The 142500-nt window shown below is 41.5% G+C and overlaps 2 protein-coding genes, 1 long non-coding RNA gene, 1 other non-coding gene and 1 pseudogene across 4 annotated transcripts in view; 2 read left to right on the forward strand and 3 right to left on the reverse strand.

The window, feature by feature from the left end:
- Positions 1-7570: 7570 nt before the first annotated feature.
- LOC134075969 (reticulon-4 receptor-like) lies at positions 7571-27152 on the reverse strand. Its single transcript, XM_062530994.1, has 6 exons — positions 27146-27152; positions 24355-25497; positions 9991-10108; positions 8024-8030; positions 7932-7938; positions 7571-7584 (listed from the first exon to the last, which is right to left on the reverse strand). Exons 1-6 carry the CDS (start codon positions 27150-27152, stop codon positions 7571-7573), a joined length of 1296 nt encoding a protein of 431 aa, XP_062386978.1.
- Positions 19923-19994, reverse strand: trnat-cgu (transfer RNA threonine (anticodon CGU)). Its single transcript has one exon. It is a non-coding gene; the product is annotated as a tRNA-Thr (tRNA).
- Positions 27153-39978: 12826 nt separating the features above from the next.
- On the reverse strand, positions 39979-67091 carry LOC134075970 (E3 ubiquitin-protein ligase RNF14-like; annotated as a pseudogene).
- A 50111-nt stretch (positions 67092-117202) lies between these two features.
- The window catches only part of LOC134077252 (beta-1,4 N-acetylgalactosaminyltransferase 2-like), a 107753-nt gene continuing 82455 nt past the window's right edge, over positions 117203-142500 (forward strand). Inside the window, exons 1-3 of the mRNA XM_062532749.1 lie at positions 117203-117295; positions 118483-118520; positions 118700-118880. Of these exons, the coding sequence (XP_062388733.1) occupies positions 118727-118880 (154 nt within the window). The 5' untranslated portion in view covers positions 117203-117295; positions 118483-118520; positions 118700-118726. The remainder of the gene's footprint in view (positions 117296-118482; positions 118521-118699; positions 118881-142500) is intronic.
- Positions 140066-142500, forward strand: part of LOC134077253 (uncharacterized) — a 62303-nt gene continuing 59868 nt past the window's right edge. Inside the window, exon 1 of the long non-coding RNA XR_009938670.1 lies at positions 140066-140151. This is a non-coding gene — a long non-coding RNA (uncharacterized LOC134077253). The remainder of the gene's footprint in view (positions 140152-142500) is intronic.

Consider the following 142500-nt stretch of genomic DNA (forward strand, 5'->3'; position numbering starts at 1 on the left):
GCTGGATCAAGCCATTAGAGTTCATCCACATCACAGGCTATGGGTGCCTCTCATCTGGGCTTTTATACATCCTCCCTCGCTCCTCGGGCCTTGATCCTCACTGATCGACATAAAGAATAATGGGGCAAAAACAATGGGATAGTCTATCCAGTGTTAGTTATAGATCAATGGGAACGCCCCTCGAGGATCGAGCATAACACACCTGAGTGCTGCGTTTTCAATTTTGCACATGCGTGCTTACACACCTGGTGGATGTGATTATTCAATGTGTTCATTAGTGTGGCCATTGGCAAGCCAGGGCTTTGTAATGAGAAGGAAGTACCTAACAATCTTTATCTGTGTCTAAGGTGTTAAAATGTGTTTTACGTTTTGACATTCACTGTGTGTAATATTTTGCAAAAAGTGTGAAGCTGAATTTGTGCTTAATGTTGTACTGCTCTGCGCAGGTGTTTTGCTTTTTAAGTGTTAAGTATTGTTAACTGTTTGATAACCTTAATTTTAGTGTGTATACGATTGGAAAAAACTGTAATAGGCTAATACATGAAATAATAAAATAATCAAGACACCGAGACAAACAAACAAATTTTCAAAATAACAAATCGCTACACAAAAATAAATAATGCCGGACAGAGCGGCTTAATAGCCAGCGTACCCGTATGGGTGATTGATAGTAAAGATGCATAAGTGTGTGTGCACTTGTGTGTGGGTATGGGGTGGGGTGGGCTGAGAGTGAGTACAGCTGAATTAGCTGTGTTCATGGAAACAACACATCTGGGTGTATTTGGGAGGTTATGATGGTGGATGATCACACCCGTGACATTTGGGGAGGATTTTTCCATAGCGTCTTACCTCAGGGCGGAGTGATGCAGCAGTACTGAGTCTATGCGTGTGCGCGTGTGTGTGTGTGTGTGTGTGTGTGTGTGTGTGTGTGTGTGTGTGTGTGTGTGTGTGTGTGTGTGTGTGTGTGTGTGTGTGTGTGTGTGTGTGTGTGTCTGTGTCTGTGTCTGTGTGTCTGTATGTGTTTGTGTCCCCACGAAACAGCATTTTGTTAATGTGTGTGTTTGTGTGTTTGTGTGCGTGCGTGCGTGCGTGCGTGCGTGCGTGCGTGCGTGCGTGCGTGCGTACTGTATGTGTGTGTGTGTGTGTGTGTGTGTGTGTGTACCCTGGCCCTGCCTCTTCCCCCTATCACTGTCACGGTAACTTCATACCTGAGCGCTGGGCTAAAATAAACCCTTACACCTCCACCAAATGATTTTTTTGATGCAATCCACTACGCTCACATGCTGCCGAGATAGGTTGCTATGACGTCAGCGATGCTTTTCTTTCACCAAGGAATCATTCGGTGAGAATTCGGCTGCTTATTGTCCCCTCACTTTCCACCCCCCCCCCTCTTCTCTCTCCCACTCTCTTTTTCCACCTCTCTCTCTCTCACTCACTCCGCGGCAGTAATAAACACCCGCTTGTTAATGCGGGCCTGAGTGCTGGCCTGAGTGCTGCTGGGGTATATGGCAGTGGGGTGGCAGATGCTGAGAATGCCACAACTATATTCGGCCACCCGCTTCATCAAAAACATCCTCTGTCCTCCTGGGCCTGCAGGATGGATTAAGTTATGCTGGAGCCTGGTCTCTCCAGCAACCTTGCACACACACACACACACACACACACACACACACACACACACACACAAATACATACACACACACATACACAGACACACACATACACACACACGCGCGCGCACATACACGTAAACACACACACACATGCGCGCGCGCACACAGATGCACGCACGCACGTAAACATGCACACAGACACACATACATATGCACACACATACACAGACACACATACACACACACAGACACACATACATATACACACACACACTCACACACACACACACACACACACACACACACACTCACACTCACACACACAGACACTCACACTCACACACACACACACACACACACACACACACACACACACACACACACACACACACACACACACACACACACACACCAACCAACCAGCCTGTCTGCCTGCTTTACAGTGGGTTCAAAGCCCTGGTGACCCATATTGCACAGTCTGGCTCAAGCCCCAATATTTCCCATCATTCATCAGCTTTTTGTGGCTAATAAATATGCCTTGTATTCTCATGTGAACAGAAATGCACTCTCACAGTCTATTAAGCGCTTATATAGTAGATATGATTGAACTGGCACTGTTGTATTCATTGCAGATAAGTATAGATTTGTAATATATGTTAGTCCTGAAAGCCAAGGTATGTTTTGTAAAGCATTAAACTTGTATAAGCAGCACTGGGTACTTAGCAGCTCATTTGGAATGAATGGAGATTACATAAGAACACTCAATATGAAACGGGGCCCCAAATTCCGAGACTCTTGTGTGTGGTATTCATTAGGACCTGCATGAGAATTGAAATGTCAACAGATATTAAAATGTGCTCAGCAGGAACACATCAGCAAATACAGAAAAATGTTTTCTTACTCATAAACACCTACACCTACACACGCACACACACACACACACACACACACAGATGCACGCACGCACACACACACACACGCGCACGCACGCACGCACGCACGCACGCACGCACGCATGACACACACACACACACACACACACACACACACACACACACACACACACACTCACACAACCAGCCAACACACATATTATGTACACTCTCTCTCTCTCTCACACACACTCATAATTTTCTCACACATAAGCGGTTGAGACGGTTGCATGCACGGACACGAATACACAGAAATAGATGCGCGTGCACTCACACACACACACACAGATACACGCACACACACACACACACACACACACACACACACACACACACACACACACACACACACACACACATTTACGCACATACTCTCATACATAAACATAGAAGCATGCATGCACAAACATGAATACACAAAAATAGATTTGCGTGCATGGACACACACACACCTCCACCCACACACACCCACACACACACACACACACACACACACAGCCCAGTAAATCTGTTCACAAGCAGCAGTCTGCAGGAGAGCTCTAGGAATACTTTGCACAGCTCTTGGGAATATAAATCATAGCAACAGGAGATGGGGGTGGGGTGGGTTGGTTGTGGGGGGGTGGGGGGGGGAGTCAAAGCACCCTTTCTGGGGTCGCGACCTCGTACAGCACGGCTGGTTTGGGTGGGTGGGTGAGGAGGGAGGGCACAGGTCCTAAATGGAAAGCTGTGGGTTCAACCCAAACCAGCCAGCAGTGCCACTCATGGTGCTCTGCCAAAAATACACCAAAAGCACATTTTACGCGAAGGGAGGCAGAACAGCAAGTCTCCTAGTTTGTTTGGTTGAATACAAATTATTATCGACGCACCTCTTACTCTCTTGCTCTTTCTTTCTATCTCAAACACACACACACACACACAAACACTCTCATGTGCGGATGCACATTCACACACACGCACGCACGCACGCACGCACGCACGCACGCACGCACGCACGCACGCACGCACGCACGCACGCACGCACGCACGCACGCACGCACTCACAGTGCCTCTTACTCAGAGAACTGGCCTTTTCATTGGCCCCATTTAACAGCAGTCTTCATCAGTTGCTCCTGGAATGGGGCTAAATTTGGTCTCCAATGGCCCTATTTGTTTAGTGGCGACAAAGATGCAAAAAAAAAAAACCCTCCTCGCTCCCTCCTCCTCCATAAAAAAGAGAGGCACACATGCCTCAGTGTGTCCAGCACAAGTGGGTCGTGCGCTGGGTTTATTTGGAAGCTCGGCTGCGTCCATGCAAGAGTGCCGCTTTGTTGCTCTGGGTTATTTGAGGTTGAGCCTTGCCTGCTTCACTGCCACGTGGTAATTAGTTACAGTCTGCGGACACATTTGCCAAAAAATAATCAACACCCTCAGTCTATGTGAGAAGAGGTGGTGGGGTGGGGGTGTGGGGTAGAGTGTGGAGGTGGGGCATGGGGTGGGGTGGGGGGTTTGTTCCATCTCTCAAGTTTGCCAAGCACTCGGAGAGGAACGTTTTTACTATCTAGCTTGAATGAGATGGTGGTAGATTTGGTCCCCCCTTGATTTTCTTGTTGAAGGCACTTCAAAGGGTTATGTGGGGGGTGGCCGGAAGGATTTGCCATGAGGTTGCATTTTGTTTTCTAATAAAAACACATACATAGCCTAATTAGTTTCTGTCAACACCTCAAAACATATTTCTAACCCAAAACATTTATATCGTAATTATAACTTCAGATGACCTTTATAACACAGGATAAAGGTCAGTATATTGCTCTCTGCCATAGAATCTAATGACACTGTAATGTGAAACACAAAAAAATAGAGGAAACGTGACTAAGAAGAGTGGTTTGTGGTCCTACTTCAATACAGTAACTCAATGCCAAATTTAACTAATTGTTCCTCATTCTTCTGAAGCTATTCATACTGTGTGAGCAGTAAAAAATCCCTGCTGTTTGCACACGTTCCTGACTCTGTAAATGGGAATCAAACATGGACAACATCATAGACAATTCCGACCAATCATCACGGGGCTTCAGTAACACAGAATGAGATTTGATTGGCTGTTAAGCTCGAATATCCACACCCTTTCAGCAGAATCATGGACTCTGCCTTTAAGTGAGCTGTTGTGGAGTTTCAGGGGAACACAAGGGGGTCTGTGCCAGCGATGGCCGCACTGTACACAGAGCCGTCGGCATCGGCCAGTGAAGTCCCACCGCCTGGTCGGGCCTGGCCAACCCAGCAGTCACACTATTAAATAGTCTTCAAGATGTGTGTATCTGTCTCTAGAGATTACAGCAATCACCTCAGCAAAATGACTTCACACCAAAGTTAATCACGATTCATGTAAAACTGTCACAGCACAATTGTTAATTTGCTTGTCCAGTATATTACTGTATCCACCACACAAGAAGAAGAACTGAAGGCCAAAATGTTAATAAATAAACAAAATAAACATAAATGAACAAAAAATAAATACAAAGAGTTAAAGAGTGTGCAATAACTTTTTTTTTTATTACACCAGAGTTCCAGTGATCAGCGCCTCATGACAATTTTTGACGTGCATTGCATTTTCATCTAATCCGCTAAGACGAGTATATTTCTCTTCATAGACAACTGCTTCAAGATGGCTTCAATAACACATTGACAAAAACACACAAATCATACGAGTAATCGTGCTGTTGTGGCTTGCAGTTCAGAGTGAGTGTTAATAGGCTGAGTGGCCTTTCGGTGGTAGTGGAACATTGGGGGTGTGTCCGGTCGCTCCCCACTCCTGACTCACCCGCGGGCCAGCGGCTACTGTGAAAGGTCACTCAAGTCGCCAGAGTGCTGCTGTTGTTGCCATAGCTCCTGCTGTGTTTAGGTGAGTCAGTAACTAAGTACATTTTTATTTATAAAGCGCATTTAAACAACTTTCACTGACCAACGTTCTGTACAAAATGAACAAATTTACAATAAGTATGTACAGTACACACAGAATGAGACGTATACATGTGTGCGTAGCCTCAACCCCGGAGAACAACAAGAGGGCGCAAGGCGATACGGGCAATTCAACCATACGGGTTCGTTTTTAGAGGCCTAAAGTGGACATCTCATCCAAGACCCAGAGCAATGAGTCCATCTTACAGTTTTTTTCAATCGCTAACAAGCGTTTGTCCATTCAGTTGACACATTTTCAAAACTCTAAGTTAGCACAGCATCGGTCTTTTGTGGCCATACCAATCACACATTTCATGTTGTTTTCACACAGTATGCAGTCAGTGAATACATTTTCACAATGCTTACATTTTCTTAAAAGACAAACTACACCTCCCAACAAAATAATGGATCGTTTTTGTATTATTTTCAAATGTTAACACACAACATTCCACAATAGTTAAAACAATATTCCAAACCTTAGATACAGTATAAAAACCTCTGTTTCTGCAATGTTATCAATTCAAAAGCAATATAGCTCAGCTGATAATAAACAAACAATCAAATAATTGACACACAGATGATTTATGTTGGGTAAATTGGGCCAACCACAGCTGATTCCAGTCTATCTTAGCCTCAGTGGCAGGGGTTATTTCTCTCTATTACATTGACACTTACACAGTAAAAAGAGGAGGTGATGTTTTTGGAAGCAGAAACAGAAACAGACAAATAGTGTAATATCTGGACGAGGAAGAGTAAGAGTAAGGGGCCCAGAGAAGAGCAGGCTCAGTGAGAGATGCAGTGAGAGGTGCAGGAGCACTGAGAGGAGCAGGTGCAGAGATTAGACACAGTAATATTGTGCTTTTTTTTGTTCACCCCCTTTTTATCTGGGCTTTTTGCTGTTGTTTTTTGTTCAGAATGCTCGTGTTTCATGGATATTTTGTTCACTGCAATGCTGTAAAACTTTTTCTATCCTATCATAGTCTACTGTAAACAGTATTTATACTGCACCTCCTGTAGGCCTAGTCAACAGTAACAATACAAATAAATAATAATAAAAAAAGATTTGCTTTTTACTGGAATGCATTTGAATGTGAACATTACATTTGGACATACAGTTCCCAGCCAATACATTTAGTGTAAAAATGCTGGATTGCATGTTTTGCATGCAAATACCTGTAAAACTGAAACATAAAAGTCTATGCAGTTTTTGTAATGTCAACAGTAGCCAGTATTTTGAAACCTAGTGTACTCTGATTGACTGCATGTATCTTGTGAAGTGAAAACAAGCTTCATTCTTTGACAAAATAACTTCATTTTGAGTCAGGTTTCCAGTGTTTTGGTAAAGTTAGTGTGTGCAGAGAAATGACGAGTTAGTGTATATGTAACAAAATGTGGTGTAACAACATGGAATGTGCTTTTGAGAGGAAAATTAATCATTTGGCCAATTGTGTTTTGTAGGTGAGAGTCTGTGTTTAGAGTTTTGAAAATGTGTCAAATGAATGGACAAACGCTTGTTAGCGATTGAAAAAAACTGTAAATATACACATGTGTATTTACATAACAGCAAAAAGTTACAATGTGTTGTATTTACACAATAACCGATAGCAATTATATATCTTTTTTGGTAAAAGTCCCCATACAACAACCTTGCATGTCCTGAAGATCCTGAAGGAGCGGATAGTCTAAGTCTTCCTCTGAGGTGCAGGATGAACACCCAGTTTGGTTGTGCAGGGGTGACCTGAGACCTCTGACATACTTAAAAACAGCAGACACAGAAGTTAGAGTGGGCCGCAGGAAGGTACAACAGGGATCAGTGAAGTCCAAGGAATTATGTACCCCATAATCATATATATTTTTTTTGCAAAAAGGCTACAATTTCTTCAACAAAACAACTTATTTATAGCTGCTGCGATGCAGTGAATGTGCGCTCGTTGCCTCGCGCAGTTGCCTCGCGCGCCGCTTGTCAGAGACGGCAGACCCCTCTTGAGAGGAGCTGTGGAGAAAGATGGAGAGAGCACAGGGGTAGACTGCACAACACAACACAACACAACACAACACAACTAGATCACATCACAACCACACAACTAGAATACATCACAACCACGCAACTGGAACAGGGGCACAACACAACACAACACAACACAACACAACACAACACAACACAACACAACACAACACAACATAACACAACTACACATCTGGATCACATCACAACCACACAACTAGATCACATCATAACTATACAACTAGAACAGGGCACAACACAACACATCACAACCATACAACTAGAACAGGGCACAACACAACACATCACAACCATACATCTAGAACAAGGGCACAACACAACACAAGCACAACACAACCATACAACTAGAACAAGGGCACAACACAACACAAGCACAACACAACCACACAACTAGAACAAGGGCACAACACAACACAAGCACAACACAACCATACATCTAGAACAAGGGCACAACACAACACAAGCACAACACAACCACACAACTAGAACAAGGGCACAACACAACACAAGCACAACACAACCACACAACTAGAACAAGGGCACAACACAACACAACACAACACAACACAACACAACACAACACAACCACACAACTAGAACAAGGGCACAACACAACACAACACAACACAAGCACACAACTAGATCACCACTGCTCTGTGCTGCTGTGCGCTGGGGGCGGCGGTAGTGTAGTTGCTCAAGGAGCTGGGGCAACATGCAGTAGCTTGAAACGGCTTCTACCGTTGTGCCTTGAGCAAGGCACTTAACCCAGAGTAGCTCTTGAGACTATGGCCTTGTTATATAATTGAAATGTAAGTCGCTTTGGATAAAAGCCGCGTCTGCTAAATTAATAAATATGAATGTCAATGCACCACCATCCCTCCCTGTCCACCTTAAGCTTATGCGTTGGGAGCACTGTCTGTGGCCCATTCAAAGTGTCTGCTATGCGTCACCCAGGTGGGTGCTACACATTGGTGATTGGTGGTTAGTGAAGTTCTCCCTTCACTGTCAAGTGCTCTGGGAGCCTTCAAAAGAGCTTTATAAATGTTGTTATCGACCTCAAGTTGTCTGATCTCAAAGGTAGCCATCATCCCTCAGGGAGCCTTTTTGATTTCACTCTGAAAGATCAAAAATATAGTCGTTATTTCACCCATCTCTTCCATTTTTTTTAAATGAACTAAATTCACCCTCATCCAGAGACAATTTCGCAAAAAGGAAGGAATAGAACTTCTACAAATATTATCGGAGCATTCTTTGCCACTTTTTTCCCCCCTCTTGCTTTGCACAAACCTGCATGCCTAAATCATGGCAGGCTTCAAAGTAAAACCAGCCTCGCACTAGCACGCCACGGCCGTTCTCCGGTCGTTGTAACCTTATTTGACATGTCTAGCTGGGCGGAGCTGTCATGTTTAACATTTAGTGAGACATAAACCATTTTAAGAGCCTTGCCGAGTCCAGGCAGCCCTCTCTGTGTTGTCTTATGGGAGGTATGCCAGGGCAGCGAGCGCTGATACAACATGGCATGCCACATTCCTGACTGGCAGACCACCCTAACGCCCTAACAGAGAGCATCCATAACTCCACTCATGCCATTCCTTTTTGGATTTATGTGGTTGGTCAGATTTAAAAAAAAAATACAAAAAATGTTGCTGCAGGAGGAACTCTTCAAAAACGTTATTACATGGTTACGTGCTACGATTTCTTATAGTTTTGGAGAGGCTGCTGAAAAGAAAAGGAGGTGTGAAAAAAAACAGGGTTCATTGAGGGTTCTGTTTGTCTCCACTGGAGGTATTGAGCTCTTGGTTCTTGTGACAGCAGTAGCAACAGTATCCTGGTGGCCTTGGCTGAGTCCGTGTTTGTGTCGCTCCATTCCTGCCGCCTCCATTGGGCACAGGGACCCAGTCAGTGCTTCTGTGGAGAGCAGAGAGACCGCCAGCAGCCCTCACCGCACTCCAGTAACAACAGCAGCTCTGCCTTGTCCAGACGTCGCTCTCCCTGTCTCCTTGTGCTCTCTTTGACCATAGTAGTCCAGACGTCGCTCTTTCTGTGTCTCCTTGTGTTCTCTCTCTGACCATAGTAGTCCAGACGTCGCTTTCTCTGTGTCTCCTTGTGTTGTCGGTCTAACCATGTTCTCCTTCTCATTTCTATCCTAGTTTCTATTTCTTGTTGTCTTTTTCTCCTGTATCTCCCTCATTCTATTCCTTCTCTCTCTCTCTCTCTCTCTCCATATCCATCTGCTACAATATGGCTGGTCACAAGTGCAAAACTGCTTTTGTTTCTTCTGGCCTTCTCCCCAGTTTTCCGCTCACGCGCGGTTGTCTGATCTGATCTGATCGGGCCTGGCCTGGCCTGGCAGAGCCCTGGGCTGTGCTTCTGGGCCCGTTTCAAGCACAATGTGCCCCTCGTTTACCCTGGCACACAGCGGGGATGTCCAGGGCACCGGTGCCAGTGCCCGGGCCTATAGGGACTGTGCCAGGCAGAGTCATGTAACCTTGTGGCTTCCATGTTGGTCTGGTACCATGTGGCCTCCATGTTGATCCTGTACTCCTGGCTGAAGAGCATCCGGTCTGGCTGGGGGGAATCTTCGAAAGTGAGGCCTGTCGTAGGCCCTGGAGAGAGAAGGGTTTAACTCAACACAACAATTTTACTATACTTGGTGACTGTGGCCTTGTCAGAAAATATTTTGATTGGTAAGCCAAGCAAGACAACCGCACAGAGACAGACACACATACACAGCCTACACAATGTTCACATATTCTCTCCCTTACTCACTCACAAACTCACACACACACACACACACACACACAAGCGCACACTCACACTCATACCCACACTCTACATCTCTCTCTCTCTCTCGTTCTCTCATTCACACACAGTGAACTTGGGCAAACTCACTCAAACTTATCCACACAAAAGACACGCACGTGCTCCCATACTTACAGACACGGTCCACGATAAGCAGACCCAATGACAACAAGACAAGCGATTCCTGGAGCTGCAGAGCCGTGGCGTCCAAAACAGCACACACAGAGCTGGGGTGGTGCTGCCGCTGGATCTAGCTACAGCTATGTGGCTCGTACTGAGGCATATTTTGGGTTCGGCATGAGAGCTTTTCCGACACCCCCGGGGGCCCCGCTGAGCCGAGGAGAGGAATATTAGGATTGTTTACAGTGCTACATCTCCGATAGCGGCGCTAATACCGCCTTCGACTGGCTCGACACCGAGGGCCTAAATTGCTGCCTGCTGTTTAAATAGCGGCGATTGTTCCACTGGGCGGCTGCTATGCCGTGCGGGGGGACACAGAGTGAGAATCGCACCTATTTCACGAAGGAAACAGGAAACAATACGTCGTTTGCACAGTTTGCTTTGGGCTCGATTGCTGGCATTGGATTCTGAGAAGATTGGGAGATTTATGACTTCAGGGCCATCGATCCAACAGTGAGAGCTGAATATCAAGCAGCCTCCTAGTTCCAGTTAGGTAACTGGGGTTTCAATAGAAGCCTCTCTTGAGTTTCATACAAGTTCTAGTGTTCTAGGAAAAAATAGTCCAGCAGTTGTCCAACTGATTTGCAAAACGTCAACTTGATACAATCATCCTCCATTAAGCAGTCACTCACTACATTATAAAAAATATAAAGATATGAATTATAATAAAACAATAACTGTACAATCAGGGGACATTTTTGAGGGAGTTTCCCCATGTAGATTGTTTTACAGGTGTTTTGCACATTTTCCCTTTTATGCAGATGTTTTCTTTTACAGTGGAGTTCTGAAACAGGAGCTACAGTATGATGAGGAAGTCTTCTTCCTCAAACAGAAGGTCATGCCTCTGTAATAGAGGAAAGTCACTTACCCTGGTCCATTCACAGCTATTGCTACAATGATGAATTTCTCTCTCTCTCTCTCTCTCTCTCTCTCTCTCTCACACACACACACACACACACACACACACACACACACAGTTCATCATAAATTACCACAAATGACAGCATCCCCGAGAGGCTTCAGGGCTGAATCAATAAAAAAAAAAAGCTTGACATCCATAACCACAGAGTAAAGTGTCATATTTCTGTATTTTTGAGTTTTGATTAAAAATGCCCGAGGCAAAAACGCAAGTCTATGAGATTAAGTGTAACAGGTTTTCCCTTGTTTTAACAAAAGTGTTTTATGAGTATACTGTGTACATACTATAAGTGTCCCTGTTGGGGACCCCTGCTTTCCGAATTGCATTTCCCATGTCCCAGTGAATGCCTCTCTCCCCTCCCCCTCCTGTGTCTGTCTGCTGGTGGAGACAACCTCTTCTGACTGTGTTTGGACAGTACATGGTGCCTGTTTTGTTGCACTGCATTGCAATTGTGAGAATCACTACAGGTGTTGAACCATACGTGCATGTGTGGATGTTTAAGTGCACCCATGTGCTGGGCATGTGTGTGTGTGAGTGTGTGTGTGTGTGTGTGTGTGAGAGTATGTCTGTGTGTGCAACCGTGTGTGTGCATGCGTCCGTATGTGTGTGTGTGTGTGTGTGTGTGTGTGTGTATGCATCCGTGTGTGTGTGTGTGTATAGCACATGCAACTAAACAGGAGCAAGCGTGTACCTGTGTGTGGTTAGGTAAGTATGCATGGGATTACAGGTGTATTCACAACTGTCGTTGCTCACTGTGTGCAGTAAAATGTAGCTTCTGAACGTAGCCTCTGAATGCACCCCAAAAAAGAACCTGATTCACCGGTAGATTTTATATGCAAATTTAGCAAAGTTGAGTATATAACACATTGGAACCTGTGGTGCATACAGAGGAGACATCTTATTCTTCTCTGAAATAAAAAAGCTGTGCAAGTTACTCAAAGCTTTTGTAAAGCAGTTTGTCCCAGCGAACTGGACCATTTCTTTGCTTGTGTAAAGACGCAGTTTTTGGTGATGTTGTCTTTTTATGGACCCCCAAATACAAACTGTTATTTGGGAGAAATACATAAAGAAAGAGTAGTATATACTGACCAACAGCAGTACTAAGGGACTTGACATAAGCTATAACAATGAAACAAAGTAATACATTTAGCTAACTGCTATTTCAGACATTAGGACGGATGCCTGTCAGAGGGCCAGAGAAAGGGATTTGATGTCACAAGAGCGTGGCTAAAACTGACACCGCAGAGACTTAGTGGTTAGCATTCTTATTTGTTTGACTGATATGAAAACTGAATCAATTCCCACATGTGCCCACCAAAGAGAGTATGTGTGTGCCTGCAAATGTAACATAAAACTAGATTAGCCTCTTGCTGTGTGACTTTGACGGATTGATTTAAAAAACAAAAAGCAAAAAAAAAACCATACACACACACACACACACACACACACATATATATATATATTGCACCACATATTCAAGCCTGCAAAACCAACGTCTCTTTTCTTTCCTTCCTTCCTCCCGCAGAGAATCTTTCTTTTTTAATTTTAACAACCTCCAATTACCTCCCCGACGTTTCCTTGGACTACTGCAGCGGGCCGGCAGCTCATACGGCATGCTTAGCACGGACTTGAGCCGCCACCGTCTCCAGCCACCGTCTCCGCGCACTGGAGAGCACAGAGAGCCACTTTTCATCTCCAGCAGGACCTCACAATGTGCCCGAAAAGCCTCCGGTTAATATGCTACTATAATGTGGGTTGGGAAGCGAGCCGAACAGAGTATCCTACACTCTGTGGGTTTGCACTGTCGGGACCGCCGCACCGACCTTGACCAAGAACAGCCTCGGTTTGAACAATTCGGGGGACACAAGATATTTCAGGCTGCCTCGCTAAGATCAGGGTTGTGTGTGTGTGTGTGTGTGTGTGTGTGTGTGTGTGTATGTGTGTGTATGTGTGTGTGTGTGTGTGTGTATTAATTAGAGGCATACTGTGTAGCACACTAGTGGACCTGTCTTGAAGGACCCTTATGACATTCCACACTCGCTCCCCAAGTGGGTCACATGACTCAGTCGCCACGGCGTCCACGGCATGAGTCATTCCTGCCGTGGGCGCAAGATGCCATCATGGCCATCACCTGCCCGCAGACTGAGACCGAGAGGTCAGCTTCCGAAAGTGGCACCCCTCCCAATTACTCCCATATAGTCGCTGTCATGGTCATTAGTGAACTGGAGTGATTCATGCAGCAGATGCTGCCCTGCTGATGAGTGCAATCTGCTGCCTCATCGCCATGGGAGGTGCAGAGGAACACATGGCGGAATGGCTCACTGTTGCTTACTCACCAAACCTCAAAGATTCCAATTTTGAAACCAGTGCTACAGGTCTCTCTCTGGAGGGAGAGGTTGTGAAAACGTGTGTGTGTGTGTGTGTGTGTGTGTGTGTTTGTATGAATGTGTGTGGGTGTGTGTCTGTCCGCTGTGTGTGTGTGTGAATGAGACAGAAAGAGAGAGACACATATAATGGAGGTGTATTGTTTGCATTTGTGATATTTCATGTGTGTCAATTTTTGTCTGAATGGAGAGTGAGTGGTGGAGATACAGGGCAATGCTGAAAGACTGGTGCGATATCTGTCTCCAGCAGTGTGTGTTTGTCTGCTTTTGCGTGTCCGGAGAGTGATAGGTATGTGAGGCAGATGAGGGCTGAGCTACAGTATGTGTTTGTATGTGGTTGTGAGGCTGTGTGAAATCACAGTTTATCTGAACATGAACATACACACACACACACACACACACACACACACACACACACACACAGTCTGTGAGGGAAGGAGAGAAGAAAAGAGAGAGAAAAAGTGATAGCGGGACAGGGGGTGATTGAGTGGAATCAGTAAGTTAAGTATATACTATGTCCATGTGTATGTGTTTATGTGTATGTGTGAGAGAGTGAGAGAATATTAATATGATAAACACTGTATACATGTTTGTGTGTGTGCCTGTGTGCCTGTGTGTGTTTGTGTATGTGTGTGTGTGTGTGTGTGTGTGTGTGTGAGAGGGAGAATATTAAATAGATATATTAAACTGTATCTACACGAATGTGCACATGTGTGTCACTGTGGTGTGTGTGTCTGTGAGAGAGAGTGAGAGTGAGAGAGATGGAGAGAGAGAGAGAGAAAGAGGGAATATTAATATGATAAATATACTGTATCTACATACAGTATATGTGTTTATGTGTGTGCCTGGGTGTGTGCATGCGTCATGCTTTGAGCGTGAGATTCAAGAGTGAAGCGGACAGCAGGAGTTTGGGAGCTGAGCCATCAGGTAGAGTCCACTCTGACCACCCCTCTACCCCCACCCCGGCCCCTACCCCCGTGAGACCCCAAGTCCAGCCTGCACTCTGCCTCTCCTCTTTTAAACTATGATGCAGAGTCACACAGAGCACTCAGATAGTTGAGCAGCAGCCAGTGTAAGAGTTGGTGGTGTGTGAGTGTGTTTGTGTGTATTTGTGTGTGTGTGTGTGTGTGTGTGTGTGCGTGTGTGCATGTGTGTGTGTGTGTGTGTGTGTGTACGTGTGTGCGTGTGTATGTGTGTGTGAGCGTGTGTTTGTGTGCTTGTATGGTGGGAGGGGGCGGACTTGGTACTTCTGCTTTAAAGAGTTCTGCTGAAACAGTATCCTGCTTTGTGTCAGCAGATCCGTAACAAACCAGATGTGAAGCCTGAATTCTGCCCTGAAAATTTAATTCACCACTTTAGAGCATCTTATTCGGGGAAACACGACAAAAGAAGGTCAGCCACAGATGTAGATTAAAAAACCACAGAAGCACTGCTAAAAATGCTCCCTCTGTAAACGGAATCAGCTCTGCTAAGGAGACCCTTTTTACCCTATGGCACAGTTTCAACAAACAGTGCAATTTCTGACAATTACCTGAATGTTAAGAAAACAGCACATGACTTAAAGAAGAACAGTGCCTTAAATGGAAACACTCTTTCTCTCAGCTGAAACACATTTTAATACAACTGCATTTTGAAACCAAGTTGCATAGACCATTGTCTCTGTCTGAAGATAAACATATGTCTATAAGTGAGCTGCATTGTGTCTTTTGAATTCAAACACAGCCACATCTTCCTCCGTGCAAAAAAAAAAAAAGGAAGAAAAACACAAAAATCTGCTGAACATTGCAAGAGCAATAAGGATTTTTAGGGGCATTATGACTGAGTTGATAAAACACAGCTGCCCCTAAAAGTCCCTCATTTTTCTTGCTGCCTTTTGGCTCCTTCTTCCCAGACGTGTGTTCCAGCGGAGCTTACAAGCTTGCTTTTGCCCACGCCATCCTCACTGGCCACTGGGTGCAGAGGCTTGCCCAGGGGGAGAGGGGGCGGAGGGGATGGGGGGGGGGGGGGGGGGGGGCAGGAGAGGTGTCAGACTGAGGAGAAAGCAGAAGACAGGAGTAATGTGAAAGGAGAAGAAGAGTGAGATGAGAGGGAGAAGGGAGAGAAGAGAGGAGGGGAGAGGAGAACAGGAGAGGTGTCAGACTGAGAAGGAAACGGAAGACAGGAGTAACGCGAAAGGAGGAGAAGAGTGAGAAACACAAGATGAGAGAAAAGAAAGGAAAGGAGAGGACAGAGGAAAGACAGATGGTTGATTGGAGAGGAGTGATGAGACAGAGGAGTCAGAAGTTGGTTGTTTTAAAAAGAAGGGAATGAGTGAGAGGACATGAAAGGTGGGAAAACCAGGAAAGGAGTGGAGAGGGGTGGAGACCAGACTGAATAGGAGGAGAGAACCATGGGAAAGGCAATGAGTGGAGGGCTGAGAACAGAAGATGCCTGGAGAGGAAGAGAGAAGAAGAGACAAGATGGGGGGACTGACGGAGTAAGGGAACGAAAAAGGGGAACCAAGGAGGATTTACAGTAACAAAGTGTAGAGGACAGATATGCACAGAGTAGGAGAAGGAGGGAAGTAGCCACATGCAAAACAACCAGAAGCACTCAAGAGTGTGCAGACATAAACCATGACCAAACTCTTTTTTTTTTGTTTCTCACTCTTTCTCTCTGCATCCAAAATGAAATGAAACTCTTCAAGCTTTCCCACGAGTGGGAGCCGTTCCAAAATGTAATGAGCGTGACCTGTTCCATGCAACACCTTTCCACCGAACCACTCATTTGTTTTATAATCCTTCACACAGACAAAGACAAACAGACAGACAGACAGATCAACCATATTGAAAAAACACAAAACCTCCGAGACAGAAGTAATAATGAGAACGCTAGAATGCTGGGCTGAATCAGAGGAGAGTGCAAAGCAGCTCTTTTTGCCACTGCTACTACAACTGCCTCCAGCAATGGGGGAGTCGGCATTCTGTTACCCATCCAACGACCAAAAAAATTAAATTAAGACGAGAAAGAGAGTGGGGGTGGGGGGAAAGAGGGGAATTTCTCTCACTTCCTCTTCCAAAATGGCATGCCAGCCGTTTATAAATTACTTATATATATATATATATATATATATATAAGTAATTTATAAACGGCTGTATATATATATATATATATAAAAAGGGTTGCGGACTAGAGTGCGCGGGGGCTGCCTGTTTGTGCCTTTGGGGGGAGGTGAATGAGTTCAGCGGACTCCTTTCCCTGAGTGAAGGCTTTTCCCGGCTGAAGAGAGGGTGACTTCAGCATGAACTCACAAGTCACTCAGCTGGCTGCAGACATATGATGTTGAGAGAGGCCTGACCAGAATGTTTGAGCTCTAATCAATCAATGCCCATCTGTCTACTGGGAGGGCCCGCAGAAACCACAGAGTTGTATGAAGGCTGTGTCTCCATCATTCATTCACCTTAACACATTTATACCCATTTGTTGCTACGTCAGGATAGCAAAGCGGTAGATTACTAGGAAATACCTGGTGCCAAGGCATTCGGTACATCAGTTACCCAGCTGATGGACCTGACTGGACGATGCTGAATACCGTTGAGAAACTCTTGGCAGGCAAACCGAAGCACTGCTATATCTCACAACTCCAATCAGAAACCCTGGTCTTCATCCCAGAAGCTCCACAGCCAACAAGCTCACTCAAGCTGTGATAATCCAAGCAGATAACGAGCCTGCAGGTGTCACAGACATTGACAATACACAGTAGTATTTTGTAACCTTTTTCTTAGAGATGGCAAAAGGCACTTACCACCCTGAGAAATAGCCAGATAACCTACTACATGGGTTTTTTCTATTAGAAAACATTCATTCTTAATACTTTATATAGACAACTAAGTAATGTACTTCTTAATGGAGGTTGGATTAGGTTCGAATAGCCTATTTCTTCCAGCAATAAAAAAAACAATATTTAGCCTACTGATCAGTGAACATGTTGTTTTGCACTCATGTAATTGCATGGATCCATTGTGCTGTCCCAACTTTCCAGAACACTCAGTTTAGTTCTTCAAACACAATAAGACCAGAATGAAACAAAAACAAAGAGCAGGATATCTTCTACTATCATTATGAACAATTAAAATGTTCACATGATGTCGACTCCCAAGAACTGTTTTTTTAAGAAAAGAAGAAGAGAGAAAGGAAGAAAGGAAGAAAGAAAGAAAAAGAAAAAAGGAAAAGAGAGAAAGAATGAGGTAACATTTTAAATATCAACAGATGACAAACTGTGGGTTGTTGCTTTCACAGCAGCTCTCCAAAGATCAGCATCACTTTGATGAATGAAAGTATAAAACTGCCATGTTGGAAATACAAAATAAAGTAGATGACATGGACCAGAGACTGGGACTTTGTAGGCCAGTTGAGAGATGTAGAACAACTCACTTTGCCCGCAAAGACCCAACTTCTGATTCACTGCTTTGTGCCAACATCACGTCGTTTTAACTGCGAAACGAACCATCTCCAGTGCTCGATTATAAGCATCCAAATGTTTGTTTGCAATGAGGAGTCTAGTAACCCACATACAGGAACATGTGAACTGATTATCTAATTTCAGCAAGCGGTCAGAGTTTGGCCCCAGAGCTGTGCGCTTCGGTCTGAAGCCTCACGTGCTGTGCATGATTTCATTCAAAGCAACCTTACCTATAGCCTGATGTTTCCATATTCTTTCATTTCTAGTAGACCTCTAACTCACTAAAATACCCACTTCAAATTTACAACGTGCGAGTTTGCCAAAAAGGTTTCAAAGTCGTAAACTTAAAATCTATTTACCTTCCAGGATCTCCAGTGTAGGCAGTATATAAAAAAGTGATCACTGAAGTTGATCGACGTCCAATTCATTATCATAACCTCACTCCAAATACACGAAACTGCAATGCGCTATGTATCCCACGATGGCAACTGTTTCCGAGGGAACATACCCCATACTTCATCACAGTCCTTATCCACTTGAAAAGCTATTTTTCTCCAAAATGATAATATAAAAACAGTAGGCTATATGATGTAATAAATCCTGATGTCGACTATAATAGAATAAGCGCTGAGGAGCTCCCAAAGTTAGCTATTGCAGTCCATTAAGGTATTCAACAACTTACTGGAAAGTATATTACTGCTATGAGAAGCTTCACACGGGTGCTCTGCGTCCGCAGAGTGAGTGAGTGCGTAACAGCGTTTTGCAGCAGGAGACGACATTGATCTCATGTTTGGGTGTTCTGCTACGGGCTAGGCAAGTCGACACTCCCTAAAAAGGACAGCGTAGGCTACGAAATCCTGTGTGTTATGTCCGACGCACCTCTTTCTCTATCTGACCCCCACCCCTCCCACCCCAACACACATGCGCGCGCGCGCACACACATAATTCATCAACTTATTATTTTTCAGTCATACGCTCCCAAAACGTTGACACACAAACACACAACATCAACATGCTAACAGACGCATGCTCCCAAACGTTGACATTCAACAATTCAACATCAGGGATGTAATAGTTTACAATAGGTCATAAAGGTTACAGTCAACTTTGGTAAGGACCCACGTGGAGACTCCTGGCCATTTGGAGAAATATCTGTTCTTGTTCTCCTTTAGGAACAGTTGTCGACTTTTTGGAGAGATCTGTGTTTGTTAAAAGTTATCTGAAAACGAGTATAGTGTGGCAGAGTTTACAGTGAGGACTGTAACCCACCTAGGCATGACTGGCAACCGTTTTCAACATCAACTGCGCAATAGGAGATTTTTTTGTTTAGGGCGACATCCTTTGGTCATAACTAGTAACGACTCTTACACACTGAGCCTATTTATGTCCGAAAAAGTGCAGTTGACATCGTAATCAGCACCAATAGACTAAATTACCATGTGAGGTCTACGTGACGTGTAGATTACTTTGAGCGACATCTACAATTTGGCAACATTTTGCTAGCCATCAGCTTACTTTTGCTGCCTGCGCTATATTTGTGGCTTCTGAGAGCAAGTCGACAAAGGGCACAACTCTTCCACCGAATACTTTTTTCATTATAGGCAACTTCCAGGTTTCATGCTGTGTAGTGTTCTCTGTTCCATTGATAGTCAGCATCACATAGGCCTATCAAAAGTGAATTGATTAACACACAGAGGCACGGACGGGGTTCGAACCCGCGATCTTCGGTTTACGAGACCGACGCCTTACCACTTGGCCACCGCGCCAGACAGCACTAGTCGAAGCAAGAATAGTACACATTTAAAGCTTCAATTAAACACGTTTTTATTTAAACGGACTGAGTTTAAGCTATTGCTTTTCTATAGAGGGCCTACAATCTCAACACAATATTATCATGAGTGAGATGCCTACCATCCATAGGTCTTGTTCACTTGGCGAATGAATAACGTAGACTAGTTCTGGTTGTGCTTGCATCGTCCACACGGACTTGTGGCTAAAGCTTATAAAGATTCGTAGCTTGTCTTCTGCTTTGGGTCACTGCAGTGCTCTCAATTGAAGACACGCAGGGACACGCACATGTCAACATTCTATCTACCAGTTCCACCATGGCCCTCCCTGGCAATCAAACTGTTAGATTGTTGCCAGACCCGTAATGCAACTCTTAATCCTTAAAACAGAACAGCGGAAGAAACTGTAGCCTTGGTTGTTTCAACCCGAGATGTGACGTCAGTCAATATTTGTGATTTGGACAGTTCTCTCATTTATCAAGTCAAATTATTATTATTAGGTATACCTGGCTATTGATGTTGTTGTTGTTGTAGTTTTTAGGCTATTATTACTAGCCTATCATTAATATTATTAGCCTGTCATATATTATTTATTATTCTTCAGTGGTTCCATGTTGGTGGAATGAGTTGCCCAGTGCTCTCCGTGCAACAGTTTTGGATCTTTTAAGAGGGGTCTTGAGGCATATTTGTTTAATATGCACTTAGTCTATTGAGCGTTTGTTATGTGTTATGGTTTGTATAATAGTAGGCTATTGTTTTGTTATAATTTGTCCATTGATAGAATTTGACGTTGATTTTTGCTATTTTCCTTAAATTTAGCCTTACCATGCCATAGTTATTGTTATTATATGATTGATTGAATGACTTATTTAATTGATATTCTCATATTCATTGTTTTATTTCTCATTAGGTTAGTGCTTAAAATGATTGTTTTAGGCCTATACAGTTTTATTGATAATAGGATTGCTATTCTCCTTATTTTGTAATTGTTCACAGTTAATTTAATTTGTATTGTTATTTATTTGTACGTCGCTTTGGACAAAGGCGTCTGCTAAATAACTTTAACCATAACCATAACCATAACCATTATTTCGGGTCTATGCTGCAGTCGGGTCATGGGGTGACGTGAAACACGATAAAACGGACGGAAACGTCTGTATTATAGTTGAATGAAACGCACCAATCGTTGCTTTAGGCTGCGTCAGGAGTCAATGGTCCCCAAATATTTCCCTTTTTCAACAGTGTTGGCCCAACTTTGTCCACTGTTAATCTTCCCATCACATACAGTGCATCACTCAGGTCTTGCCCAATCACATTTGTCTACCAGCTGACACAGTCCTCAACACCTCAAGATGGTTACAATAGCCTAACTGGCCAGTGTAGCCTAGGCTACGTGATAGAGATAGAGGACATGCTACAAGATTTGTTGGGTTGAACTAGCAAGTCCACTCTGACAGAACAAGTGGTTTTGTGACTTGTGGATGAAGGAGAGTAGCCTATAGGCCAGTCAATCTAGCGTTTGACCCATAACTAATTGCAATAGTAATAATTCCAAGTTTTTTTGTGATCCCTAGGTATATCTAATTAACATATAAAAAATCTACCCATTTATATTTAGTGGAACATACTTTTTTTCAATGTCAAAGGTAGCAATTTCCAATGCATTTTGCCATTGGGATTTACTACTGGTGAAATGGGTAAAATTTTAAACTATAGATATCAAATTGAAACTTTCACAGTTGTTTACTTACATTAAGGCAAAGATTTTTTGTATTGCAAGTTTTCTGAAATGTGATGTTTAGATATGCAAATGAGACCAGTTTTACTTAAATATGCAATAATTTGCATATATTTAAACTAAATCTGAACAATAGGTACAGTCAGCTTCAAAATAATTGCTACATTTTGCTTCTATATTGGATACCAAAAGCCTATGCAAAGGGAATATTAGATATTACTTCATATCACCTCAGAAATGAGGAAATCAAGTCAAGTCAAAATCAATACGTTTCAATGGAAGTACATTATAGAACAAATGATTGTCAATGATATGGTATGATGGAAGTATCTCAGTGCATGCCAACTCACTTGATATGCTGTCTAAAGGTCAATATCTTCCTTATGTGACTTGGCATGTGACTTGAGATACTTCCATCATACATGAATATGAATATGAATATCATGATTCAGAGTGAGAACATTATACCGTGAGACGGATAAACCCTGCCCGATCTGCCAGAGATTGGATGTCGCCCTGCAATTCAGACTGGAAACCTCCACATTTTTCTTTCCTGCTTCCGTCACAAATCTGCGGGGACCAAACACAAAACGGCGTACCTGGATCGTTGGTTTGATTGGTTGAAGGACTATCCACTATCACACCTCTTGTGCAGTAAAAAATACAAATCAGATTCCCAGACTAATGTTCAATCTTAAAAGACTGAGCTTGGTGTGGTGATAGCCAGGCTAGGCCTACTATAACTTCTCTTTGGAGTTTCAGCTCAGTTGTTGCCCCATTCTTCTGACATACCCTAAGATACCACTTTTTTGTCTAATGTATAATTGGATATAATGTCTAATTGGATAACACTACGACCAATGTTTTCTGACTGATTCCGGAAATGTAGCAGCACTGTCGTCGTCTGTTTAGCTCGCCTCTGGCCCGCCAATATCAGATACACTGATGTGATTGGTGCAGCTCGGCTCCAACGGCTTGGGTAATGAGCATCATTACTGATTGCCAGAGTGACTCGCTGAGCAAATTGAAATTTTGCTCTCGCCAGAACTCCGGATTCTAAGGTACCAGAATGTAGAACTTCAGCAGAAAATGGAGCCCACTGGCTGATGCACACCAGATTCTCACCACTAGATGGCCTCCTTGTACTTGTACAACTGTCAGCACATCTGTAAGGGAAACTATGTTTCAGTAAACAAATATGCATCTATTTCTGGGCTTATTTGTCTACTCATTTCATATAGCATCTGTCAATGTATACTCGTACAATGGAAAAATATCTTTAATCAACAGTTTGAAAGTGCTCTCCCCAACTGCACACAACACGCTCTCCAAAGGTGTGAAGGGATTTATACAGGGTGAGTGAGCAGCTGCTTACTGGCTCACTGATGCATAAAGAGCTGACATACAGCAGCCCTATACAAGTGCACTGTTCATCATAACATTAAATGATTATGAGATCCAATGATGCACTTCATATTACACTTTCATCTGAAAATAGTACTCAAACATAGGCTAGTATTTTTTTCTTTTTCAAAAAATCCATCAGCCATAAGTTTTGTTCGATTTTATGTAAGAAAAAGAAAATTTTATTTATGATACATTTATATTTACGTTATATACAGGTTAAATGGGGGGAAAATAACATGGACACATAGGTGACTGCATTTTAAACCCGTACCACAGTGTGATGCCAACACCAACAATTACAATAAGCAATAAAACAGTTATATAAGTACACGTGTCAATAAAATAAACTCTGACATAGTAGCGAAATATGCATAAAACTATAACGGCCCTGATTTACTTAAGGCTTTTTGTAGGGTTCAGAATTGTTCATCCCATGCAAAACCAACACTGAACACATCTTACTTATTGGTGTACTGTATGACAATCACCTTGTGAGTAGTCAGGAATTATGTAATTGGTTTTGCACTTGGTAGAACGTTTTTCTAGTCTAAAGGGTTTCAGTAAATCATAGCCTTCATCTGATCTTTGGGGCAATCAAGAGGATTTCAAAACATTCCCGGTACTCAAGGCATGTATCATGTGACCTTGAGGTGACCTGTGAGGGACTACAGATGTTACGGCACGGCAGGTTTAGCTTTAGAGTCCTGGCCTTTCCCCTCAGAGTGCTGGAGGGGAATCAATAGAAACAGCACTAAACCACTGAATGTATGTACACCACAGTAGATGCAACACTGCAGATAAAAACATCAACACTCAGCTCTGTCTAGGTAAAGGTGCCCCCCCCTCCTCTCTCTCTCTCTCTCTCTCTCTCTCTCTCTCTCACCTCTCTCTGTCTCTTGCTCTTTTTATGACTGACTCTTTTGCCATTTCATGTATTATATCATAAAATTCATGATCACAATGACCAAAATAGCCAAACTACTGGAAGCAGCATTATGTCAGCAAGATTGATGGTCGATCCACTGTCGACACGACAATGACCCTGTGTGTTCTGTGAACACTTTTTCTGTAGTGGGTTATCAGAGGATCTCTGGTCCTCAGTCAAGTCATGGCTCTGTTTTCCCCCGGGCTGATTCAGTGTTCCAGCCAAATCACCTTGGTTTATTCTGTGAGTGTCGTTCTTTGATTCCACACCCTTGGTTTTAGAAATGTTCTCTTTCTCCTTCAGGGGGTTCTTTGTGATCTGTTGGCTGTTGAAGGAGGAGAGATCCGGAAGCCCCTTGTCGGAGAGGATTGAGGACTTGTCCGAGTTTGTGAGGCAGCACCTGGGAATCGCTGCCCCTAGTGGGCTCTCTGTGCTGAAGAGCTTCCCGTACCGACTGTTCCTTGTGTTCAGCAAGCTGGTCCACGTATGTCGGTGGCTGTCGTAACAGCCCTCCAGATCGTCGCTCTTTAACCTTTTCAGGTCTTTTCCGACATGGCGCTCTGGCACGTGGCACTCGAGCTGCGAGCTGGACCCCTGGAAGGTCTTGAACCAGTCCCACAGCGTTCTGGCCCGACAGTCGCACACCCACTGGTTCCCGTTGAGGCGCAGGTAGCGGAGGGCCACGAGGGGCTCCATGGCCTCGCCGCTCAGCGCCGTCAGGTTGTTGTGGAACAGGAAGAGCGTGGCGAGCCGGCGCAGGTCGTGGAAGGCGTGCCGATGCACCGCGCTCACGCGGTTCTGGTGCAAGAGCAGGCTGTCCAGGCTCAACAGTCCGCGGAACATGAAGTCCGTCACCGTCTTGATCTTGTTGTTGTGCAGGTGCAGCACGGCTAAATTGGCCAGGTCCAGGAAGGTGTCGTCGTGTATAGCCAAGAGGTTGTTATCCTGGAGGTAGAGGTACTGAAGGGAGGACAGACCCATGAAAATGCCGTACGGCAGCTCGGACAGCCCGCAGCGGTGCAGGTGCAAGGTCTGCAGCCGGGACAGGCCGCTGAAGGCCGTGGAGCTGATGGTCCGCAGGTCGCCGTTATCGCCGATGTCCAGCTCCTCCAGGCGTTCCAGGCCGTAGAAGGCCCCCGCCTCGACGTGCCGCAGGTTGTTGGAGTAGAGCCAGAGGACGGTGAGGTTGCGGCACAGGCTGAAGGCGGTGGAGCGGATCTCCGTCAGCTTGTTGATCTGGAGGAAGATGCGCTGCACATGGCCCGGGATCTCGGCGGGGACGGCGGACAGCCCGCGCTGCTGGCAGGCCATGGTGAGGCGAGGCTCGCGGAAGCAGCTGCACTTGGGCGGGCAGCCGTCGACCGGAACCCCGCCCGCCCACAGCCAGAGGAGCAAGAGGACGGAACCACGGACTGCAAACGAAAAAGAAAAGGAGAGAGAGAATGTGTTAGTGGGAGACATACCTTTTTAATTGTTTCCAAGAATTGTTGTTGGAATTGCATAAAATGTTTACCATGTTGTAAGTCGCTTTGGTTAAAAAGCGTCAGCCAAATGTAATGTAATGTACAGTAATGTAATGTAAAGACATGGCTATCCACCGACCAGTGTGTCATTATTACTGGGTGCTAATATCTTTTTTTTTGCCTTCCACCACCCCCCCTCTTCGGGGAACAACTTTGTTTTTTAATTACAGCTTTTTTAGTTTAGTTTTTTTGGGTGCTAATATCTCATTGAAGTATGTGTCCTGAATTTAATTGTTATAGTCACACCTCCCTAACACAATTCAGTGTCTGTTTACAAGGGGTGTAGTTGCAAAGACATTCATCCCTGGACCTGGCTGCTAACACTGGCTGATAATGCGGGTCAGGGATGTGGCATATAGGGCCAGTGAAAACGCAATGTACATTTTGTTCTGATGGTCCACCAGCCCACAGATGCGGCAGCCCTTTGGGATTTGTCCCTCTTTACCAGACTGCCAGTGCAGCAGTGCAGCGTGTGTGTGTGTGTCTCTCTCTCACTCTCTCTCTCTCTCTGTGTATTATAAACTCTCGCTAAAACTGTGCTTTCCTCTGCCAGTGTGAGGGCAGGGCTACTTTCTCAAACAGAAACAGAGGAGGAGGACAGTAGGGTGAGTAAGGGTTCTATTTTTACAATCCCAATCCCTGACCTTTATTGCTTATTCCTACATGGCCCAGAAAAATGGGTAAAGATACACCAGAGGAGTGTAGCAAACCTGCCCAGATATCGTGCAGAGACTACAGCCATTTTAACACTTTGCAGAGCAGTATGTTTTAAAGACATTTATTTCCCTATTGAGGAAGAAAGAGGCTGTGAACGGTTGTCTGATATTTCCACTGTCCAGATCGAATGCACTCACTGTGATCAGTTTCTCACTGTGATTGAAACCAAATATGGGATTCACATGGGAGCATGGGCTTGATTCTAATTACCGGTCTTGATTAGCGTGCTAATGAACAAACACAGGAACATTTGATACATTTGATAGGGCGGTAGCAGCATAGTGGCTAAGGAGCTGGGCTAGTTTGCAGTAGCCTGAAAAGTTGTGGGTTCAAGTCCAGGCTTCCAAGCTTGTTGTATCCTTCAAGACCCTTAAACTCCAGGGACAGTGGCCATTGTGATATACAGTATGTAACATATTGACATACTGTAAGTCACTTTGGGTAAAAGCAACTGCTAAATGACTAAATGGAATGAAATGTAAATAGTACAGTGTGCAACAACCCCCTGGCAACAGATGATATTTCTGAGAAATATAACCCTTGTGCTCTTTCCAATAGTCAGAATATTAGTTTCTAAAAACTTTTAGATCTCAGTTGTGGGTACTGTTCTTACAGTATAGGCTTCTTTTTTAAAATAACTCCTAAATGTTCGGAGTCTGACTTGCTGATACAATAAACACTTGAAATATTTAATCACAATTTTAATATTTTACTCACTGCTATTTTAGTCATACTCTTGTGGTATACGTAACTTACTGGAGGTCTTAACCAACCTTTTAGTGTTCATGTAGAAGTCTTAACCTATTCAATTTTATCTCACTTGTCATCCTGATAGGAAGTGTCATTGTGTCACCTGCAATCTATGCCAAAGAATACAGTAGGTTAATAAAATTGCAAACTCAAGAGTTCCCTCAAAGACATTCAGTTTTATTTCAAAATTGGAGTGGATAGTTGCCCTAGTTGCTGCCAAATTTTTACTCGTAATATTTGAAAATGAACCAATGCTTCCAGGAGGGAAAAGCTTTTTTTATTTCCCCCATGAAGAGACACGGAACAAAATTGTTCCTCCTGGTCGTGCACAGCCTTCCAGGATGGAGTAGCCTGGGTTGACTCCTGTGAGAGACTTTTGTCAGGCAGGCCTTTCATAGCCCTGCTTCAGGAGGAGAGAGAGAGAGATAGAGCGAGAGGTGGGGAGGAGGGGAGGGTAGAGGAGGTGGTGGTGGTGGGGAGGTGGGGGTTGAAACGCGTTGCATTATTTAAGACCTTCTCCCCATGGGGCATGCCTGTGTGCACTAAGCCCCCGGTGCGAAGACAGCCCTTCCACATTAACTGCCACGATAAGCCGTAGTGGCCTGAGTACGTCCGGTGCGGTGTGCTCCCAGCCCTGGTTCCAGACCACGGGCTACTCAGGCAAGCTAATCGTCCCGATAAGAGCCTTCTTGGTCAAGGCCCCTGTATTGATCCCCGGTACTTTTTCTACATTCCGCGGGCATGTCCAGCGTCTCAGCGCCTTCTCCCGGGCTCGCTCGCTCGCTCGCTGCCGAGCCATCTGTCTATTTCCTGCGCTCCTTTTAGGCTGCTTTATCTGCCCAGTGAATAATGCAGGAGATGCAGTCGATGGGAAATGTGGATTTTTATTACACTCAATCCAGGAGAAAAGGGACTAACAGCTGACCGCAGCGACACACGGCTGATAAAGGAGGATTTGGCGGCTGTCGATTGCACTGCTGAAAATAAGGGTGTGTGTGTGTCTGTGTGTCTGTGTGTGTGAGAGAGAGAGAGGGAGGGAGGGAGGGAGGGAGGAAGGGAGTGAGAAACTGAGAGAGGAGAGAGGAGAGAAAATCGCAAGCTACAAAGGCTTGGGAATGCCAGAACTCACAACACAGCTTGTCACTCATCAATTCCTCTCCTACCTGGTCTGCTGCACTTGGTGCATTAGTATGCTACAAGGGTTTATTGACCTGCTGAGCAAATGACATGTCGCCACCCAAATCTGCAGCAAAGCCGCTGTGGCGTAACATCCCAACTCCAAACAAGGAACACTCACAAGTGGTAATCCAAATTAAAATATGTTCCTGAACAAGACGAATTGAGCACAGCCCAAAACTATAAACGAGCCTCTTAAAGGGTGGTGACTTTTTAAGTCTCTTTTCAGAATAATGCTGATTAATTATCTGCAGTAGTGTGCCCTCCGAGTAAGCTGTTGTTTCTGGTCTCTCATTTATACGTCTTCCTTTTTAAGAATAGAGATAATCTGTCAGTCACGAATGTATTTTGTCCCCACGATCTTAGCAGGAATCTTATCCCCCCCCCCCCCCACCCCCACCTTCCAGCATCTGAAAAGGACCAGAGATTGCACCTATCCTTGCATGGATGCTTTTCTGACATGTCAAAGCGTTTGTTCGTGCCGCTGTAGCATCCCTTCGTGTTTCTCATCTGCTGTTATATCACAAGCGAGTCCTTCATGCTATAGTCTACATACAGCACACGCGCTCACCATCAGGAGAGCATTAGGAGGACCAACGACAACGATCCTGGGAACCGGAGCGCTGAGAGGCATCTGTCAGGAGGTAGCGTGTTTGATTCAGGGCTAGCCTGACAGCAAGCTGAAGGGCATGGCCTGAGAACAGGAGCAGACACGGAGAAGGGACAGTAATAGACAGAAATGGCTCCTGAGTCCTGACTACTTGACTTGTGGTGCAGGAGAAGATGAACAAAAAAAGCACGCACCCAACCAAACTCAGTTTGAGTTACAGCTACAGTATGAGTAGTGAGAAAGCTTCACACTTCAGAAGGCATCTGCACATATGGATGCAGACAAGAGTATGATGTGCCATCCCCAAAACACCATTGTAAGCCTGCAGATATAAGCTCAAAGAATACACTATCTACCCCCATAGGAGAACAATGTCAGTTTCTGAATTTGTAGAGCCTCTCATAAGGATTTACTTGTCATCTCTACAGCAACCTTGGCTAGATAAAAAATAAAAAATAAAAAAAAAACCTTGATGATGTTACAAGGTGCAGTGATGTCTGTTAAGGGTTTTGTGCAGGAGTCCTCCTCACTTTTGTTTAGGAGGGATAAAGGATCTATTTATTCAGAGTGTAGGAACAAAAGGAGGAGGTGGAGAAATTAGTCATTTCCTCCTCGTGTTAGCAGAGAAGGTTCTTGCTGCGCACACAAACCATGTGGGTACCTGCCTCAGCGGCCAATTCTCTGTTCTGCTTCACCTGTTTGTTATGAAAATGGCACCTGCCAACACCGTCTGAAGATGAAACGGAACGTACAGAATATTGACAGGCTTTTGTCACGGCAATTTGTGTTTGCTTGCTCCGGGCCTGTTATGTGGACTCACAAAAAGTCCTGATTGTTCAGGTCAAGTGAGGCATTGCGCTGCATCAGATCCCAGATCAGCCGTGAAGGGCAGCGCGTGGCATGGAGCGGAAGGGGACGAGTCTAGTGGTTTGTGCCCGGGGCCCCTCCTGGCTCAACATGACTGTCAGATGGCGTTTAAGGTGTATTTAACAGGCCACAGAGACACAGGAAACGAAGCGTGGAGGGGAGTCTCAACTCACACAACCTGTTAAAGCCCATGCACGTGAAAAGCCATGGAAATGTGCAAAACGTGCCATGCATTATTTTATGTCTATGTCTATGTCTATTTTTTTTTTTTTTTTTTTTTTTTAAAGCACTTCATTGTTTTTCAAAAGCTGAGTGGGCTGATTCCCCGTCACCTTTATTGTGTGGAGGGGGAGCGGATGCCACTTTTACTGTGCGGAGAGGCAGGATGCCAGATGGATTTCCACGGGGTATTTCAAGTCTGCCTCTCACGGTTTTCTCTCTCTCTCTCTCTCTCTCTCCCTCTCTCCCTCTCTCCCAATCCCTCTCTTCCTCGCGCCACCCTGCTCCGCGCGGTCTGCGTCAAGCTTGGCTCCGACTTCCTCCTCCCTTGCATAATTCACACCTGCAATTTCTAAGCCACAAACACAATGGCGGAACTGTTTACATTATCCCTCTCCTTCCCCCTTACTTGTCCGCCACCAGAAAAAAAAAGCATCACCATTAAGAGTCTTCTCCACTTTCCAGCCTGTCTCCTCCTTTACGGAATTCATAAAGCATCCTCCAGTGTTGACAAGAGCTCCATTTGAATGAATTATGAATCCCTTGCGATCCCTCCCGATGAAAACACCAATTGAACCTTTAAACTGTTGTATTGCACTGGGTGGAATGTTACTGTAAGTAATTATCCTTTGCAAAAAAGACACAATTTAGCCTTCAACTAAATGGGGAAATAGAGTATCATTATGTTGTATCAGAGGCACTTTGTTTTGAGAGAACAGTGTAATGTCCTAGTCTCAATCTATACCTGTATTTATAAGATGGACATTCAGACAGGAAGATAGACAGATAAATGGATCTATTTTGGCTGGCTTTGATTGCTCTGATATTAAGATATTTGGGCGCCGTGTGCATGCGTACGCGCTTCTTATCCTTAAAGCCGACGAGAGAACTGTGGCTTCAAAGTAAGATTTGATCCTTTCAGGGCTCTCCGCGCCCTCGTGGCAAGCGCTTGATGAGGACTCTGGCTATCTACTGAAAATGGAGTGAAGTATTTTCAATGAGCGCTCGCTGAAGCTTTGTGTCCTGATGAGACAATGCAAAACAGTGGCGTGAAAGGCACTCTAGTCTTATTGTACTGTAGAATGAACAACCAAATTAATTAAATTGAGCAAATCAAAAGGGAAAAAAAGAAAGATATTTCCAAAACATCAGATCTAAATCGAAGAGAACACTCAACAGCCAGAGGAGTATTTGATCATTGGGGAGAAACTCACACTGCCACACTGCAGAGAATTTGCTGTGTGTCTTCCATGTTCTCTCTCTCTCTCGCTCTCTCTCTCTCTCTCTCTCTCTCTAACACACAAACACACTCACTTTCTCACACTCTCTTTCTCTCTCTCACACACACACACTCACTCTCTATCTCTCCCTTTCTTCATATGCACACAGAACCACACACACACACACACACACACACACACACACACACACACACACACACACACACATACACACACACACACACATTTCTGAGTGAAGTGAGCCCTTCCCTCTCCCCTCACCTGGAGCTCTCTCTCTCTCTCTCTCTCTCTCTCTCTCTCTCTCTCTCTCTCTCTCTCAGCTCTGAGGTTCGGTCGGCCGGCCAGCCTGCACACATTCTCTTTCCCCATTAAAAGCCAAAACACAAAAGGTCAGCCCACCAGTCCAGGGAAATGGGCAGGACGGAGGAAGCCTACATACGGAAATAGAATCCCGCTGCATTAGAGGAGAGGAGAGTGAAGGAGCCTCCATGGCCATCTAAGAGCGCTAGAGGAGAGAGCCACTGCATTTGTTAAGGGCCAGCAGGGGTCATGTTCGCTGCATGGGCAGCAAGGCATAAATATTCTATCGGCCCTTTCTTTCTCCGTGTTTCCCCCGCAAATAGTGGCATTTGTTCTGACTTCCATGGCCGTATAGGATCTCTGGCTCCTCCACTGTTGGGTGTTACGGGCATCCCAATCTTCAGGCTTCCCTGTCCCTTGTTTTCTCCCCACACCAATTCTCCAAAGATTTCTCTCTCTCTCTCTCTCTCTCTCTCTCTCTCTCTCTCTCTCTCTCTCACTCTTTCTCTCCCTTTCTTAATGTTGGTCTACGACAGGCTGTGGTGTTGGTGAGATCAAGGGATACATCTCTCCAACAAGGGAGAAAGAAATGATTTAGTTTTATATGCTGCACAGATTGTCAAAGCTGCCTGGGCCTGTCCCAGTTTGCCCTGAGACTAAGAGAAATGTGTGGAATCAGGAAAGAGAGCGAGAGAGAGAGACACAGAGAGATAGATAGAAAAAAAAAAAAAATTAGAAAGTAAAATGGGGAATAAAGCAGTTTGCTTGAGAATGAGATGAGATGCTGGGGAGGGATGGGTGGAGGGAGAGAAGGAGGATGCAGATTGTATCAGAAGAGAAATTCGCTTGGGGAGTGTTTTGCCTTCTGAGGACAAAGTGAAGATTGCAGACGATATGATTTCCTGCAAACTGCTGCGTATGTGATGATGGACCATTTACATTGTGGATGTGCAATTCAAATGGCCTACTGCTATTTGGGAAGCTTAATAACATGTAACGAATGCAAAAACAACAACAAGAAAATACCGACCCCGCGATCATCTTGGTGGTGAATTTCATATCTATCATATTACAATAAAATATTTTAGATTAATATTAAAATCCCTTCCGGGGGATCTTTATTGTTATTGTCGATGTAGACATGAATAAAACAATGGTGAGTCCAATGATGATTATGGCAAGTCTGAGGATTAACTAGGTTCCATGTGAAATGTATAGGTCTAAACAAACTCTAAACGCTGCATGAAAAATGCATGAGAAGGGATGGTACCCTATTAGAGTAGGACAGCAAGCACCTTTCCCCCTCTGTTGACGGCTGCTTAGGGAACATCAAGAACAGAACGGCAACCATGTGCAGGATATCGTTTTATGCATCACCGATGACGCACCACCGTGTAAGTGACCAATCCGCTGACAATCGAATCAATAGCATGGGCGCTAAGAGCCATTTTGTGAGCCATGTTGTGTGTTGGTACCGACTAATCTTGGTGGTGTGGTTTGGCGTGCTGTCATTTTAATGAACAGCAGGGATGCAATCTGTTCTCCGGCGGAACACTGAATCTGCCGCTGTTACAGCAGGTGACAGATTAATAATGGATTGGTTGTAATTTGTCAATTAAACCTTCACATAAATAAGCAAAAATAAGCGTGGCACACTGATGCAGCAGCTGCACATGCAGGTAAGGTTTCAGATTACAAATAATTAGGGCAGCCTGGCTACCTCTCCTCATTATCATACATTTATTTACTTCACTTGATATTCTACCAATTTGTTCCACTGAGCATCTTTTCAATCTCCCATGAGATGCCGTGCACACCTTGTTATGTGCTTTTAAGATCCGAAAATGTCTTTATCGCAAACATTTTTCCAGTTGATGTGATCCAGTCAATAGTTGCTGCTGGTATTTTTTCTTTTTTTTCTTTTGCTCTCGCCTTCACAATATTTCCCCCTGAGAGGGTAACATGTTGTGAAGCCATGCAGCATGACCACTAACACTTCACCAGGGTGAGGGTAAGAGACACCCGGCTCTATTGAGAGCTAAATCACTGAGCAGTCCCCTCCCCTACGCGCACTGAGCAGTCGTGCTGGCATTAGTATAATGCCAGGGCAGCCACTGAAACAGCAGGCTCCAAACTGCACACTGACTCGGCTAACGGCTCCCAGACTATGGAGAGGTGAACTCTGTGCACGCTCTGAATTGCTTTGACTCCAGGGAGCTGGGAACGGGGGGGTTGGCGTGGATGCTGGAAGTGTGAGGGGAATCGAGAAGTGAATATACATACGTGCTGCCAACAGAGAGAGGACGGAGACGGGGTGAAGATGCTATTTCCCCAGTGGTCCATAAACACAATACGTCGTCAGCTATATGTTATAATTGAGGTACAAAAACACACACACACACACACACACACACTGTAAACTCACTCACACATACACAGTTCACATCCAGTCCAGTGTCAAGCATACACACACACACCACACACACACACACACACACACACACACACACACACACACACACACACGCGCGCTACACACACACGTACACATGCACACACACACACACATTTCTTTCTAGTGTGTTAATCCATTAAACCCTGCGTATGGAGAGATGAAAGGGTCCACTCAGTGGGTGAGAGTGTGTGTACAGTCTGCTATTTATCCTAATCTCTGTCCAGCCGCACAGCTAATGGCTTCTCATCACAGTCTTATCAGCACCGCCAATTGGCTAGAAGATTTATAAACACCACGGCTGAGAGGTGGTGTCATGAAATACAGATGCCGCCGCCACTGCCACGCCGTCTGTGGACGGCGATTAGTCAGCGCAAGTAAAGCCAATGTCCTTCACATTATATAACATTCTCTAGAAGTTCTCAAAATGTTACACGCCAACCTTCTGACGCACTGTTCTGAGAATGTTTTATAATGCCTTGAAATTTTCCATGTTCATGGAACAAACATAATGGTTTAAACAACAGGAAAACTTTTTCCTTTTATAGAAAAAGTGTTTCTTCATTATGTCTTTCTGAATTTACTGCAAAAGGACAAACCCTTATTCCCACACAAATTGTAATATTAAAGTAATGTTTTAAAGCGTAAAGCAAGACAGAGTCGACCAATGAAACAGAGCATAAACTAGCACATTTTTATGCAGTGCTCATCTATCTGGGCATGTTGGACAGTCCTTGGAGTGTTGTGAAGACATTTCTGGGTGATATGTTTGGAGAAGAGGCCTGGAACAGCAGGAGATTTGTAGACAATTTCTGAAGAATGCCTTGAGGAAAATACAGATGTATTTGTTATGAGCCGTGAAGAGTTTGCATCATACATATTGATGTTGCCACTGTTTTTGAATTGCTTGTTTCTTTGAAGTATGACAAGTCAGCATTGTGCAAGAGGACATTCTGAACAGCTCAGCCACTTCCCTACAAGCAATCAAAGTTGGAACAGATTGCCAATCATAGATCGAAAGTTTAGCAGGTGAACTGAGAGATAGGCCACTGATGAAATCTGTATGTCTGTGAGTTCTTCACCGCAGAGAGAGAGGCTAACATCTTTAACCAAGCAATTTGACTGCCAAATACAATTCAGCTCTCAAGTTGATTCGTTGAGTCCTAGTGATTATTATTTTTTTCATAGCTATAGAGAGGGTGACCACCACTTGTTTATTCAGCGCCCACCAGAGCTCCTCCGCTTCTAAAGATCCTCGTTCCACTGCTCCTCTCCAAAATAGATGACTGCTGAGACAAGAGGGATGAGTCAACAGCAATATCCCAACAAGCCCGAGGGCAACCGCATGGAGTATCCACTGCAGATGCAGAAAACAAACACCACTCAATAATTTTCTGTCATAGTTTTTTTCCCCATGAATTTAAAAACTACTGATGTGAGGAATGCTCCGATACCTTCCGGGGTTATCTATATAAACACAAACAGCAGTCGAGTTATTGGGAGAGGGCCTAGCTCAACCTGCCGCTGTGTGGTAGAACCATGTGCTGAGGAATCGGTCACTATGGACTGATTGACCCAGTATCATCCTACATACAGATCTTGTTTTCAATAAGATCCTAGTCTGTCAGGCGGGTCAATCCGTGGCCAGAGAGGGTGACCTTACAATTTTGATACTGAAGAAGCACTGGTGAAAATAGAGGAAGCAATAAAACGGTAACTCCAGCAAACATGAAAGAATTGAAGCTGGATGAATGTGTAAATTCATGCAGCAAAGGTAAATGCATTTTCCTTAAAAATAAAACTGCCAAAGCAGTTTATCATCGGTCTGCCAAGGTTAGGGGTAAAGTACGAAATAAGTACATACAAAGTACACAATATTCCCGAAGGAGGACACTCCATCATAACAGTGGTGCTAGAATATCCTCTATCAAGTCAAAATGGGGAATATCTCCCTCCTCTCCCCCTCCCCTGTACTGCCTGCCTATCTCCTCGACATGTTCTCTTTGAGCTATGGATTGTTAGATGTATTTTCAGTCGCAGCCATTTGGCTAGGATTCCTGCTAATTATTCACATTTGTTTTGCTCTCTCTTTTCTGTTTATCATCTGGCAAGATGGACAGAGTTTCTCTCAGTCTAAATCAGTCCAAGTCATTGTGCCCTTGTCTGGATTCCCACCTATTTCTTTGTTTCTATTTTCTTCCCTATCCTGTTTGCACAGGTGTCCCTCCTATTCTTTATCTACAGTACTGTCAGCAAAGGTGTAGCTGAGCTGAAGGTGTAGCTGACAACACAGCTGGCTCTGGCACACAGTGCATTGGGCCTTGACCTGATCATCTAGCAGACATCCACATCCACATCGACCAGGATTGCGTTTCTACAAAAGTGTCAGCTTCGTTGTTGCTAAACTACCGTCTTATGACGTAACTTTCGCTCAAACCTTGTAACACCTGTGTCTTTCCGCCCATGTTTGCGATTAAGTGTTGGAACTAGCCTTTCTAGAAACATCAAATCTAAGAACGACAGTTCTAACTCTAAAGGCTGTGATGGAGGTTAGTCAACTTAAAATGCACCCCGGATTGGGACCACATCAGAGCCAGACCAGAACCAGATAAAGACCGGATCAGGGTCCGATAAAGACCAGATCGGAGCCAGATAGAGACTGGATCAGAACAAGATGAAGACCAGATCGGAGCCAGATAGAGACTGGATCAGGACAAGATGAAGACCAGATCAGAGTCAGATTAACACCAGATCAGGGCAAGATAAGAATGAGATCAGGGCCAGATCAGGATCAGATCGAGATTGGAGCAGAGATAAGAACGAGATCAGAGCGAGAGAAAGACCAGGGGTGCGTTTCTACAAAAGTTTGCTGTGTTGTTGCCAAACCACCATTGTATGACGCAACCTTCAATCTAACAACAATGTAATACCTGTGTAATACCACTTGTAATACCTGTGTATAGAAAGTGGAGTTGTTTTGTTGAAATTCCACCGTTCAAACACTGCAGTGTAAATGACATCAGGCTAAGATCAGGGCCAAACAAAGGCCATGTCTGTTCCAACGTACGCTGGTATCTCTATCACCAACATTGCGATGACGATGGCGAAGCATGATTTACAGAGTAAGAGCTCAGCAAATAAGACCCAAATGAATGTATGGATTTTGTATTGTTCAAGAACTCCAAGCCACTGGGTGTAATGTGTGTGTGACTTGATATGAAGTTGGTGTTATATTAACTTGGAATTTTTGGAAAAATTTCAGCCGTCATCAAATACAATTCATCATCATTCAAATTGCTTTGAAGTGTTTTATGAGTTATGTGTAACAATGAACAATTCTGTGTATTATGCCCATGTATATCTACTGTATATACACAATGTTGCCAGAAGCATTGGGTCATCTGCCTTGACTTGCATATGAATTTAACTGACATCCCATTCTTAATCCATAGGGTTTAAAATGATGCCAGTCCATCCTTTGCCGTTATAACAGCTTCAACTCAGCACGGTTTAGGAGTGTCTTTATGGGAATTGCTTTGTGCACTGGTTCACAGTCATGTTGGACCAGGTGTGGGCCATCCCCGAGCAGGGCTTGGCCCCTTAGTTCCAGTGAAAGGAACTCTGAATGCTTCAGCAAACAGCATTACCAAGAGATTTTGGACAACCCAACTTTGTAGGAACAGTTTGGGGATGGCACCGTCCTGTTCTAATATGACTGCACTGTTGAAGCTGTTATAGCTGCAAAGGGTGGACCAATGTCATATCAAACCCTGTGGATTGAAAATAGGAAGTCACTTAAATTCATATGCGATTCAAGGCAAGTGACCCAATACTTCAGGCAATATAGTGTATGTAGCCTATATCTCTATGTACGTACTTGCAGCTGACAGATTGTGTGCATGTACTGAAACCCATGTATGTTTACAATAATTAAGCTTAAACAATTACAGGACAGAGAGGACATTTCCGTGATGTAATCTGGAGATATGGATTTCTCTATTCAATGAAGTCATGTTTGAAGCGTGCGTGTGTGTGTGTGTGTGTGTGCGCGCACTGATGTGTGCTTTATGAGTGGGCCGCTGCAGCTTATGAGTGGGTGGACAGAAGGCTCTCATCTTTTCAGTTTTCGAGATATGAGAGCTTTTTAAGGTGCTCTCTCTACTTGGCACCAGATATCCTCAATCTGCTACTAGCCAAAAGATGAGACGGTACTGTTCTCAAGCAAAATGAATGATGACATTGCCTTGATGACTATATCTGATGTGTATTTTTGTATTTTCAACATATTGTCAATGTAGATGAGCACCATTTAAAATAAATGTATGTGTACTGAAATGAGTGCAAGAGACGCGAAGCCAGGGTTGCTGTGTTGTATGCAGAGGCAACTGATGTTTAAGCGGAGTGAATCATAAGTATTTAAAAAGTCTGTAATGGGCTCCTGGTCGTGGTCCACCTGACATGGGCACGCTACTCCTCATGAGTCATGAGTCACACTGGCAAGCCCACACAGACCCCACTCTCACTCTCCCGGCGAGCTGTGCGTGCATTCAGGTGTGGCTGATTGGTTGACAATATGCCAATCAGATATTTTTCAAAGCTTGACGATGGTTTTGGTGATAACTTCGACACAGAAACACACAAATTGCAAGTCTGATGTGAAAGTGATCTGAAGTAAATCACTTAAACCAAGTTCACAGCGCAGAAGAGAGGAAATGTACCCTCCCCCCCCCCCCCAAAGAAAAAAAACAACCAGTTCACTGCCAGCCTAGACCTGCCACCACGGACACACACACGCACCTGCTGTCTGTATTTATTCTGCACATTCACACTTGAACATCATATGTATATTATGATCCAGTCGACCAGGCAGCAAAAGCATACATCACTAAAATCCCTGCCCCGATACCTGATTATTTTAAGCACAACCACGTCTTCATCTCGTTCCGGTAGCGGGTTTGCTCCGCGTTTGATCTACTGTAGTGACGGTGCTATCAAAACCTCTAATTAATGCCGTGACCTACCTTCGCATATTATGGGCGTCATTTTCAAAGATGATGAAATTGAGAACAGCCACTTGTCTTCATACGGATCGTGGTTCCATGAGTCTTGGTGAGGGTGACATCACATGAGCCGATCTTCAAAACTTTAGCAAGATGCCACCACACGGTAACGACCCGGAGAGCTCAGTCTCCTCCCAGAGCCGCGCTCTGCCATTTGGGCAAGCAAACTGCGAAGCGATTAAAGGAGAAACTGTCATTCACGCCGGCTCTTAAATATCTCTCTCAAGATATCACAACTGACCCGTTCCAGAAACACAAAAGTGGGCAGGATCTAACACAGATAGCGAGGGACTGAGACGACGATAGGCTGGCTATCTCTAGACACGATCCGCTGCAGCAAGGATGCACTCTTCCAGGTGATTATTATGGGCTCGGTGATAGTTATCGTGTGTTGCTTTCGGCATGCCCGCGAGGGTGGGGACTCTTGGCTGATCTGTGCCTTGCATGGGATCCAGGGAGGATATGTGTGTGTGTGTGTGTGTGTGTGTGTGTGTGTGTATGTTTGTTGGAGAGAGAGAGAGAGAGAGAGAGAGAGAGAGAGAGAGAGAGAGAGAGAGAGAGAGAGAGGGAGAGCGAGCGCACCACATCAATTCCACCTCAGAGAGACTATACGGACATGGCTTTATATAACATTAAGGAACAACATAAACAGTAATGAAGAGTAACCACGTCTATGCAGATAGTCCATATGATAAACTCCTACCTACGGCCCAGTCACACTGTAATGGTCTTCATTAAAATGTAGCCTATTTCATACTTTATACATCATCAAAAACATCGTAGGCTATAGGCCTACATAATGCCCCTAGATTTCCGTAAAGAGAAACGGCGTATAAATTATTTATTCATTTGACTGTACACGTGTCATCCATTTAGTCAGTCCTAAATGATGAATCCATGAATCAGATTTAATAGTCTTGATCATTTATTTTTGCAAGCCTTACTTGTTAACAATGAATCAGATTGAATAGCTTTGTCAGTTGTAAATCCACAAGGTCCTGAAATACACCAAGTCAATAAATTGATTCAGAGAAACCAAAGATGCACTTTGACTGTATTTAAATAGGCTATAATATAGTATACTCATCGGAGAATTTTGGAAAGTGTTTTATGTGTGTGTAACTGTGTGTGAGGGTGTGTGTGCCTGTGTGCGTGTGTATTCCTGCATGTCTGTGTGTGTGTGTGTGTGTGTGTGTCATCCTAAACCAGCAACACCACCATCTGCAGGCCGATGGGTGTACAATGTACAGTCACTAAATGTACACATACATTCATTTATTTTTATAGGCCCACATGGATGAAATTCCACAAAACTTGGCATACTCCCAGGGGATGTCAGGTTAATCTTACACATATTTGGTGCTGTTCGTAATATCTCATCTGACGATAGGGGCAATTACAGCAGTATAATATTGCAATTTCATTTTTTACCATGGGGGTGCAAATCACAAATGACTGGTTATAAGTTAAGTTGATGCGAACTCTTGAAACCAACATACCATACACATTTTGTCATCCTCGGCGCCATGGTTCTGGTAGTTATTTAGGAAAGGTAGTTATTTAGTTTCAGAAGGGCCAGCACGGGGGTGGAGTGGCCCCCGGGGACCAATCAAAATTCTTCCATATAGTCTACAGGGGCTACATACCCACCAAGTTTCATGAGCCCCGCTGTTACAGTGTCCCGGGAATCGTTGACCAAAAATTCAGGAAGTAGAGGACGGGAAAAAAGAAAAAAACGTTGACAATCCCAATATGACCGCTACGCTACACTAGCAGCGGTCATAATAATAATAATAATCTAAACACACACAGTCAACACAATTCAAATACATTCTGATGTACAGTTCAGTAGATGTAAGATACTGATATATATTTCTGGACAGGCATGTATTCACACAGTTCATCTACACTTTCACTAGAATATGTCATAAATGAATTGTCCATAAAATGCACAAATAAAACACAGGGAACTGAACCCTTGGTGAGTAAGATGATATTTCTTCCTTCAGCCCAAGTTCTCCTCTCTCCATCTTCTGACCTATGGCACGACCCTCTCCTGGTCATTCGGACAATTATTTGTAGGCTAACAAGTACAGCTGTTGTCCACTGTCTGAAGACAACACCACCAAAAGTTGGCATGACAGTTTATACAATACATTAAGTTGCAGCCTTCGCTCTTCTACAGAAAAAAGTAAACAAAAACAAACAAACAGAATACAGTGTTATAGCTCAACCAAGTAATTTGAAACACCTCCTAGTTGTTGCCTATAAACAAGAATTTGTATGAGGAATATGAGCTAGATTATCTAGTCATCCATTTAGTGCTTATACTTAAAACAACTTGTACCACAAACAATTCCAGTCATTCAACAGTGCCAACAACCTCCACAAACAGGTCCTCTGCCTGTATAGTTTATCACAAGGGGTTGTGTTTCCAGACTGTAGACTCACAGACGGGTAAGTGACCACAGGTCAGCTAGTACTCAGTAAGGAGTATTACTCAGCTATCAAGTGGTTGGAGGATGCATGGAGGAGATAATAACACAAGCAGTTAGCACAGGCTGCACAGGATAAACCAGAGTAGTGTTGCACCTGTGTCTGCAAAATATTATTGAAAAGTCTATGAAAGAACGTTTGTAAGCTCATTTTAATGATTTCTTAAGGGTACGTTCAGACTTGGCTTCTTTTTCTGACAAGAGGAATTCTACAGACCGTTTTTTTTTTTGTAAAGGTAAACTATGCAACATTTTTCAGTAAATCAATTCGTTCCATACTGTTATATATGGTTAAATGTGTCATTACCAGTCGAACAATGTTTTTTTCGGCCGCCCTAGTGGTCTGTAGCTGTAGAACCACGCTTGCCATTTCAGGAGACCTCGGGCACACACACGAAATATGCAAGCATAAAACGAGCGAAAACGAAAAGCGAAAGCAAAACCGGCGATGAAATCGCCATTCCTGCATAGTTTCCCTTTAAGTTTTTGATTTTCCTTGAATTTCCCCATGGATATCAACAAAGTATCTATCTATCTATCTATCTATCTACAGTATCTATGCTCTAAAAAGCAGCCGGATGTGTCTTTTTCAGTTATCTGTTTGTGATTGGTCAGCTGTCATCACAGTGTGATGTAAGGCATTTATCTGCTAGTTGAACATTTCTCAACTTTAAAAACTCTAAGCTGAAAAAAAATACACAGTATAGCCTAAGGCAGGGGTCGGCAACCTGCGGCTCTGGAGCCGCATGCGGCTCTTTAGCGCAACCCTGGTGGCTCCCTGAGCGTCTTCAAAAATGTATGAAAATGAATGGGGGGATTTTTGTTTGTTTGTTTTAATATGGTTTCTGTATCAGGACAAACATTCTTAACGTTTTCCAATGTTGTAAAAATGTGCATAATAAATATTAAAGTTCAACATTTCTGTCAACGAAGATTTGATAGCCTGCGACACACGTTTCAGGGCGGCGCCGTGCCATGCAGGTGGCTGTGGTTGTAAACAAATCGGCGGGTGTCAGCATGGCCATGGCATGGATCCCAAAGGGAAAAAGAGAAAGATAGCCGATGAGATCAGAGAATTTAAGGCAGAATGGACCGAATCATTTGCTTTCATTGCCATTGCGGAAGGATTGCCTGCATGTTTGCTTGCTTTGTAATGAGAAGTTGGCGAACAACAAAAAGAGAGACATTTAGAAAGACATTTTCAGGGAAGGCATGCTACATTTGCAGCCGACCACCCAGTTGGGACTGAGAGAAGAAGTGCGATTGCAGTAGCCTACTTCTGGAGAAATTTTGTTGCAACCTGAGAGATATTAAAACGTGGAAAACAACGGTTCACGGACGGTGATTACACGAAGTTGAACTTAAAGCACCAGCGGAGTAGTCACGTGGTGTGTCATTCTCTCCGAGATGCGCTGTAGGGAAAAACATTTAATCATGAAAGCTCATTAAGTAGCCTCGTTGTAGCCTACTTAGTCATTTTGATAGTAGGCTAATATAGATAATATACACTTACAGCCTGTGTTACCTTCATATAAGGCTTACATAAGGCTTTTCATTTTTTGCGGCTCCAGACAGATTTGTTTTTTGTTTTTTTGGTCCAAAATGGCTCTTTGAACATTTTGGGTTGCCGACCCCTGGCCTAAGGGAATATACACTGGAAACAAACTCATCTAGTGTCAGGTTTGTTATACATGGTAACTTACCATAAGTCAAGACAACAGGACAACTTGGCTGGATTATACTTGAGTCATCAAGTGTTTTAGAGTGTATCACTCCAGGGTCAATTATGAATCGATCATCCATCCCATGAGTTGGCCAAAACAATCCAATTGCAGTTCTACTTACTTGTATTTTGACTTTACAACTTGGGCATGCTTGAGTGTTGGTCTCTATCCACTGGCCACTCAAGACATCATTCACCAGCCTGCCCTGCCTGAACACCCGCCTCCCGTATCGCTGCTCCAGAAGTTTCTTTCTCGATTTAGAGCCCTTTTGATAGTCTTCCTTCAGTTCTTGTATACCCTCTGCAAATCAGAAAAAGATGCCACAGAATGGATCAACAGAGTATTTCACCTTGTTCTATAATAGCAACATAGAAGGTATGCAACATTGATCTGTGAAAAACATGCTCAGATGCTATTTTATAAGCTCATTTACAACCCTAGAATTACGCTTGGGAATTTAAGGGCCCATTTGAGCAGATATCTAGCGCCCCTCATGCTTATCTGGCATCCACATGAGTAATTGAGCTTCACGCTGATTGGGTACCTTGCTGCTAAAGACCACTCTCAACCGGCTCCAGTAACTTCTACCTGAATCTCCAACTCTGCGTGGTGATGTAAGTTGTGCATGAGGGATGGTTTTCATCACAGCCTGTGTCACACTCTGTCTTTGTTCAGATTCGGACACTTTTTAGTGATCACTACAAAGTCAGAGATTTCCATATGAAGAATGAAACAATGTTTCCAGTTCATGGTAGCTTCGTGTGACACTGACAGACTTTGACAAGATTTGGGAAAGATTCTTGAAAGATTATAGTCTTTTTAACTAATGCCCCTCATACAATCTTTCAAGAATCTTTCCAAAATCTGGTCAAAGTCTGTCAGTGTAAGGTATGCTTCAGGTGGGTTTGTAGAGCTCCATAAAATACTATACTTAAAACTGCTGAGGCCCAATTTCAATTCAGAAAATCGTCTGCGGCCCACCTACAGTATAGACGTCAATAATGACGAGCCAGCTGGAACCTGCCACTTTTCCTCCATCTCGCTCGTGTGCTCCAGATGCGTGCCCAATTAAGTGCAGTAAGTTATGTTCAAGTTAGATCTGCTGCATGGTGGAGATTGAGAGGACCCAAAAAGTATCATCCTTGCATGTAAAATAGTGTTGGTCTCTGTGTGTGTGCATGTTCCACCATCCACAGGCCGATGGGTGTACAGTCAATAAATGCACACATAAATGAATTTACTGTATAGCTCCCCGTGGATGGAATTTCACGAAACTTGGTTTGGATTCAGAGGGTGTCATAATGATCCTACATGTCAAATTACATGCAGTTCTGAACATGTCAGTCAAGGATATATGATTACAATGCCTAATTTTTCCTAAAGAAAAAAAAAATCCTATGTGACCGCCGTTCACTTGCACAGTGGTTATAATTATTACATGCCTGTATGAAAAATAATGTGCAGTCTGTCACAGTGCATCAAAAACACTGATTAGTAATGAAAATAACATGGTGTAATCAAACATCATCTCCATTTGGTAAGTCTTTTTCCTTTCTACAATACTGCTTAATATTTCATAGAGAACTCAGACGGCTAAACCTAAGCCTGTATTTAGAAATCTTGCTTAGTATTCCACGGATACTTCATTACCCCACATGGTGCCCAAGTGGCGCGAGGGTGGAGAGCTGTTTGGAGATTTAATGGCTCTGCAGTATGTGCTGGTGAGAAAGTGGAAGGTTTTTGTCTTAATGGCTTTATTACCATTAATGGCTTAATGTTTTTTGTCTTCTCCCTGATGGGAGGATAGTTAAAAGGGAGGTGGAAGGGTGAGTTTCATCTCGTAGGGTATTTAGGCTTTTCCGGTGGATATGGGCCTCGTAGATCTCGCATATGGGAGAAAGTTTGCAGCCAATGATTTTTGAGGCTGTATTGACGATCCTGTTCAGCTGCAACCTCTGCTGGACAGCAGAGTTGCCATACCAGACGGCAACAGAAAATGTGAAGACACTCTCGATGGCGGCTCGGTAGAACTGCAACACTCCCTTACGGGCCAGCTCAAATTTCCTCATATGGCGAAGGACAAAAAGGTCATGTTAGTTAAGTCTTCCTCCCATTTTAAAGAGGATGTTAATGTTGTGCCTAAAAACCTAAAACTGCCCACATGATGTACACTCCATTGATGGATGTCATCCCATGTCTGCAAAAGTCGACCACTAGCTCCTTCGTTTTAGTGACATTTATTTAGCTCTAGGTTGTGGATGGAACACCAATCAATCAGTGACCAATCTTTCGATCAATCAATCTTTTCTACAGGTAATGGTATAACTTTACAATGACGGCAATGACTTGTTAATAGACATTCACCAAGATGTACAGCCCAGCAGCAATCTATCTAAGATAACACCTATTTGAAGTACCATTCATGATACAGTATGTTGTCAAATACTGAAGTTGTGGGAAGTTTACTTAGCTGAAACTGTGTTTCTTTAGTCCCTCATACTGTTTCATACAGGGAGGGAGGAATGAAACAAAATGCACATTCAACTTCTGCTTACATAACTCCTGAACGGTTTTGTTCAGAGCTGAAAATGCAACTGTATTTAACAAAATATTCTAGTGTTTTACGATGTCTTTGTAGCAGTTAGCTACTGCTGACTGCAGTATAGTCTAGTACAAATCACAACACCTTCCTAGTCAGTCACTAATATGACACCATGTTCTTAACTTGTAACATAATAGTATGACACGAAAACAATTCCAATTGTTATTTATTACTTCGATGACAATAAAATGAAACATTGATGAGTTCTCCAGAATAAATCCATTTGCCAAACGACATAGCCTACGTTAAACTGCTTGCTTGCCCTAATACAAACAAGGGCAATCTATGCGTCACTTTGATGCACAATCTTAAATTTCAGTCGACTAAAAAACTGTGAAAATGACACAATTCTGCATGGGATGCAGACACGAGACCATGCCACAGACTTAGAGATCTTGTTATTGATTTTGATGTTACATTCATCAAAAAGTCCCACAGTAGGCTACAGCAGACCTTGTGCGAAAATGTAGGTTCATGTATTTTTTGCCAATTGTACATTATGATAAAAGATAATGAATGTTTCGGCCATCAATAATTACTAGTGCAGTGCCCGTACAAACAATGTTTTCCAAGAAACTTCTTGCCCAATTACGTTGATGCAAGTAGATCATGTTAGATTTGCGATGATGTAGAAGCAGACCCGTGCAGTTAGTAGCGCTTTTTACTCACTTTGCAAAGTAAAAGATTGAAGGGGAAAGGCGTTTGTTGCAGCTAATGGCAATGTTAGACACATTACATACCCGTACGTTTTTGCTGTTGCCAGGGATGCAAACACACATGTGGTCAAAAAAGAGAGAGCCTCGGAGCGGGGGGGAGGGGGATGGGTAGGTGTGCTTAGGTGCGCAGTGTGGCGCCGGTGGCCGTGGGGTGGTGCATTATGGGTATCGAGCATCTTGGAGGAAGGCCTATATATGGTCACTACGGTGAATGTAGGGGGGTCATGATGTTCAGTACCTTTACTCTGAGTCAAAGTTGCTGTACCATCATCATCATCTTGGCAAACTATTGCACCTTGAGCATGCAGTGTATGCCGAAAAAAAGCCATTGTAGTAATGTTTGGGCACTGAAATCTTGAAAGAACACCCAGTGCAACCTTTTTTTGTTTTGTCCAAAATGATTTTTTGCAAATTGCAAAATCCCCCTAAACTTGCTGTTTAGGCCTACATAGCCTATTAGCCCATGCCTACACATTCTAAGGTTTCAGTGAAATATTGGCACACCACTAATAATATAGACACAACAATTACTGCCAAGTACAAACAAATGATGGGAATACTATTTTTTATATAAGCTAATGTCCAACCAGCTCCTCTATAAGACTAGCTCTTCTCAACATTGCTTTATTGTGTTCTATATTCTATACTAGTCCCATATACACTCCTACAAGTTTTTTTTTTTGTCAAGGCAGGTTGCTGCACTGCCAGCTACATCTAATCCAAACATAGTAGGCCAATAAAAAAAGAGGATATAGTTGGTTGGTAATCTAAATGCAAAAAATGATAAGGGCTAAACCAAAATTATGCTAATCGCGATTAGCCACATTGCTACAATTCAAACGATGTTGACATAAATTAACAACTACTACAATAAGGCCATGATTTCCAATACAACTACTAAACAACATAACATGACAAATTAGCCTCACTCATGTAACTGTCTTCCCATAATAGGCTAAGTAGGCATAGTCTAAAAAACAATTCTAGGTTATGCTCCACAGTAGACAGATGTGCTCCTCCCGACACTTAAAAGACAAAGGCTATTTTTGGACATGTTACGGTAGACACAGAGCTGTTTGATCTGATCTTAATCCTGATTTTATTATTGATGATATCAGCAGAGTCAGCTTTTATAACCCATCCAGAGGTGTGCATGACGAACTAAACTTTATCCACATAGTAAGCGGAGGACATGCGTAAAGGTGCGTAATCTGGTTATCCATAGGCAAAGTAGCCTTCTACCGTTCTCCGTCGCTGCCCTCAGTGAATTCTTTGTGTCATTAGATGTTTCCCCTTGTCACATGCAATTCAATGGACAACTTCGAAGTAGAAAGAATTGTTTTCTTCCTCATTTACTGCATCTCAATTATCTACAGACCCCCCCCCCCCCCCCCTCTAAAAAAACCTCTTCGGATTTGCATGATTCACACAAGTCCCACAAAGCGACGTGAAAAAAGCGGGAGGCGCCGAAAAGCGAGCTGTTTGCATCCCTGTGTTGCTGGGAAATGATAAAATAACCGCACGACATGGCCATGCCTGTGCTATTAACTCGGAAGTGATGTTTGAATAGACCTCTGAAGTTCGCCTACAAAAAGGATCCAAAGCTGCCATCTTTGCCCATATAAGGAGATCCGGGAGTTAATTGAAGCTAACTGCCTATGGCAAGTTGCATTGTAAGTTAGCTTTGGGGTAGCAAAGATCAAAGTGTGCCGTCTTCACTTGCCGAAGATCACAGTATCCACTAGACGGCAGTGGACAAAACTGTGTAGTGAAAAACGTCTGCATTTCCAATGTCATCATCCCCACGAGAGTTTAACAGGTGCGATAATTGAAAATCCCCATGTTATTTTCCCATAGACAACATCTCAAGATACCGGATCTCCTTATTTGGGCAAAGATGGTGGCTTTTTTTGTAGGCGAAGTTCAGAGGTCTATGATGTTATGCCCATAGCCGATGTCCAGATAGAGTCAAGAGCGGCTGTTTTAAATGCAAATTTTAACAGAATGCTACCGACGTGTGTGTGTCGGCATATTGTTGCAAGATCAGCAACCTGATCAGGCAACTATGCAACGGCTACATTAGTCTACTTTAACAGCCTGCTTACCAACATGGGTGCATGTGTGTCGGACTCAGCATGTTTATCCAACATTAACAATCTTGAAACGATCCGTTGTTTACGTGAGACATCGTAATTTCCATGAATGGCAACACGTGGGTTTGTCAGCGAAATGTGCTTTCTTGTTTCTATGCTGGAGGGAGTGGGAAGGGGCGTGGCTAAAGTGCGGAGAGTGGTAGAATTGTGGGATTGCGGTAGAGTTGTATTTTGCTTAATCTAACGATATCTTTGTCATTTTTTGTCCAAAAACGACCAAACTTTGCACTGCACTCACGCATGTTATTAGCAAGACGTGTCAACTTTTAGGTCAGTCGGATGAGTGGTTCGAGAGTTATGCGTGCCACACACAGACAGAGTGACACACAGACAGACGTTCCTTGCATTAATAGATAGATAGATCGATAGATAGATAGATAGATAGATCGACTGTAGATAAGACACAATCAAGCTCTGCAGATGTGACGATACAAAATGAAACTATTGTTGCCTGGCAATGCAGAGTAAAACGTGGCGGTTCATGAAATTTACCTTCAGTCGTTGGGATTGGTCATGGCTGGATTCTGGCAGGTTAGAACCGGCCTTGGCGTCCTTGGGACATGCGTCCACCCCATGGTACCCCTCATGGCATTTGGTACAGAAGGCAAAGGCACAGGATTCACAGAACGCCCAGGACTCGCCAGGCTCCAGGACCACCGGGGAGCTGCAGTTGGTGCGAGGACAATACACCACGTCAGCCATGCAGTCCAGCGTCTTCTGTAGCAGCAGCTGGTCATATCGACCGAACAGCTCCTCACCCACCAGAGCCTTTACCTGAAGAGGGGAAAGTTGTTAGTAACATGTTCTATCATTGATTCTTATATGTGTTATATTCTTGTTCTATCTTAATAAGCAACTGCACATATAACCTCTAATTATATTTACAATAATGTTTTTCTTCTCGTGATGTATTTCTTTACACATCAATCACAATTATGTAAATCCAAGTTGTGGATTTAATGACTCCAACTAACAGGCTAAAGTGTGATATTTTCTAAATGGTGTAGAATGCCTCAGAAGAACTATTTCAATTGAGTGCATTTGAACCGGCATTCTAGTTATTATATTTACAGAGTTGATTAGGCTACTGCTGACTTTTATCAAATGGTACTCTTCATCAAGCACTTTACAAATATGAACTGTGTTGAGTGTTTATTGAGGCTTTATAATACAGTTTGTACAAGCTGTGCTAATTTTACCTTTAATAGTGTTTTTAGAAAATAAGAATATACTATACTACGATGCTACTGTAGCCTACAGTCAGTTTGTTAACAAAACCGCAACAAACCCCATAAAGCTGACCTCGGAGGGAGTGGCCACAGAATCACAGTCAGTATCAGGACAGTTGAACTGGAGCACCCCTCCTTCTTTAATACCAATTCTGAAAATGTTAGAGATGCAGTCTTTACAGAAGATGTGCTCGCAGCCGTTGAACCTGTGGCACTCTAAACCAGACTTTGCGGAGTAGCAAATCCCACACTCAAAACTTTGTCCTTCAAACTCCTTCTGCTGCATCTTTTGGTTGTGGTCTAGGAGCCACTGCAGAAGATCTGCATCTGCGATACTGACAGTGGTAGAGACCCGGGGGTCCCTGGCGTCTGTATCCTGAGGTGAAGCACCCAGCTCATGCTCCTCCATGAATCTCCCAGGGAGAGTGGATGGACAGGAATCCCAGGAGGTCCTCTCTTAGGAACTGGAACCAGGAGAAGAGCACAGCCTCTCCTCCAGAAGTCTCCCAAATCTCTTCTAGATGCTTGCATATCTTCAAAAGCTGTGACATATCCAGCGACAAATATTTATACAAATGTATCATCATAATAATTACAGAACGACCTCTAGACCAAGTGATGTGATATCTTAGGGGAGAGTTATTGTTCATGTGACCAACACAAAGACTAGCCTAGCCTACAACAATCTGATTTACAACACTCTTTTAATGAATGTGACCTTTGACACACCTGATTATGCAACCATTGGCAACACAGTCTAAAGACAACATGACACAACATGACACACCTGATTATAGTGGAGCCATTGGCAACTCAGTCTAAAAGCAGGTGAAGAATCACTTGGGTAACCTGTTGGCAGCTCGAAATCCACCACTAAAGGCGGCAGGAATTTTAAATTAAATTCTCTGTTTCCTTCACCTGTTGAATAAAGACATACAGTAGCCTCATCAGCCGTCACACGCGTCTACTTAAAATATACAAAAGTAAAATTCTTTGAACTTGAATTTAAACTAGAATGCATTTCCCGGTGGGAAGTGCGAAGTGTGCTTGCTCAGACGCGCCGCGACAGCGCCCGGCAGGAGACGCGACCGCTCGTCCTCAGGTCAAAGCGCCAAAGTTTGGCCAAGACGCGAAGCTGCTTCGAGTTTGGCGGCGTTGCCCTCGATTGCCGAATTATTACACTGACGTGAAGGGTTGCCTAGGTTCATCAGTGGTATGTCCCAGAGCACCTCCAATGTAAAAATGTGGATGTCATCCCAAAGACATAAAGAGATACCGTATGAGACAAAATGCATTTTTGCTAATTGCGACGCCCCCTAGTGGCCAAATTGCACCAAATTTACTGAGGTTACTTTGGATGGTGTCCAAAATCATCCCACCAAATATGGTCTTGACACCTCAAAGCGTTTCCGAGATTTGACCTCACTTCCTGTTTGGAGGCTTCGCCATCGAATTTCATTGGCTGCCATGGGCGAACGCTTTGATGTATGGAAATGAAATGTACACCTCTAAGGTCTGTAGACCTTGTGTTGAATTATGTATGAGTTGTTCACGAGTAGCCAGCATGAAACACGTAACCACTGAAAGAAGGAAGGAGCCTAAGGAACTAGGCATGTTTCTGGAACAAATACGAGTAATGTTAGGAGTATTGCGGGAACATCTGCTGTTTACTCACTGTTGAGTAAGTTGCAATGTGTTATAGCCTCAAATTGATGGTAGAATAAACAGGACGAATCACCTGTTCAAATGGTGTAATAGGATGAAATTTGGTGTTGATATGTCAAAGCAACCAGGCTGTTACTGGTTAACGTTTCTGAATATGAAATCGATTTTGGATTGGTTGCATGTGATAAAAGCTATATCATTTGCATTATATAAATGTAACCTATTTTTCCACCCGTATGTCTCAACATATACTGGAGTCACATTCATAAACATAAACAGGATCCTAGGTTCTCAATTTGCTGGACTCGCAGTCTACCATAAAGTTAAAGAATAGTAATAACAGAAGAAAAGGTAAGAAGATGTTGATAGCGTGATTAACTGTGGTGCCTCCACTGAAGAATGTCTTTACCACTGCCCTGGTGGAAATATGTAAATCCTCAGAAATGTCAAGTGACTACAGTTACTTCTACCTGCTTTGATATAGCTTATCCTAAATGAAATACTATGCATAATGCAACAATCACAAAACATTTATTGTATCCTTTGTTTTTAACTCTTAGAATTCAGTTCAGTATGACATAATAAAATGAAAGTACAAAAATAGTTTTTAAACCCCTTTTTAAAAGTTCAACCTATCACTTTCAATGAAATCTCAATTAAGGATTACGTAGTTCTAAATAGTAACTGTGTGGTAATAATTCACCTATACCACCCATAGCCTAAATTAATTAAATGTTTACCATGAACAATAGTTAAATGAAACACACAGTAATACTTTCTATAACACTTTGTGTTGGATGTAATTAATTGGACCTAGAATTGTTAACTGCTATAAGTGGGCCAAACTTCCCAGTTCCACACATAAGCTTGAGTCGAAAAACGTAGCTCCCACTTTCCTTAGCTGTAGTGGAATTCTGGGATTTCTCCCTAAAGCGGAAACTATTATTTTTACCTAATTATAATTACTATTATTATTGGGGAGGTTATAGGTTTGCACTGATTCGGGTAGGTAGTGGCAATATACTGGATGGTATATCGGTTAGAATATAGGACGGAGAAGAGATGGGGTTTAACTTTGTATTGTTCCAGCAGAGACATTCAGGATTTCCATACAGAGAAATATGGGTATGGCTATTTATATAGCCTACTTTAATATAAACTTTTTGTTCGTGACTACAGTTATTATGTGGTCAATTACGCCATCTAGCGGCGTAAAATGGTACGGTGTAATAGCGTTAAAAACTTCCTCTATTTGGAAATGCAACATCCTTACAACAGTATAACGCTAAACGGTAGATTCCTAAGCGAAACACATGAAGTATTATAATTTCAAAGAACACTTACACTATATTCCTTCATGGAAATTATGTCAAGAGCAAGTTTAACTAGAATGCATTTCCCGGTGGGAAAGTGCGAAGTGTGCTTGCTCAGACGCGCCGCGACAGCGCCCGGCAGGAGACGCGACTGCTCGTCCTCAGGTCAAAGCGCCAAAGTTTGGCCAAGACGCGAAGCTGCTTCGAGTTTGGCGGCGTTGCCCTCGATTGCCGAATTCTTACACTGACCTGACAAGTTGCCTAGATTCATCAGTGGTATGGCCCAGAGCACATCCAATGTAAAAATGTAGATGTCATCCCAAAGACGTAAAGAGATATGAGCCAAAATGCATTTTTGCTAATTGCGGCGCCCCCTAGTGGCCAAATTACAACACATTTACTGAGGCTACTTTGGATGGTGTCCAAAATCATGCCGCCAAATATGGTCTCAATACCTCAAAGCGTCTCCGAGATTTGACCTCACTTCCTGTTTGGACGCTTCAACATAGAATTTGATTGGCTGTCAAGGGCTAACGCTTTGATGTATGAAAATGAAATGTACACCTCTAAGGTCTGTAGACCTTGTGTTGAATTAAGTATGAGTTGTTCACGTGTAGCCAGCATGAAACACGTAACCACTGAAGGAAGGAGGGAGCCTAAGGAACTAGGCATGTTTCTAGAACAAATACGAGTAGCCTAATGTTATAGCTATTCTGTTATGCGGGAACATCCGCAGTTTACTCACTGTTGAATAAGTTGCAATGTGTTATAGCCTCAAATGGATGGTAAAATAAACAGGACGACTCACCTGTTCAAATGATGTAATAGGATCAAATTTGGTTTTGATATGTCAAAGCAACCAGGCTGTTACTGGTTAACGTTTCTGAATATGAAATCGATTTTGGATTGGTTGCATGTGATAAAAGCTGTGCCATTTCCTGTCCAGACAGCATTCATATTCAGAAATACTGTACACCGGCAACAAAGACACACACACACAAACAACTCTTTCAAACAGAAACGTCAGTCCGTTACATCTGCCTCTTGTCCACAAACTGCATGTCGCTGAGTTGACCAGCAACGAAGACTTTCACATAAACACACACACACACACACACTTACACACACACATACACATCACCCCCTCAAACACAAATATCTGTCTGTTACGTCTGCCTCATGTCCACAAACTGCATGTTGCACAGTTCACCCACATCTACCCACAATTCTTTGATTTATAAATAACCCCACCATTAAAAAACTGCAATGTGTCAAATCTTATTATACAACAATTGGGTTCTATGAAGCGGTTTCTTTGTTTCTGATTGGCCGAGAGACGTTCCATGAGTTGAGATATCCCACGATAATCCACTCGGACTTTTCACAGCTAATAATAAATCACTCCGCGATACAATGTCAAATTGTCAAGTGTAAACCGAACTGTCACGTTGCATCCAAGCTGAAATACAGACGCTCAGAACATAGAATATGACGGAGGTGGATATTAGCTAGTTGGATGGCATGTAGGCTAAGTAAAATAGTGATGTTTCAAAGCTAAAAGCATGTCCTAACCAGACGCAATGCGAGCTAACGTTTATTAGGCTAGATTCTACATTGCTTGACAACCGGAGAGATAGAACTAACGACTGGCTTTTGGCCATAGCAACGTGCTTTTAGAACTAACGACTGGCCTTTGGCCATAGCAACCATCCATTTAGAACTAGTAACGGCAGTTTGTCCTGCATGAAGTAGAAATTTGTGGCGGAGAGAAGTTAGTTCTACAAACAAGACAGTTTTAGCGATTTAAACGTTTACATGATAATGGGAAATTAGCGCAAAAAAGAAGTGGTAGAATTGTTGTATAAAAGCAATATAGCACTCGTGATCGTGGGTTGTTGTTGGATATTCCCACGGGTGTTGTTCGGCCGTAGCCTCGAGGCCGGAGGCTACGGCCGAACAACACCCGTGGGAATATCTAGCAACAACCCACTCCCACTCGTGCTATATTGCTTAAATATGTATACTGCATGGGCAATTCCATGCAAAACTGTCAAGTCCATAACCCCACACAGCATCATACTATGATGTGGATGATGATTTCTTAAAAGTTTACCATTTCGCTCTTCTTGTTTGTACAACATATTCGACAGAGGTGTCAGAAGTAAAAGTACAAAGTAAAAACAGTACAGGTGATTTCACTAATGAGCTGCTCCACCTGCCTTAAATGTTTTGCTAATTAGAATCAGCTAATTAAGTAAATGGTTGGAACAAAAATGTGAGCTGGACTTTTACACCTCAGAATATATAGCCTAACTCAAAAAAATCAGAAAGACGTGGTAAATGAGAAACAAACAGTTATCTAAACTTTTTTTTGTGATTCCGTCTTACAAACTTTTACAATTGAGTAGTATGAGTTAACACAAAGTAAAAAGAAATCGACTGACTGACTTTAGTTGGTGCTACTTACAAAAACAAGTCTAAACAACAATAAAAATTAGCTGAAGTTTGTTCCCATAATGCCACAGCCCAAGTCAACTTATTCTTTAAGATATTACATGTAACCCTAGGCCACTGAAATTTAATCTTGAAATAAAATGCAACTAAGTGAAAGTTACACTAAAGGCTATAATGTTGTTGTCATGTTGTCATGAAAATGTTTATTTGTGCCATAAACCATCAAGTAGATGACCATCTACAACATCTTAATCCCGTGCCAAAATTCTATGTATTTGATCTTGTTGCCAACTCAATCAGCACTTTCAGACTGAACAGGGCAATTGCACTTTCACTAGTTTGGAGGTAAACATGGTTTAAACTAGAGTTGGAGTTTAAAACCGTGTTAAACTCCTGACTAACGGAAGATCAATTGGTTCAATATTTCAATACCGAAATCCATCCAATTGCAAGCATGCAGCACTGACAGGGGGCCTAAGCCCCTTCCCTGACATACTGTAAAGTACATATTATCGGGAGGCCCAGAATAACTGTCGGGCATAGGGCCCAAGTGCTTCTGCAGATAATGTCTGGGTTTCCCAGATTCATTAAGAAGCTCTTAAGTGCTATAAACTTCTTAGGAGCTTTAGAATGCTTCTAAGAAGCTCTTAGCACTTAAGAGCTTCTTAACGAATCTGGGAGACCCAGCCATTGTAAGCAAGCACTGAGTGCTCAACTTTGTGACACCCCAAAGGGAGCAGATGAATGTAAATTGAGAAAGTAGTCAATTTCACATTGCACCTTTGAGGAACTATGTGTATTCTCTAAAATGTCCATATATTTTAACAATGGTCTTCTCATCAATGGTTATCCTGACAATGCTCTGAAAATCCCTTATACTCATCAGTTGTTCTATAGAACATAGATGTCATACACATCCAAAAAATCCACAATAAAGAGTGCAGAGACACACAAAAAAAGCATTATTAACATTAAAAAGACAGTAAAATTTACCCACAATCCCTAACTGCTGTAGCTGACAGGTTGAGTGTGTGTGTGTGAGTGAGTGTGTGTGTGTGTGGGGGGGGGGGGGGGGGGGGGGGGGGGGGGGCTAAAGTCCAGCTCACATTTTTGTTCCAACCACTCACTTAATTAGCTGATTCTAATTAGCAAAACATTTAAGCCAGGTGGAGCAGCTCATTAGTGAAATCACCTGTACTGTTTTTACTTTGTACTTTTACTTCTGACACCTCTGATATTCGATGACATTGTTAACATAATCATTTGCATTATATAAATGTAACCCCCTTTTCCACTCTTATGTCTCAACATATACTGGAGTCACATTCATAAACATAAACAGGATCCCAGAGGTGTCAGAAGTAAAAGTACAAAGTAAAAACAGTACAGGTGATTTCACTAATGAGCTGCTCCACCTGGCTTAAATGTTTTGCTAATTAGAATCAGCTAATTAAGTAAATGGTTGGAACAAAAATGTGAGCTGGACTTTTACCCCCCCCCCCACACACCCCACACCCCACACCCCACACCCCACACACACACACACACACACACACACACACTCAACTACTAGTCCTAGCTACAGCAGTTAGGGATTGTGGGTACATTTTACTGTCTTGTTAATGTTAATATTGTTTTTTTGTGTGTCTCTGCACTCTTTATTGTGGCTTTTTTTTTGGATGTGTATGACATAGAACAACTGATGAGTATGAGGGATTTTCAGAGTATTGTCAGGATAACCATTGATGAGAAGACCATTGTTAAAATATATGGGCATTTTAGAGAGTAGACACAGATCCTCGAAGGAGCAATGTGAAATTGATTTCTTTCTCAATTTACATTCATCTGCTCCCTTTGGGGTGTCACAAAGTTGTGCACTCAGAGCTTGCTTACAATGGCCGGGTTTCCCAGATTCGTTAAGAAGCTCTTAAGTGCCAAGAACTTCTTAGAAGCGTTATAAGAAAGCTCCTAAGAAGGTCATAGCACTTAAGAGCTTATGAATCTGGGAAACCCGGCCATTATCTGCAGGAGAAATTGGGCCCTATGCCCGACAGTAATTCTGGGCCTCCCAATAATACATAATTTATATCAGGGAAGGGGCTCTCTTCCTTGCAGATTTCAGTTTTCTCCACAACGATATCATTGCACAACATAATTCTTAACTTTTCGTAGACTGCTCACTCTGCTATCAGTATTCAAATGTTGAGGCAATTGATCTACCATTAGTCAGGAGTTTAACATGGTTTTAAACTCCAACTCCCAACTCTAGTTTAAAACCATGTTGACCTCCAAACTAGTGAAAGTGCAATTGCCCTGTTCAGTCCGAAAGTGCTGATTGAGTTGGCAACAGCATCGAAGATAATTATCCTTAGCACAGGCTTAAGATGTTGTAGATAGTCATCTACTTGATGGTTTATGGCACAAATAAACAATTTCATGACAACATGACAACAACAGTATAGCCTTTAGTGTAACTGTCACTTAGTTGCATTTTATTTCAAGTTTAAATTTCAGTAGCCTAGGGTTGTAATATCCTAAAGAATAAGTTGACTTGGGCTGTGGCATTATGGGAACAAACTTCAGCTAATTGTTATTGTTGTTTAGACTTGTTTGTTGTTTTTGTAAGTAGTACCAACTTAAGTCAGTCAGACGATTTCTTTTCACTTTGTGTTAACTCATATTACTCAATTGTAAAAGTTTGTAAGACAAAATCACAAAAAAAGTTTAGATAACTGTTTGTTTCTCATTTACCACATCTTTCTGATTTTTTGAGTTAGGCTATATTCAGAGGTGTAAAAGTCCAGCTCACATTTTTGTTCCAACCATTTACTTAATTAGCTGATTCTAATTAGCAAAACATTTAAGCCAGGTGGAGCAGCTCATTAGTGAAATCACCTGTACTGTTTTTACTTTGTACTTTTACTTCTGACACCTCTGCAGGATCCTAGGTTCTCAATTTGCTGGACTCACTTTCTACCATAAAGTTAAAGAATAGTAATAACAGAAGAAAAGGTAAGAAGGTGTTGATGGCGTGATTAACTAGTGTGGTCCCTCCACTGAAGAATTTCTATACCACTGCCCTGATGGAAATATGTAAATCCTCAGAAATGTCAAGCGACTACAGTTACTTCTACCTGCTTTGATATATCATTTCATAAAAAAAAATTTGGCCATAATAATTATATTGCAATTATATCAATTCAAGTTTTCTTTGCAGCACAAACAACAATAGGCTACAGTTTACTTTACTTCAGGGCGTAATGTTAACAACTTCGTTAACATTAAGTTTGTTTGTTTGTTGTTCTGTATTGACAGCAGACGGCAGAATGCAGGTGCACGCAATGGATATGTTTTTAAAGAGAGTGCATTCGCTTCCACATGAACCTCGGAATGTGCTGCACCAGAACAAAGACACTGAATGCTATGCTTTCTATCGTGCGTGTGGCTCGTTTTTCAGATTTGTTTGCTAAATTTAAAAAAGCCACACAATTTAACAGAGTCGCTCATTCTAGCCTGCAAATGGTTAAAGTGATGCTAGGGCCAGATGCTGCATAAGAAATGGAAAAACTCCACTGACCAGTTGGCCTTGCCAGTTGATCGCTAACGTGAGATACGTGGATGATGAGATTTCAGATCATTTTATTTGGCAAAGAACTGGACAATGCTACCGGAGATGAGATGTTCAGGGTAACAGAATTGTTGCCTGCTTTACAAATCATGAGCGTACAGGGGAGCTACATCCGGTGCAGAACTGAAGTGTTGAATTAGCTTCCACTATTAAAGTAGCTATAACAGATGTGGGAGATGGACCAGTCATCTAAAATGAATTGTACGCGTCGCGAACGGAACGCTTCAGTTACGCGTCCAGTATAGCTTTCCAGTTAAGTTAGCAGGGATATGCGTAGTTTGCACTGACGGGGCAGCATCGATGACAGGTCAAGTCAAGCTTCATAACGAAAGCCAAGCAGAAAAATCCTGCCATGGTAGCGGCACATTGAGTGTCGGAAAACTCTTAACTGTAAAAAAAAAATATATGCCCCCGACCTTGCTTTGAATCAAGTCGTAAAAATAGTTAATTATAGCCTATGTTAAGTCACGTCCCCTTCAAACACAATTACCCTATCCTCTGCAATGAAATGGGTATCCAACAGAGGTGTCAGAAGTAAAAGTACAAAGTAAAAACAGTACAGGTGATTTCACTAATGAGCTGCTCCACCTGGCTTAAATGTTTTGCTAATTAGAATCAGCTAATTAAGTAAATGGTTGGAACAAAAATGTGAGCTGGACTTTAGCCCCCCCCCCCCCACACACACACACACTCACACTCACTCACACACACACACACACTCAACCTGTCCTAGCTACAGCAGTTAGGGATTGTGGGTAAATTTTACTGTCTTTTTAATGTTAATAATGCTTTTTTTGTGTGTCTCTGCACTCTTTATTGTGGATTTTTTGGATGTGTATGACATCTATGTTCTATAGAACAACTGATGAGTATAAGGGATTTTCAGAGCATTGTCAGGATAACCATTGATGAGAAGACCATTGTTAAAATATATGGACATTTTAGAGAATACACATAGTTTCCAAAAGGTGCAATGTGAAATTGACTACTTTCTCAATTTACATTCATCTGCTCCCTTTGGGGTGTCACAAAGTTGAGCACTCAGTGCTTGCTTACAATGGCTGGGTCTCCCAGATTCGTTAAGAAGCTCTTAAGTGCTAAGAGCTTCTTAGAAGCAGAGGTGTCAGAAGTAAAAGTACAAAGTAAAAACAGTACAGGTGATTTCACTAATGAGCTGCTCCACCTGGCTTAAATGTTTTGCTAATTAGAATCAGCTAATTAAGTAAATGGTTGGAACAAAAATGTGAGCTGGACTTTTACACCTCAGAATATATAGCCTAACTCAAAAAAATCAGAAAGACGTGGTAAATGAGAAACAAACAGTTATCTAAACTTTTTTTTGTGATTTCGTCTTACAAACTTTTACAATTGAGTAGTATGAGTTAACACAAAGTAAAAAGAAATCGGCTGACTGACTTTAGTTGGTGCTACTTACAAAAACAAGTCTAAACAACAATAAAAATTAGCTGAAGTTTGTTCCCATAATGCCACAGCCCAAGTCAACTTATTCTTTAAGATATTACATGTAACCCTAGGCCACTGCAATTTAATCTTGAAATAAAATGCAACTAAGTGAAAGTTACACTAAAGGCTATACTGTTGTTGTCATGTTGTCATGAAAATGTTTATTTGTGCCATAAACCGTCAAGTAGATGACCATCTACAACATCTTAATCCCGTGCCAAGATTCTATGTGTTTGATCTTGTTGCCAACTCAATCAGCACTTTCAGACTGAACAGGGCAATTGCACTTTCACTAGTTTGGAGGTAAACATGGTTTAAACTAGAGTTGGAGTTTAAAACCGTGTTAAACTCCTGACTAACGGAAGATCAATTGCTTCAATATTTGAATACCGAAATCCATCCAATTGCAAGCATGCAGCACTGACAGGGGGCCTAAGCCCCTTCCCTGACATACTGTAAACTAGGCTTACATATTATTGGGAGGCCCAGAATAACTGTCGGGCATAGGGCCCAAGTGCTTCTGCTGATAATGTCTGGGTTTCCCAGATTCATTAAGAAGCTCTTAAGTGCTATAAACTTCTTAGGAGCTGAATGCTTCTAAGAAGCTCTTAGCACTTAAGAGCTTCTTAACGAATCTGGGAGACCCAGCCATTGTAAGCAAGCACTGAGTGCTCAACTTTGTGACACCCCAAAGGGAGCAGATGAATGTAAATTGAGAAAGTAGTCAATTTCACATTGCACCTTTTGGAAACTATGTGTATTCTCTAAAATGTCCATATATTTTAACAATGGTCTTCTCATCAATGGTTATCCTGACAATGCTCTGAAAATCCCTTATACTCATCAGTTGTTCTATAGAACATAGATGTCATACACATCCAAAAAATCCACAATAAAGAGTGCAGAGACACACAAAAAAAGCATTATTAACATTAAAAAGACAGTAAAATTTACCCACAATCCCTAACTGCTGTAGCTAGGACAGGTTGAGTGTGTGTGTGTGTGTGAGTGAGTGTGAGTGTGTGTGTGTGTGGGGGGGGGGGGGCTAAAGTCCAGCTCACATTTTTGTTCCAACCATTTACTTAATTAGCTGATTCTAATTAGCAAAACATTTAAGCCAGGTGGAGCAGCTCATTAGTGAAATCACCTGTACTGTTTTTACTTTGTACTTTTACTTCTGACACCTCTGCTTAGAAGCATTCAGCTCCTAAGAAGTTTATAGCACTTAAGAGCTTCTTAATGAATCTGGGAAACCCAGACATTATCAGCAGAAGCACTTGGGCCCTATGCCCGACAGTTATTCTGGGCCTCCCAATAATATGTAAGCCTAGTTTACAGTATGTCAGGGAAGGGGCTTAGGCCCCCTGTCAGTGCTGCATGCTTGCAATTGGATGGATTTCGGTATTCAAATATTGAAGCAATTGATCTTCCGTTAGTCAGGAGTTTAACACGGTTTTAAACTCCAACTCTAGTTTAAACCATGTTTACCTCCAAACTAGTGAAAGTGCAATTGCCCTGTTCAGTCTGAAAGTGCTGATTGAGTTGGCAACAAGATCAAACACATAGAATCTTGGCACGGGATTAAGATGTTGTAGATGGTCATCTACTTGACGGTTTATGGCACAAATAAACATTTTCATGACAACATGACAACAACAGTATAGCCTTTAGTGTAACTTTCACTTAGTTGCATTTTATTTCAAGATTAAATTGCAGTGGCCTAGGGTTACATGTAATATCTTAAAGAATAAGTTGACTTGGGCTGTGGCATTATGGGAACAAACTTCAGCTAATTTTTATTGTTGTTTAGACTTGTTTTTGTAAGTAGCACCAACTAAAGTCAGTCAGCCGATTTCTTTTTACTTTGTGTTAACTCATACTACTCAATTGTAAAAGTTTGTAAGACGAAATCACAAAAAAAAGTTTAGATAACTGTTTGTTTCTCATTTACCACGTCTTTCTGATTTTTTTGAGTTAGGCTATATATTCTGAGGTGTAAAAGTCCAGCTCACATTTTTGTTCCAACCATTTACTTAATTAGCTGATTCTAATTAGCAAAACATTTAAGCCAGGTGGAGCAGCTCATTAGTGAAATCACCTGTACTGTTTTTACTTTGTACTTTTACTTCTGACACCTCTGGTATCCAAAATATCACATATGTTAAAGGCCGTATTGCAAGGTTTGCATTATTAAACAAATTTGCATTAGGTACTACTCATCTAAACTGTTATCCATTGTAGGCCTATTTGATGTTGCAATGATTTGAGGTTTGCAATGATTCTTCTTTCCCCCTCAATGTACTCTATTGCGTCACGTTGGGGACCACTGAACAAGCCCCCTTGAGATTGACATGAGAGAGGAGTAAAGAGAAACGGGCAAGACACTGTTCAGCAGTAAAAAGTGCAGATTATAGATATATACATAGATATATACAGATATCCTAGATAGATACAGTATATAGACATATAGATATATATCACGTCACATTTTGCTGGTTGGGGGTGGCCTGACCAGCGATCACGCAGTCCACCACTGCAGTTTACATGGAATAGCACTGCCTTGCCTAGCCTACCACACGCACCTGCCATACACAGCTTACTTTCTCCCTGTCTTGGTAAGCCATACCCTGACGGTGTCAATGACAATCAATCAGGAGAAGTAGTTATTGAAAATAATCACGCTTTAGACATGACCAGCCTACTTGGCAGCAGCTTGCAACAGGGGGATTCATAGGTGGCACATAGACCATACAGCTAGCATGAATGCAAATATTTTTAGATCTTCTGACTAAGTTTACTGTACTTATTCAAACGACATCAGCACCACTGCCACTGGATATAAAGCAAACATTGACTTTCACTTGGTGCTTCATTGACTGTAAAAAAGTGTAATAATATTATCTATGCACTGCCTGATGTAGACTAGCTTGACTTGCTAGCTCGATGAGTTGCGAAATGATATCAGCAACACGTACTCGTTCCATATTAAACTTAGGCTACAGTTAACATAGTTTGGCTTTCCAGGCTACTTGGACCATGCATTTAATTACCTTTCACTGCCTTCACGTCTGCCAGGCTCCAAACTGTCTTCATAACAGCAGTTGCAATTCAGTATAAACAGCCTCGGTAAAGTTAAAACCAACTAGCGATGCTAGTCGCGGTTAGCATTTGAACTGCAGTTAGCTAACCTACCCTCATAACTAGACGGCTTCCCAGGCTACTTGGACCATGCATTTCATTACCTTTCACTCACTGCCTTCACGTCTGCCAGGCTCTAAACTGTCTTCATAACAGCAGTTGCAATTCAGTATAAACAGCCTCGGTAAAGTTAAAACCAACTAGCGATGCTAGTCGCGATTAGCATTTGAACTGCAGTTAGCTAACCTACCCTCATAACTAGACCTCTCAAATTCCGAAAAATGCATTAAAATAACATTGGACTACGTTGTTATTTTTGTTAAACCTTAGGGTGGCTATGATATAAATGATGTAACGAAATTTGAAGTGTAAATATACAAACTTTATGAAAGTGTAAGCCACAACCTTTTCCTACAGGAATACAGGAAAACATAACCCCATAACCTCCATAAGGAGACCTCCCCAAATTCAGAAACATTTATTAAATTGAAATGGACAACGACGTTATCGTTGGTAAACTCTTAGGTGGCTATGATATAAATTATGTGACGAAATTCGAAGTCTAAACACACTTACTGTTGAAAGTGTAACTGCGATTTCCATAGGACTACATTCTAATTAAAATCCTCGTTGCCTCACGCACACCACTCTACTTCCGGTATTTCGCCTGCTTTGTGGGGGTGTCATATGATCCTCTGAGTGAAATACCCAGAATGCTCAGGTCAATACAAATGATCCAAAACACACCGTCACTGAGAAACATCGTGTGATTGTCTACTATATATAACAACTGAACACACAGTATATTTAACAGCGAGTAAGTCCATACTTGTCCCTCGGGACCATGGCATCTCTAAGAATTACCTTGGTAAGGTGAGACAACGATGCGGGCAAGCCTAGAATTACACCATTGGTGTACCACTGCGGATCATCCCTGTCAGTCAATCGAGGATTGAGTAATATCGGGTTTGAAATCATGATGTCAGTGAACTGTATGCGTCAGACCTGGAACAACGCTGTGCTGTGGTGTACACATCAGTACCTTTTACAAGAATGGCAATAAATAGATTTTTTTTTAAAAATATCAACATTGTATCTTAAATCACTCTGAAATGTCCTTTTGGCATGACCTAAAGCAATTTAAGATGAGCTATTCCGATTAATAGTATACATTCACCAACACTCACGTTTTTGCTAATTATAGAGCCATCGACAGACCAAATAACACCAAATTTATTGGGGGTGCTTTGAATGGGGTCTCAAGTCATCCCACCAAATATGGCTTTCATACGTCACAGCATATCCAAGATAGGCGCACTTCCTGTTTGGCGGCTTCGCTCGCTGAATTTAATTGGTTATCACAGGCGAACGCTTGGACGTATGAAGACGAAATCAAGGCGGTTGATCCACCTTGGTCTGTAGATCACGCGTGCCAAGTTTCATGACGATCGGATAAACTATGCGGCCAGGGTAGCTTTACTTTGACTTTGGACAAAATTCAAAATGGTGGAAAATCCATCATGGCGGAAAATGACGTCACATGGTGCGTTGGAATCAGATGAGTCAGAGGATTCCAATGGTATAAGTTTTATAAAAATCGGCCATACGGATCAAAAGTTACGGGCATGAACGTGTTTTCAATCTTTGACCAGTTGGTGGCGCTAGAGCGTGAGAGTGGCGAGCATGAAACCTGGTGGTGTCAATCAGGGTAGTCTCCTCTATCAGCATACCAAATTTCATGACTTTATGTCTTACGGTTTGGGCTACAGGTGGAAAAATGTGTGGGCATCAGCGCTCAAAAGTCGCTTTTCCATTCATTCCTATGGGGAAAAATCGACCGGAAAAACTGGAATAACGGGAGAACGACAAGGCGTATCGAAAAGCTTTATACAAGCCACCATCCTCGCATCAGGACGCACGCGTGAGAAGTGGAACGGCGTCTCTAGCTCCAAATCCCTAGGACAAGATAGGGAGACAAAAATGTTCTGCAAGATAAATAAATTTGATAATAATAATAATAGGAAGAACAATAGTGTGCTTTTGCAAGCACACTAACTATATTAGCAAACCTCTTGCATACCAGTGTGAATTAAATACAAACGTACTTTTCATCAATGACTCGCAACTCTGAATGTCAAAGACTGGATTACTCAGGATAACTGCAGGAATTGTCAAAAGGTAAATTAATTATCTCTGTTTAAGTGCACAACGAACTTGCACGTCTCTGCAGGTACTAACAAAAATAAGAAACTTAACAGGAAGGCACGCGAGTTTACCACATGAAATATCGCAACAAATGCTAAATCACAGCGAACACACAAATGTCCCGGCCTTTTCTACATAATCACTCAAACTATAATGAATTCTACATGCTAATACAGATGTAAACTTGTGCACATTCAAAGGATACACAACGAATACAAAAGCAGTAGCCTACATATAAAAATGCAAAGCGAAAGTAAACAATAGGCCTAATCTCCATTACATCTTCTAAAGACGTTAAACAACATGTTTCAGGCACGTTACAACATGCTGAACAGTAAATATTGTAGGCTACTGGCCTCACTAATTCTGAGCTAGCTCAGCTATCTAGCAAGTTTACAATCACTAGGCAAGGACGAACAAAGAATGCAGGAAATCTTCACTTTTTTCTCCTTTCCTTCATTTATGCTGTAAAACTGTCAATACAAAAATAAACTATTTTCATTTGTCTTGTCTAGCCACGCATATAGCGAATTGCCGCCATATCAAAAAACAAAGAAATCTTTCTCACATATCTTATTTTCTGTACTTATGTCTAAACACATATTTCACTAGAACAATGTATACTTACAGGCATTGCCTTCGTATGGGTAAGAAATAACTATAGCAGGTGAAAAACATAAATTGTCCGGAGATAGCAACCAGTGTGAATCATCTCAGTGACTTCTCTCGTTTTAACGCTAAGCAGGAAGTATTTACTAGCCTACTTTCACTCCAAAGTAGATTCTGATAAGGCCAGTAGATGGCGCTCTAACATAACAAATGACTGGTAAATACTGAGTGCAATAACATAAACGAAATCTTGGTCGGCTCAGACCGTGACAATATTATTGACTAAACAATAAACATGTAGGAATGAGGTGTCAAACTCACTTTATGGTCAATTATCATCACACGCACGCCAAAGATGTCTCTCTCGCTCAGAAAGTGCACGAACATAATGACTGGTGCATACGTGCAGGAGCGGTCTTTCTAACAGAGTGATTTACCCAGAATGCTCCGGTCAATTATGGTAAATAACAAGAAATAAAATTCGAATTCCTCTCAAAACATCACAAATATATAAAACAATGTCCTGTAATCATTACAATCTCCTAAATAGTAATTCATTACGAAGATAAACCATTACAAATTGTCAAAAATGAAACACCGTCACAGTGAGAACTCGTGGGATTGCAACTATAAATTGCACCTGGACATCAAGGTGGATTAACAACGAATAAGTCCGTACTTGCCTCTCGAGGCCATGGCGTCGTTAAGATCTACCCAGTCTCGTGGTGAGACAACGTTGCGGACAATCCATGTCACTCATGTGCATTGAATCGTTGCGGAATGTCTCAGTTAATTGATTCAGATAATGACATTGATACGATGTTGCGGTATGTAACCAAGCGGGGCTTAACTGTGTCATAACAACTTCTACATGATGGGTCTCGTGCCAGTTCCTTTTGCAAGAATTGGCATACTTAGATTTTTTTTTTAAAAAAAATATCAACATTGTATCTTAAATCACTCTGGAATGTCCTTTTGGCATTACTTAAGCAATTTAAGATGAGCTATTCTGCTTAATAGTTTACATTCGCCAACACACACGTTTTTGCTAATTATAGAGCCATCGACAGACCAAATAACACCAAATTTATTGAGGGTGCTTTGGATGGGGTCTCAAGTCATCCCACCAAATATGGCTTTCATACGTCACAGTATTTCCAAGATAGGCACACTTCCTGTTTGGCGGCTTCGCTCGCTGAATTTAATTGGTTATCACAGGCGAACGCTTGGACGTATGAAGGCGAAATCAAAGCGGTTGATTCGCCTTGGTCTGTAGATCACGCGTACCAAGTTTCATGACGATCGGAGGAACGATGCGGCCAGAGTTGCTTTACTTTGACTTTGGACAAAATTCAAAATGGTGGAAAATCCATCATGGCGGAAAATTACATCACATGGTGCGTTGGAATCAGCTGAGTCAGAGGATTCCAATGGTATAAGTTTTATCAAAATCGGCCATACGGATCAAACGTTACAGGCATTAACGTGTTTTCCAACTTTGACCAGTTGGTGGCGCTAGGGCGTGTGAGTGGCGAGCATGAAACCTGGTGGTGTCAATCAGGGTAGTCTCCTCTATCAGCGTACCAAATTTCATGACTTTATGTCTTACGGTTTGGGCTACAGGTGGAAAAATGTGTGGGCATCAGCGCTCAAAAGTCGCTTTTCCATTCATTCCTATGGGAAAAAATCGACCGGAAAAACTGGAATAACGGGAAAACGACAAGGCGTATCAAAAAGCTGTATACAAGCCACCATCGTCGCATCAGGACGCACGCGTGAGAGGTGGAACGGTGTCTCTAGCTCCAAATCCCTAGGACAAGTTAGGGAGACAAAAGTTGGCGTTAAGATAAACTAGAATGCATTTCCCGGTGGGAAGTGCGAAGTGTGCTTGCTCAGACGCGCCGCGACAGCGCCCGGCAGGAGACGCGACCGCTCGTCCTCAGGTCAAAGCGCCAAAGTTTGGCCAAGACACGAAGCTGCTTCGAGTTTGGCGGCGTTGCCCTCGATTGCCGAATTCTTACACTGACGTGAAGGGTTGCCTAGGTTCATCAGTGGTATGTCCCAGAGCACCTCCAATGTAAAAATGTGGATGTCATCCCAAAGACATAAAGAGATACCGTATGAGACAAAATGCATTTTTGCTAATTGCGACGCCCCCTAGTGGCCAAATTGCACCAAATTTACTGAGGTTACTTTGGATGGTGTCCAAAATCATCCCACCAAATATGGTCTTGACACCTCAAAGCGTTTCCGAGATTTGACCTCACTTCCTGTTTGGAGGCTTCGCCATCGAATTTCATTGGCTGCCATGGGCGAACGCTTTGATGTATGGAAATGAAATGTACACCTCTAAGGTCTGTAGACCTTGTGTTGAATTATGTATGAGTTGTTCACGAGTAGCCAGCATGAAACACGTAACCACTGAAAGAAGGAAGGAGCCTAAGGAACTAGGCATGTTTCTGGAACAAATACGAGTAATGTTAGGAGTATTGCGGGAACATCTGCTGTTTACTCACTGTTGAGTAAGTTGCAATGTGTTATAGCCTCAAATTGATGGTAGAATAAACAGGACGAATCACCTGTTCAAATGGTGTAATAGGATGAAATTTGGTGTTGATATGTCAAAGCAACCAGGCTGTTACTGGTTAACGTTTCTGAATATGAAATCGATTTTGGATTGGTTGCATGTGATAAAAGCTATGCCATTTCCTGTCCAGACAGCATTCATATTCAGAAATACTGTACACCGGCAACAAGGCACACACACACAGACACACACACATACATACACCTCTTTCAAACAGAAGCATCAGTCCGTTACATCTGCCTCTTGTCCACAAACTGCATGTTGCTGAGTTGACCCACAACGGCAACAGCAACGAAGACTTTCACACAAACACACACACACAACACCCCCTCAAACCCAAATATCTGTGTGTTACGTCTGCCTCTTGTCTACAAACTGCATGTTGCAAAGTTCACCTACATCTACCCACAATTCTTTGATTTATAAATAATCCCTGCATTAAAAAACTGCAATGTGTCAAATCTTAATATATTTATATATATATATGTATGTATACTGTATGGGCAATTCCATGCAAAACTGTCAAGTTCATAACCCCACACAGCGTCAAACTATGATGTGGATGATGATTTCTTAAAAGTTTACCATTTCGCTCTTCTTGTTTGTACAACATATTCAATGATATTGTTAACTTAATCATTTGCATTATATAAATGTAACCTATTTTTCCACCCGTATGTCTCAACATATACTGGAGTCACATTCATAAACATAAACAGGATCCTAGGTTCTCAATTTGCTGGACTCGCAGTCTACCATAAAGTTAAAGAATAGTAATAACAGAAGAAAAGGTAAGAAGATGTTGATAGCGTGATTAACTGTGGTGCCTCCACTGAAGAATGTCTTTACCACTGCCCTGGTGGAAATATGTAAATCCTCAGAAATGTCAAGTGACTACAGTTACTTCTACCTGCTTTGATATAGCTTATCCTAAATGAAATACTATGCATAATGCAACAATCACAAAACATTTATTGTATCCTTTGTTTTTAACTCTTAGAATTCAGTTCAGTATGACATAATAAAATGAAAGTACAAAAATAGTTTTTAAACCCCTTTTTAAAAGTTCAACCTATCACTTTCAATGAAATCTCAATTAAGGATTACGTAGTTCTAAATAGTAACTGTGTGGTAATAATTCACCTATACCACCCATAGCCTAAATTAATTAAATGTTTACCATGAACAATAGTTAAATGAAACACACAGTAATACTTTCTATAACACTTTGTGTTGGATGTAATTAATTGGACCTAGAATTGTTAACTGCTATAAGTGGGCCAAACTTCCCAGTTTAAGTCTCCACACATAAGCTTGAGTCGAAAAACGTAGCTCCCACTTTCCTTAGCTGTAGTGGAATTCTGGGATTTCTCCCTAAAGCGGAAACTATTATTTTTACCTAATTATAATTACTATTATTATTGGGGAGGTTATAGGTTTGCACTGATTCGGGTAGGTAGTGGCAATATACTGGATGGTATATCGGTTAGAATATAGGACGGAGAAGAGATGGGGTTTAACTTTGTATTGTTCCAGCAGAGACATTCAGGATTTCCATACAGAGAAATATGGGTATGGCTATTTATATATATATATAGATAGTCTGAAATAAGAAAAAGACAAATACAATTTAGGTTCTAGTCTTACAAATAATATATCTGCAGCATACAGAAATGCATCAACACTAAGCTCATTAAACTGAATTGTAAGCCAGGACACACATACAGCAACGCTAACCCCTTCAAGATAGAAAGGGAACCTTTTTGTTCGTGACTACAGTTATTATGTGGTCAATTACGCCATCTAGCGGCGTAAAATGGTACGGTGTAATAGCGTTAAAAACTTCCATTTGAAAATGCAACATCCTTACAACAGTATAACGCTAAACGGTAGATTCCTAAGCGAAACACATGAAGTATTATAATTTCAAAGAACACTTACACTATATTACTTCATGGAAATTATGTCAAGAGCAAGTTTAACTATATTAGCAAACCTCTTGCATACCAGTGTGAATTAAATACAAACTTACTTTTCATCAATGACTCGCAACTCTGAATGTCAAAGACTGGATTACTCAGGATAACTGCAGGAATTGTCAAAAGGTAAATTAATTATCTCTGTTTAAGTGCACAACGAACTTGCACGTCTCTGCAGGTACTAACAAAAATAAGAAACTTAACAGGAAGGCACGCGAGTTTACCACATGAAATATCGCAACAAATGCTAAATCACAGCGAACACACAAATGTCCCGTCCTTTTCTACATAATCACTCAAACTATAATGAATTCTACATGCTAAAACAGATGTAAACTTGTGCACATTCAAAGGATACACAACGAATACAAAAGCAGTAGCCTAGCCTACATATAAAAATGCAAAGCGAAAGTAAACAATAGGCCTAATCTCCATTACATCTTCTTAAGACGTTAAACAACATGTTTCAGGCACGTTACAACATGCTGAACAGTAAATATTGTAGACTACTGGCCTCACTAATTCGAGCTAGCTCAGCTATCCAGCAAGTTTACAATCACTAGGCAAGGACGAACAAAGAATGCAGGAAATCTTCACTTTTTTCTCCTTTCCTTCATTTATGCTGTAAAACTGTCAATACAAAAATAAACTATTTTCATTTGTCTTGTCTAGCCACGCATATAGCGAATTGCCGCCATATCAAAAAACAAAGAAATCTTTCTCACATATCTTATTTTCTGTACTTATGTCTAAACACATATTTCACTAGAACAATGTATACTTACAGGCATTGCCTTCGTATGGGTAAGAAATAACTATAGCAGGTGAAAAACATAAATTGTCCGGAGACAGCAACCAGTGTGAATCATCTCAGTGACTTCTCTCGTTTTAACGCTAAGCAGGAAGTATTTACTAGCCTACTTTCACTCCAAAGTAGATTCTGATAAGGCCAGTAGATGGCGCTCTAACATAACAAATGACTGGTAAATACTGAGTGCAATAACATAAACGAAATCTTGGTCGGCTCAGACCGTGACAATATTATTGACTAAACAATAAACATGTAGGAATGAGGTGTCAAACTCACTTTATGGTCAATTATCATCACACGCACGCCAAAGATAGCACAATGTCTCTCTCGCTCAGAAAGTGCACGGACATAATGACTGGTGCATACGTGCAGGAGCGGTCTTTATTACAGGAAGTTACCCAGAATGCTCCGGTCAATTATGGTAAATAACAAGAAATAAAATCGAATTACTCTCAAAACATCACAAATATATCAAACGATATCCTGTAATCATTACAATCTCCTAAATAGCAATTCATTACGAAGAGAAACTATTACAAATTGTCAAAAAACGAAACACCGTCACAGTGAAAAGTCGTGTGATTGCAACATTATATACCACCTGGACACTGAACATTATTAACAACGAATAAGTCCGTACTTGCCTCTCGAGGCCATGGCGTCGTTAAGATATACTCAGTCTCGGGATGAGACAATGCTGCCGACAACCCAAATCTCACCATTGCGGACAATCTCAGACAGGTCTGACGAAAATATCGGCGCAATGATACCATACAACTACGCTGTCATCAAACTATGGAAATGATGGATCCCGTCCCAGTTACTTTTGCAAGAATTGGCATACTTTGATTTTTTTTTAAAAAAATATCAACATTGTATCTTAAATCACTCTGGAATGTCCTTTTGACATTACTTAAGCAATTTAAGATGAGCTATTCTGCTTAATAGTATACATTCGTCAACACACACGTTTTTGCTAATTATAGAGCCATCGACAGTCCGAATAACACCAAATTTATTGAGGGTGCTTTGGATGGGGTCTCAAGTCATCCCACCAAATATGGCTTTCATACGTCACAGTATTTCCAAGATAGGCACACTTCCTGTTTGGCGGCTTCGCTCGCTGAATTTAATTGGTTATCACAGGCGAACGCTTGGACGTATGAAGGCGAAATCAAAGCGGTTGATTCGCCTTGGTCTGTAGATCACGCGTGCCAAGTTTCATGACGATCGGAGGAACTATGCGGCCAGAGTCGCTTTACTTTGACTTTGGACAAAATTCAAAATGGTGGAAAATCCATCATGGCGGAAAATTACATCACATGGTGCGTTGGAATCAGCTGAGTCAGAGGATTCCAATGGTATAAGTTTTATCAAAATCGGCCATACGGATCAAACGTTACAGGCATTAACGTGTTTTCCAACTTTGACCAGTTGGTGGCGCTAGGGCGTGAGAGTGGCGAGCATGAAACCTGGTGGTGTCAATCAGGGTAGTCTCCTCTATCAGCGTACCAAATTTCATGACTTTATGTCTTACGGTTTGGGCTACAGGTGGAAAAATGTGTGGGCATCAGCGCTCAAAAGTCGCTTTTCCATTCATTCCTATGGGAAAAAATCGACCGGAAAAACTGGAATAACGGGAGAACGACAAGGCGTATCAAAAAGCTGTATACAAGCCACCATCCTCCCATCAGGACGCACGCGTGAGAGGTGGAACGGCGTCTCTAGCTCCAAATCCCTAGGACAAGACAGGGAGACAAAAGTTGGCGTTAAGATATATGATAATAACTAGAATGCATTTCCCGGTGGGAAAGTGCGAAGTGTGCTTGCTCCGACGCACCGCGAAAGCGCTCCGGCAGGAGACGCGACCGCTCGCCCTCAGGTCAAAACGCTAAAGTTTGGCCAAGACGCAAAGCTGCTTCGAGTTTGGCGGCGTTACCCTCGATTGCCAAATTCTTACACTGACGTGACGGGTTGCCTAGGTTCATCAGTGGTATGTCCCAGAGCACCTCCAATGTAAAAATGTGGATGTCATCCCAAAGATGTAAAGAGATATGAGACAAAATGCATTTTTGCTAATTGCGACGCCCCCTAGTGGCCAAATTACACCAAATTTACTAAGGCTACTTTGGATTGTGTCCAAAATCGTCCCACCAAATATGGTCTTGACACCTCAAAGCGTTTCCGAGATTTGACCTCACTTCCTGTTTGGAGGCTTCGCCATCGAATTTGATTGGCTGCCATGGGCGAATGCTTTGATGTATGGAAATGAAATGTACACCTCTAAGGTCTGTAGACCTTGTGTTGAATTATGTATGAGTTGTTCACGTGTAGCCAGCATGAAACACGTAACCAGTGAAAGAAGGAAGGAGCCTAAGGAACTAGGCATGTTTCTAGAACAAATACGAGTAATGTTAGGAGTATTGCGGGAACATCTGCTGTTTACTCACTGTTGAGTAAGTTGCAATGTGTTATAGCCTCAAATTGATGGTAGAATAAATAGGACGACTCACCTGTTCAAATGGTGTAATAGGATCAAATTTGGTGTTGATATGTCAAAGCAACCAGGCTGTTACTGGTTAACGTGTCTGAATATGAAATAGGGATGGCGAAAACTACAAATTTTCTTGACCGACCACCGAGGCTCATTAGCCGGTTGAAACCGGTTAACCGGTTCGTTTAAAATAAATTATGCTATTTGAAATAACAGCCACGCAATTTCCCAACTCTCATCTCTCTGTCCCCCGCTCATAGGCTACACACAGCCCCGGCGCCGCCCTTTCACTCACGTCACTTTTTTAAATCCCCTACAGCGCCAGTTTAGTTTGAGGAAGTGCTAACAATAATAACGAAAGATGATCATTACCTTATCTGTTACCATTGATGACCCTTCCTGAAATGTAGATGTAATGTCTTTCCAAATCTAAGCCCATCTTATGCGGAAAGTTGCCTAGACTGCAACACGATAAAACCAATGGATAAAACAGCGCACTTCCAGATTGCAAAAGACGCACCGGCCACCGCTGTGACCTCGTGCCAAATGTTTTTATTGGTTTATTACGTAGCCTAGCCTACAAGCAGGCGAGTTATGAAAAATTGAGTGTGAGGGATAATTTGTTAACTTCACGAAAAAAAGATCTTCTTGGAATGAGATGGCTAGCTGTAGTAACGTTTAGTCCACTGTCTTTAGGCTAATTTAAAGATGCCTCTCTTTTTTTTTTGTTAACCGACTAGCGACAACTTTGGTCGGTTAACGTGGATACGGTCAACCATCGGTCAAACAGTCACCGGTTAACATCCCTAATATGAAATCGATTTTGGATTGGTTGCATGTGATAAAAGCTATGCCATTTCCTGTCCATATTCAGATTCAGAAATACTGTACACCGGCAACAAGGCACACACACACACACACACACACACACACACACACACAGACACACACACACACACACACACACACACACACACACACACATATACATATATATATATGTATATACTGTATGAGCAATTCCATGCAAAACTGTCAAGTCCATAACCCCACACAGCATCAAACTATGATGTGGATGATGATTTCTTAAAAGTTTACCATTTCGCTCTTCTTGTTTGTACAACATATTCAATGACATTGTTAACTTAATCATTTGCATTATATAAATGTAACCTATTTTTCCACCCTTATGTCTCAACATATAGGCTACTATACACATAGTCACATTCATAAACATAAACAGGATCCTAGGTTCTCAATTTGCTGGACTCACTGTCTACCATAAAGTTAAAGAATAGTAATAACAGAAGAAAAGGTAAGAAGATGTTGATAGCGTGATTAACTGTGTGGTGCCTCCACTGAAGAATGTCTTTACCACTGCCCTGGTGGAAATATGCAAATCCTCAGAAATGTCAAGTGACTACTGTTACTTCTAACTGCTTTAATATAGCTTATCCTAAATGAAATACTATGCAATGCAAGCATCACAAAACATTTATTTTATCCTTTGTTTTTAACTCTTAGAATTCAGTTCAGTAGGCTATGACATAATAAAATGAAAGTACAAAAACAGTTTTTAAAACCCCTTTTTAAAAGTTCAACCTATCACTTTCAATGAAATCTCAATTAAGGATTACGTAGTTACATTGCATGTAAATGCAATGTACTGTTATCCCTGTTCTTCTTATTATCGTTATAATTATTATTCTGCTTCCGACCAAAATCAACTATCAAAGGCTCTAAAACCACTGAGCCGTTTGACGTCATTCAAGCACTCCTACACAGGACTTGTAACGGAGATTTGTTCTATGTATTTTTCAAATGTGTGAACTTTATACTTTTTGAGATATTTACGATAAAAGAAATTAAAATTCCCAGAGTTTACATTGAGACCCTTTGGCGGCAAAGATTAATTGTTACGTCAGTGCGCAGCTGTCAGTAATCAAGGATCTCTGATCCAAAGCCATGCCACCGTCGATGCGCTGAACCAGGCTACGTGAATGTTACGTTACGTCTACTCATTAAGCTGTAACAGCTGCAGCTGCTGTAAACCAGGACGTTATCGTCTTGTCTCTTAGGCTACTCCTTACTTGATTTGTTTATATCGTTACAGTAGCCTAACCGGTTTGCTCTCGGTAACGTTATCAACAGCTAAAGACAATCTAACCTAACGTCAACGTAAACACTGTATTTAGTTAACGACAACCAAACTTGCTCCAGGCTAACGTTTAACGTCGGGGTAGGCTGCAAGGCGAACAGGGCTTACACAAGGGCTTTTAGCCATCTCTACAGAGCAGCGTTTTAAGTGAAGTCCAACCTGATAGACAGGCCTACTAGTTGATTTAGGTTCAAGCCTTCTCACAGTCGCTTATTCCTATTAGGACAATCACACTCACACACCTGGAAACGGTTTCGAAGAACATACTAGCTCATCCTGTAATATGTGTAGTCTACATAAATTATCCTAGTAAGCTAACGTTACATTTGCTAGATATCCTACCTGTTGCTGCATCATCGTTGATTGGCGTTGTTTGAGATTGTATTCCGTACAGTATTCCAATGGTGTCAGCCTAGGCCTACTTTTAACCAGCATTAGTGTAGATATGAAGGCTATGTAAGCTATCCTACCAGTCGTTTCACTGTAGGCTACTTAAAGTCAGCTCTTGCAACTTGAAGTTGGCAACTTCATTTCAGTCTTTTAAATTCTAATAAATGAAGAGTTATTTTCCAAAATAGCCTATATCCACAATTTTGATGCATTTTCATAAATCACTTTTTAAATGTGACTTTCCAACTTGGAATTGTAATTGTTATTTATCTATTCTTCAGTTTAGCCTAGTTGTCTTTTTAACTATAGGCCTAATATGTTTTACACAGCTAGCAACCTTTTTGCATTTACATGCAATGGTAATTCCTTCCATGAAATTACATTTTCTAGTTTTAGATAGTAACTGTGTGGTAATAATTCACCTATACCACCCATAGCCTAAATTAATTAAATGTTTACTATGAACAATAGTTAAATGAAACACACAGTAATACTTTCTATAACACTTTGTGTTGGATGTAATTCATTGAACCTAGAATTGTTAACTGCTATACAATAAGTGGGCCAAACTTCACAGTTTAAGTCTCCACACATAAGCTTGCCTACTGAGTCTAAAAACATAGCTCCCACTTTCCTTAGCTGGAGGGGAATTCTGAGATTTCTCCCTAAAGCAGAAACTATTATTTTTACCTAATTATTATTACTATTATTATTGGGAAGGTTATAGGTTTGCACTGATTCAGGTAGGGTAGTGGCACTATACTGGATGGTATATCGGTTAGAATATAGGACGGAGAAGAGATGGGGTTTAACTTTGTATTGTTCCAGCAGAGACATTAAGGATTCCATACATACAGAGAAATATAGGTAGATGGCTATTTATAGATAATATATCTGCAGCATACAGATATGCATTGAATACTAAGCTCATTAAACTGAATTGTAAGCCAGGACACACATACAGCAACGGCAACGCTAACCCCTTCAAGAAAGAAAAGAAACCTTTTTGTTCGTGACTACAGTTATTATGTGGTCAATAACGCCATCTAGCGGCGTAAACGGTACTGTGTAATAGCGTTAACTCGCACAGCACAGGTACAAACTTCCTCCAGTCGGAGATTGTTAATGAGGGCTATCTTTTACTGTCTATGGGGCTAAAGGACTGTATGGATTGATTGATTGTGTTGCTTGGGTGGCGTCAGTTAGAACCAAAGATCATACAGCGCTAGAATCTTTGGTTAGAATACTGGTTGTGAAGCAGTAGTTTCTCCTTAGTTTCTTTATTGAGTTTTCTTCCACCATACAACAGCATGAATAAACTTATAATGTATAGTGGTCTGTAAAGAGCCAAATAAACTGTCATTAATATGGTCACTAAATAAACTGTATCGCTATCTCTCATTCTATAAGCTCAACTTCTCACACAAGTAACACAGGCTTCCTTCATTTCAAACCCTTAATGCTAATGCTCCGTTTAGCATGCTAAGTCCTTGCATATCAACGTGAAAGATACATCCCACTCCCAATACACATGACCGAAGGTTACGGTCACTTACTTTTGTTGTCATACACGCACACAACTTCAACTTAAGGTAATTGGCAGTAAACTCACTCAAAACTAACGTCATGAACTTCACCAACACTGTGGTGTACTACTAGATAACGTCTCTAATGAACTAGCATGAGGCTGCACGAGAGGGCGTCACTAGGCAACAACACCTCAACAGAAGAAGAGTACAGAGATGCAAGACTAGTCTACGTCCTTACAGTAGAAACGCTAAACAGTAGATTCTTAAGCTAAACACATGTAGTATTATAATTTCAGAGAACACTTACAGTATATTACTTCATGGAAATCATGTCAAGAGCAAGTTTAAGTGTATTAGCAAACCTCTTGCATACCAGTGTGAATTAACGATGTATGTATCAAACTTACTTTTTGTCAATGATCGCATCTCTGAATGTAAAGGGCTGGATTACTCAGGATAACTGCAGGAATTGTCTAAGGGTAAATTAATTATCTATGTTTTTTGTGCACAGCCGTCTGCTCATCATCACAACAGAAAACGAAACTTAAAATCCTCAGACAGGGCGAATTTTGGAGTGAAGTTTACCCAGAATGCTCAGGTCAATACAAATCATCCAAAACACACCGTCAGTATGAAACATCGTGTGATTGTCGAGTATATATACCAAATGAACACAAATAATACCTAACAGCGCGTAAGTCCGTACTTGCCCCTCAGGGCCATGGCATTGCTTAGATATACCAGTCTCAGGATGAGACACCCCGATGCGGACCATCCTAGAATCACACCCACATTGTACCGTTGCGGACAATCCTCGTCATCCAATGACCAATTGAACAGTGGAAGTCAACTACCATTCCATAATGAAGGTATGAAAATACATGGAATGACTCCATAGTGCTGTGAGAATTACACCAGTATGATTTACAAGAATGGCCTCGATTTGATTTTTTTTTAAAATATCAACATTGTATCTTAAATCACTCTGAAATGTCGTTTCTGCATGACCTAAGCAATTTAAGATGAGCTATTCTGCTTAATAGTATACATTCGCCAACACACACGTTTTTGCTAATTATAGAGCCATCGACAGACCGAATAACACCAAATTTATTGAGGGTGCTTTGGATGGGGTCTCAAGTCATCCCACCAAATATGGCTTTCATATGTCACAGTATTTCCAAGATAGGCACACTTCCTGTTTGGCGGCTTCGCTCGCTGAATTTAATTGGTTGTCACAGGCGAACGCTTGGACGTATGAAGACGAAATCAAGGCGGTTGATCCGCCTTGGTCTGTAGATCACGCGTGCCAAGTTTCATGACGATCGGAGGAACTATGCAGCCAGAGTTGCTTTACTTTGACTTTGGACAAAATTCAAAATGGTGGAAAATCCATCATGGCGGAAAATGACGTCACATAGTGTGTTGGAATCAGCTGAGTCAGAGGATTCCAACGGTATAAGTTTTATCAAAATCGGCCATACGGATCAAACGTTACGGGCATGAACGCGTTTTCCAACTTTGACCAGTTGGTGGCGCTAGAGCGTGAGAGTGGCGAGCATGAAACCTGGTGGTGTCAATCAGGGTAGTCTCCTCTATCAGCGTACCAAATTTCATGACTTTATGTCTTACGGTTTGGGCTACAGGTGGACAAATGTGTGGGCATCAGCGCTCAAAAATCACTTTTCCATTCATTCCTATGGGAAAAAATCGACCGGAAAAACTGGAATAACGGGAGAACGACAAGGCGTATCAAAAAGCTGTATACAAGCCACCATCCTCGCATCAGGACCGACGCGTGAGAGGTGGAACGGCGTCTCTAGCTCTAAATCCCTAGGACAAGATAGGGAGACAAAAGTTTGACTTAAGATAAATAAGTAGTATATGAAACGCACGGAGAACAATAGTGTGCTTTTGCAAGCACACTAATAATAGGAAGAACAATAGTGTGCTGCTTTCAGCAAGCACACTAACTAGAATGCATTTCCCGGTGGGAAAGTGCGAAGTGTGCTTGCTCAGACGCGCCACGACAGCGCCCGGTAGGAGACACGACCGCTTGTCCTCAGGTCAAAGCGCCAAAGTTTGGCCAAGACGCGAAGCTGCTTCGAGTTTGGCGGCGTTGCCCTCGATTGCCGAATTCTTACACTGACCTGACAAGTTGCCTAGATTCATCAGTGGTATGGCCCAGAGCACCTCCAATGTAAAAATGTAGATGTCATCCCAAAGACGTAAAGAGATATGAGCCAAAATGCATTTTTGCTAATTGCGGCGCCCCCTAGTGGCCAAATTACAACACATTTACTGAGGCTACTTTGGATGGTGTCCAAAATCATGCCGCCAAATATGGTCTCAATACCTCAAAGCGTCTCCGAGATTTGACCTCACTTCCTGTTTGGACGCTTCAACATAGAATTTGATTGGCTGTCAAGGGCTAACGCTTTGATGTATGAAAATGAAATGTACACCTCTAAGGTCTGTAGACCTTGTGTTGAATTAAGTATGAGTTGTTCACGTGTAGCCAGCATGAAACACGTAACCACTGAAGGAAGGAGGGAGCCTAAGGAACTAGGCATGTTTCTAGAACAAATACGAGTAGCCTAATGTTATAGCTATTCTGTTATGCGGGAACATCCGCAGTTAACTCACTGTTAAATAAGTTGCAATGTGTTATAGCCTCCAATGGATGGTAAAATAAACAGGACGACTCACCTGTTCAAATGATGTAATAGGATAAAATTTGGTTTTGATATGTCAAAGCAACCAGGCTGTTACTGGTTAACGTTTCTGAATATGAAATCGATTTTGGATTGGTTGCATGTGATAAAAGCTGTGCCATTTCCTGTCCAGACAGCATTCATATTCAGAAATACTGTACACCGGCAACAAAGACACACACACACACACACAAACAACTCTTTCAAACAGAAACGTCAGTCCGTTACATCTGCCTCTTGTCCACAAACTGCATGTCGCTGAGTTGACCAGCAACGAAGACTTTCACATAAACACACACACACACACACACTTACACACACACATACACATCACCCCCTCAAACACAAATATCTGTCTGTTACGTCTGCCTCATGTCCACAAACTGCATGTTGCACAGTTCACCCACATCTACCCACAATTCTTTGATTTATAAATAACCCCACCATTAAAAAACTGCAATGTGTCAAATCTTATTATACAACAATTGGGTTCTATGAAGCGGTTTCTTTGTTTCTGATTGGCCGAGAGACGTTCCATGAGTTGAGATATCCCACGATAATCCACTCGGACTTTTCACAGCTAATAATAAATCACTCCGCGATACAATGTCAAATTGTCAAGTGTAAACCGAACTGTCACGTTGCATCCAAGCTGAAATACAGACGCTCAGAACATAGAATATGACGGAGGTGGATATTAGCTAGTTGGATGGCATGTAGGCTAAGTAAAATAGTGATGTTTCAAAGCTAAAAGCATGTCCTAACCAGACGCAATGCGAGCTAACGTTTATTAGGCTAGATTCTACATTGCTTGACAACGGGAGAGATAGAACTAACGACTGGCTTTTGGCCATAGCAACGTGCTTTTAGAACTAACGACTGGCCTTTGGCCATAGCAACCATCCATTTAGAACTAGTAACGGCAGTTTGTCCTGCATGAAGTAGAAATTTGTGGCGGAGAGAAGTTAGTTCTACAAACAAGACAGTTTTAGCGATTTAAACGTTTACATGATAATGGGAAATTAGCACAAAAAAGAAGTGGTAGAATTGTTGTATAAAAGCAATATAGCACTCGTAATCGTGGGTTGTTGTTGGATATTCCCACGGGTGTTGTTCGGCCGTAGCCTCGAGGCCGGAGGCTACGGCCGAACAACACCCGTGGGAATATCTAGCAACAACCCACTCCCACTCGTGCTATATTGCTTAAATATGTATATATACTGCATGGGCAATTCCATGCAAAACTGTCAAGTCCATAACCCCACACAGCATCATACTATGATGTGGATGATGATTTCTTAAAAGTTTACCATTTCGCTCTTCTTGTTTGTACAACATATTCGATGACATTGTTAACATAATCATTTGCATTATATAAATGTAACCCCCTTTTCCACTCTTATGTCTCAACATATACTGGAGTCACATTCATAAACATAAACAGGATCCTAGGTTCTCAATTTGCTGGACTCACTTTCTACCATAAAGTTAAAGAATAGTAATAACAGAAGAAAAGGTAAGAAGGTGTTGATGGCGTGATTAACTAGTGTGGTCCCTCCACTGAAGAATTTCTATACCACTGCCCTGATGGAAATATGTAAATCCTCAGAAATGTCAAGTGACTACAGTTACTTCTACCTGCTTTGATATATCATTTCATAAAAAGAAATTTGGCCATAATAATTATATTGCAATTATATCAATTCAAGTTTTCTTTGCAGCACAAACAACAATAGGCTACAGTTTACTTTACTTCAGGGCGTAATGTTAACAACTTCGTTAACATTAAGTTTGTTTGTTTGTTGTTCTGTATTGACAGCAGACGGCAGAATGCAGGTGCACGCAATGGATATGTTTTTAAAGAGAGTGCATTCGCTTCCACATGAACCTCGGAATGTGCTGCACCAGAACAAAGACACTGAATGCTATGCTTTCTATCGTGCGTGTGGCTCGTTTTTCAGATTTGTTTGCTAAATTTAAAAAAGCCACACAATTTAACAGAGTCGCTCCTTCTAGCCTGCAAATGGTTAAAGTGATGCTAGGGCCAGATGCTGCATAAGAAATGGAAAAACTCCACTGACCAGTTGGCCTTGCCAGTTGATCGCTAACGTGAGATACGTGGATGATGAGATTTCAGATCATTTTATTTGGCAAAGAACTGGACAATGCTACCGGAGATGAGATGTTCAGGGTAACAGAATTGTTGCCTGCTTTACAAATCATGAGCGTACAGGGGAGCTACATCCGGTGCAGAACTGAAGTGTTGAATTAGCTTCCACTATTAAAGTAGCTATAACAGATGTGGGAGATGGACCAGTCATCTAAAATGAATTGTACGCGTCGCGAACGGAACGCTTCAGTTACACGTCCAGTATAGCTTTCCAGTTAAGTTAGCTGGGATATGCGTAGTTTGCACTGACGGGGCAGCATCGATGACAGGTCAAGTCAAGCTTCATAACGAAAGCCAAGCAGAAAAATCCTGCCATGGTAGCGACACATTGAGTGTCGGAAAACTCTTAACTGTAAAAAAAAAATATATGCCCCCGACCTTGCTTTGAATCAAGTCGTAAAAATAGTTAATTATAGCCTATGTTAAGTCACGTCCCCTTCAAACACAATTACCCTATCCTCTGCAATGAAATGGGTATCCAAAATATCACATATGTTAAAGGCCGTATTGCAAGGTTTGCATTATTAAACAAATTTGCATTAGGTACTACTCATCTAAACTGTTATCCATTGTAGGCCTATTTGATGTTGCAATGATTTGAGGTTTGCAATGATTCTTCTTTCCCCCTCAATGTACTCTATTGCGTCACGTTGGGGACCACTGAACAAGCCCCCTTGAGATTGACATGAGAGAGGAGTAAAGAGAAACGGGCAAGACACGGTTCAGCAGTAAAAAGTGCAGATTATAGATAGATACATAGATATATACAGATATCCTAGATAGATACAGTATATAGACATATAGATATATATCACGTCACATTTTGCTGGTTGGGGGTGGCCTGACCAGCGATCACGCAGTCCACCACTGCAGTTTACATGGAATAGCACTGCCTTGCCTAGCCTACCACACGCACCTGCCATACACAGCTTACTTTCTCCCTGTCTTGGTAAGCCATACCCTGACGGTGTCAATGACAATCAATCAGGAGGAGTAGTTATTGAAAATAATCACGCTTTAGACATGACCAGCCTACTTGGCAGCAGCTTGCAACAGGGGGATTCATAGGTGGCACATAGACCATACAGCTAGCATGAATGCAAATATTTTTAGATCTTCTGACTAAGTTTGCTGTACTTATTCAAACGACATCAGCACCACTGCCACTGGATATAAAGCAAACATTGACTTTCACTTGGTGCTTCATTGACTGTAAAAAAGTGTAATAATATTATCTATGCACTGCCTGATGTAGACTAGCTTGACTTGCTAGCTCGATGAGTTGCGAAATGATATCAGCAACACGTACTCGTTCCATATTAAACTTAGGCTACAGTTAACATAGTTTGGCTTTCCAGGCTACTTGGACCATGCATTTAATTACCTTTCACTGCCTTCACGTCTGCCAGGCTCCAAACTGTCTTCATAACAGCAGTTGCAATTCAGTATAAACAGCCTCGGTAAAGTTAAAACCAACTAGCGATGCTAGTCGCGATTAGCATTTGAACTGCAGTTAGGTAACCTACCCTCATAACTAGACGGCTTCCCAGGCTACTTGGACCATGCATTTCATTACCTTTCACTGCCTTCACGTCTGCCAGGCTCCAAACTGTCTTCATAACAGCAGTTGCAATTCAGTATAAACAGCCTCGGTAAAGTTAAAACCAACTAGCGATGCTAGTCGCGATTAGCATTTGAACTGCAGTTAGCTAACCTACCCTCATAACTAGACCTCTCAAATTCCGAAAAATGCATTAAAATAACATTGGACTACGTTGTTATTTTTGTTAAACCTTAGGGTGGCTATGATATAAATGGTGTAACGAAATTTGAAGTGTAAATATACAAACTTTATGAAAGTGTAAGCCACAACCTTTTCCTACAGGAATACATGGAAAACATAACCCCATAACCTCCATAAGGAGACCTCCCCAAATTCAGAAACATTTATTAAATTGAAATGGACAACAACGTTATCTTTGGTAAACTCTTAGGTGGCTATGATATAAATTATGTGACGAAATTCGAAGTCTAAACACACTTACTGTTGAAAGTGTAACTGCGATTTCCATAGGACTACATTCTAATTAAAATCCTCGTTGCCTCACGCACACCACTCTACTTCCGGTATTTCGCCTGCTTTGTGGGGGTGTCATATGATCCTCTGAGTGAAATACCCAGAATGCTCAGGGGCCGGTTTCCCGAAGCCTTCTTAACCCTTTCATGCACGCATTATGAAAAAAAGTGTCTAGATTTTTTTAGTATTGATTTTCTTACTCTACATGAGCCCAATATTGAAAATCAGTTGGAATTTTTAAAAAATATGCTTTTATATAGAAGTTACGTTATTGTCCACGTATGTGGACAGTGCGCAACAAAGGGGTAAAAAAGAAAAAATGTAATGACAGAAAATGTGGAAACTATGGCCCTCTATTTCCTCCATACTACCCACCCAGCCCTCTACTACCCCCATACTACCCACCCACCTCTCTACTACCTCCATACTACCCGCCCAACCCCTCTACTACCCCCATTATTGCTCACCGACCCTCACCCACCCCTCTACTACCCCCATATTACCCACCTCTACTACCACCACTACCCAACCACCCCTCTACTACATCCATACTACCCATCCCTCTACTACTAACCCACCCACCCCTCTAGTACTCTCATACCCACCCCTCTACTACCCACCCACCCCTCTACTACCCCCATATTACCATACCACCTTGGCATTACCACATGTAATTAGGTCATTATTTATAAATATGTTTACCAAATGTTTGTTTCTTTGCAATTTAAAGCAATTAAAATCATATTTGAAAAAAAAAAAAAAAAAAAAGTCCTAGTTACAAAATCTAATTTTTGGCCATTTAACTCCTCTGTTGCGCAACGTCCACATACGTGGACAGTTGCTTTTTGTGGTCTACAAACTCCATTTTACATCCGATTTAATTTCTGAAAACATAGAGTTGTTCAACACACTCTCCTGTACAGCATAATATTTTTTTTTACATGATTTTGCCTTCTTGAGTACTAGCTTTTTACAGATATGCCTGGAGCATTCAGCATATGGCCATTACTGTCACTCATGTTGAATTGATGATGTCATCAAGCAGTCAATATTCCAAATATAAGATGATACATATTGTTAATATATTGCCAAGGACCTACTAAAACTGCCCTGAAGTGGATTGGTGTATATCAACATGATAAATAAGTAGAAAACAGAGTTAAAGTTACTGTCCACGCATGTGGACGTTGCGCATGAAAGGGTTAACGCTACGTAGTTCGTAACCTCTATCTTAAGCTCTACCTTAAGTACCTCACGCATTTCCCGAAACCTTCTTTGCTACGAATGTCTTTCGCACGTCGTTCGTTGGTAAGAGTGGTCTGGAGCACTCTCAGACCTCTCTTAGCTGCACCTTAGCAATGTTTCGACTCGCGACGCTAGTCGCCGCCACTGTACCCTACAGCAATTTCCGTTACGCATGCAACTCATATGATACAAAATCACTATTTTGGTTCGCCAATGATTTAATGTAAGTATGCTAATTTAGAAAATAGTTTCTGGAAATGTTTTCATGCAAATATGAAACGTGCACGCATTTGAAAATAGTTAAAAGCGCTGTATTCTTTGCTTCCCCCCACCGTCCTACAATGTTTAGGCCTAATGTGCGGGCTTGCTGTCATGTTTAATGTTAACCAAAGGCACACAATACTGAATGAGGATGTTGGTCAATCAGTTGTGATTAAAAAAAGTCTACATAGCCTATTTCAACTAGAAAAGCACAAACCTCCCCCAAGCAAACACATGTAGCCTACGCCTCCTGCATCCAGACGGTGATACGAATCACTCACAAAATTAAATAGTTTCTTCCTTGGGTCATTTCAGATCTTCCCTGGAAATTTAATCGAAATCCATCTTTAACTTTTAGAGTTAGCCTATCTTGCAAACAAACGGACAAACAAACAAACTAGAAAAGCACTCAGAGAGCGCAGACTTCTGCTTTCAAACATGAAGCGTTCGAATCTTTTTATCCATGCAGGACACAAACTAACAGACCAACAAACAAACCCAGATGAAAACATAACCTACTTACCTACGTAGATCATTTAATTTCTACACTACGTTATTTATCATTGTGTGCTAATAAGTTCATCCACGTTGAAGTTGCGTGAATGGTGTGGGGGCGATAGGCTATTATAAGCAATGGTTTTGGTGCAAAGAACGCTTTCATAAGTCTGTCAAGCCTCCGCGTGAAATAAAAAATCGATTTCTGAGCAATCGATGTCACCTAATTCAGCACCTTCATGGTGGACAGTGCCTTATACGTCGGACGTAAGGAGCTTTTCGTAAGAAGACTCCTAAGTGATAGTTCGGGAACCACGACTAGAAAGGTAAACAACTTTGGTAAGTTATACCTTTGGAGTCTTCGTAGCTCGCTAAGAGTGAACGTTATCGGGAAACCGGCCCCAGGTCAATACAAATGATCCAAAACACACCGTCACTGAGAAACATCGTGTGATTGTCTACTATATATAACAACTGAACACACATTGTATTCAACAGCGAGTAAGTCCGTACTTGTCCCTCGGGACCATGGCATCTCTAAGAATTACCCAGTCTCAACGTGAGACAACGATGCGGACAAGCCTAGAATTACACCATTGGTGTACCGTTGCGGACCAGCCCATGTCAGTCAATCGAAGATTGAGTAATATCGAGTTTGAAATCATGATGTCATTGAACTGTATGCGTCAGACTTGGAACAATGCTGTGCTGTGGCATACACATCAGTACCTTTTACAAGAATGGCAATAAATAGATTTTTTTTTTTAAATATCAACATTGTATCTTAAATCACTCTGAAATGTCCTTTTGGCATGACCTAAAGCAATTTAAGATGAGCTATTCCGATTAATAGTATACATTCACCAACACTCACGTTTTTGCTGATTATAGAGCCATCGACAGACCAAATAACACCAAATTTATTGGGGGTGCTTTGAATGGGGTCTCAAGTCATCCCACCAAATATGGCTTTCATACGTCACAGCATATCCAAGATAGGCGCACTTCCTGTTTGGCGGCTTCGCTCGCTGAATTTAATTGGTTATCACAGGCGAACGCTTAGACGTATGAAGACGAAATCAAGGCGGTTGATCCACCTTGGTCTGTAGATCACGCGTGCCAAGTTTCATGACGATCGGATAAACTATGCGGCCAGGGTAGCTTTACTTTGACTTTGAACAAAATTCAAAATGGCGGAAAATCCATCATGGCGGAAAATGACATCATATGGTGCGTTGGAATCGGCTGAGTCAGAGGATTCCAATGGTATAAGTTTTATCAAAATCGGCCATACGGATCAAAAGTTACGGGCATGAACATGTTTTCCATCTTTGACCAGTTGGTGGCGCTAGAGCGTGAGAGTGGCGAGCATGAAACCTGGTGGTGTCAATCAAGGTAGTCTCCTCTATCAGCATACCAAATTCCATGACTTTATGTCTTACGGTTTGGGCTACAGGTGGAAAAATGTGTGGGCATCAGCGCTCAAAAGTCGCTTTTCCATTCATTCCTATGGGGAAAAATCGACCGGAAAAACTGGAATAACGGGAGAACGACAAGGCGTATCGAAAAGCTTTATACAAGCCACCATCCTCGCATCAGGACGCACGCGTGAGAAGTGGAACGGCGTCTCTAGCTCCAAATCCCTAGGACAAGATAGGGAGACAAAAATGTTCCGCAAGATAAATAAATTTGATAATAATAGGAAGAACAATAGTGTGCTGCTTTCAGCAAGCACACTAATGATAACTAGAATGTATTTCCCGGTGGGAAAGTGCAAAGTGTGCTTGCTCCGAAGCGCCGCGAGAGCGCCCCGGCAGGATACGCGACAGCTCGCCCTCAGGTCAAAGCGGCAAAGTTTGGCCAAGACGCGAAGCTGCTTTGAGTTTGGCGACGTTGCCCTCGATTGCCGAATTCTTACACTGACCTGACGAGTTGCCTAGGTTTATCAGTGGTATGTCCCAGAGCACCTCCAATGTAAAAATGTAGATGTCATCCCAAAGACGTAAAGAGATATGAGCCAAAATGCATTTTTGCTAATTGCGGCGCCCCCTAGTGGCCAAATTACAACACATTTACTGAGGCTACTTTGGATGGTGTCCAAAATCATCCCGCCAAATATGGTCTCGATACCTCACAGCATTTCCGAGATTTGACCTCACTTCCTGTTTGGACGCTTCACCATCGAATTTGATTGGCTGTCACGGGCGAACGCTTTGATGTATGAAAATGAAATGTACACCTCTAAGGTCTGTAGACCTTGTGTTGAATTAAGTATGAGTTGTTCACGTGTAGCTAGCATGAAACACGTAACCACTGAAGGAAGGAGGGAGCCTAAGAAACTAGGCATGTTTCTAGAACAAATACGAGTAATGTTAGGAGTATAGCTATCCTGTTATGCGGGAACATCCGCAGTTTACTCACTGTTGAATAAGTTGCAATGTGTTATAGCCTCAAATGGATGGTAAAATAAACAGGACGACTCACCTGTTCAAATGATGTAATAGGATAAAATTTGGTTTTGATATGTCAAAGCAACCAGGCTGTTACTGGTTAACGTTTCTGAATATGAAATCGATTTTGGATTGGTTGCATGTGATAAAAGCTATGCCATTTCCTGTCCAGACAGCATTCATATTCAGAAATACTGTACACCGGCAACAAAGACACACACACACACACACACACACACACACACACACACACACACACACACACACACACACACTCTTTCAAACAACTCTTTCAAACAGAAACGTCAGTCCGTTACATCTGCCTCTTGTCCACAAACTGCATGTCGCTGAGTTGACTAGCAACGAAGACTTTCACATAAACACACACACACACACACACACACTTACACACACACAGACACACCACCCCTTCAAACACAAATATCTGTCTGTTACGTCTGCCTCTTGTCTACAAACTGCATGTTGCACAGTTCACCCACATCTACCCACAATTCTTTGATTTATAATTAACCCCAGCATTAAAAAACGGCAATGTGTCAAATCTTATTATACAACAATTGGGTTCTATGAAGCTGTTTCTTTGTTTCTGATTGGCCGAGAGACGTTCCATGAGTTGAAATATCCCACGATAATCCACTCTGACTTTTCACAGCTAATAATAAATCACTCCGCGATACAATGTCAAATTGTCAAGTGTAAAACGAACTGTCACGTTGCATCCAAGCTGAAATACAGACACTCAGAACATAGAATATGACGGAGGTGGATATTAGCTAGTTGGATGGCAAGTAGGCTAAGTAAAATAGTGATGTTTCAAAGCTAAAAGCATGTCCTAACCAGACGCAATGCGAGCTAACGTTTATTAGGCTATATTCTGCATTGCTTGACAACGGGAGAGATAGAACTAACGACTGGCTTTTGGCCATAGCAACGTGCTTTTAGAACTAATGACTGGCCTTTGGCCATAGCAACCATCCATTTAGAACTAGTAACGGCAGTTTGTCCTGCAAGTAATAGAACTTTGTGGCGGAGAGAAGTTAGTTCTACAAACAAGACAGTTTTAGCGATTTACATTATAATGGGAAATTAGCGCAAAAAACAAGTGGTAGAATTGTTGTATAAAAGCAATATAGCACTTGTGATCGTGGGTTGTTGCTGGATATTTACACGGGTGTTGTTGCCTGCGCCACTTGGCCTCCGGCCTCGAGGCTACAGCCGAACAACACCCGTGGGAATATCTAGCAACAACCCACTCCCACTCGTGCTATATTGCTTAAATATGTATACTGTATGTATATACTGTATGGGCAATTCCATGCAAAACTGTCAAGTCCATAACCCCACACAGCATCATACTATGATGTGGATGATGATTTCTTAAAAGCTTACCATTTCGCTCTTCTTGTTTGTACAACATATTCGATGACATTGTTAACATAATCATTTGCATTATATAAATATAACCCCCTTCTCCACGTCTCAACATATACTGGAGTCACATTCTTAAACATAAACAGGATCCTAGGTTCTCAATTTGCTGGACTCACTGTCTACCATAAAGTTAAAGAATAGTAATAACAGAAGAAAAGGTAAGAAGATGTTGATAGCGTGATTAACTAGTGTGGTGCCTCCACTGAAGAATTTCTATACCACTGCACTGATGGAAATATGTAAATCCTCAGAAATGTCAAGTGACTACAGTTACTTCTACCTGCATTGATATATCATTTCATAAAAACAATTTTGGCCATAATAATTATATTGCAATAATATCAATTAAAGTTTTCTTTGTAGCACAAACAACAATAGGCTACAGTTTACATTACTTCAGGGCGTAATGTTAACAACTTCGTTAACATTAAGTTTGTTTGTTCTGTACTTTGCATGACACAGCAACCATTTACTTCCTGTATCATGGTTGCGGTGTCATGCAAAGTGCGCTGTGCCATGCCGCCATCTAGTGGTTAAGGAATATTTCACACCCATTATTATGATAATAAAAGCTGCGCGGTTGAAAATTGGCACAAAGTCGTTTGGGTGATCCATGTGATAAATTGTGTTTTGCTTTCCATACTTCGTTACTTTATTAATGGTGGTGTATTATTAAGGTATCATTTTGAATGTCATTACTCTGACATTCAAGAAATAACGGCTGCCATTTTTCGTGACACAGGGTCAATGGGGAATTGCATTGAACATGGGTCACGGATGTAATGTTTTTGTTCTCCACTAAGTTTCTCCACGTTGCGTCGATAAAATTTCGAAATTCTTGCTCTATTATGTCGGACAAAAATGTAGGTTATTATCAAAGTGAAATGGTTACTGTCATATGTCAGCAGCGTTTGTTTCAGCACATCGATCGATTCAATGGGAGTCAATGGGGAACCGTAATACTTTTAATAGCGGCGTACAAGGAAGCTTAGTGCAGGATGACGTGACGGCGGTTTTTCAAGTGTTACTTGCCCTCACGGACTTTGTACCTTTCCTCAAACGACCCGTGTTAGTGACGCTAACGTCGCTACAGGTTCACAGCACATATTCACAGCAGAATGAACGTATTGGTCCGTCCATTCATCTTCAAAAGTTCGTTTTTTTCTAATTGTTGAGCAAGCCATTTTCTCTCATCTCCTCTCTCTCCCGCTAGGCCTATTCTCTGTTGCTGAAAGGTAAACAATCGAGTTGATTGGCTTGGCTACGGACGATGGTCTTTGATGATATTAGGCTGACAATTAGGCTGGGTCCGGACAGAACCGTCACTGTGTCCGGACCCGGACCGTGGTCCTCCATTTGGTGATGCCTAGGCTACTCTTTGGGGTGGCCTGACCAGCGATCACGCAGTTCACCACTGCAGTTTACATGGAACAGTACTGCCTAGTAGGGATGGGAATCGAAAACCGGTTCTCGTTCAGAACCGGTTCCCCATGTTTAGGTTCCTTGGAATCGCTTGGCAGTTTTGCAAACGATTCCCTTATCGATTCCAATGGGCACGAAGGACGTTGCCACGCAGGTTGCGTAGCTTACGCAAGATACGCAACGTCCGTGGCGTCGTCTCAGCGCAGCCGACTGCCATGGATGCAGCACAAATGGGTTTACACCCGAAAGGATGACAACAGGGCAAGTACAAAGCAAAGTGGATATTTCTTCAACAGGAGGAAATACTACCAATGTGCAGAAACATTTCCGTAGGCTACAGTGAGTTCTATGACTTTGTAAGTAGGCTACACCGAACCAAAAGAAGAAATCAATCAGTGGTTGCGCAATGACAAGTAGCCTATCGATGCATGACAAACACACAAAACTTCATAAGGCTAATGCAGAAAAGTATACACCAGCGTTCAATGCCCATTGCCCAATCAGTCTCAAATGCTAGTTAGTTTAAATAAGTTAGGTTATTAAGTTAGGCTACATTTGACGTTAGAGCACAAATGCAGTCCAAAACTGAAAGCACTCGGAGGGCGCAAACCTCCGCCAGCACCTCTGCAAAAGGGTTTAGCAGTAGCTAAACTTCATAATGATTATGATAAATGATATAGCCTAATAATAATAATAGCCTAATAAGTAATAGGCTAAAGGCTTACATTTAAAGAATCAAAGAAAGAAAGCTGAATAGCCGCCTTGGCAGAAACAGGCAAATTGAGCGGACTGGTGCGATAGCCATAAGTCCTCCTCTCTTGGTCTCTTTGTGTAGGCTAGGCCTATGTGCAAGGGCAATCAAGAAGCAACAGAACAAGAAAAAATGTATTGTTTCTATCATGTGTCTTTATCTATTTGATGGAATGAGTAGGCTTTAGGCTAAGCCCGTGAACGCAAAGCAGATAAAACTTGCGGTCTTTATGCAGCGTGTGTTGGCAGCCAAAATAATATTGCAAACGTTGCTTACAATCCTTAAATTATGACCCGAAATTATATTTAACTGAAATAAATAAGAGCTCTTCTTAATATTTTATATTGTTGATTAGTTGGTTTGATATTGTTGTCAATTAAAAGTCGTTGTACACCATGGGTTTCCAACACACTCGCTTGCCGCCCCGTTCTGAGGCTGAAGCAGGAGACGACATTTAAACACAATTGGAGGCATTCCAGCCAACGTATTTAATTAAAAGTAGGCTAAATCATGCATAGGCTACCTAAATACTCAATATAGGCTACTTGGCTAATGCCTACTGAATAAGGTTTCCATAAGCCTACAGCACATTCAATGAATGAATGAAAGCGGCGCTCTGTCTCGTAATAAACAGCAGGTGGAAATACCGACACTGTTTCAACTACATGAAACGCAATCGCGATGCATCAAATACCCCCGAGCTTTCAGTGGTCATCAGTCACAACATTTAGCAATATAAGCAAACTGTCCAAAATTAATTAAATCCCAAACCAAATTGAAAATCTTTCGATTTTGATAGCCTACCGGTAGGCCTACACGTCTCAATGAAACACGCAGACGGCCTGTCTCCAGTGCACGTCTGCCCCAAATAAAGTCCTCTGCTTTGTGCAGCCTAAGCAAATAAAATAATCTAGCCATAATTTGAGGATATATGGTATAGTTTAGCATAGACCTTTGAAACTATAGAGGTTTGGTTTAGCATAGTACCTACTTTTAAACAAACACTTTTTTTCTGTTTCACCGTTCATGTTAGTGCCATTTGCCTACCTGCTATTTAACAGTTAACATTAAATGAACGCAACCATCTCATGCATTTATTTTAGAAGATGACTGTGACAAGGGGCGGACTGGCTCAGAGGCTGGCAGTACATGTCTTAAGCCTACCTTACACTGACAAGATTTGGGAAAGATTCTTGAAAGATTGTAGTCTTTTAACTAATGCCCCTCATTCAGACTTTACTACAGTCTTTCAAGAATCTTTCCCAAATCTTGTCAGTGTAAGGTAGGCTTTAGTATACCTCTAGCCTCTCTTTTCACTTCTGAACTGAACTAAAGTTGATGCTACTTGATCGATTTGTTATTTTCTCCAAATGAGAGAATCGATAAGAGAATCGATAAAGAACCGAATCGTTTCGCAGAATCGAAAATGGAATCGGAATCGGAAAAATCTTATCAATTCCCATCCCTACTGCCTAGCCTACCAAGTACCTGCCATACACAGCTTACTTTCTCCCTCTTTTGGTGAGCCATACCCTGACGGTGTCAATGACAATCAATCAGGAGGAGTAGTTATTGAAAATAATCACGCTGACGGTGTCAATGACAATCAATCAGGAAGAGTAGTTATTGAAAATAATCACACTTTAGACATGACCAGCCTACTTCAACTTGGCAGCAGCTAGCAACAGGGGGATTCATAGGTGGCACATAGACCATAGCTAGCATGAGTGCAAATATTTTTAGATCTTCTGAATAAGTTTACTGTACTTATTCAAACGACATCAGCACCACTGTCACTGGATATAAAGCAAACGTTGACTTTCACTCGGTGCTTCACTGACGGTAAAAAAGTGTCATAATATTATCTATGCACTGCCTGATGTAGACTAGCTTGACAGCAATTGCTAGCTCGATGAGTTGCGAAACGACATCAGCAACATGTACCTCTCGTTCCATATTAAATTTACAGTTAACATAGTTTGGCTTCTTGGACCATGCATTTAATTACCTTTCACTGCCTTCACGTCTGCCAGGCTCCAAACTGTCTTTGTTACTGAGGGCTAAAGGACTGTATGGAAATGAGGTTTTGTGTTGCTTGGGTGGCGTCAGTTAAAACACCGGTTGAAGCAGTCGTTTCTTTATTTTCTCTTCAAACAGGTTCCACACAACAGTGTGGATGAACTTATACATATAGGAATGTGTGGTCTGTAAAGAACCAAATAAAATGCTATTAGTAATATGATTACCAAATAAAGTGTATCTCTATCTCTCTATGAGCACAACTTGTCTTAATTACACACGTAACATAAACAGCATTCATTCATCCCCTGAATGCTAAATCTCCGTTTAGCATGCTAATCACTTGCATTATATTAACGTAAACGACACATCCCACCTACAATACACATAACCAAACATTACTTTTACTTACTTTGTTGTCATGGACGCACACAACTTCAACTTACAGGTAGTAGACTCACTCTGTATTAATCTCTATAAAGCTAACGTCATGACTGCAACTCTCTGGTAATAGCCTACTACTAACCAAAGATCATAGAACGCTACGTCTGATAAAACTAAACATGAGACTGCACGAGGGAGCGTCGCTAGGCAACCACACCTCAACAAAATAAGAGTCTTTCATACAGTCTTCATAACAGCAGTTGCAATTCAGTATTAAAACAGCCTTGGTAAAGTTAAAACCAACTATTTGAACTGCAGTTAGTTTAGCCTACCCTCATAACTAGACCTCTCAAATTCCGAAATTTGAAGTCTAAAATTAAAATCCTCGTTGCCTCACGCACACCACAGACAGGGCGACCGCTCTACTTCCGGTATTTCGCCGGCTTCGAGTGATTTACCCAGAATGCTCAGGTCAATACAAATCATCCAAAACACACCGTCAGTATGAAACATCGTGTGATTGTCGAGTATATATACCAAATGAACACACTCAACTCCTAACAGCGTATAAGTCCGTACTTGCCCCTCGGGGCCATGGCATTGCTAAGATATAAACAGTCTCAGGATGAGACACCCCGTTGCGGACCACCCTAGAACTACACCCACATTGCACCGTTGCGGACCATCTCAGCCATCCAATGAATGAATGACAAGTGTAGGTCTACCATTAGACCATGAGGAAAGTATGAAATTACATGGCAGAACCACATAGTGCTGTGATAATTGCACCAATAACTTTTACAAGAATGGCCTTGATTTGATTTTTTTTTTTTAAATATCAACATTGTATCTTAAATCACTCTGAAATGTCATTTCTGCATGACCTAAGCCAGGCCTATTCAACTAGCGGCCCGCGGGCCAGATGTGGCCCGCTTCAAATTTCCTGTGGCCCGCGTCTCTCGTCATGAGAATGAACTCGCTTTGACGGGTGTGCATGGATCTTCATATGATTGGCGAGTAGCGCACTGTCAGCCCGCCCTTATTGGCCAGACTAATTCTTCCAGTATCTTCACTCAGAGAACACAGCACATCACTACACAAACTGACATTTCCAAATGTGTAACTAGTTTTAAATGTTATCATTAAATGTTGATTAAATTACGATTTCTTACCGCCAAAGATTCTAAACCTCGAGCGTGCGCAAATCTAAAATGAATCATACCCGGTCTCCGTTCCTCCGAGCCCTCGGGAAAGTTAGAGAAGGAGCTGTGGTTTGTAGAGAATTGCCTCTTGGCTTTATATTCCTTCTTCACAGCGATGGATTCGTTGCACAATAAACATGAAAGTCTCGTACTTGTTGCAGAGGGTAAAATTAACGATTCTCGTTGTCAATTAGACGTTTCTTTAGACAGAGCCATCTTCACTCCACTCGTGGGAATGTTATTGTTTGTGATTTGCGCAGGCTCGAAGTTTAGAATCTTTGGCGGTAAGAAATCGTGAAATAGATAAACAGAGGCAGAGCTGGCATTACTTTTTCTTTAAATTCAAGTATATTTGAGAGATTGGCGCTGTAGGCTACTGTGTGTGTTTGAAACACTTATGAGCCTAATTATCTTGAAGTAGGCTAGTTAAATCAACACTGCAATTTTTCCCCCTGATGCATGATATGGCAGCTATCAGACATCAGGTATGAAATAGCCTATGGTTAGCCTGGGTGTTTTCAAATACTTGTATAGTTTGTGTGGCAGCCTATCACCTGTCTGAGAAGATTTTTTTATGGATATGGATAATAGGCTATGTTCTTAGTTTCTATGCCAGTGTATAAAATTCAATTGAATTGAACTGAATTTTACTCTGATTTTATCAAATATTGTTGGATACAATTATTTTGCGGCGTCTTATTTTATGCGGCCCCTGAAAACCCAGTGATTTTTCCATTCGGCCCTCTTGGTACTGAAGTTGAATAGCCCTGATGTAAGGCCTTGCCTGCACCAATATGGTGGCTGTGTTGACCTATGCCACCTAAGTCGATGGGCAATGCAATATCTAAGTTTCTAATATCTATGGTTGTGACACTCTCTGATGTGGCCGTTACACAATCAAAAGTTTAAAAAAAGAGAAAAAAAACTGTAGGAGGGTGGGATGAATTTCTAGATGCTGGAGAGTGCAATCAATGAACTTATTGACTATTGACAAGAGATTGGTCATTGAATCAGCTTCAGCTTCATCAAAGATTGTCTATAGTGACCAAGATGAATCATAGCCTAAAGGGATTTGCCAATGAAACAAAATGGCACCAAGGTCTGGACTCCTATATAGGCCATTACGTCAAGCATAAACTTTTCTCTGAAAAAGCAACAAGAGAAGATAAATATATATATTTTTAAATGTAACGTATAGTCTTTTATATATGTTATACTATTTTATTAATAGTATAGAATACTATTGGACACAAGATAAATAATTAAACTTTGGAGATGGGGCTTACCAGAGATGTATAGTAACGAAGTAGAACTACTTAAGTACTCTACTTAAGTACTGAAATGCAGTATCTGTACTTTACTGGAGTATTATTTTATTCTGCTACTTCTACTTTTACTTCACTACATATTTTCGATGAGTATTGTACTTTTACTCCGATACATTTTTTATGCGCTCCATCGTTACTCGTTACTGGTGTGTCGGGTCACGAACAAATCCGTTCCGGATTGCTCACGAAGTCCTAGTCACACTGATGCGTGTCACTTGTTGACAGCACGACCTTAGCTTTCCAATGGTATTAAATATTTGCTGTAATTAAGGGTTCGCTAGAAAATCAAGGTGAAGTTAAGTCATTCTCGAGTAGCCTAATCCCGTTTTTAAATTGCAACATTTCTTCTTGGTCTCCGACTTCAGTCTGTGTAGCACCCCACAATAAGCCTACTACTTGAATATTGTGTTCTTCCACTTGTTTGGTTTTAGAACATTTATTTAAACTACATAAATTACATGGAAAACATAAGCATTGCTTCCACATTTTTCTATGCATTATGCCAACTCTAGATTAGCCGGATAACCTACCATAACTGAGGCCTAATTACTCTCACGTTCTTTTAAAGTGACAGGCACTCAATTAGACAGTTGACATTAAAGACAAATGTAAGTCAATATGACAATCGTGTAAAATGTGAGTCAAAATAAAAAAACCTTTATCAAATACTCAACATTCTATGTATTTGAACTAATTGTGCAGATCATAAATAGGCCTAATGTAAACTTCATATGAATTTCAAAATGTTTGAAATACAAACATATGATATGAAGCCACCTTTTCACTGAGTGTGTTTGGGGAAGTATGCCTTGTAATGTCTGGTCTCTGTGTGGTGGGGCTCCAATATCAAATCAGTATCAAAATTCTTAACTCATCTTAAAACAATTGTGACACTATAGTCTTATCATGTATTTTTCATGCTATGGCTCCTGACTGATGCATTAGATAGATAGATAGATAGATAGATAGATAGATAGATAGATAGATAGATAGATGGCTACAGATGATCAATGATTCTGTATACCTATTATTGTATTTACACCTTGTTTAACTACTACCACATGTTTATAGCCTAGTCTAGGGCCTAAGCTATGGCCCCCGTGTGTCTGCCAAGGGCCTGCACTGAACGATTGTGCTGATACCTTGCACCCATCTTGTTCGCAAATCAGCTAATAATACTTCTACTTTTACTTTCAGTACTTGAGTAGTATTTTTAAAAATAAACTACTTGCAATACTTAAGTACAAAACATGTTTAATACTTTAGTACTTCCACTTAAGTACAGTTTTTAGAGAGCACTTCTACTTCTACTCAAGTCACTTTTTTGATAGAGCACTTGTACTTCTACTCAAGTCTGGATCTCTAGTACTTTATACATCACTGGGGCTTACCTACTACCTATATACTACCGGACTCCTAACAGATACAAGAAATGACCCGAATTCGTCTGGCTTCGTCTTAAATTGGGATGCCTATGGTGGGTGACAGGTGCAAACAAAACAAAAAAACACATTTTAAAAATAATATTTGTTAAATAAATGGCCAAGAAAATAAAGCTTGTATCAGTAATGTTTATCAAATAAAACATTAAAATGTTTACAATTTTGAATTTTTTCGTACCTTAATAGGGCAACGTATCCTGGGATATACAACTCATAAAATCCAAAATATACAAAATATTTTGAGTATGGGAATGATTTCCCTAGGTGCAAAAGAGACAAATAATAGCATAACATGTTTTTTTTCAACTCATTTTTCACTTCTGCCTGTTTAAGGGTTAAGAAAGTTTTGTGTGCGGTTTGTCAGTTGTGTGTGTCTCACAGATCTTGGGTGTTGGCAACAAAACTTGATTGTCAGGTTTATTCATGCATAACCTGCGTCGATATCCATGTACCATCTCAACAAAATATTTTCATACTAGCAGTGTGTGGTAAATGGGTGGGGAAAGGTTTTGTCTTTTCGTGTCGTTGGCAGGATTGTATTGTGTTAACAGAGATGAGAATTCCAGGTTGTGCCTCTTATGATGTTTTTATTTTGTTAGGTTATTCACATCAGCAGGCAAAACAACAGTGGCGAGTCAGGGGATACTCAGGCAGCAGATCACAAATGGCGAGTCACACATGGGAAGAGGGGCAGCTCTGGCTCCAGTCTACCTACCCTGCGAGCCAGTACATTTCCTCCTTATAGGTCAGTGTTCCAGAGTAACTGTAAGATTAGGGGGGATTGGGGTTAATTGTTTATTAGATATGGGGTCCATAGTATCAACCATACGGGAAGGCTTCTTCTGACAGAGATTCAGATGTGTGTTTGGAACAGTTTTTCAAATCCCCAGGGGGAGGGATTTAGACTCCAGAGGGTTGATTAATTAGCCTGACGAGCCAGACCCACATCAAGATGTAGGGTCTGGACACTCACCGTAGACAGGGCTCAATCGGAGGGGTGGGATAAACAGTTGTCTTTCAAATTCCCTCCCCGCAATAGGATAACGCTAAACGAATCATCTTCTTGTTTTCAAGTAGCAGGATGCGAAACCTTCCCTCTCCACGCAATAGGATAACGCTAAACGAATCATCTCCTTGTTTTCAAATAACAGGATGCGTTACCGTCGCAACTTCTGGTCACATGTCAGTCACCATTATGTTAAGCCCACCCACCGACTCTATACACGCTGTGATTGGCCCGCTGGTGCTGGGGGTTCTCAGCTCCCTGGCTCAATGGATCGTGCCTAGACTGCCCCGCCAGCCAAATTACATTTGCTGCCGCTAGGGGCGTCTAGATTTCTAGGCTATTGATTAATGCCAATCCATGATGAAGCTAATTCCCATTACCAGTGTTTGGGGTAAAACCTAAGAACGTGTCCAGGAACCTGCTCTCAGGTGGTCCTCTCAGTGATTGCATTTCCAGTTTCAAGTTGTGAACTATGAGCTGACAATCCACATTCAAGTGGAGAAAGGTATTTAGCAACAGTCTGGAGATGGAGAGACAGGATCTTCTCAACTTCTCCCCTTGGTGTTTTACAAGAATAAAAACACCAAGGTGATTCAAGAGAAAATGGTCAAAAAGTTCTCCATTCAAAGGCTTGAGAACTCCACCAGAAATATCTATGGCTTATTCTCTCTTCATAATTCGAACTCCTTTAATTTTGCACCAGATTATTTATATCCTATCCTGATACTGTGTTTGTGATTTATGTCAATGCAGATCCAGGAGGAATTCAGGAGCATAACTACAAACTTGACTACTACACCAAAATGATGAAGGCTAAGGTGTATTGGGTACCACGCTGAGACCATTGTAGCCTACAGACTCAGAGTCATGTGCTTGTTCACTTTTTTTAGCAAGGAGATGTACCTTCTGTTTCTCTGACTCTCTCTTTGACACACACACACACACACGCAGGTGAATACAAAACAGACACAGAGGTTTCACTCGTTTATGACGGTACATTCACACTGAGCTTCCAAAGATTCCGAAAGTCATTCATTTTCAATGGAAGCCGGCTTCTCGCAGCGGCCAATCCGTCTGCGCTGGTTTTGGGTGTCTTGAGTGACTTGAGAAAGTTGAAAGTGGTTCAACTTTCAACTAGCTCAAGTCGCCGGCGGTGTGTACGTACAGTAAGGGTTCAACATTGACGCTATAATTAACCTGTTAACAGAACCAAAGGATGGAGAAGAGACATGACACGGATATCCACAGTGTCATTCTGTACCTTGCCAAGAAAGTTCTCAAACTGTGGGGCGCGGAGACATGCCAGGTGGGGTGGGGGTTAAAGTTTGAGAACCACTTATTTAAAGTAAGATTACAGCTCACTAACAGCTTAATGATTTACAATGAAGTCGCGGTAACACTTTATATTAGCACACACATATTCACCAGTAATTAGCTGCTTACTAACATGTATATTAGTAGCATACTAGCCATTTGTTAGTCATTATAAGTCACTAATTAATACCTTATTCAGCAAGACCTTATTCTACCCTTACTAGACCCTTAATTAAGAATTTCCCCTATGTAAGCTCCTAATTACCCCTTATTCATAGTTATTAAATAAGTTGCTGCATATGAATTATGACCTAAATATGCATGGCTCAGTATGGGGCTTGTAAGGTGGTAGTACCACAAGAACAGTTATTCGCACCGAATAGTACTTATCAAAGATGGTCTATTCAAATGGAACTAGACACTAAACCACCAGTGCTAATAGTGTACAAATAACTAATAATTAAGTCTTTGTAATGCCAAATATGTTCCCTATTCTAAAGTTGTGTCTTTGTTCACATTTAATTCACAATTCATTTGGCACTTATTAACCCCCATGTGTTCCCTAAACTAAAGTTGCCTCCTATTCACACTTATTAACTGTATTACAGCACATAGTAGGCTACACAAGAAGCAGACAGCTAAGTTAGCACAAATACAAAATATATAATGAATACGAGATAGCGAGAAAGGCGAACCTGGATATATTTGTATGCTAACTTTCTTGGCTCCTGAGTACTCAAAAGTCTCAAACTCAAAACTATTTTTTTAAGTGTGAAGGGTCACATAAATAAGACTTCCGGTGTGAATAAGTTGTGGGTTTGCTATTTGGTCTACTGTATGTTGTATCAAATTCTCTGTTCTTTTCCTTACGGACAGCATCTTATTCTTCCCTACTGACCTCAAACAGCAGAGCTAAGGATTGAATCACACCAGATTTCTCCTTTAGTATGAGGCAGTATACATACATGGGGGTTAATAGTGCCAAATTATTTGTGAATTAATAGTGAACAAAGATCCAACTTTAGAATAGGGAACATATTTGGCATTACAAAGACTTAATTATTAGTTGTTTGTACACTATTAGCACATGTGGTTTAGTGTCTAGTTCAGTCTGAATAGACCATCTTTGATAAGTATTATTAGGGGTGAATAACTGTTCTTGTTGTACTACCACCTTACAAGCCCCATACTGAGCCATGTATATGTAAGGGATAACGGCCGACGAGGTGACCGGTTCGATGGAAATAATGGCTAGGTGGAGGTCTAGAACTCCGGCGACGTGCGAAGCACGGAGACGGAGTTACCTCCGCCGTGCCATTATTTCCATCGAACCGGTCGACCTCGAAGGCCGTTATCCCGCTTATCTCCCGTTTGTATTCATAACCTGTATATTCAGAACATAGTTTTATTCCACCGTTGCGTCCGTTAACATCGCTAAAACTGTCTTGACTGTGGGACTACTTTCCGCCACATATCAACTTTCTACTTGCAGGACAAAACTGCCGTTACTAGTTCTAAATGGATGGTTGCTATGGCCAAAAGCCAGTCGTTAGTTCTAAATGGCTGGTTGCTACGGCCAAAAGCCAGTCGTTAGTTCTATCTCTCCCGTTGTCAAGCGGGCATATCCCAGGATTCTGATTAACTTTAACTTTGAAAGATCGCTACTTTTGTTGTCTAAATGGCATCAAACTAGCTACAATCCACCTCCGTCATATGCTACAATGTTACTATGGTTCTGCACGTCTGTATTTCAGCTTGGATGCAACGTGACAGTTCATTTAAACTTCGCAACGAGTTTGGCGAATTAATATTCAAGTGTGATACGGGAACTACTTCAAAGGTAGCAGGTTATACGAAGTTAATGGCCACCCCATCAGCCAATCAGAGAAGAGAATTCCATTGTTGAGGGAGATAATTAAGTCATAATTCATATGCAACAACTTATTTCATAACTATGAATAAGGGGTAATTAGGAGCTTACATAGGGGAAATTCTTAATTAAGGGTCTAGTAAGGGTAGAATAAGGTCTTGCTGAATAAGGTATTAATTAGTGACTTATAATGACTAACAAATGGCTAGTATGCTACTAATATACATGTTAGTAAGCAGCTAATTACTGGTGAATATGTGTGTGCTAATATAAAGTGTTACCGAAGTCGCTATGAATAAAGAAATTCTGATTTGTCCTTCAATAAAATTGTCTTTTTTTGTAAATTGTAGGAGGAGCGCTGGAGTGATGCCACTCAACATGTCCTCAAGGTTGTCCATGATGCTAATGCAGAGGATCCGGTGAAGGCAAGGAGATGTGGATGGACTGCTAAAGTTGTGGGACTGATTCATAGAATCAGCATTAATGTTGTAATCAGTGATTACAGCATTAACATTTACTTTGTTTTACTTAAGTTTGAGGGCAAATTGTTACAAGGGAATAAATTCTACAAGTAATTTCTTTTCATAGTGTGTGTACAGTATGTATGTGCATGTGGATGTGTTTATGTGCATGCGTGCCTCTTTGTGTGTAATGGTAATCATTTTAGTATTATTATTTGGAGTTTCAGACCAGTTTGAGCAGCCATGCAGCTTTGCATTAGAAGAGCACTCGGTCGCCGTTCCCCCTGTGAAATGCATGTCCAATGCTCTGTACATCACCTCGGTACAAAGGATTTTACCTTACTGTATGTTATGAAATGTGAATGTGTTCATGTTTGGTATATCTAATAAGTGTGCAAATGTTTATTTATTTATGCTTCACTCATTTATTCTATATTTCACTCATTTATTCTATGCTTTATAGTTTATGAGCACTGTAACTTTAATTCCTGGCTTGTGCCTTATTGTCAGCTCGACACTCATTATGTATCCTCCTTTTGTTATTGCTTTTTTGTAAGATAACTCTACTTGTGAAGCACTTTGGGTCAACGGCTGTTGTCTTAAATGTGCTATAAACAAAGTGACTTGACTTGGTTTGAAGTAACATTTCTGAATGCTGTTATTGCCAGTTTATTACGTTATACGTCTGTGTGATTGGCCAGGGTGTGACCTTATGCAGGTGAATACAAATCAACCCCAAACAGACAGGTTTCACTCAACGCTGAACAAGTTACGAGGAAGGGACCAGAGCAACATCATGCAGGCAAAGTAAGGCAATTTGATTCCTATACAAAATTACACTCTGCCAATATGTCTAAAAGAAATGCAAAGCTTTATTTATTATCATAGACATGGATCAGTAATTTCTAGCTAATTTTGCACAAATATGGAAACAGTTTTTCTTTACTTTAGCCAACGCAATTAATCTAGGCTAAAGCAAAATGTGGATAATCCCTTAAAGAGAAGCACTAATCTCAAAAACAAAAAAAAAATTAACTGTAAATATGGGCATTTCCAACTAAATTCCTAGTTTTTATAGCCATACCCCGACTTACAGAATTTGTATTTGTCAACACACTTGTTTTGTCTAAATTTAGTGTAATCTCTTGTCTTTCCCATATTGAAAAGTTACTGAGTCACTTTATGTTCATACCTTAGTGAAAAAGTCATGACCTACCTCTGAAAGTTCAGAGACATGCACTCTGATTAGCTAAAAGATATTGATAAATAGGACTTCTGTTGAACTTCTGTGACATATTTTGTATTAGCATTTAGGGATGCCAACAATTGTGGGCAAAAACAATGTATTTATTTACGAGATGTTCCTTTTTCTCAGAATAAATATGCTTTCCTTCAGCATTGGAGATTACAATAAATCACCAACATATTATTTATGTTTTTAGTCAACTTTACCAAAGGTGCTAATAATTCTGGAGGGTATTATTCCATTACTGCATTATTTCCGATGGCCTAGTGTTCACAGATGAAGTGAAATAAACTGCTCACCAAAAGAAAGGAAACTTGACTTTGGCCCATTATCTCCCCTTTAGTAATACCAACCAGTAAAGTGTTTCATATCATTTTTATTGTTGATTTGTCACCTTTACAATGAGGTATAACGTGTAAGCATAGGGCAATCATGGAATGAGCAATACAGCCAAATGTCTGAGTAGTGCCAACCAAAAATGTGCCAAAATGGGCAGTAATAGGGTTCTGCTGCCAGACATCTCGTTTTGGGCTTCAAATTTAAGGCAATCTTAATGCAGTTAATACCGGGATGAGATTCTGGAGCCAGTGGCAATTCCATATCTCCAGAATATGGGACCAAATGCCATCCTCCAGGATGACAACGCTCGCCTCCATAGAGCTGGGATCATCAGAGAGTCCCTCCAGAATTTGGGAGTGTAGAGGATGGAATGGCCTGCCTTGAGTCCAAACCTCAACCCAATTGAACACTTGTGGGACCAGCTTGGGCGTGCTGTACGTGCCAGAGTCACCAACCGAACCAGGTTGGCTGACTTACAACAGATCCTTATCAAGGAATGGAATGCCATCCCACAGCAGAATGCCAGGTTGGTGACCAGCATGAGAAGAAGGTGCCAAGCTGTTGTGGCTGCATACGGATCCTCTACACGCTACCGAGGACCCTGACACTGAGTATAAAATTAACGAATGTATGCCTAACATGTTTTGTTTTCCTCATTTCTGTGGGAGAGTGCAATCGTCAATGCTTGAAGTAACCAAGGTGAATTCCAACAGCATAACAGGCCATTTTGGCACATTTTTCGTTGGCACTATACTTACACGTTTGCTTGTGTTGCTCATTCCATGGGAGCCCAATCCTTACAAGCTGTAGCTGCACCATTGTAAAGATGACTAATAAACGATGAAAATGATATAAAACACTTTAGTGATTGGTATTATTAAAGTGGAGATATTATGGGCCAAAGTCAAGTTTCCTTACTTTTTGTGAGCGGTTTAGTATTTTAATGCATAACTAACAAAGTAGACAATTCAATCTTCCTATATCAAAACTTGGTATGTATAAAAAAAAACTGTTAATTTGTTCAGTTCACTCATTTCTTTTTGCATCTCTCTATTTAATAACATCGCCAGACAAGAATAGAATATTACAATCGTAGGCCTATCATGGTTTTCAGAGATAAAAGCCTAAGGTATTTTTTTGGCATCGTCAGTATGGTATTTGAGGTGCGCACATCCACAGAAACAATAATCCAGGTGCCGGACAAAAGTGGTAGACAATGTGATTGATTGGTCCGCACACTGGGTATAAGCTCCAAAATACACTTTTTATTTTAATACATAAAAGGCAACGTTTCCATCCTCCACTTGAGGATGGAAACGTTGCCTCTTAGGCCTGAGGAAGATCCCACTGGAGGATGGAAACATTGCCTTTTATGTATTACAAATAAAATGTTTATTTTGGAGCTTATACCCAGTGTGGACCAGTCAATCATCGTCAGTAGGTATCCCATTGGGATTTCATTGGAAATATTTTAAATTCATAGAAAATAGAGCTGTCCAATTGTCTGCCGATTTTTTTTAAATATGTAATATTTCAGGATAAATTTAAGGACTATGCCTATAGGCCTACAGCATGTTTTCCACAGACTGCCACGGCATTTCAAACAGGTCAAAACCTACAGCTATGTAATTGTCTGAAAGAACAGTTGTAAAACTGTGGTAAAACAGGCTTTGTTCTTACTGTATAAGACCTATGGCACACACGCATCTAAGAAAAACCAATACAAAAGACACATGAACTTATACGTTTGTTCATGTTCATGTCCCATGTCAGTAAATGTTTGGTCACCTTGGTGGTCGCCATTTCTGAGATAAACCTACAACAAGGTGAGATGTGGGTGTATTCACGGATAACACAGTGGTGTCCATGCATGCAATGCATTCATGCAGGCAATGTGTGGTATGGGGCAATGCCCTACATGTCTGTCATCAAGGTTAACAAGTAATATTTTGCTAAATGTTCCAAACAAAGAGCGCAAATGTAACAGGCAGAACTGTACCCACATAGAGGGAAATATTATTAGGCCACTATTTCCAGATGGCGAAATACACGTCCAGACCCCAATGCACATGTGAACTTGGGCCAAACGACAACATAAGTGGGAGGGCCATAGGTGTAATTAAGCTTTATTATATCTATGGGGAGGGCAGCGAGGGATTCTTTACTTGACGGGTTCGTTCATAACATATTAGCTGTCATGAACTGCACATGAAGCATTCATGATGGTTTCATGAAACATGACTCAACATTCATACCAACCCATTCATGAATGGTTTTTTTTTTTTTTTTTTTTACAGTTTTTGCTCGTTGCTTGAACACTATAGACACATGATTAGACTAAAGTAACACAACTTGAAGTTTTGTTGTTCGGCTGGCATCTTTTTTCTTTGTTTTGGTCGCAATTTTTTTTTTTTCTGAAAAAAGAACATTCAATAAAATTTGCCCTCAGGGCGTGTTCACATGAGGAGGTGTTTTCTCTGGTTGCAGGTGGATGTTTTACATTATATTCCTATGATACAGAGAGGTTTTTTGAAAAAAGGTCCTGGGCGCTTTTTAAACCGCCGCCACCGGCCTTTTTTTCCACCTACCATGGTTTTCAAGTTGAAAAATTTCTACTCCTCAAGAAAAAACACAAGTCAAGTGTTTTTTTGACAGCTGACCAATGAACAAGAGTTTGCGTCATAGTGAAACTTTATTGAAAGTTCTTTTTTCAGAAAAGAATGGAGACCAAAACAAAGAAAATTAGATGCCAGCCGAACAGCTAGCTGTTCTTGTGAGTGAATATGTAGAGCTATACGACATGACCAACAAGTTAAACCACAACATTTACCATAAGGAGACCATCTGGAGGTCGATTGGTGGGATTTTGGGCCATAATTGTAAGAATTAATTTTCAGTTTTCATCCGCTAACCTGGCAAGCTAAGCTAACCAGTAGCAATGAACGTAACGTTACTTGTGCTCTAGAAAGGCAGTTGTCATGGGAATTCAAATTAACGTTCGGTGCTGTTTTGGGGGAATGAAAAAAAACCCTGTCTGCTTTTTCGCTTTAGAAAAAACACCCAGGTCAAGTGTTTTCTGTAAATAGAAACCTCCGAGTGTGAGGGTGTGTTCACACAAGGAGGCTTTTATTTACAGAAAACACTTGACCTGGGTGTTTTTTTAAAAGATGAATAAGGGCGTGTTCACACGGGGAGGATTTTTCACCGGTTGCGGGTGGATGTTTTACATTATATTCCTATGCTAGAGAGAGGTTTTTTTAAAAAAGGTCCTGGCCGCTTTTTAAACCACCGCCACCGGCAGTTTTTTCGCCCTACCCCAGGTGGTTTTCAAGTTGAGAAATTTCTACTCTCCAAGAAAAAACACCCCGCGTCAAGTGTTTTTTTGACAGCTAACCAATGATAAAATGGCGACCAAAACGAAGAAAAAAGATGCCATCCGAACAGCTAGTTGTTCTTGTGAGTGCACATGTAGAGCTATACGACATGACCAGCAAGTTATACCACAACATTTACCATAAGGAGACCTCCTGGAGGTCGATTGGTGGGATTTTGGGCCATAATTGTAAGAATTCATTTTCAGTTTTCATCCGCTCACCTGGCAAGCTAAGCTAACCATTAGCAATGAACGTAACGGTACTTGTGCTCTAGAACGGCAGTTGTCATGGGAATTCAAATTAACGTTCGGTGCTGTTTTGGGGGAATAAAAAAACCCCTGTTGGCTTTTTATCTTTTGAAAAAACACCGAGGTCAGGTGTTTTCTGTAAATAAAAACCTCCTTGTGTGAACACCAGGCTTGTGCACAATTCCGAATTTTAGAATTTGCCTCCATTCAATTCATGAGTTGGAATTTGAATTGAATTGGCCCCACCCCACAGGAAGTTGAATTTGAATTGGAATTAGAATGACAGGAAGTGGAATTCAATTCATGGCAATTCAAAACAAATTCACAGTCACATAACAGGAAGAATGTGTTGAATCTCACATACATTCAGTTCAGGGAAAATTACATTGGAAATGTAATTGATTACTGTTTTCAATTATAAATTGTGTGTTTGTTGAGATCATATCTGACATAATTTGTGAAACTTAATTGTTAAACACTGCAAAAAAGGGTGTCTAAAAACAAGATAAAAACACTAAATCTGAGGTAAAAGGTACTCAAAACAAGTGAAATTTTCTCCATGCAGCAAGATAATTTCACTTGGCAAGATTTTGTGAATTAAGATAAATAAAAAAATCTAGAAATAAGCATGTCTACAGAGGTATTTGGAAACTTAACATTAAGCTGAAATTGCTGGTTTCAAGATTACTTATAAATATCATTTTTACATCCCCAAAATAAGTAAAATATACTTCATATAAGCATAAAATGCTGGTTGTAAATTGAGGTTCCTTAAATTTAAACAGCCTCAGATTATATTCCTTTTTTTCTGGAAGTATATTTTCTGGACTTTTTGCCTTTATTCAGATAGTACAATGAAGATAGACAGGAAGCAAGTAGGTGAGTGAAAGAGTTGGGGAGAGATTGGGATATGACCGCAGGTGAGATTCGAACCTGGTCCCCGTGGGTACATGGATGAGTACATGGTACTAATGCTGTAACCTGTTGCGCCACAGTACCACAGCTTGTGACAAGTCTAGATTACTAATTGTTATAAGCATAAACTGCTGTTTTTAAGATGATATCTTAAATCTTAAATGTTATCTTAAATTAAGTCAAATTTTCTTGTTACTGAATCTTAAAACAAGCTTTATTTTGATGAGAATTTGAGGGAGAGATGTAAAAGATCTAATTTTAACAGTATTTACCTCATTTTAAGATTTCATGCCTACTTGAGACAAAAAAAGATGTGCTTGATTTAAAGGGATAGTTCGGGTTTTAAGACACGAAGTTATATGGGCACTGACTTACCCCGCAACAGCGTCCTGTGAGCCGAGATCCAGCCGGTTTTTGATGCTGAAGAAAGTAGTCCGGCAAGTTTCTGGGGTCACGAAAGTAAAGTGTTTTTCTTCTCAAAACCATATGCATTCAAAAGAGTGATATATTTGCACCACAAAAACGTTGTCCAGGAAAAATTTAAACCTCGTTATCACTTACTTATTTTTCGCGATTCCTATCACTGCGCGCTACTGACAGCTGGACAACGTTTTTGTGGTGCAAATATATCACTCTGTTGAACGCATATGGTTTTGAGAAGAAAAACACTTTACTTTCGTGACCCCAGAAACTTGCTGAAGAAAATAGTCCGGCATCAGAAACGATCAAAAACCGGCTGGATCTCGGCTCACAGGACGCTGTCGGGGGGTAAGTCAGTGCTGATGCACAACGTTGCTGACAGGGAACCCATATAACTTCGTGTCTTAAAATCCGAACTATCCCTTTAAGATAGTGTAAAGTTGAACACTTACGTAAAGTAAGAAATTCACTCTTCAAACAATAACACTTCTAATCAATTTTTTTTTCTTGATAAGAATCAAATAATTTGCAGTGTACCCTTAAATTATGTATATGAATTGATTTGAACTTCATTGAATTTCAATTCTACTTCCTTTAATTCAAATTCGAATTGTAATTCTGCATCCTGTTTTTGACCTCAATTCAAATTCAATTCAAACTCAAGAATTGAATTGGAATTTAGGAGTCATTCTCAATTCAATTCTGAATTTTGCACAAGCCTGGTGTACACGGCAAAAAAGGCCTTCCAAATATAAGACAAATTAATACAAATCTAAGCTAGCCTGGCTAGCGCCTACCACTTCTCAAATGAGACGTGGTGTGGCAACCAGATGTTCATTTTCTCGTAGGCCCTATTTGAAAAAATGCCAGATCTGTTCATTGGTCGCCACGGATGTCTATTACAGTTTTTCTCAATTGTTTACACACAATTTCTGGTACTTGATACACAATTCTCATTATATGTAGCTCATGCACCAACCTCCTGAACCGATTCTGCTGAACTATAAGCACAATTTCTGCTTTACACTCAAATTGCAGTTCTATAACACACTGTTTTCAAAACACTACACACAATTCTGTGCATTAGACACAATTTTCATGAAGAAAATCTCCTGTTTTCACAAAGAACACACTGCCATTCAAATTCTAAAGCTAACTGCCCTACCATGCACACTGACTCATCAGATGGGCAAACTCCTGTCACACAGTCTTACAATTAGCAATCAGAGCTTTAGTATTACAGTAGTAGTACAGGCAGAGGCAGAGCCAGAGGAGTGAGAGTAAGAGGAGGAGGATGGGGAGGCCAAGGACCGTAATCTCTGATGAGATCCGAGCCACTAGAGCATTGCAGTGCTGCGTATCAATACAGTACAGTACCGGACAGTACAATACAGCTCAATGAGCACAGTAGTACAGTATTGCCTGTGGGCTGTTCTGTAGGACTGTAAAAATAAAGTATGTGTCAAGTATTTGGGGAAAGTAATCCTACTTTGTATTCCTACACAGTTTACAGTATTTTACTATTTGTTTGGCAGCCGAAAGATTACCAACACAAGGGCTTCTGTCTCCTGAACAGGAAACTGAAATCATGAGCATTGTCCTACAAAAAACGGCATAACATTACGGCAAATTCAAAGAAAAATGATAGAAAACAATGAGATATTTAAAAATATTGATAGGGTAAGCATATCAACTTACTGTATCAGCTTGTCTACTGTTTGTAGTGTAACACTGAACAAAAAAAGGCCCAAGTCATTATAATGAATGGAGAAGAAGTGTTTTCAATTCATCGCAGTGTTTTACACTGAGCACATCAGTGCTCAACTGGTCCTTATAAATGTCTTGATATATGATGGCTTGTGTGTGTCTCTTGAGAACAAAAGAGCATTTTGAGGAGAAATTACATTGTTTTGAAGGTAAAGTGTCATTTTGAGGGAGAATTGTGGAGTTTTGCCCATTGTGTGTGTTGTTTTGGATTTGTGTGTAGAGTTCTGAGAATATGAGGCATGCTTTCAGAAAATGTGTGTTAACAATCGAGAAAAACTGTAAATGCATCTGTGCATAGCTCATCATGGTCTTGCTTTCCCCCCTGTTCTGTGATTGGTCCCCAATCTCAGTCAAAAATTAGGGCGGTAGTTTCCAGACTGCCTTAGCTGCGTGAGTGAAATCACCACACAAGGCAGGATGGGAACTAGCCTGACTCTCGCCAGACCCTTGTAGTTCCGCCATGCTCCACCAGAGGCGTTTCGCTGAGCTCCACACAAGGGTCTGGACGCGAGGGCAATCCAAACCCCTGCCAGTACCCCCCCTCCCTCACACACTCACACATGTCTAGCATCTTGTGTAGCAAGTTACGTGCAAGTATACTGTAACTTGCAGACCGTACAAAATGACCAGATTCCATTCAGTTCCACCTGTTTTAAACAGTAAAATCAAAACAATAGGAGTAGCCTAAGCAAAGACATTGATGAAGTCATGTGAGGTCTATCTCAAGCTCAACGTGTGAGATCCCTGCACTGATAGGCTTGTCTCTGAATCTTACAAACAAAAGGCAGAGGAGAGTATTCAGAGTACAGAAATGTATCTTTTCAGATCTAGCTTATCAGATGTTGTGTTGGTTTTCTTATCAGGCCAATACCCATGACTAGCTGTTGGTTGGTTATGATAATTTCCCTGGAAACGCAAAACCTGTTTTACCACAGTTTTAGAACTTACAGAGGAAAGAAATAGATGTTAATACTAATATTCATTATAAGGGCAAAGTAGGCTACTGTAAGTTATTATGTAAGGGATAATGTTTAGAACGCCAGTCATTATCGGAAAATAAGTCCCGACTTTGAAGGTCCATTCACGTCAATGGAACTTTCTGCAGCACTCTGAAGAGCCGTGTAAGGGCGTGTTCACACGAGGTGGTGTTTTCTCCGGTTGCGGGTGGATGTTTTACATTATATTCCTATGATACAGAGAGGTTTTTTAGGAGGTGTTCACCAGGCTTGTGCAAAATTCAGAATTGAATTGAGAATGACTCCTAAATTCCAATTCAATTCTTGAGTTTGAATTGAATTTGAATTGAGGTCAAAAACAGGATGCAGAATTACAATTCGAATTTGAATTAAAGGAAGTAGAATTGAAATTCAATGAAGTTCAAATCAATTCATATACATAATTTAAGGGTACACTGCAAATTATTTGATTCTTATCAAGAAAAAAAAATTGATTAGAAGTGTTATTGTTTGAAGAGTGAATTTCTTACTTTACGTAAGTGTTCAACTTTACACTATCTTAAAGGGATAGTTCGGATTTTAAGACACGAAGTTATATGGGTTCCCTGTCAGCAACGTTGTGCATCAGCACTGACTTACCCCCCGACAGCGTCCTGTGAGCCGAGATCCAGCCGGTTTTTGATCGTTTCTGATGCCGGACTATTTTCTTCAGCAAGTTTCTGGGGTCACGAAAGTAAAGTGTTTTTCTTCTCAAAACCATATGCGTTCAACAGAGTGATATATTTGCACCACAAAAACGTTGTCCAGCTGTCAGTAGCGCGCAGTGATAGGAATCGCGAAAAATAAGTAAGTGATAACGAGGTTTAAATTTTTCCTGGACAACGTTTTTGTGGTGCAAATATATCACTCTTTTGAATGCATATGGTTTTGAGAAGAAAAACACTTTACTTTCGTGACCCCAGAAACTTGCCGGACTACTTTCTTCAGCATCAAAAACCGGCTGGATCTCGGCTCACAGGACGCTGTTGCGGGGTAAGTCAGTGCCCATATAACTTCGTGTCTTAAAACCCGAACTATCCCTTTAAATCAAGCACATCTTTTTTTGTCTCAAGTAGGCATGAAATCTTAAAATGAGGTAAATACTGTTAAAATTAGATCTTTTACATCTCTCCCTCAAATTCTCATCAAAATAAAGCTTGTTTTAAGATTCAGTAACAAGAAAATTTGACTTAATTTAAGATAACATTTAAGATTTAAGATATCATCTTAAAAACAGCAGTTTATGCTTATAACAATTAGTAATCTAGACTTGTCACAAGCTGTGGTACTGTGGCGCAACAGGTTACAGCATTAGTACCATGTACTCATCCATGTACCCACGGGGACCAGGTTCGAATCTCACCTGCGGTCATATCCCAATCTCTCCCCAACTCTTTCACTCACCTACTTGCTTCCTGTCTATCTTCATTGTACTATCTGAATAAAGGCAAAAAGTCCAGAAAATATACTTCCAGAAAAAAAGGAATATAATCTGAGGCTGTTTAAATTTAAGGAACCTCAATTTACAACCAGCATTTTATGCTTATATTAAGTATATTTTACTTATTTTGGGGATGTAAAAATGATATTTATAAGTAATCTTGAAACCAGCAATTTCAGCTTAATGTTAAGTTTCCAAATACCTCTGTAGACATGCTTATTTCTAGATTTTTTTATTTATCTTAATTCACAAAATCTTGCCAAGTGAAATTATCTTGCTGCATGGAGAAAATTTCACTTGTTTTGAGTACCTTTTACCTCAGATTTAGTGTTTTTATCTTGTTTTTAGACACCCTTTTTTGCAGTGTTTAACAATTAAGTTTCACAAATTATGTCAGATATGATCTCAACAAACACACAATTTATAATTGAAAACAGTAATCAATTACATTTCCAATGTAATTTTCCCTGAACTGAATGTATGTGAGATTCAACACATTCTTCCTGTTATGTGACTGTGAATTTGTTTTGAATTGCCATGAATTGAATTCCACTTCCTGTCATTCTAATTCCAATTCAAATTCAACTTCCTGTGGGGTGGGGCCAATTCAATTCAAATTCCAACTCATGAATTGAATGGAGGCAAATTCTAAAATTCGGAATTGTGCACAAGCCTGGTGTACACTGGATATCTCCCTAAAATAGCAAAAATGTACACTTTAATATTTCCATTGACATTTAGCCTCAGAAACTGCTCCTTGGTGATGAAATTTGCTCCAAAAAGTTTTGAAGCTTTCTGTTTTTATCCCACTTGGACATTTTAAACAATTACTTAAACAAACCAAATCTGAACAGTGCACATGTTTTCAATGACCCCTTAATGTAATTTTTAAATTGTTTCACTTGGAAACTGTAAATCTGTTTTGCTAGTGTCACTGGCTTTAGTTGCTGTTTGTTGTTGACCTGTCTAGTCATCATGTCTTTCTTCTATGTTAGTCTATTTTGTCATCAATGTCTCTGTGTAACTTGTGTATTTGTTGCCCCTGGGCTGCCTTGTAAAAGAGATTTGATTATCTCAATGGGATATCACCTGGTAAAATAAAGGATAAAAAAACTAAAACATTTTTGACATTTAGCCTCAGAAATGTAACCAACTTCAAAATAATATTCAGAATATTATAAATGACACCTATTTGATACCTAAAAACACATTCATTTTCAATTACATTCTGACTTTGCTTTGCAGGAAGTATGCTATTGTGCTACTTGTTCTGGCATTGCTATCTCTTGCCCTCATCTGTGTGTGGAATACCTCTTCTTCACTCAGCAGCCATGGATATGTGCGAAAGAGAGGGGATGTTCAGACTTTCATTGTGAGGAAAACAAGGCAAGTACCTGATTTTGATTTTGTTGCGATACAAATAACTTTATAGAGAATAGCTGAAAAACTATCTTTATTTTACTTGGTTTAAATGTTATGCCAGGCATAGCTTAACAATAGGAAATGTATACTGTAAATGATTAAAAACACTAGAGCTCCACCACCTTCTCATCTGTGTGCTGGAACCCAGCAGTATTCTACAGAGACCCCCACCCTCAGCACCATGCTCCTGCCGCAGTTCAAATCTCACAAGCAGCATTGAAGCAGCAAAGCTAAGTGACATCAGGAAGAGACGAGCAGAAGAGTACAAGAAACAGAAAATCAGGCAGGTCTCCACCTCAACAATATCACAATCCCTACACATGAAGGACAGCAATGGAGTTTTCAGTTTTCATAGACTAGCCTACTATGCTAAGTTTTTTTTGAGACAGGGTTACCTTGATTATGACAACATACATTGTACACATCACATAGGCCTAGTATATATTATGATACTGACAAGCACACAGTATGATTGATTACTTACTTAATGATAAGAGCTTTTGAAAAGTGGATATAAAGATACATGTGGATATAAAGAGATCAGTGTGGTTATTTAGATTGTACAAGTCAGCTTTCTGATCTGTCCTACTCCTCACTGCTCTCTATGTGATGTAGGGAAACCACTGATCTAGATGTAGTGCTCATCAGTCCATCAAATTCACCCCTCCAATACCCTTCCCATGGATTCACTGTGGACCCTTTGAAGAAGACTTCCATACCTGGTATGTGACCATCATTGCTTCTTTCAGTCGAGTTCACTCAGTGTTAACTAATGGGAAGTCATTCTCCGATGACGTCTTCAATCTCTCACCTCCTATCTTCTGTGAACCGGCTACCCCCCTCAGTAGTTGGGACAATTCAGAGAGCAACAACTGTCTACAGGGTCTAAGTCCGTGTTATCCAACCTTTCTTGAGCCACAGCACATTTTATACATGAAAAAAAAAAATCCCAAGGCACACAACCAACCAAAAATAATGACCATTTAGTCTCTCCATTTGTTCACAGGTCAGTTCAGTTTACAGCTACACTATGCCTCAATATAGGCTGAGACCTGTGAAAATATCCTTGAGACGGATATCTTTAGATTGGTTAAGATCAATGACATTATTGGGGAATGCCTTCAATTCATAACCTTTTGTTTGATTTGGATAGGGGAATGTAGTTAGACCTTAGACATGAATACATATGAGCCAGACGGTCTCATTTATATACTATAGATAGTTTATAAATCTAACTATCTTGAATTTGGATTGGATTGGATTCTAGTCTTTATAACTGCTGGACACAAAGCGCTGATGTACTAGTAGGCCTAGTTTGAGCAGAATTAACTGCTCTTCATTATTTTTTCTTAGTCTTCATGACTTCATGATCTTTCTTAGTCTTTATGACTGACACAACATACTGTATGAATGAATAAATAATAAATAATAAATGTATCATGGTTTGGCCCCATGTTTCATAAGGTGAAATCTCCCCATACTCACAAATAGCTCACCTTCTGTATACAAATCCACAGTGGTAGCCATAGCCGATGGTGTAGTTTAAGGTTTAACTGTTGTACAGTAAAAATGTATGTTTCATGCTGCATTTAGATTTTTGCTCAGTTTTTTTCCATTGAAAGATATGGTATCTGCTATGCTGTGATTTGTTCCCAAAAATGTTGTGGTAATTGTTGACCTCCTTGTTACTGCTCATACTGGGAAAAGTGTGGCCCTGGTATATAGACAAGGGTCAGCTGATATCTAATTATGTCTCATTGAGTTTTGAATGATAATTGACTGTGATGAATTTATTGGACCGAATTTCACTTTCATAGATGGGTTAACCCTTTTGCATAAATAAACCAAATGCTACCAAATGACAAGCTGGCAAATCAATAATTAATCATCTTAAAATGAATAATTTCAGGGTTGGCTGTGAATGCTTCTGGAAGAGAAGTTTATAAGGTTTGTGTTAACATCTTCATAAGGGGGGGATGGTACTGTAAAGTATTGACTACAGGACTCAACGCCTGAACAGACTCTTGTGCATCTGACTTTTTTGATCCTAGTAGTCCATGATAGCCATGTCTGCTCTCCTAGCACCGACAGTTGTCTCTGAGTCTGTCCACTTTGCCGTTGTATAGGTGTCTCTCCATGCGTCCCATGGCGTGATGGCGGTGGACAAGGTTCCACAGGGACAGGAAGTGAGGGGGCAGAATCAGAACATGCTCAATATCACCGCCACTAGTATAGAAGACCTGAATGACCTCCTGGCACACATTACCTACACCAGTGAAGTGTACCTCTTAAAAGCAGGCGATCTGGGTAAGGCCTGGTGTGAATGGGCTGAAATATGCGTTGACTCATTCATGAGACATGTGCATGTGTTTCAAGTCTGACCTCTACCAGAAACCACAGAACAGAAGCCTTATAATTAACTTTAATTTCACATATTTACAAGTATGTAAATCTGGTTCCAATAACAACAACTACATCAACAAATATAATTATGTTTATAAACTTTATATATAGTATGTTGTTTATCACCAGTACACTTCACCTTTGAGGACAATGAGGTCATCTTCCCGATCACAATCAAGAAGCCTACAGTTCCTGTTCTATATGACCTGGGTGAAGGTGAGTGTGTTCTTCACCTTTTCAGGTCGCACACATGAAGATGTGTTACAACCTCTGGCACCAGTGCTTATAAACCATGTAGTTTGATACATATGATATGTGTGTTTACTCTCATGTTTCTTCTTTTTGTTTCTCTCTTGCTAATCAGACATTAATTCTCAAGTGACCATCACTACAAAAACATTCTTAAGATACAAAGTGCTGAGGGTCTTGATCAAAAGCATCAGGGAAAGATACCCGGATATTCGAATCATCATTGCAGATGACAGCCTGAAGACAGAAAAAGTGGAGGGCCACAACATTGACCAGTACATCATGCCCCCAGCTCAAGTACAATCTGTTTATATTCCATTTGTCTGAGATTTCAAATCACACATTTATTTGGGTTTGTGGGTCAGCAGAATCTAGAATATCACAAATTCACGTCTGTCCAGGGCTGGTTTGCTGGACGGAACTTAGCCATCTCTCAGGTCACAACCAAGTACTTCCTGTGGGTGGACGATGACTTCCAATTCCTGGACAAGACCAAAATTGAGAAGTTTGTGGAGATCATGGAGTCTGTGCCAGAGCTGGATGTGGTGAGCTTTTCAAATCACTGGCCAGTGGACACTGTTCAGACCTGAGGCTACCACGGGCCAACCAACCAACCAGTCAGTGAGGCGGGTTTCAGTGAGGTTCAATTCAGTTTAGTCAGGTTCAGTCACATCACAGATATGTACAAAATGAATAAATGGAAGATAAAAGACAATAAAAGTAGACCTATAAGCTTATTAAAAGTGTATGAACGTTTCAGAGTGCTTCATATTCAAAAGTTGATTATGTCTCTCTCTCTCTGCAATAGCTGGGTGGGTCTGTTGGCAAGAACCGCTTCTACTTCACTCTGAACCATGAGGAGGGGGCGGATGAGGAAGGTGGGTGTCTGACGCGTCTGTACAAGCCCCACAGACAGCTGCCTGGGTTTAAGGACTGCGTGCTAGTGGACGGCGTGGTCAACTTCTTCCTGGCCAGGACAGACACCGTCCGCAGTGTGGGGTTTGATCCCAAGCTGAGAAGAGTGGCCCACTCTGGTATGTTATCACCTGCTGAGAATGCTATCAAGAGTTCTTGTTGCCATGTCTGTTCAGTAAGAATAGGGAGCCATCTTGGTGGGATATACACAATCAAGTTATAGTGTCGGTGCAACCAGGGATGGGTAAAAATACATCAGAATGTAAATGCCATGCATCAAAATAAAATACTATATTTTTGTATTATCAAAATACTAAAAATAGTCTTTAAGTGGAGTATGAAATCACTTTACAAACCATTGGCTGCTGTCTGTAGCAACTTAAGCTAGGTAAAACTGATTGTTTTTGGCTTTTTTGTACCAAAAACTCCCCCCTTTCTGTCTTACCTACATCTCTCTCTCTCTCTCTCTCTCTCTCTCTCTCTCTGAGCGCATGTGCGAGTGAGTGGGCGGAGTGCTGCGAGTGAGATGCGTGAGTGGGCCTTTTCACTGCTTTCTCTATCTTTTCTCATTCTTTACTACTTATTTTTTCTTTTTTGTATGGCTTGTTTGTTTTGTGTTTGAGGGTTAGTTTGGGTGGGTGTTTGTGAGTAGTTCGTTTTTTAGTTTTGTTTCTTTTACCGAGGCGTCTGACTCTGCCCCGACCTGGGAACATGGCCGCCTTAGCTACAGGACCAGGTGTGTTTAGTTCTTTAACTCGGCGGCATGCCATTAACATAGCAGCAAAAGCCAGCGTTGAAGAATGTAGCTTAACTGTTGGTGAGATGGTCGGTCACGACAAAATTCTCTCCGCGGCTTGTATGAACAGTTTTGTTTTTTGAGACTGTAGAACTGGCAAATGAAGTGGAGTCGTAATTGGTGGTGTTTCAGGCATGCAAACTGGTCAGGGGTGAAAAAGGTGAGACTCTTCTCCGACCGTCCGATCCCCCCCCCCCCCCCCCCCCCCCCCGAAAAAAAAAAAAAAAAAAAAAAAAATGGAAACAAATCTTCCAAAGTGTGAGGGACCCGCTTTCTTTCTTTCTTACTATCTCTCTCTTTCTCTGTGCTTATGTACTTATTATGTACTTATTACACATTTCTGATAATTTCATAGGCCTAATGGACACTTGAACTATCAGAATAAGGAAAAGTCTGAATATTTGTTGGACCAAACCAGGTAATCAATAATCTTGCTTGAGACACACTAATATTATTATATAAAATAGGGTAGATAGGCTTTAATTATTCAAATTGTTTTAAAACGTTTTAATATGCAGCCTAGGCTACTACAGATTGTGTGTTTTTAGGCTATATTGTGCTAGTGTGTTTAACCAACCAATAAAGTTATGTGAACTGTCTTCATATTACATGTTAAACTGTAGGCTACCTGTAGGCACAGACTAGGCTACTGATCAGGGTCCTCCTGTAACTCGACCGTTTTAATTTACGCATGGCTTACGAACTCGTAATGATCCGGGTGTTACTGAAACTTGTTGCAAGTCGCACACATAACTCAAACGGTTACGTGCGTTGCGTGTGGTCTGAAGCAGTCGCAACTGTTTTTGGCTACGTTATATAGCGAATCATTTGAGTTGCATATCTTTTGAATAGGCTTTGCGTAAGGTCTATGCGCAGTGTGCTTCGAGTAACAGGGGGGGTCCACTTTTCTTAAAGACAGCATTATCATGTCAATCAACTACGTCTCTGGACAAAACGAACCAGCCCAGTTTATGAGCATTTAATTCAACTGTCACATTAGCCTTTGATAAACTGATAAAGTCTGCCTATTTGCTTCACCTTTTGCCGATCTAGATGGTTCAAACTGCACGCATTCTTCATCAAAAGAACTCGTTATGTCTACATGTTTGTCTAATTTCGCTAACTTTCATCATTAGAAGAAAACAACCTATGCTACGTTGCTACACTAATCTCAGCGTCTTTTTCTAATAGAAGTTGAAAGTTTTAACCAGCCCACCTGTGAAATCCCTCGGCATCTCTTCTCGCCAGAATCACTATATTTCCACCTGACATCTCAGACGCATCTATCTGCGCTCACAACAGAGGCTACTTGGTGTGCGCGTTCTGTTCGCGTTGCGTCTTTGTCAACAATTAGCTTCCACTAATGTTTATTTAACGCATAGGGGCTACATTCACGCATCCCTTGCTGATCAGACACGTTTTAAATGCGGCTCTAGAAACACCTCAAGATGCGTTAGCGTCTGCGCATGATTCCTAAACTCAGTTGTAAATTCAATTTACCTTGACCCCCCCCCCCCCCCCCTTAATATTTTCTCATCGGATCGGTACGAACCATGTAAGTCACCAATTTTTGATTCAAAACGGCGAATTTCGCCGAAAGGTGAGGAGTTTGCATGCCTGTGTTTTCACCCCAGTGCTCTCTTTATCTAGCCTAGAAATCTAGGCGCCCCTAGCGGCAGCAAATGTAATTTGGCTGGCGGGGCAGTCTAGGCACGATCCATTGAGCCAGGAAGCTGAGAACCCCCAGCACCAGCGGCCCAATCACAGGGCTTAACATAATGGTGACTGACATGCGACCAGAAGTTGCGACGGTAACGCATCCTGTTATTTGAAAACAAGATGATTTGTTTAGCGTTATCCTATTGCGTGGAGAGGGAAGGTTACGCATCCTGCTACTTGAAAACAAGAAGATGATTCGTTTAGCGTTATCCTATTGCGGGGAGGGAATTTGAAAGACAACTGTTTATCCCACCCGTCCGATTGAGCCCTGTCTACGGTGAGTGTCCAGACCCTACATCTTGATGAAGGTCTGGCTCGTCAGGCTACTCTGGGTGCATGTGTGTCGGACTCAGCCTGTTTATCCAAGACCAACAATCTTGAAACGGTCCGTTGTTTAGTGAGACATCGTAAGTTCCATGAGTGGCAACACGTGAGTTTGTCAGCGAGATGGGCTTTTTTTTTCCTAAACTGGAGTAGCCTAAGTGAAGGGGAGTGGCTGAGTGCAGAGAGCGGTAGAATAGAATTGTGGGATTGCAGTAGAGTTGTATTTTGCTTAATTTAACGATATCTTTGTCATTTTTTGTCCAAAAAACTACCAAACTGGCACTGCACTCACGCATGTCATTAGCAATACACGTGTCAAATTTTAGGTCAATCGGATGAGTGGTTCGAGAGTTATGCGTGGAACAGTGACACACAGAGTGACCCACAGACAGACGTTCCTTGCATTAGATTATGGGGGATTTTCGTGTAGCTTCCCTAAACATTAATGGGGCTAGAGATCCAATGAAAAGAGCCCAGTTTCGAATTTTGTCACGTATTAAGCGTCTAGATGTCGTCCTCTTACAAGAGACCCACAGTGACGCTAGGAACGCAACTGATTGGGCTCTAGAGTGGGAGGGTATTGCTGTTCTGAGCCACAACTCCAATGTTAGTGGGGGAGTCGCATGCCTTTTTGCAAAGAGCTTTACTCCCATTTCTTATGAAGTGGTGGAAGTTATAGAGGGAAGACTACTAAAAGTTAGAGCTGTTTTTGAAGATCATGTTTTTAATTTTGTGTGTGTGTATGCCCCAACTACTGCAGCAGAAAGAGTGGCTTTTTTAGAAACGTTGTCTACTGTTATAGCTGGATGCAGTGGTGATGAATACTTGTTTATTGGGGGGGATTTCAACTGCACAGAGCAGGACATTGACAGGAATCATGTTGAGCCGCATACAGTATGCTTTCACACAGAAAACTTTGTCAGTGTATGCAGACACATGACTTAAGTGATGTGTGGAGGAATTTTCACAAAGACCAAAGACAATATACTTGGACTCACGTCCATAGTAATATGATTTCCTTAGCAAGGCTTGACAGGTTTTACTGTTTCAAGCATCATCTCAATTTTTTTTAAGAATTGTGCTATTACTCCTGTAAGTTTTTCAGATCATAGTTTGGTTGTGTGCAGTGGGCTCCTGAGCTTGGTGAAGCCAAAGAGTGCTTATTGGCATTTTAACACTACTTTAACTTTGGATAAATAATTTAGGGATGTTTTTAAAGCCTTCTGGGATGTTTTTTTGTAAATGTAAGGCATCTTTCATCTCTTTACAACAGTGGTGCGATTTTGGCAAAGTGCAACTCCAACAATTGTGTAAACAGTATACTCGAAATATCACAAGTGACAGAACCCGGTAAATTGACATTTTAGAAGCAGAGTTAGTTGAAATTCAGAATTCGGCTTACCCTACTGGGGATCATGATGACATTGACAATTTGGTAACCAAGAAGGGCGCCTTAGCTGAGCTGTTTTTAATGCACAAGGAGCATTGATTCGTTCACGTTTTCAGTGATCAGATGGATGTACCTTCAAAATTTTTCTTTAGCTTAGAGAAGAAAAATGGGCAGAGGAAATGTATTAATTCTTTGCAATCTGAGTCTAGAACTCTTTTGACCAGTGTGCATGATATTCGAAATAGAGCAGCACGGTTCTATAAAGAGCTATACAGAAGCGAACTAAGCGGTGAACAGGCTGACAGTGTGTTCATGGAGGGGTTGCCACAGGTTTCAGAGGAATCCTTGGCCGAACTTGATTCCGCCCTGACGTTGGGGGAACTAGAGAGTGCACTTCAAAATATGGAGTGTGGCAAGGCTCCTGGCCTGGATGGCATCCCTATAGTCTTTCTGACCTGAGGTGGGGGAGCATTTGCTGGAAGTGCTTAATGACAGTCTTGCTGGAGGACTCCTGCCGGTGAGCTGTCGTAGGGCAGTCCTCACGCTTCTACCCAAAAATCTCACTGATATAAAGTGCTGGAGACCCGTGTCACTTCTGTGTAGCGACTACAAATTGTTATCCAAAGCACTGGCTAATAGACTGTGTAGAGTAGACCAGGTCATCCATCCGGACCAGACATACTGTATTCCCAGTAGATCCATTTTTGATAATGTTTCTTTAGTCCGTGATGTCATAGACATGGCCAAAAATGTTGGGGCTTGATGTGGGTTTGGTCTCATTGGATCAAGAGAAAGCTTTTGATAGGGTGGAGAACGGCTATCTATGGGACACTTTATATGCCTTTGGATTCAGTGAAGGCTTCATTCAGAAAGTCAGGGTTCTGTACAGCGGTGTGGAGAGTATTCTTAAAGTCAATGGTGGTTTAAGTGCTCTGTTTAAAGTTGGCAGAGGTGTGAGCAATAGAGCATCTTTTGCAGCGAATAAGACTAACTTTAAGGGGCGTGTCTGTGCCTGGGTGTAATGTACCCCTTCGGTTGTTAGCCTATGCTGATGACATAGTTCTTTTAATTAATGGGGGAAGGGATATATAGATGGTTGTTGACATCCTTAAGGAGTTTGGGTTACTCTCATCAGCCAAAGTTAACTGGTCCAAGAGTGAGGCTCTATTGCTGGGTCAATGGGTGGAGGGAGTGCCAAGTCTCCCGGAAAAAATTTAACTGGAGGAAAGATGGTTTCAAGTATTTGGGTGTCTTTCTGGGGACTGATGAAATCATGGAGAAGAATTGGGAGGGGGCAGTTGAACGGGTTAAAGGAAGGCTTGATAGATGGAAGTGGCTATTGTCAAAAATGTCATACAGGGGACGGGTACTCATCATTAACAACCTGGTGGCATCATCCTTCTGGCATAGACTAGCCTGCATAGACCATCCACCCGGTTTGTTGCAAAAGATTCAATCTGTTTTGGGTAATTTTTTTTGGGATGGGCTGCATTGGGTACCTCAGTCTGTTTTATTTTTGCCTAAAGATGAAGGGGGGCAGGGCCTCATACACTTGCATAGTAGGACTGCAGCTTTTAGACTGCAGTTTGTAAAAAGGCTCTTGACAGGGCCTACAGATGCTGCATGGAGGTGTTTGAGCTGTGCAATACTGAGAATGGGTGGGAGTTTGGGGTTGGACAACTCTTTGTTTTTAATGAAACCAGATGGAATGGTGTTTTCAAATCTGCCACCGTTTTATCGTTGTTGTTTGAAGGTTTGGGCTTTGTTCAATGTAAAAAAGCATTGGCCCTGAAACCTCCTTATATTGGCTCCTGCAAGAGCCTGTGGTGGGAGGTGCACGACTGGATATCTCCTCAGACAATTTCCCTTCACTTCAGAAGATGCTGTGTGACACCAAGATTGTCACATTGATGGATGTAGTTGACCGGGCGGGACCACATTTTGGAAATAGGAGGGGGCTTGCTGATTCCATGGGCCTGAGGTCAAAGTCAAAGTCAAAGTCAAATTTATTTGTATAGCACGATTTACAGACGGCTGAGCCGCACCAAAGTCAGTGTTGCCAGATTGGGTTGACTGAAATCCGCCCAATCACCCCGCCGCCTTCAGCAAAAAAACGCCCGATGACGTTTTTCTCATAGAGAACCATTGAACTCAAAATGTTATTTACCCGCCGACAGCTTATTTCCCCCCGCCGAACGATATTAAAGAAGCCCAATTGGGCGGGCACCCGCCCAATCTGGCAACACTGACCAAAGTGCTTCACAGTAAAGTGCAAAAAGATGCACTAAGAGATGGTCGCTTAGTGTTGTGTCGCAGCTCCTGGAAAAATGGCGTGCTGCTTGCACGACGAATGAAATTGAACTACTTGTGGGTTACTCTGCAGGGGGCTGTTGTCCTGATGAGCCAGCCCTTTTTCCCGGGCTGGTAGTTTCACCCAATTTGGATGGGTGTACTAGTCCGCTTCTAACACCTAGGAATCCAAACACTATATTGCTGAATGTGGTCACCGGGAATCAGCTGTACCATGCTTGTGTCAAATTGTTTAAAGTTATTGCCCGTTGCTTGAACACATTTTGCGAAACTTCGCTCACTGTGCCAAAACTCTACACACAAGAAAACATAACGCAACACTAGGAAATATACCTTTCGCATCTATGTCAAATGAAACTCTACTCTCAGTACCTTAACTCTGCTATCAAAATCAGTCCTTTGTCAACTCTGGTGACAAAATGAACACACTTGCGTCATTAAGAATACACTTTCAGATCAGGAGGAACACACTAGTCTACTTTATATAAAACACCTTGCTTGAATACATTTGGCCAAACTTTGCTCATTGTGCCAAAACTCTACACACAAGCACAACATGACACAACTCTGGGATATATACCATTCACATCACCATTTACAATGACTAAACTGAGGGCTTTTTGTAGATGGCTGATTGGTGTTCAGTTTGGCAAGTAAGTGCGTTCAGGTGTGTATTTGAGAGGTTGCAATTACCCGATGTGTTTTGTATTTTGGATACATGTGTATAACAAATGGTACTCTGAGATTTCATTTTTGAACGAAGTGTCTTATGTATGACATAGAGAGTAGTATGCACGTGTGCAGGATGTGGCAGAATTGCAACTAGAGGTACATGTGTTTGAGATATGGCAACAAAACTTCAAGTAATGTTACTTGAATTACAAAAACTGTAATAAGAAAGGTTTAGAGAGCAGGGCTAATACACCTTGGAGCGCTGCTCTCAAACTGTGGTGTGAGGCCTGAATGGAGAGCACTGTATAAACCACCATTGGCTAAGAGAGTGGGGGACCTACAGTGGAGAATTCTTCATGGAGCAGTTGCTGTCAATGCTTTTGTTTCAGTGATACACACAAATGCTAGTCAGGAATGTCCTTTCAGCTATCAAAGGGAAACTGTTTTTCCCTTTGATAGTCATGCTTTTTTTAAAATTGTGTTTAAGGTTACAACCTTTGTTTTGCATGTTGCAAGATTTATTTGGTGCTTTCAGTTTCAGTGAAGAGTTCTCCACAGATATGTTTGTCCTTGGTTTTAAATATGTCAAAAAAAGACTTAATATTTGCAAACTGTTGATTTTTTTCCTGGGTCAAGCCAAGATGACTATTTGAGAACCAACCTGGAACTAATGTGGTTGTTCTGTTTCCTGCCCTGGTTAAAGCCAGAGTTTTGGTTGACTTCCATTTTTATAAGTTGATGCAAAATCTGGAAACCTTTGAGGATGTGTGGTGTGCCAAACATGCAATATGCACTGTGTTTGAAAGTGAATTACTTTTTAGCCATCTTTTATCTTTTTTTTTAATTATTATTATTTATCTTTTTTTTTTCTAAATCTCTAACAGCAATGATTGATTGATGTTTGGTCCCTTGGTTTTGAAACTGGAAATAAAGCATGTTTTTTAAAATCAAAATCTCTCTCTCTCTCTCTAGAGTTCTTCATGGATGGCCTGGGACATTTGCTGGTGGCCTCCTGCCCTATGATGGTTGTTGGGCACCAGCCAAAACAATGGCACTCAGGCTACGCAAAGTTCCGGGACCCACAGAAAGAAGACGTAGCTTTTAAACTGTACCTGCATTATTTCAAAAATCACCTGAAGTGTATTTCATACAGTTGAACAGCATAGCCTATAATACCTTTTCACATCAAACATCAATTTTGTTTTAAGCTCTTCTATTTGTCTTAACATTTATTTTATTAATTTTCTAATCAGTTTTTTTAAAATTTTTTGGCTATACAAAGAATATGCCCCATTGAATAACAAAGTTGATTTTCATCCACTGATAATTCTATCATCCACACACACACACACACACACACACACATTATTTTTTATAATTAGTGGTAATGGTTAGGGTTAAGGTTTGTGTTTTTTTAAAATGTTTTTCCCCCTCATATTTTACTTCGCCTGTCTCATACTTTTACTTTACCTGTCTTAAGATATACAGTTGTACATACTGGAACAGGATAAAATCCTTATCACCCTCAGGTCATAAAAATGCCACTGCTGACCACAACAAAGTCAGACTTCAGAATTCACCAAGTGTTGGATTGTTCACCCACTAATAGGGAACGTGAGCTGGGTTTAGACCGTTGTGAGACAGGTTCGTTTTACCCTACTGATGATGTGTTGTTGCAAGGGTAATCCTGCTCGGTACGAGAGGAACCGCAGGTTGGACTTCATTCTGATTTTCTAACAGTTTCTCTATCTATGAATCTTGTTTAATTTATTTTAGTACATTTATTTTAGCTGTTACAGTGTATGTGTGTGTGTGTGTGTGTGTGTGTGTGTGTGTGTGTGTGTGTGTGTGTGTGTGTGTGTGTATATATACTATATGTATAATGTATACAGTCATGGTTGAAATGAAATTGTTGGCACCCCATGCTAAAGTTGACTAAAAAGAGGAATATAAAATCATCTTTTGGAAATTGATTTGGATGGCTTAAGTAATAAAATTAGGAAAAATCCAACCTTTAAGGACACACCAATTTTCTTTGTCAATGAATAATGTATCATAAATAAATAAATGTTCTTCCCAAAATACTGGGGTCAAAAATATTGGGAATATTTAACACATAGGGTTAGGCAGTTTTTTATTTTTAAAGGCCACTTATTTCATGGATCCAGGATACTGTGCATCCTGATAAAGTTCCCTTGGTCTTTAGAATTAAAATTGACCCACATCATCACACACCCTTCACCATACCTAGAGATAGGCATGGTGTTTTGTTCAGTTTTGTTCAGTTAGCCTATTAGCTTGTTTGATTTGCATTGAGTTCAATGAGCATCAAACAGGCTAATAGGCTAACTGAACAAAACACAGCAGACAATATCCCTAATTGGAACTTTGTAGCCGCCTTCTACAGATTTCTGACTTTTTTCTCGAAAATTTCGACTTTTTTTCTCAAAAACGTTGACTTTTTTTCTCAAAACTTTTGACTTCATTTCTCAAAACTTTCGACTTTTTAAATTTTCGACTTTTTTCTCGAAAATTTTGACTTTTTTTCTCGAAAATGTTGACTTTTTTCTCGAAAGTTTTGACTTTTTTTCTCAGAGATTTAGAATAAATATTTCACTCCGTGGCCCTATTGCTCTTCCGTATATATCCGTTGCTTTTATATTTATGTATTTTTAGAGCAGCAATGCTTCCACAATGTAGGCTACAGATAGACTAGGTGGCCACAGACAGCCTGAGGAGCAGGCAGTGAACATGCTCGGTCATGTTAACTTGCTACAATCATGATAACATACAGTTTAACTTCCTGTGTTGCGCCACCCACCCAGTCCATCACACCCAATGAAAAAAAAAAGAAAAAACAATAATGCTTAACAACAAAATCACGGACCATTTCTGTTGTCTGTAATTCCATGTATGGAAATTACTGATGAAAACAGAAAACGACTAGATCTGCGTTTTCCGTTTTTCTATTGTCTAATTAAAAAGTGAAATATTCTTTATTTTTTGTTTATCCATTCTCATTCATGAAACGAAAATCGATTGGCCAGAAGATCCACGGACCATGTTGGCTTAGCATTTTGATGCTGCGGTAAAATAAAACAAAACTGATCCGTCCAGTCAGGTTTAAACTGACGATTTTCGCTGTCGACTTTCCGTTTTTTTGCACTTGTCATGCTCGCTATACATAGGTTATAAATACGATTTCATTTCACTCACTGACTAGCAGAGATAGCCTACCACCCACTAGTGGAGAGATCGCTTGTCACGCATGGCCAAAGATAGCGCATGTCTGTTTACTTATGTTCAGACGTCACTTGGCGGGCCAAACATTTGCCCCTCGCGGGCCGGATCTGGCTATAGAGAATCGTCATGTGTGCTACCACGCAAACAAGTCAGGTCAGATCAGCTCGTGTCACAAACATGGAGCACAGAAAGTGTCAAAACACCATTTTTCATCACTAAACAAAATTGGCATGTATTTCTGAAAGGCACACACCACATATTTCTGTAAATTGCTCAGCTCCAAAGTCCGACTACATGCATTCTTAAATTGCCATTTTCAGGGCAGTCAGAGGCCTACACAAACATGAAAGTCACGTCGAGCTGTCAGCTTGCTGTGATGAGATACACGTCAAAATGTAAGAATTTGTATAGTATGCTTTTTGAATTTTTATTATCTATAAATCAAAATCAAATCAACGCAAGTATTAATACATGATCGATCGTGGTAGATGATTAAAGCTTTATAGGCTAGGGCAGGGGTCGGCAACCTGCGGCTCTGGAGCCGCATGCGGCTCTTTAGCGCGACCCTGGTGGCTCCCTGATCGTCTTCAAAAATGCATAAAAATGAATGGGGGGATTTTTGTTTGTTTGTTTTAATATGGTTTCTGTATCAGGACAAACATTCTTAACGTTTTCCAATGTTGTAAAAATGTGCATAATACATATTAAAGTTCAACATTTCTGTCAACGAAGATTTGACAGCCTGCGACACACGTTTCAGGGCGGCGCCGTGCCATGCAGGTGGCTGTGGTTGTAAACAAACTGGCGGGTGTCAGCATGGCCATGCCATGGATCCCAAAGGGAAAAAGAGAAAGATAGCCGATGAGATCAGAGAATTTAAGGCAGAATGGACCGAATCGTTTGCTTTCATTGCCATTGCGGAAGGATTGCCTGCATGTTTGCTTGCGTAATGAGAAGTTGGCGAACAACAAAAAGAGAGACATTTAGAAAGACATTCTCAGGGAAGGCATGCTACATTTGCAGCCGACTACCCAGTTGGGACTGAGAGAAAAAGTGCGATTGCAGTAGCCTACTTCTGGAGAAATTTTGTTGCAGCCTGAGAGATATTAAAACGTGGAAAACAACAGTTCACGGATGGTGATTACACGAAGTTGAAACTTAAAAAGTATTGCAAGGGAACGCAAAAGTATTGCGAGGGAATGCAAAAAGTATTGCGAGGGAACGCAAAAGTGCACTCAAAAATATTCACACACCTGACCCTTCCTGGGCTCCGTACATAACTGAAAACTTGGCCTATAAAAGAAGTCAACCAAAAGTATAATGACTCATTTGACGTGACATAATGTAAACAAAAAAAACCGGCCTCCCACAATGAAACAAAAGGGAACATATATATCGGCTTGGCCAACCCAAAGGACACAAAAAGGGATACACTAAATACATAGACTTAAATCATAACACAGAGCAAAGAAACTAAGGCCAAATCCCCCCTCGGGCGCACAGCAGAGGTGGTACGGCCCAATTCGTTGCCAATGAGACTTAGGTCTTCTCAGCCCTTAGCCCCGCCTTTGCCAAACCAGGAAGGGAACGCCCCCAACGCTCTTTGGCCCAGGTAACTCAGACAAAAGAAACATATGATTAATGACAAACAAATGAGATTACCTTACAGTGTTATAATGTGTGCACCGATATAAAACAATGTAAGGCTAAAGAACGAAAACTAATGAAGTAAACAAATGAAACAAAGTGTAGAGCAAGTTATGAATAGAGTAGCACATGTGACTGCAAACAATAAAATGTGCAGCAAACTCAGCTAGTAAGGAACCGTTTGTTATTTATTAACAGGTCCACCGGAGGGTAAGAGGCATCTAAATTAGTTGAAATTTACGAGACCCTCCCCTATGATTCAGGGATATTTAGATGACCATCCCTTGGCAATTGTACATTTTTGAGCAACCCTCCCTTAGCCTGCTCAAATAATTTTACATTATTCAGAAGAGTCTTTCACGTTTCATCAAATATTAACATCTAGTAGATAATTCAATGTTATCAACTTCTGCATTCTAATCTTACACATCAGACTTCACCATGGCGGTGGGCATTTAAGTGAATTCACTCAAATCGCTGTACATACAACTAAATCCACATTTCATGCCTATATTTAATGTTTCTTATAGGCCTACTTCATACTTCATACTTCTATAGCAGGGGTCGGCAATTAAGTTTGGCCTCGGGCCAGATATTTTCCGAGCCATTACATAGCGGGCCACAAGTTCACAACCAAAACAATGGGTAATTTAATTAATTAATATCGGAGGAGGTAAAAATGATAGGCGCTCTTGAAATGACAGAGCAGAGACATTCAAGCAGGCTGATGTAGGTTAAATTTGTCGACTGGTCATTGGGGGCGCTATTATATGCCTGTGTCTTTAAAAAATAATAATAAAAAACACCAGAAAAACATTTCCACGCGTTGCTGTTAGCTGTCAAAAAATGGCACTATGAAAAAATCTGAAGAGAAAAGTTAACAGCGAAAACAGGATCTTTAATGATGAATGGACAGAGAACTATGCCTTCATCCTCCCTAATTGTATTAATGCAAAGCCCACATGCCTGATCTGTAACAACTAACGAGGGTTTCTCTGCATGCAAAGAGTACAAGACGGCACCACGAAAGTAAGCATGCTAATTTAAAGGTTGCGTTCCTAATGTTTTAATTATCACCATAAGCCTATGTCCGTTGTTTGAATGACAACATGTGTTATAGGGACTAGCTTGGAATTTGAGAACCAGCGCTGTCCACTGACTTCATTTGATTTTGCATGTTGTGCGTTCACGCTGCACCTCGCTGCGTGCTTCACTCGTATTCAGATGAAACAAATATCTAAGCATTTAGATTGATTGAAATTCTTCTGTTCTGGAAAGTTACGTTTCAAAATAAAGAGCATGTTTGAGACTGGCAGTCCGATTTTTTTTTTCTCTGGTTCAAAAGATCTCACGGGCCAGATGTTTTTTGCTTGCGGGCCGCATCTGGCCCGCGGGCCGCCTATTGCCGACCACTGTTCTATAGTAAACTAGTAGGTCTGTTTGCTTAAAATAAAACATAAAACATAGACCTCTGAAGTTCGCCTACAAAAATGCCACCATCTTTGCCCAAATAAGGAGATCCGGTATCTTGAGATTTTTTCTATGGGAAAATAACATGGGATTTTGAATTTTCGCACCTGTTAAACTCTCACAGGTACGAAGAAATTGGACATGCAGACGTTTTGAGCTACAAAGTTTTGTCCTCTGCCTTCAAGTGGATACTGTGATTGGCCGGGTTTCCCAAAATTGTTAAGAAGCTCTTAAGTGCTAAGAACTTCTTAGGAGCGTTGTAAGAATGTTCTAAGAACGCTCCTAAGAAGTTCCTAGGACTTAAGAGCTTCTTAACGATTTTGGGAAACCCGGCCATTTTCGGTAGGTGAACATTTGCACACTTTTGTCTTTGCTACCCCAGAGCTAACTTTCAATGCAACTTGCCATAGGCAGTTAGCTTCAATTAACATCCGGAACTCCTTATATGGGCAAAGATGGCAGCTTTGGATCCTTTATAGGCGAACTTCAGAGGTCTATCAGAGACGGTTTATAAAGCGAGACGATTCATATGAGGGTAAATTCCGGTTTCATTGTGACGCAACTGCCACTCCCATTTAGGAGGCAAACGGGAGCATTTCGGGGGAAATAAACCTGTAATCAACGGCGGTTACATGCTGCCACTCAGACATGCCACCACTACGACATGCTTCCATTTAGACATGCCTCTATTTCGACATGCTGCTATTTCGACATGCTGCCAATCCGACACATTTTAGTACCCCCATTCCGACAGTTTACAAATCCTATTTTTTTCCAAGTCAATTTAACGGACCCTATGAGCCCGACGGACGCAAAGTGCGTCAAAAAACACACCCATTATTCTCTGTTACATTGCTCCGCGATTATTAGACACAGCGAGATGAGACCTATATTGCATGAAAGAGCAGAACCGGGGCTTTCCAACGAGACTAGACACGTGTCTGTACGATCAAGTATGAAAATAAATTAAAATCATGAATTTAAATCAAAGTATATCATATTGTCTTGCTCTGCGTTCACCCACAGCCACTGCTCTCGCTTGAATTACTCCGGGACCAGGCATCGAACAGGCATGACACGCATATCAAATGAAAGAGAAGAAACAGAGCTTTCCATTGATACCAAACACATCGATCCTTTTGTGTTATAAAAACAGACGAAGTGACAAACAAATAAGAATGTCATATAGCTTCGGCTACCGCTACCGCTACTTTCGTCTGATTTAGCCTACTAGTGAAACCGTGGTCAAAAATATATGGCTTGCATGTCAGATAAAAGAGGAGAGCTAGAGCTATCCACAGATACCAAATACAACCTTCTAGGCCATAAAACAGACGAAGTGACAGCAAAATAATAACTTAATTTAGCTCCACTTAGTCCGCGAATAATGAGAACTTGCCATGTACAGAACTGCTTTCACCTCCCCGAGTCGCGCACGCAACAGACACATAATAACCATATCAAGAAGTCTTCACAATGACATTTTAAATATGAATCTTTATTATTTTACACAATTGGATATAGTTATGACATTAATAGCCTATTAATGACCTCATGTCGGAATGGCACGTTGTTTGAAAAAAAAGTTAAATACCGCCACTGCGACCATGAAAAAAAAAAATGTCGGAGTGGTGGGACTTTTTCCCATAAAGAGACATGCCTCCACTACGACAATTGGACGTCAATGTCGGAGTGCTGGTATGTCGGAATGAACGGCGGATACCATCAACGGCACCTGCTTCTGCTGATTCTAGACCGTTCTAAACCGATTATTTCGTCACTGATCACGCCCCTTTAGGAGGCGGAAGTGGGTGCCATTTCATTCCATTGAAAAAACCCTTTATGATTAATCTTAGTAACTAAGATTAAAGGTAGGGTATGGAATTAGCTTTGTTGGCCATTTTTGCAAAATCACTTGAAATCCTATTCCCAACCCACTTATAGCCACTAAGTTGGAAGCACTGAAATGGAAATTAAACACGTCAATCATCTGCGGAACGGGCAGGGCTCGAAAAACTCCAGCCAATAGTATTCCTCACCCCATACCATCATTTCACAGCTCGTTCGTCAATCTAACGTCTTCCTCTTCCTCCTCCCCACCGCGCGCGACCCTTTCGAAAGCTGGTGACCGCGAGTCAGTGCTGAAACGAAACCAACTGCCTGCTGCTGCACGTCCATGTTCCCCTCTTGTTGTCACTTCATTTCTATACAAACTAAGGCAGCGGATACCTACGGAAACTCAATCAACCACGCAATAAATAAGCTATGTAGCAAAAATTACATTTTACCGCGACACGAAGAGTGTTGTAAACATGAAATCGAAACTTAACAGCTTGGAGCTACAGTGGAATAGGCGAACCAACGGGCCAGCACTAAACTCGGATATTTCAGGAGATAATCGCCCTGGTAAGAACAAACCAGATTCTGTTCAAATATACACACCTATGGCTACTGAACCATATGTACTACAACCCTTTGGAGGTGAATAAAGAATGTAATTGGGGAAGTTGATGTGAGTGATTGTATGGAGACGAGAGCTCATAGTGCTGTAGACGCCAGGCTGGCATTTCATTTAGCTCTCGCGCTGCGCATTTGAATTGTCGCTAGTGCATGGAGGGCGGGACTTGAGGTTGTATATGTTCAAACTCTGCCGTCCGTTTTGCGAATCCCGTACCCAACCTTTAACTTTGGGTCTATAGAGACCATTCAACAAAGCACGCTGGGTAATTATCAAATTCAGCATGGTTGCTATGGACTCGTAGGCTTCCTCGGTTATCCTACATTTAGCATTGGGCCGAGGTCTTGGAACGCACTCTCTGGACGCCTCTCAATTTAGGAGTGTCAGATTTATTTAATAAAAACTCTATCTTGCTCCATGTTTCACCAGCTGGTTGTGATCCATTTTGTGATTGTCAGATTCGCTGCTAGCGGTGGTCATATAGTGATTGTCAAAGTTTTTTTTTCTTTTTTTCCCCCCCGTCATCTACTTCCTGAATTTTTCGTCAACGATTCCCGGGACACCGTAACACCGGGGCACATGAAACTTGGTGGGCATGTAGCCCCAGTATAGCCTAGAAATCTAGACGCACCCTAGCGGCCAAAAATATTTTTGCCTAGCGGGATGGTCTAGGGTCGCACCGTTGAGGCCAATCCTGCGCTAGGCTCGAGTTCAGCATAGCCAATCAGAACGCTCTATCTGTGTACGGAGTCCTTGGCTATGTCCAGAAGTCAAACGTGCACGCTGGGCAGTGTGCATTTTCCGGAAGTTACGTCAGAATAGACTGTCCGAAAGTCAAGCGCTCTCACTAGTGGGTACTTCGTTTGGCGTGATTTCCAAGCGTGCATCGATGCATCTTTTTTGGCCTCAGATATCCCATAATCCATTGCGCAGCGCAGGTCAAGCTCCACACGTCATGCAAATCGTCAACACACACCCCTCCCCGAGTCAGGTGACGCCAACTAGTTAGTGCTGTCCAAATGTAGGTAGGGACGCACACTGAGGAGCAAGCTAACTAATACGCTACTGGGAAGAAGGTACTACCCAGCGTGCACGCTTGACTTCTGGACACAACCCTTGAGCCCGTCTTAGCTCACCTTCGGCAAAGATCATTAAGGGGCGGAGCAAGATACTTCATGAGAAGCCACTTCCTGGAACCCGAATCGCAAGAGGGGGGGTCAAAATCCCCCTTTATGCAGAGCAGAGGCAGCAACTGTTCCATTGAAGTCTATGGACATAGATCAGAATTTCAACTATATGCTAAAATCTCCATTCTCTAGAGTTAGGAATGTGAATTTTGGGCACGGTTTCATGACCCTCAACCCCTTCTGACCACTTCAGGTACCGTTTTAGCATTTTTGAGCATTCCCGTCGGGAGAAAATCGACTTTATCAGGTGTGCCCCTCTTGTTTATTCTGCTTGTTGGCCGGTTGCTACGTACGCTCTACCTTGACAACACATTAGCCAGCCAGCTGAACCAAATCCTGATTTGTGCTCGACGATCAGATGGCGCTGGGGTAACATAATGAGAGCAGCGACATATTTCCATTATTCCATTGATGTTTTTATTCAATTCCTTGAAATGTATGCTTTGTGTGTGTTACTTCCATGTTAGAACTAATAAATGTAGAGGGCTTGAAAGAGCAGCAAGATTATTTTGGAACATCATCAAGCATTGATAATCGAGTGCTTGATTTTGTACACCTGTGGAAAGGGACCTGATGAAACCCATGAATATGTCTGACACGCAATGACGCGCCTCTTTATGCAGAGGAAGTGATCCCCGTTTTGCGCCCATAGACATGAACTACGACGACGTATCTTGCTACGCCTTAAGGATCTTTGCCTTCGGCTTCCGATAAGACGCCAGGGGGCTGGACCATGCGTCCTCGTTCAACGAGTTGGGTTTGAGACCGTATCGCACAACCATAGAGAAAAACAAAAGATGGATGAGGCTAACGAAGCGCGCTCGTTTGAATCGGCTTTGGAAGAGTTAGACTTGGGCTTTTCTTTGAAGTTTGAGCAGAAAGAAGCACTCAAGTAATCGTTTTAAAGAAGGATGTATTTGCCGTTTTGCCGACCGGCTACGATTGGTCACAAATGCTGGCCTATTACGTGCAGAGGCAGTTTGAAAGACAACTGTTCATCCCACCCACAGGCTTCAACTCTGTGAATGGTCCGACCCCAGACTACACATTTCTGTGTAGTTTGCCTTGCCAGGCTAGCCCCAGTAGACTTCTACGGAAAACTCCACTCCATCCCGGCACTGGAACAAAACCCAAAAATTACAGATTTTCCTATATAACTACCTGAATCGTGGCACTGAGGATGACAAAATGTTTACACTGTATGGTATGTTGGTCTTAAGAGCTTGCATCAACTTAGCTTATAACCAGTCATTTGTGATTTGCACCATGATAAAAAATTGCAATATAAAATGCTTTAATCGCTCCTATCTTCAAATGAGATGTTATTAACTGCACCAAATTTCATGTGTATTATTAACCTGACATCCTCTTGTAGTATGCCACGTTTTGTGGAATTTCATCCATGGGGGGTTATATAATAATATATTTACGTGTACATTTAGTGACTACACTCATCGGCCTGCAGATGGTGGTATCACAGTTTTTGCCCGTTGCTTGAACACTATAGACCCATGCTTAGACTAAAGTAACGCAACTTGAAGTTTTGTTGCCATATCTCAAACACATGTACCTACAGTACAGTACCACATGTATACCTTAAACAAAAGTGCTGCTTTGCACTCTAGTTGCAATTCTGCAACACACTTACTCCTTAATGCTTGGTCCTGCATACTACTCCCATACATACATGCAAAATGTGTCCAAGCAACGGGCAAAAACTGTAAACACTTTGACACAAGCATGGTACAGCTGCTGATTAAAGATATGTATGTCCAAACATGGCCTCCAAGATAAGGCCTTAAGGGCCGTTCACACCAAGAACGATAACGATAACTATAACCATAACAATAAAAGCGTCCACACTGACCAACAATAAGAAAAGTCTCTCCTCATGTTAATGAATGTGAGGGCTAGAATATTATGGGTTCTGATTGGCTGTTAGCTTTTTATTTTAGAAATAAAACTAACCTTGCAACTCAATGATTTATTACATTTTGAGGGACTAGTTTCTCAATATCAATCCACCACTGCCATACAGGGAACAAAGTAGGCTATTGCAATGCGATGCAAGGTTAGTTTTATTTCTAACATTGTTCTATCAACACAGGCATGTGCATTGATAGTCTGACGTTATCATTTATTTGTTTCGGGTGTTCTGTGGAGTGTTTTCAGTGGCAGGCTGGATGTTACCGTTGACTTGCGTTATCTCGGCACCTAGGTTAGCACAAGATGAACGCTGCAACTCAAGGAAGGGCAGAAATTCACTGAAAATGGTCTTCACCGATCTATATCACCCCGACTAAGTTGGAAATAAGGTCCTATGTCCAAAATTCCGAACTATTCCTTTAATGGTCTATTTGTATTTTTGTATTCTATTTGTATTATATTTGTAACACATTGGGCTTGGCAACAAATTTGGCAATAGCCTACTACATTCACACAAGTCCCCTTTGCACATATCAAAGGGGGCTTGAGCCCCTGCACTTTTACTCCAGAAGAAAATGTGCGCTTTTTCTGAAGTTCTTTTAAAAATAATGAATATAAAATCCTGTTTGAACACAGTTTCCCTCATAAAAAATTTTTGATTGAACAAAATATTAGAAGATCAGGATTTGTTGTTTTTTTGTTGCATTGGTGATGGAGCCTCTCCCCCTCCCTCCCTTCACGTACGGTATCCTGTGCAACAGTGAATAGCCTGCACATTTGACAGTAAAACAGATAGGCAGAGATGAGAAGTGTCGAAGTACAAATACTTAATCCTTAAGTAACCTACTGTACTTAAGCAGGATTTTCAGGTATTTAATTTTTTGACTTTTTTTGCTTTTCCATCTTGAAAATGTGTTTTCCTACTATGCCTGTTCTGCCAGAGACCTTACCTCATACAGAAGGTTTATTTCTCTGCAAGTTTATCCTTGGCTTGGTAGTAAGTAACACGCATTGATTTGTTTTTAATAAAATAGGGATAGGAGTTACATTAAGATTAGTTTATACCACTGTAGGCTACAGTCCACTTCTTTCAACAGAAACAACTGGTAAAATAGTCCTTCAAAAAGGTTACGATGGGCTACTTTTTACTTTAAGTACATCTCAGAGCTTAGTTGAGTAAAGAATTGAATCACTTGGCTATTCTTTTACATGTTTCTGTACTACTTGTATGGAAAGTATGTACTTTTACCATCTCTGTAGATAAACAGCACTTCCCAGCGCTCAGTCAAATTGTGGTGATGTTAATTGCTTGTGTGGATGAATGGATGACTAAACTAGCAGTGCCTCGAGTTTACGGCAAGACAAAACAAAAAGAACACAAGAAATGTATCGGATGACATTAATTGTGATTAGTCAAGCTTGAATCTTAAATCTTGCTGCGCAAAGTCACTGTTCCCCACTGCCTCTCTGTTTAAAGCAGACTGTATAATACAGAGCTGCCAACTTTTTAAAAAACCTTGGAGTGAGACTCAGTCGGGGGTAACCAAAAGTTTGCCCCGCACTGAGCCTAGTGTTGTCACGATAACAAAATTATTGTTTCCATACCGATATTGTTTCGATACCGCTAAGTCAAGAAAGTCAAGAAAGTCATACAATTTTAGTGTATTTGGTGATTTAATCATCAGTAGCCTATATTGAATATTGTGTGGTCATTCACACCAGTGGCCATCCAAGATTCTGCTCGACCCTCCAGACACAGACACACATACACACACACACACACACACAGAAAATGATAGTCATATGTTTCTATATCATATTTTGGAATTCATATAAGCGTACATATTTTGTTGATAATGTTTAGTATCACAATTTGCATAATTACTAGCTATAGAGTGTAAAAAATAGGTCAGTTTTGTTTTGCATGAGAAAATGGATATGACGTGAGTGTGTGTGTTAACAGGAAAAAGCATGAGAGTTGACAGTTCTGAAAATGGCACGTATTTTTTTTAAGTCGTTGTTTCCATCCGCAACCACAACCAATGAGGTTAACAAGTCTCGTTCTCACAGACGTTGCCTTACATATGGCACGTATATCATTCTCAGGAAGTTAGAGGTGTGCATGGGTGACACAGGGACATTACCATATGACCCCCTCAGCTTCGAAGAGACCGCAATCGCCCCCCTCACATTTGAAAAAGAAAGTCTAAATAATAGCCTATACAATAGGCTACACATAACTTCCCTTTAACAGCAGTAGCCTAGGCCTATAACCACAGCCAGACTGCACAATCTCACTGTCACTCTTCTTGTAACAATTGGATATCTGAAATGTTTGATCAGTTTGTCAACTCGTTTTCACTAATACAGTACAAGCTTAATAGCTCTTACCACATTTAAGTTGTAAATCATTTATTTCAGGCATAATTTACCAAACAATTAAAGGTTGGGTACGGAATTCACAAAATGGCCGGCAGAATTTGAAAAATCAGAACCGAAAGTCCCTCCCAAGGGGGCAGGCATATTCCCGGAAGTAGAAACACGAAATGAGCTGGTGATCAACGCTCTGCTAACTCACATGGACGGCCATAGATTGCAGATTTTTTTGCGATCCCATAACTTCGTGTAACATGTGCCCTGTGTCGCCCTTATAGCTTCTGTGAATTCTATATAGGGTATCGAAGGCAAAACTAATTCACTTCTTCCTCGTATATAACGTTGGTTTCTCGTAAAGAAGTATAGTTAGCATGTCGGTTGGAGGGAAGATAACGTTCGAGGGGAGATTTCCCGTAATGTTTGTTTAAGAAGCTGAGTGAGCCTGCACGAAAACCATGACTGAAAGTCATTCGCAAGATCAGTGAAAATGCGTGTAGCCTACGGTAGCCTACTGTTTGATAGGGTAAAGCATTACCTAGAGGCAAGTTAACATAATAAACGAACGTTAACAATTTCAGAGGTTTTCGATCTATCAGACGAGTTACAGCAATGTGCAGGATGGCTAACGTCACGAAGTGAGTACGAGTCTGCGCAGTACGACGGAAAGTAAACGGAATTTTGTTTCAGCCTCCTTCCATTGAGAACAACGGAGTCTGTTTGTCCATTTCTTTTAGGTCTATGGTCCCTCCCTCCGAAGAATTTGGACGCACATTCATGCACGAGTGAGAATTCAGATGCGCGAGAGTGAGCCGGGCTATAGGCAAACTTGAGCTGTATAGAAT

This window comes from Sardina pilchardus, chromosome 3 (assembly GCF_963854185.1).
Source record: "Sardina pilchardus chromosome 3, fSarPil1.1, whole genome shotgun sequence".
Taxonomy (NCBI): Eukaryota; Metazoa; Chordata; class Actinopteri; order Clupeiformes; family Clupeidae; genus Sardina; species Sardina pilchardus.

Excerpts from the sequence above, each read along its gene's own strand:
- LOC134075969 (XM_062530994.1), bottom strand. Across the intron at positions 10,109-24,354 it reads GAACATTTCTAAAACCAAGG|GGCCTACGACAGGCCTCACT; the intron begins GTGTGGAATCAA and ends TTCTCTCTCCAG.